The 140,719-nt window shown below is 54.5% G+C and overlaps 2 protein-coding genes across 8 annotated transcripts; one reads left to right on the top strand and one right to left on the bottom strand.

The window, feature by feature from the left end:
* Nucleotides 1-24,997: 24,997 nt before the first annotated feature.
* On the bottom strand, nucleotides 24,998-81,401 carry Bahcc1 (BAH domain and coiled-coil containing 1). Of its 5 annotated transcripts, none has more exons than XM_050140216.1 (27): nucleotides 80,679-81,401; nucleotides 59,220-59,399; nucleotides 50,394-50,516; nucleotides 45,910-47,664; nucleotides 45,585-45,693; nucleotides 45,084-45,274; nucleotides 44,788-44,946; nucleotides 44,368-44,630; nucleotides 43,842-44,175; nucleotides 41,988-42,797; nucleotides 38,506-38,705; nucleotides 38,258-38,394; nucleotides 37,566-37,694; nucleotides 35,051-35,165; nucleotides 33,864-34,164; nucleotides 33,048-33,230; nucleotides 32,666-32,967; nucleotides 32,387-32,494; nucleotides 32,146-32,296; nucleotides 31,948-32,062; nucleotides 31,772-31,847; nucleotides 31,535-31,643; nucleotides 30,873-30,992; nucleotides 30,549-30,725; nucleotides 29,247-30,415; nucleotides 27,773-28,009; nucleotides 24,998-27,594 (listed from the first exon to the last, which is right to left on the bottom strand). In XM_050140216.1, the coding sequence occupies exons 1-27, from the start codon at nucleotides 80,854-80,856 to the stop codon at nucleotides 27,388-27,390; spliced, it is 7,938 nt and encodes a 2,645-aa protein (XP_049996173.1). In that variant the 5' UTR covers nucleotides 80,857-81,401; the 3' UTR covers nucleotides 24,998-27,387. The 5 variants fall into 5 exon arrangements, with proteins under 5 accessions (XP_049996173.1, XP_049996174.1, XP_049996176.1 ...); XM_050140217.1 differs by having other exon boundaries at nucleotides 33,048-33,226; nucleotides 33,872-34,164; nucleotides 38,506-38,708; nucleotides 80,679-81,400; XM_050140219.1 differs by having other exon boundaries at nucleotides 34,020-34,164; nucleotides 38,506-38,708; nucleotides 80,679-81,400.
* A 51-nt stretch (nucleotides 81,402-81,452) lies between these two features.
* On the top strand, nucleotides 81,453-92,514 carry LOC126500385 (uncharacterized). 3 transcript variants are annotated; one of them, XR_007591328.1, is made up of 3 exons: nucleotides 81,453-83,605; nucleotides 85,409-86,625; nucleotides 90,965-92,514. XR_007591328.1 is itself a non-coding variant. In XM_050140221.1 (2 exons), exons 1-2 carry the CDS (start codon nucleotides 82,708-82,710, stop codon nucleotides 85,411-85,413), a joined length of 903 nt encoding a protein of 300 aa, XP_049996178.1. In that variant the 3' UTR covers nucleotides 85,414-92,514. The 3 variants fall into 3 exon arrangements, 1 of the variants encoding a protein (XP_049996178.1); XR_007591327.1 differs by having other exon boundaries at nucleotides 85,409-92,514; XM_050140221.1 differs by having other exon boundaries at nucleotides 82,708-83,605; nucleotides 85,409-92,514.
* Nucleotides 92,515-140,719: the final 48,205 nt, after the last annotated feature.

Here is a 140,719-nt window from a genome sequence, read left to right as displayed (position 1 = left end):
CGCAGCAAAGCAGGTGGTTTTGCCCCAGGCAAGCCCGAGCGTGGATCTAGAGCCAGTTGCCTACGTCAGTTCATTTCGGCTCGCTCACTTGGTACCACTTACAGAATTAAGTTCCGCAGCCGCGTTGCCTCAGTTTCTTGGACTGTGTGGTGTGGTTCACAATCCTGGGAGCTTAGAAAGCTCTGTAGTAACGTGTGTAAATGAATGAGTGCTACACACACACACGCGGAACACACACACACACACACACACACACACACACACACACACACACACGGGAACACACGCCCAGTCACTGAGCCCTAATCCGAGAAGAGAAGATGCTAATGTCATGCCCTCCGGTCTCTAAAACTCTGTACAATGCTTTTATCTTTATAAAGTGAGCCCATCTCCCATATTCCATTACAGTTTAAAAAAAAATACTCCAACGCGCATGGTACTCCAATGCGGATGGAGTGTCAGCTCTTTATTGCCAGGCAACAAACGACCTTACAACCCTGAAGCTTGAAGCAGACATCTGTTACTGCACACGGTGTTCGAGAGTGCGCAGACTCAGGTGGTTTTGGCTCAGGGTCTCCCATGAGGGGTGTGGCCAGGCTGGGGCTAGCTCTACATCGCCACACCACACCTACTGCCAGATGCAGTCCCCACGGAAGAGGGGAAACAGAAACCATAGCAACTTCCACAGCCTGACTCCACAGGCATTAACACTTCTGTGGCCACAGACGCGGACGGAGGGTAGACACAGTCAGAGCATGAGCACTTGGAGGCGCTGTTCGGTGGCTGTGTGTCCACCTGTGACCCTCTTACTCTCTTGCCGTACAGTTTTGTAGGGAAGCTCCAGGTTTTGCTGCAGTTTGAGAGACCCACTCCAGAAGTGGAATTTGGCTCGTTCCCAGCGCTCTGGGAAAGATCCTGCAGCTCACTCCACTCTGGCCCACCCAGTGTGTACCAAGACTGGGAAACTTTTACTGTTTCTTTTTGCTGACAATACCCACACTGGCTGCAAATAAAACCCTTGCCTTGACACTCTGATTTTGTCTGTTTTTGTTTGTTTTTCGAGACAGAGTTTCTCTATGTAGCCCTGGCTGTCCTGGAACTTGCTTTGTAGATCAGGCTGGCCTCAAATTCACTGAGATCCGCCTGCCTCTGCCCATGAAGTGCTGAGATTAAAGGTGTGCGCCACACCACCACTCAGCTTTGCTGTGATAGATTAAGGATGGGGTAGAGTCCAAAATCTCCCCGAGAGTCACGAGCACAACTTCGTCAGCCCCAAAGAGGGATCAGGGCTGCACCCCTACCCAGTTCTCCCAATGACAGGAAAGAGGTTTCAGCCACAGGTTTCAGGAAAATGAGCCCACTAGCAACGATTGTACAAGAGGAGGCCACAACAGGGGTGTCCTCAAAATGATCATCAGAATCCGGGAAATGGTTTTTAACTCCAGGGGCCTATGGGATTAGACCCTGAAGGTCAGGAGTTAGGTTTTCAGCTATCTGTCCCATGAAGTCTCTGCGGAGATCAAATATTCGGTCTGCACCATTTAAAAAATTAAATGAAATGTGCCCACACTACAGCCTTCAGGCAGCAATGCAGAGGGGAGGGGGTAGAGAGACAGATGGGGCTGCCCTAGCTTCATCCCACTGACCACCAGGCCCTTCCTCAGAGAATGAGCCCCACACCAGCTAAGTGCCCCCGACCAGCCGCAGACCAGACTCCTTCTCCCAACAGTAGATGAGCTGAGAATGAGAGAGGGGTGGGGGCAGGCAGCGGGAGGTCGGCCTGTCCAGGGAGCATCTGTGGGATCACCCCTGGTCAGCTCTGTAGGGCCATTATCCTGCGAGGGTCTAAACTCTGGCCACTTGGTGCTTCATTTCTGCACACAGCGATCTTGCATGGAGGTCTGCCTTGCCCTTTTCACTCTTCCCTTCGTGGGAAACTTCAGGAGCTGGAGTAGCAGGTCCCACCACCTAGGCCTGTTTTCTCCCACAGGGTGCCCTGCCAGCTTCCCACACAGACTGGCCTTTGCATCTGGGAATGTGTGCCAATTTGACTGATGATAACTGACCGCTCGTGACGACCTGAATTTGTTATGTCATTCTTATGGGGCCATTATGGAATATCTTTGATAATCTTTGCTTATTTCCTTATTTCCTGTTCTTCTTCCTAAAGAGCCATCTAGAATATTCGTTTCTATTTACTTAACTTTGAGACAAGGTCTGTATGTAGCCTTGGCTGACCTGAATCTCACAAGATCTGGCTGCCTCTGCCTCTTGTACACTGGAATTAAAGGCATGGGCCACCTCCCTGCAATATTTGTTTTTCAAATGGCTCTGGTGTGCAGTTGGAAAGGAGCCAGCTAGCTGTGGCTTGAGAAGAGGCTACACGTTCAGGTCGAGTTTCGTGTGTTAGAACATGTATGCGAAGGTGTGCACGTCCGTCTGCACACACACAGAGCTCAGACAGAGGTCGATGTGGGTTAGCTTTTTAAGCTGCTTCTCAACTTTAATGTTTTTTTTCTTCACTTATTTGTGTGTATGTTTAGGTTAAAGGCTAACTTGCAGGAATGAGTTTTTCCCTTCCAGTATGTTAGTTTCTTGGCATCAGGCTTAACAGAGGGAACCACTAACCACTGAGGTATCTGAACAGCCCTCCATCTTGCTTTTTTGAAAGTCTCTCATTGAACCCAGAGCTAACCGATTGGTCACTGAACCCGGAGTTCACTGATTGGTCACTGAACCCGGAGCTCACCGATTGGTCACTGAACCCGGAGTTCACCGATTGGTCACTGAACCCGGAGCTCACCGATTGGTCACTGAACCCGGAGCTCACCGATTGGCCAGGATCTGCCTGTTTTCATAGTGCCGGGGATCTAAGCTCAGGTCCTAGAGCTGCACAGCAAGTGCTTTACCCAGAATTCCCAGCTGGACACTGTAGCCCTGACCGGCTTGGACCAATTCAGATACGTAGTTTATCGAGATCAGAATTTATGTGACACATTTCTCTGTAGTTCTGGCTATCATGGAACTCCCTTTGTACACCAGGCTGGCCTCAAACTCAGAGATGAGCCTGCCTCCTGAGTACTGAGATTAAAGGTGTGCACCACCACCAGGCTAAAATGAGATTTTAAAGAAAAGCAGAAACAACAGATTTAAGCATTAACACGTAAGCCAGGCTGACGTCAAAGCTGTGGCGATTTCCCGGCTTCAGCCTTTCAGTTTCTTGAGTGCTGGGATTGGAGGCATGTGCCACCCCAGTGAGTTTAGAATTAAATTTATGGTGAATGCCTTTCCATAGCTTTGTTCTCTGCTTGAGGTGGGTGAGGAGGACAGAAGACCCGGGGTGCGGGAAGGACCAGAGCCCTTTCCCACTGGTCTGTGGAAGTCTTTGGATGAGGAATTCCAGCGTGATTCATAAAATTTGCCGGGAATGTTGCCTTGGCAGAGACAATATCCCTTTTACACAGAGATATCTCAAATAATAAACCAGCAATAAACCAGGCTTGAGACCTAACCGTACATGACCTCTGAGTCTGGCCTCATTCTCTCCCCAGATATAAACCTGCAATTTTCTAGGAACCTCACAGGCAAGATTATAAACCCCATTTTGGTAATGGATATGGCTTACCCTCTCTGCAACCTTAGCAACCCATGGTTTTACCAGATCAGACTCAGGAACTGCTGACTCTATGGTCTCCCTTGCTGAAGAGGGTAAGGGGGCCACTTTAATACGCTTTGAGCAATAGCTCAGGAGCTACCAAAATTGAATGTATGGTTATTGCTAGTCACTCAGATCAGGACACACCCACGCCTGGATGTGTACTGTCCTTTTCTGGAGCATCTTTAATGCTTAAATCCGTTAAAAAAAAATCTCATATTAATGAACTTCATCTCACCAGGCTGTGGTGGTGGCGCATGCCTTTAGTCCCAGCACTTGGGAGGCAGAGGCAGGCGGATCTCTGTGAGTTCCAGGACAGCCTGGTCTACAAGAGCTAGTTCCAGGACAGCCTCCAAAGCTACAGAGAAAAGCTGTCTCGAAAAACCAACCAACCAACCAACCAAACTCCATCTCGGAATCCTGGCTTCACCTGTTTGAAAGGGTGCCTCAGACTGCTACAGGTACCAACGGGGAGCGGTGTTTCGCTCCCATTGCGGCTGACAGTTAACACAGACTCCCCTTCCACCCAGCCAGGTAGGCCTGACTTAGACCCTAGCTAAGGGCACAGGTTATAAGAGGTCACTGTGTACTGGGCCACAAAGTAGGGAGGAGCCAATTCTGCAGGTATGGGGGCCAGTGTCCCCGAAGGGACCCATCTTGGAGGTCCGCAGGGTGAGGCAGGTGCACAGCACAGGGAGGTCAGGTGGGGCCGCGAGTTCCCACGTGTCCTCAGGATTCTGAGAAGGGGTCCTAAGCAGTGCAGGGCGGTCAGGTGACCTGACACAAGCTGAGGGCTGACAAAGCTTTACCTGCGGTGCTGCCAAAGGGCCCCAGGCCCCGCCCACCCCATGGCCCGGCCGCCTTTGTTCCCTCCCTCTATGGTTTGGGGTTCGGGGCAAAGCAAGGCCCAGGCCAGGGAGGGTGGAACTGACCCCTTGAAGGGCCACACTACACAAGGAAGGAAGGAAGGACGGCCGGGTGGCGCGGTTCTGCCTGGCGTTGGAGGAATCCAGCCTCCTGTGGTCCCCTGGCCTCAAGTGCAGCCAGTGCGCCCCACGTCATCTCCTTCATCAGGACGCAAGGCATCCAATGCAACGCGGGGGGGGGCACCCAGCCGCTGTGCGCCCCTCGCCGGGGCCCTCGCCGAGGATCTTCCCCGCACCCGGGAGCGCGGCCCCGGCGCTTTGTCCTAGGGTGAGGGGCGCGCCCCCGCCGCCGAGTCACGTGGGGACCCAGCGGCCGGCTCCGAGCCTCGGACCTCCCGGCGCGCGGAGCCCGGTGCGCACGCGCGCGGCTGCCGGCCCGCCGCCCGTTGATTGGCTCGGGCTGTCGTGCTCTCCGCCAATGGGCGCGCGGCTGCGGGGCTGGCGTCTGGCGGGGCGTGCGCGTCTCCCCCTGCAGACGGAGGCGGGCGAAGCGGGAGGAAGGGAGTCTCGGGGATGCTGTTGCTCCCCCGACCCCACTGTCGCCGTCCAGCTTGATGGATACCTATAATCCCAGCACGAGGGAGGCAGCGACGATCCCGGGCTGCATGTCAGGACTGACTGAAAAGGAGGGAGGCTACGGTTGTAGCCGAGATGGTACAAAGCCTCGTGAAACCTTGTATGGTGGCGCACGCCTGCAGTCCCAGCACCCGAGAGGTGGAGGCAGGAGGATTAGAAATTCAAGGCTGTTTTTGGCTGTGCTGTGAGTTCAAGGTCAGCCTGAGTTATCTGAGACCCTGTCTCGAAGAACAAAGCAACAAACCCCACAAGTCTCTTTAAAAATTAGCAGTGATCATAGCTGACATATTTTCCTAATATAGAGTAGTTAGGGGCCGGAGAGATAGCTCAGTGGTTAAGAGCATTCTCTACTCTTCCAAAGGTCTTGAGTTCAATTCCCAGCAACCACATGGTGGCTCACAACCATCTCTAATGAGGTTTGGCGCCCTCTTCTGGCCTTCAAGCATGCAGACAGAATCTTGTGTACATAATAAATAAATAAATAAATATTTAAGAAAAAATATAGAGTAGTTAGATATTTGGTTCACTACAAAAATTACCACGTTAGTTGCTGGAGAGATAGCTCAGGAGTTAAGAGCACTGGCTGCTTTTCCAGAGGACCTGAATTCAGTTCCCAGCACCCACATGGCAGCTCATAACTGTCACTCCAGTTCCAGGGGATCTGGCGCCCTCACACATCAATGCACATAAAATTAGAATAATCATTAAAAAGTTACTGCTTTAAATTGAAAGGTGCCCCCTGGATACTAGGCTCCAAGAGTGCTTGTCAGTGTTACTCATAATAGACAATAGAAATCGACTTCTCCACCCAGGACAAATGGGTAAGCAAGGGCAGACGATACCTATCTTAACACTATAGAGATATAAGGAGTATAGTATACGGACCTTAGTAAGGGGCCTGTAGTAGGCTGGCTGTTGAAAACACGCTACTAATAAGGCAATCACCTAGGACAAAGCATGAAGCACCTACTGTAGGATAATAAAAGTTTTCTGTTGTTGCTGTTTGTGCTTTTGAGACATGGTTTGCTTTTTAGGTCAGGGTGGCCTCGAACTCACTGAAACCCACCTGCTTCTGCCTCCTAAGTGCTAGAATTAAAGGCATGCACCACCCATGCCTGGCATAAAGTTGTTTTTTTAAGAGTTACTTATTTTTAATCCCTGTGTATTTTGTCCGCATAGATAGTGCCCATGAAGACCAGAAGAGACTAAGAGATCCCCCTGGAGCTAGGGTTGCAGATGCTTGTGAAGCAACACATGGGTGCTGGGAACCAAACCTTGATCCTCTGCAAGAGCAGAGGGCCCCCTTAGCCACTGAGCCATCTCTCCAAATCTATGACAGCTTAAAGCTGGAGAGGAGCTGGAGAGTGACAGAGAGCTGACGTCTGCCATAGATGGCGGTGGGTGGCTGTACAGCATTGCAAGTGATCTTGAGGCTACTTATTTATTTTTAGACATTGTCATTTTTTTAAGATTTATTTATTATGTCTACATGTATGCCTGCAGGCCAGAAGAGGGTGCCAGATCTCATTATAGGTGGTTGTGAGCCACCATGGGGTCACTGGGAATTGAACTCAGGATCTCTGGAAAGGCAGTCACTGCTCTTAACCTCTGAGCCATCTCTCCAGCCCCCTAATGCTATTTTTTAAAGCTAATACTGTAGCATATCTGTAGACCCTGTAACCTGTGGGTTTTATGTCATGTGTATACTGTTTCAATAAAACTATTACAAACTTACTGCTTGTGTTGGAAGCCTCCCTGCCTTCCACCTAGGTGTGGCAGGATTTGGTTCCAGGATTTGGTTCCAGGAAGCAACGATTATCCGTGGGTGAGCCAGGGTGTGCCACTCTCCAAGAGGAAAATCACCAGCGCCCACTGGCAAGCAGTGGGGCATCTCTCCAGCCCCTGGAAAGTCAGTTTCTTGACGAAGTCTTTATTTTTCTTGCGACACAGCCTCGGGCAATGCTGATAAATCAGGCAGGGCAGTGATGCTTCCCAGCTCCTCAGGAGTGCTCCAGGCTGCTTCTTGCTCTCCTGTACCTATCTGTGCATTCCTGCCATCTCCTAATATAGACAGCTCTAGCTCCTGACTGGGCTGGTTTCATTCTGGTCAGGGGACCTCTGGCTCCACCCCTTCAGGATCCTAGTGGAGTCACCCAGGAAATGTCCGTGTGTGTGTGTGTGTGTGTGTGTGTGTGTGTGTGTGTGTGTAGGTCAGAGCAGAAGGCCTGGAGTTTTCCCTATTCCCTGCCTTGAGACAGAACCTCTTGTGGATTCAGAAGCTTGTTGGTCACATTAAGCTGGTTGAACCCTGGGCTCTCAGGCTTTGCCTGTCTTCATCCTCCGGTGTGGCTGGGGCTATAAGCAATTGCAGCCAGGCACAGCTTGGGTGCTGGGGATTCAAACTCAGGTTTTGTATAGCCCAGTGCACTTAGCCACTGAGCCATCTCCCCAGCCTTTAGGTTGCCGTGTGTGTGTGTGTGTGTGTGTGTGTGTGTGTGTGTGTGTGTACCACATGTGTGGGTACCTGGAGAAGCCAGAAGAGGGCATCGGATCTCTTGGGAGGCAGTTGGGAACTGCCTGACATGAGAGCTCTGGAGAGCAGCAAGCACTTTTTTTTTTTTTTTAAAGGTTTATTTATTATCTACAGTGTTCTTCCTGAGTGTATGCCTGCAGGCCAGAAGAGGGCACCAGATATTATTACAGATAGTTGTGAGCCACCAAGTGGTTGCTGTGAATTGAACTCAGGACCTTTGGAAGAGCAGCCAGTGCTCTTAACCTCTGAGCCATCTCTCCAGCCCGCAGCAAGCACTCTTAAGTGTTGAGCCATCTCTCCAACCCCTCTGACTTGTTTTCTAAAAGCAGGTTCCATCATGCGGTGGTGGCACATGCCCTTAATTCCAGCATTCAGGAGGCAGGGGCAGGGAGAGCTCTGTGAGTTCGAGGCCAGCCTAGTCTACAGAGCGAGTTCCAGGACAGGCTCTAAAGCTACAGAGAAACCCTATCCTGAAAACCCAGAACAACAAATAAATAAATAAAATAAAATATAAAATAAAAGAAAGTGGGTCCCACTGTGTAGCCTAAGCGGCTCCCAAACTCTGATCGTCCTACCTCAACCACCTGAGTTAGGGTCACAAGCGTGGTCCATCACACACAGCATGAGGCATCTTACTTCCCTACCCACTAAACCGTTCGTTTTTTTTTAGTTCCTAAGTTGCCCACGATTCAAAGCAGGAGCATTTGGATCCTGGAAGCAGTCCCAGTTCAGATCCCCCTCCCCCATTGCTTCCTTTCCCCTTTCCCGCCAGCTGCCATATCGAATATGACCGCTGGAGGGCGCTCCCGCATCGCTCCTACTGGCCAGCCGGCTCCTATGGGAGGGCCCCTGTGCGTGAGCGCTGAAGATTGATTTCCAGATTCTCATACTCAAATTGTAAACTGAGAGCCAGAGCTTGGGAGGCTGCAATAGGGACTTTAAAAGTTCCCCGACCCACTTGGTGGCTAGGACATTCACTAGGTCAGGGAGGCAAAATTAGGGAAACGACTTTCTGTACAAAAGCACTGTTCGCGTCTCGGTCCGCCTACCTGCGGACCGCTTGGGAGCCCAGTTTCTTTGTACGACTGTAGCCACGTCCAGTACAGATGAAATAACGCTGCCAGATGCTTACAGGCCGCACATGTGCAGACCAGCCAAGGCGCGTTCTTGAATCCCATGTGGTCTGTCGCCAGGCCTTCAACATGGAACACAAAGGCAGAGGTGGGGTCTCCAGCGACTTTCTTTGTCCCCTCTCTCCTGCGTTCCAGCCTCTACGCATCTACCTCCCTTTTATCCGCCTCTCCTATAACCGCTCGGTCAGGTGGTCAGGAAGCAGCCCACCCATGGAGCTCACGGCTGTGCACCAGACACCTGCAGAAGCCTCCTCCCATTGGCTGCTTTGCCTTCTAGCCCCTTCTCGTTATTTCCTGTGCTCGTGAGCCTCCCCACCCACCCACCTCCCCACCCTGCCATTCCGTGTTGGCCAACGCAGTCCCAAAGCCTTCTGGCCCGGGGCTCCTGGTTACTTCAGATCCTTGCTAAGTACTCTGCCGTCCTTGGCGACTTACCGATGGTATGCTCACGTGCCCTCAGGTTGCCCACAGAGGGTTGCCTGACTTCAAAAGAACAAGGATGGTTGGACTCTCAGACTAACAGTGAAACACCCTAGCATGCAACCACGGAGGAAAAACAGTAGCCGGCTGTGACTGCATGGCTGTGGGCAGGGAGCTCTGCCTGACTTATAGAACGCACCCCTCCCCCATCAACACTAGTCCTGATCCTGGAGAAAAAGGCCTTTGAGGCTGAGAGCAGCCTGAACAGGAGGGACTTGGTAGCAGCTTAGTTAGGCCGCCAGGAGAGGTCTGTCCTAGTCCGCTGGTCACAGGGTGTTACCCCCTAATTTGTCTCGCCTGAAGAAGAGGGTTCTGCTCCTGGTGGGTGACCCGGGCACTTCCTAGAACCTACAATGGCTTCCTTTTTTCCCCTGCCACCTCCTCTATACATCCAGGAAGTCTCATCACCTGGATGTAGACTCCCAGCTTTTGTCGAGCCCCCAAAGAAAGGTTGAGATGCTGGAGGCTGCAAAGCCCAAATGCCTGGGAGCTGGCGGGCACACGGCCACCACGGGTCCCCACTGGAGTTTCTTCTCATGCCTTACCAGCACAGGCTGTCTGGTCTCAGATCAGCAGGGAAGAGGGTGGGTTTGAACTTCACGGGGTTGGGTTGCCTCTCAGGCACCCGCAATACGACCCTCTTCCTTGCCATTCACCTGCTCCCTGCCACCCAGGGAAAAACACTCCACAGACGTAGTCTCCAGCACCCCATACTTAGAACACCTGCCATAGACCTGGAGCCGAGAGACCTTCCAGGACCACCAGCGGCAGGCTGATCCAGGAGCCTGCACTGCTTGCTAGGGAAGCATTTTGAATGCAGACTCCCAGTTCTAGGAGGGTGACCTTGGAAATGCCCCCACTTTGGCCAACCTGCTTTCTTCTCCACCAACCCAGGAGCCTTTTCAAATCTATGTTGTGAGGATTCTGAGGGTTCCCAGGGCCCGAATGCTCCTCCCCAGACTGTGTGGAGAGTGGGGGGTCTGTGTCACGGCCTACAGCACTGTGGCCTCTCTGCAATGGATGCCCGCAGCCCTGGCTTAGCTGGGGAATGTCCTGAAGCAGTTTCTAGGAGGAAGGTATTGGGACCAGAGCAGGAGACCCAGACCTGATCCCCTGACACCCGCCTCCTCCCCAGCTCAGCCTAGAGCTCCCCACTCTAATGCTGCTGGCTCAATGCTTTTGAGGCCACCACTTTCCACTCCAGACAGAGTCCACTACCACTGAGTGATTGAGGAAAGAGGGTGAGGCCGGGCGGTGGTGGCGCACGCCTTTAATCCCAGCACTTGGGAGGCAGAGGTAGGCGGATCTCTGTGAGTTCGAGGCCAGCCTGGTCTACAAAAGCTAGTTCCAGGATAGGCTCCAAAGCTACAGAGAAACTCCATCTCGAAAAACCGAAAAGAAAAAGCAAGAAAGAAAGGGTGAGATGGGCTTATGCCTTTAAGCCCAGCAGAGGCAGGCAGATCTCTGAGTTTAGGCCAGCCTAGGAGTTCCAGGACAGTCAGGGCTGTTACAGAGAGGGCCTGTCTAGAAAAACCGAATAAGGAAAGAAGGGGGGTGGGGAGTAGAAAATTTAAAAGAGAAAAAAAGAAATAAAGAGGTGATTTAGGAGAGGATCAGCACAGGCGGGCTGTCAGGGCGGGTGTTCTGTCCGATTCCCACCCAGTCCAAGAGAGTCTAATTTTGCAAACAGGCTCAGGTTAGTGAAGACCTCTCTAGGCAGTTCCCCACGTGGCCTCTCTTAGGAAAGACCAGAGCCCTTATATCACTGAACGCTAGGTTTTAAGAAACATCCCACGCTTGCTGCCAGGTCCTGTTCTTCGCCACAATCCCTAGGAGACAAGGAGAAAACGAGGATAAGAAACCAGGGAACGGAGAATAAAAGGGCCCGTCCAAGGTCAGACCCTGAGAGGGCTGCGTTGCAGGCAGCGGCTCCTGGCTCGCGTGTGCGAACAAGCGGGGGGTTCCGGGAGGCGCGCGGGGCCGGAGTGGGCGCGCAGGTGGCGGGGCCGGAGCGGGCGCGCGGCGCGGGCGCAAAGAACAAAAGGGAACCCCGCTCCCGCCCCGCCCGCTCTCGCTGGGCCAATCGGCGCGGTCCGAGCAGCAGAAGCCCTCTAATTGGCTGCTCAGCGACCAATCGTGAGCCAAAGGCCCAAAGCCCCGGCGGCCCCACGTGGGGTGATGCGCCTGGCTAGGGAAGGGCGGGGCAGGGAGTTGGGACGCGCCACGCGCGCCTCGGGGACCTGACGGCGACCCGCGCTGCCCCGGGGATCCCCTGCGGTCCCCGGTGGACCTTGTAGCCTCCGGTCCCCGTGGGGGCGTCGTCAGGCTCCTTCAGCGCCTTGGGAGTGCAGAGCCTCCCGGTCGGGTGGTAGTGGGGCCAGCACGGGGCTGTCCCCTACTCCCACGGGAGGTGATGGGGAAGGCAGGAGAGCGCCACCTGGGTTTGGCTCGGAGGCTGAAGCTGGTGGGGAGGAGGGAAGGAAGACACGGTCCTGCTGTTTAGTGGCGGAGGCATCAATTCATTCTTGGACGGAGTCCGGCTTTGACACCTCTCTTACCCTGGGGACACAAAGAGAAGTGGCCCCTGTTCGGGCTTGGGGGGCTAGCCTCCCCCTGGCCGTTTCCATTAGCCTCCCTTCCAAACTACTCCAAGTGGAACTTACAAGAATGTTTTTTGATACGGGCAATTGATACGGTCTTACATTTTTATGGCACCCTCAGACGGGACATTTGAGGAGAGTTGAATAAATCAAAAATACATGAATTAAAGGAAAGATGTGTAGTACCCAGGCTAGCAACAAAGAGGAGCGTCCACCACCCCAGACCTGAAGGACAGCTGTGGTGGAGAAATAGACCCCTTTCAGGAACTGTGACGTTGGGAAGAGGACGCTGTGACCTGGCAGGGAGGTGCTGGGTGAGGTATAGTTCCTTGGGATCTCTAGTGCTTCTCACTGGCTGAATCCAGACCCAAGATGGAGCTAAGAAAGCTGTACTGAAATTGTCTACAACCAGTTTCTGCTGTGGAGAGGAGGCTGGGGTGATGGTGGTGTGTCAGGGTGCTGGGGCCAGCAGCAAGAATGTGTCCTGCACCTGCTCTCGGGAGTAAATAAAACGGGCTACACGACATGTGTTTGGTTCTGTGAGCAGTAGGTAGATGCAGTGTGGGTGGACCTCTGTGTCATCCGGCAGCCTTGTGATGGATGGGCGGGACTGGGCTGAACTTTCTTCCCTATAAGAGACCTCTTCTAAGTCACAAAGTGAGAAAAAAGATGGAGGATGCAGCCGGGTGGTGGTGGTGGCACACGCCTTTAATCCCAGCACTTGGGAGGCAGAGGCAGGCGGATCTCTGAGAGTTCGAGGCCAGCCTGGTCTACAGAGTGAGTTCCAGGACAGCCTCCAAAGCTACAGGAAACCCTGTCTGGAAAAAAATAAAAATACATAAATAAGAGGATGGAGGATGGTGTTCAGGTAGACACCTGCCCTCCTAGATGTGCCAGTTTTGTTAGGCACTTTCATATCTCTGGAGTGGGCTCAGGGCAACAGAGGGACCTTAAGTTCTGTCTCAGGGACTTGGATTCTGCTTATGGGGTTCTTTTCAAGGCCTGCCTTGCCAACCAACACACACTGCACTTCACCTAGTGACTCTGAGGCCGGGAGCATTTATTAATTCACCACAGCTTTCAGGAGAGGTCTTCTGTACCACGATAGACTCAGTCCTGGGGAAGGAAAAAGGGCACAGTCCAGGCTTGGAGAAGTTTATGGTTCACTGTGTGATCATACTCAAGTCCAGATGAAGGGCTGCAGCCCCGGGAGGTCCAGAAAGCCCTCTCGCAGAATGAGGACAAGGGAAGGACGGATTTGGTGCTTGAGAGAGCTTTGAAAGACAATTAGGTGTTGGATGGCGGAGAAGGGACGACCCCAGGTGTCCCAAGAACGTGGCATCCAGCAGATGTGGTTGTGTGCCGTGGGCCTCTGACACACGGAAGTCAGGGGACACGGGCAGTAGCCCCCTTCCATATGGCGATGCTAACAGGATTATTGGGTGGCTGCAAGGAGGATGTGCTGTGTGCAGTCCAGTGTTGCAATCGGCAATTACAGGCGTAGTGTGTATGCATAAGCTGTCAGTACAGGCACAGGTTGCAGTCGGGAGGTCTTTGTGGCGTGTGAACTGAGCTAAGTAAAGACAGCTTTCTTTTTCTTCCCACATTCAGCTGGCCTCACCTGTCCCCAGTTGCTGGCCTATAGTGCAACAGGTCGGCCTGCAGAGTCCTCAGCCTGCCCCCTGCCACCAGGCAGCCTTCCCATGAGCAGGGGCAGCAGATACAGGACTGCTCTGTTTGCCAGCCCCAATTCTGCTGTTAAACACTGCTGTTTGTGGGTCTGGAAACAATAGTGTTAGGTTCAGATCCAGCTGCTCTGAGCCCCAGGGCAGCCAGAGAATGATACTTTGGGGGTGACATGGGCAGTTCCCTGACAATGGTGCTGGGGTGCAGGTGCCCTGGGCAGTTGGGACAACCTCAGCATTCCAGGAAGAGCAGACATCACCTCCTGATGAGAACGTAGGGAAGACGGTCCAGGGATGCCTGGAGAACAGTAGCCCAACCTGGGCATAGTGGTATAGAGCCCGGAGTCTCCAGAAGAAGCCAAATGCTCTAAACAGGGAAGGAGACAGCACACACACAGGCTGGTCTGATGGTGACAGTTCCTGCAGACACACATGTGCTGATGTGACATTAGACTGATCCATGGTCTGTCTGTCTGCATCTATGTATGTATTCATGCATACATGCATGCATTTTGTGGTGCTGGGGATTCACCCTAGTGCCTTGTATGTTCTAGGAAACCTCTGTACCACTGAGCCACATTGCAGCTCGGTCTCCTCTATCTATCTATCTATCTATCTATCTATCTATCTATCTATCTATCTATCTATCTATCTATTGTTTTTCCAGACAGGTTTTTGGAGCCTGTCCTGGAACTAGCTCTTGTAGACCAGGCTGGCCTCGAACTCACAGAGATCCGCCTGCCTCTGCATCCAGAGTGCTGGGATTAAAGGTGTGCACCATCGTGCCCGGTGTGAAGCTGAGTTTTGACCAAGATGGTTAACATGTAATGACAAGCATCCTTAAAAACGGAGCTGTGCCTTTTCTCATTTTTTTTTTTTTATTATGAGAAGGAAGCCACATCTGAGAGCAGCAGAATGACCAGGACCTGGGCTTCTAATGATAGACACATCGCATCTCAGGGTTTTCCAATTACAAGATCCCCCCTCCCTCCTTCCTCATCCATGACTCTACTCTGCAATTCTCTGGGACAAGACCCCCAACCCCATTCTGCCGGGATGCCCTTTAAGGGTCCCTGAAGCCCTGAGGGACTCTTAAACTCCCTGAGGCCACAATCTCCTATAGTTTGAAGTCCCTGCCGGGTCAGGCCTTCTAACAGCGTGGAACACTCACCCCAGTCAGCAATTATGTATTTATTGTGGGTTTATTTGGCTGCTGCCTCCCTGGGACTGTCATCCAGATGATGGCAGAGCTCCTGCCTGGGTGTCCAGCACGGTGTCCCCAGCATCCACAGATCTGGGCACAAGAAGGCATCGCCATTTGTCCTCAGCTCCCAGGCCACATACTCAGAGCCCTGCCCACCCCACCTTGCAGCCTCCCGCGCTGCCCTGTTCTTGTTGATACCAAAGCCTTCTTGCAGCAGCCCCAGCCCAGTGTGGGCATCTAGCTCTGGTTTCAGATATGGGGAAAGAGTGGAACATTGACCCCCACACACTTCCCAGTTCTCTTCAGGGAGACTGTTTGGCAGGGGTGAGAGACTCCTGGAGAGCTACCTCCCTACCTTGAGTGACACGGGATCCACTCAGAAGCCAGTGAACACACTGTGGTCCCGGCACATGTAGGACAGACGTCCAGTTTTACAGAGTAAGCTCCAGAGGCCACAGCAACAACCACAGACCCAGACTAGACAGTTTCCCTGGGTCAGTAGGGGAAGGCAAAAAGCGCTCCTGCCTCAGGGAGGGGGTGTGGGCACCAGGGCAGAAGTTCTGCCTAGTAGTAAATTTAGGAATAATCGGGTGGTGGTGGCGCACGCCTTTAATCCCAGCACTCTGGATGCAGAGGCAGGCGGATCTCAGTGAATTCGAGGCCAGCCTGGTCTACAAGAGCTAGTTCCAGGACAGGAACCAAAAAGCTATGGAGAAACCCTGTCTCAAAAAATCAAAAAAAAAAAAAAAAAAAAAAAAAGGATGCTAATACGCCAGCCTTCCATCTACACTCCAACCAGCAGGAAGAGAGAAAAGGCACAGCCCCGTGCTTAAGATGATTGTCATTACATGTTAACCATCTTGGTCAAAACTCAGCTTCACACAGGGCATGGTGGCGCACACCTTTATCCCAGCACTCGGGAAGCAGAGGCAGGCAGATCTGTGAGTTCAAGGCAAAGCGAGTTCCAGGACAACCAGGGCTCTGTTACAGAGAAATCCCATTTCAGAAAAACAAAACAAAACAAAAAACTCCACTCAGTTTAACAGCTACAGAGAAAACTGGAAAATGTAGTTTTTACTCCGGAGGAAAAGGGGAGGGTGGTGTTGGGGCTCTTCCTGGTTGAAAATGCTGACGTTGAAAGCAGGAGACGGACAGCTGTCGCCGACTCTCTATAGCCATAGGCAGGACTCAGCCACGTCTGCGTTGAGGCCATCTGGCCAGTACCAGCCCTATCACAGACAACGAAATTAGCTCCCAGGGAACTGATTAGCCTGCCCAATCCAGCTGGGGACAGCCTGAAGCGAGTCCGGCTAAGAAGGCTCCGGAACTATTGACCACGAGGGGCTCCCTCCCCCTCTCTGTCTAACTGTGGAATGCTTCGTGAATGTGTACATCCGTGTGCAGGGGACATGCTGTCTCTGTACCGCTCCAGTTTTAGTGTCTGTGCCACCGAAGTGGGTGCAGGACCGGTCTCCTTCCTCACGTCAGGAATTCCTGACGTCACCTTCTCTTGGGTGTCCTTGAGAAGTCGGTGAGACGTTGTTGTTGTTGTTTGTGGATTTGAGACAAGGTTCTGCTCTGTAGCCCTGGCTGTCCTGGAACTCACTCTGTAGACCAGGCTGGCCTCACACTCACAGAGATCCTCCTGCCTCTGCCTCCTGAATGCTGGGATTAAAGGTGTGCGCTCCCACTGCCTGTGTTGTCCTCTTTTTAAGTGAGCAGCTAGGAAGTTGCGCACAGGCGTCTTTCCCCCTCTCCTTTTCCTCTTTCTTTCCTTGTCTCCCTCCTCTCTCTCTTCCCCTGCCCCACACCCCTCCTCCTCCTTTATTTATTTATTAGTTAGCTAAAATTTTTAAAAATATTTATTATGTATACAATATTCTGTTTATGTGTATGCCTGCAGGCCAGAAGAGGGCACCAGATCCCATTACAGATGGTTGTGAGCCACCATGTGGTTGCTGGGAATTGAACTCAGGACCTTTGCAAGAGCAGTCAGTGCTCTTAACCTCTGAGCCATCTCTCCAGCCCACTAAAAAAAAATTTTAAGATAGGGTTTCTTTATGTAGTCCTGGCTGTGCTGGAACTTTCTCTGTAGACCAGGTTAGCTTTGAACTCACAGAAGTCCACCTGCCTCTGCTTCCTGAGTGGTGGCATTAAAGGTGTGTGCCATCACCGCCCGGCTATGCTTTTTTTTTTTTTTCCTTTGAGACAGGGTTTTACAGTAGCCTTGGTTTGGAACTTATTTTGTATCAGTCTGGTGTAACTTACAGGGACCTACTTGCCTCTGCTTCTCAAGTGCTGGCATTATTAATGTTGTATACCACCGCGCCGGCCTGAGCCTTAATCTTGGCCACAGTTATGATAGTTACGACGGCCACCCCGTCCAAGGCAAGCAGTGCTCTTCTTTCTTGGTACTGGGGCCTCACAAGGATACTCTGTTTGATCCGTAGCTGCTTCAGGATATGAAAGAAAATGCATGTGGCCCCAGCCAAGAAACTACAAGTCAAGGTGCCCTCCTTTCTTGAGGCGCCCCCGTTCTGAGTTTCCACATGTGATGGGAGGGCCATGCCCGGGCGGAGGGACCAATCCTTTCCCCTGGGGTCAGCTCCTGTACCCTGTCCTGTCAGAGTTGCAGAGGTCCCTCATCACATCAGGACATCGCAGAGGAACAGTTTTGAGGTTCCCTGTCTATTAGCTAGCCCACACCCTATCCTCCATCTCCCTGGGGCCATGGTTGAGGGGCCTAGTTGAGGAGCCACCTGGTGTTTTGCTGTAGGTGGCAAGGCTCTGACACAGATTGGAGGCTGAGCCCTGGACATGGTGTGGGCAGAAAAAACCCAACTTGTCACAGGCTTTTTTTGTACCACCAGTCCCCAGGTCACGACAGGAGGCTTAATCTTAGTTATAAATGCCTGGCCTTAGCCTAGCGTTTTTCCAACTAGTTCTTATTACTTAACCCATTTCTATTTATCTTGGTGCTGTTGTGTGGCTTGTGGTTTTTACCTCTCCTTCTGCGTGTCCTGCTTCCTCTGTGTCTGACTGGAGACTCGGCCTTTCTTCTTCCCCAAGACTTCTCTGTCCCCAGAAGTCCTGCCTAATCTCTTCTTGCCTAGCTATTGGTCATTCAGTCCTTTATTAAGCCAATCACAGTGACAGATTTGCCCAAGGTGTACCGTGTTCCACAACACCAACTCCTGTCCCTAATCTTGCCTCTGGTCAGGTTCCACGCCAGGCCACCAGGGCCCTGGGTACCCAGGTAGTGGTGAGGACGGGCCATGACTCAGTTCCTTGTGGAACTATTCTCACACTCTGTTGCTGTGGGGATAGAGGAGGGGGCTCTACAGAGAGCGTGGTCTGTCCAGTTCAGACATTGTCCACTATGGCAAGAACAGGTTACTGCCTGCGCCATGATGGAAGCGCCCACAGAAGCCGGGCACTGCCAAGTAGCGTGGAATTACATTTAGAATCAGAAGTGTGAAGATTTTATTTTTTTAAGACGGGGTCTCTTGTAGGCCAAGCTGCCCTCACATTCTCTCTGTGGTCAAGCTACTCTTGAATCCCAATCCTGTCTCTACCTCCCAAGTCCTGGGATTACAGGCATATAGCTACCAAGCTGTGTTCTTTCCATGTGCCGGCGGGAATCCAGGCCACTGTGCACATCACAGAGACTCATGATGAGGTAGCCTGTGCCCATAGCCCCCCAAGCAATCCCGGGCTGGTTGGAAGGTCACGTGCCCTCTTCATTTCCCCACGTGTGCCTTCGGTGATGTGCACAGTCTTCCACTTTCTATGCCACAAACCTCCTTTAGCCTCAGACGCGGAGACAATCGCCCCATACTTCTTGTCAACCCGTGGAGGCTTGCTTTGTTTTGTTTTTGTGTGTTTTCCTCCAGAGACTGCTATGCGGGCTCAGTTGTCTACTTGAGGCGGGGCTGCCACCATACAAATGTTTGCAAAGCTAGGCTGCCACATTTTTGGCTAGCAGGACCTTCTCACTTGGGGTGAGGGAGTCCCGGCACAACCTCTTTTGTTTACATCCTTTCTGCCCCGCGCTGGACAGCTGGGAGCACCTGTTTATGGCAAAGGGGTTGGGGAATACCCAGTTTGAATTGGACAGCTGGATTTCACAGTTGCTAGACTTAACCAACAAAACACAAATTATTAGGTTAAATTCAAACTTCAGATAAAGAGTCATTTTTAGCATAAGTTCATGCAACATTTATGCTACAAAAATTTCCTCCTTCTAATTCAAATTAAATCCAAAGTTCTAAAATGTATTCAGCAACTTATCATAGAGTCATGTTTCTGCTAGAGTGACCACTGAGGGTTTATAAGGTCCCTTCATGACCATTCCCAAGAAGCGCTAAGCGTGGTCTTTAGGGGAAAGCCCTGATTGGCTCGTCCTGGGTCAGATGCTCACCCTGAAGCCAATCACGATGACTGGGGGAGGTAGAAGTGCTGTAATTGGCCTACGTGAGTCACGTGACTAGAGGCACATGGCAGTCTGCAGAACCAACTGAGAACAGGGAAGACTTCCCTGGAGACTGTAGACACTGAGTAGGCACCCCACTGTTGCTGGAGAGGTTTGGATCCTGGGCCTGAGGCTGGGGGGTTTTGACGGGCTCCAAACTTTGAAGTCCTGTGTGCTAGACGCCTCCTAGCAGACACCTCAGATCACCGTCATCTTTGAGGTACCCTTTCTGCCTCAAAGTGTGTACAGCCTGGCCTCAGGCTGCCTGGTGCCCTGGTCCTCGTCCGTCATGGTCTCTTCCACACTCACCTCCAGTCCTCCGCGTTGGCTCTTTTGCGTGGGTTGTCCAGCTCTCGTCTTGCAGGCACCCCCAGACAGGAGACATTTCAGGCCTTTGGGGTGCCCTAGGCCCAAGTGCTCAGGGTCAGAGAGGGCAGCTGGGGACCTGGACGAGAAATGTTATTGCCCAGCACTTCCCTGTTCACCTCAGCCCCGAGACTGCTTCTCCTAAATGGAGACAGGTTTCCTGACAAGGGGCAAGATCATAAACTCCTTTGGAGGCTCCCAAATAAAGTGACTGTTTTAACTTTCCCTCCTCAGCAAACCAATTGTGAGGAGGATCTCTAGGCCATGTCAAACTGGGGGGGGGGTGCGAGGGGGCTGCTTGGAAACGTGGGCTCCAAATGAGCCTAGGGAGGCTGCAAAGACAGACAGCTCAGAAGGAAACAGGCTGTTACACAGGTCTGGATCACAGCCTAAGGTAGGGGAGGAGCCTTGTGCTTGGAGGCGTCTCTGATGGCCCAGGACACCATCACAGGGCTCTTTTGGTAGTATGGCTAGTCCTGAAGCAGGCTGGAGGCGCAGGCCACTTCTGGTTGCCATCGGGGCTGTGAATCCGCCAAGGGACTGAGTCGGAGGGCGGTGGTAATGTTATTTCTCACGTTTACAATCTGTGGATGTGTGATGCCCGCCTTGGGGTGCCCCAGCGAGCAGACAGGAAAGCACCGCAGAGGGGACACTACAGCTGGAATGGCACGCGTGGAGGATCCCTGGTCACTCACGGGAGGCCACTTGCCGTGGGGCACGGAACCCGCAGGGTGGCTTTCCACTTCCTGCACCCTGCGAGCCCTCCTTGGACTTGGCAGCTGCTGGGGTCTGCAGTTCCTCCAGCTTCAGGAAGGCCCTCCCCCAAGCCCTCAGGACTCCAGTGGCTTGTATGGAGGTCAGACGTGTCTGGACTGCAGAAATGACAGTGTCCACAGGACGATCCTTTAATACTGCCCCAAACACAGCGCTAGGATGGAGGCAAGACCCATTCCTCTGTCTGCATGGACTGGGTGCTCCTAGGATTGCCTTTGGGTGGGGATGGGGGTCGGAGCCCCCGCAGAAGGGGTGGGATCTGCAGAAAGCACTGTTCACGCCCAGGGCAAAGCCCCTCCCCCATTGCCCTGTCTGTAGCAGGACAGCTTCCAGTGGCTTGATCCACTTCTCTATCTGAATCCCAAGCCGCGAGACACCAATCTGGCTTCTGTTGTCCAGAGTTGGTCCAGGCTCCTGGTGAAAGGGGTGTGTGGGTTCTCCAGACCATCCCTTCAGGGGTGTGGCCCTCAGGTAAATCTGATGGCTACTCTCCTGATACTAGGCTTGTGGGGCTAAGGAGATACAGGTTGAATGACCCGGTTGGGACCCTCCTCCCTTCTGTCAACAGCTCCTGCATACCTCTGCCTCTGCCTCAGCCTGCCCGGCTGTGGGGCCCTCAATGCCCCTGCCAAGTTTTTCTATGGGGTCCCCTACAAGTGTGGAGAGAGGCCCAGCTCAGATCTATCGGGGTGGGTACGGCAGGTGGATGACACCTTTACACTCAGTACCGCTCTCTGAGCGGATGACTGGGTACGAAGCCCTCGTGCTCTGCAGGAGCAACACAGGGTGACACCCCAAGATAACCCACTGCCACCTGGTCCCCAAGGAGCTGCTGGGGAGAGAGAGAGAGAGAGAGAGAGAGAGAGAGAGAGAGAGAGAGAGAGAGAGAGAGAGAGAGAGAGAGAGAGAGACTGGGATCGCGTCTCTTGACAGCAGGCAGAAACTTATTTTGCCTGCATTGTTACCCAACTGAGGACTTGTTTTGTCTCCGTGTCCAAGTCCCACCAGGAGGTGTTGAAACAGTGGACCTGGGAGTGTATTTTTCTTACACGGGAGCTGAGTTTTTGGGGACCCTTGCTAGGGACTGGGTTAGCCCCACCCACATGCTGGTTCCAAGCCCCCCCTCCCTTTTTCTTTTTTGGTTTTTCAAGACAGGGTTCCTCTGTAGCTTTGGAGCCTGGCCTGGAACTAGCTTTTGTAGACCAGGATGGCCTTGAACTCAAGAGATCCGCCTGCCTCTGCCTCCTGAGTGCTGGGGTTAAAGGTGTGCGCCACCACCGCCTGGCTCCTGCGACCCTCACCCTAGTCTCAGCAGGCTGGGGACAACGTCTGTGGAAACAGTGAAGATTCTTAGGCAATACAAGAGTGAAACCAGACAACAGATGCTGCAGGTCCTGGGCTCCCGTCTCACTTGCTGGCCCTTTGCCTTGTCTGCCGCTCCCCAGAGGAGGCTGGAGGGCTGGGTCATGGCCTCTTGGTCCAGTCAGCCATAGTCTGGTGCTCGGGGGACAGAAGACTGGATGTGGCTGCCTAGAGGGAAGTTCGTCGCTGCTTATGCTATTTTGAGCAGGTGGCCTGTGGAGACCCAAGGGGTGTGTGTCCAGGAGTGGCTCAGAAAGTGTAAGGCTGGGTCTAAGGGAGGTGAGGGGAAAGCAAAGAGGAGAGGCTGAGATCTCCACGGGGTCCTGGTACAGGCTTGGCTGCAGGATAGCAGTGCTAAAGTGCAGGGAAAGACCCAGCCATTCTTCCGACTGGTTACTGTGGGAGCTTCCTTAGCCCACATGAGAGCCACGGCTGCCCCTCCTTACCTGTCTCTAGCCCCTTGATGCTGCAGACACAGCTCAGGGCTGTGACCCCACGGACTCCGAGCACCTCTCAAGGTTCAGCGCTGGTGAGGGCTCCCCTTTGCCCGGCCTAAGTGGTTTCAATGCCCCACCAGCCCCCGGCAACCTTGCCAGGGCTGAGGCCCAGCAATTAAAGCCCCCTCGTCTCCAATCGGTTCGGAGTATTAAAAACGAATTGCGATCGGCCAGGTTGTCATTTCTGCCTGATACAACATCACTTTTATTGATCTCACCCACCCAGTGCCGTCATTTATCTTGCTTCAGCATTTCACATAATGGCTCGTTTGTCTTGATCAAAGTGTAGCCGTGCATGTTTAACCCTCGGGGCGCCGCAGCCCGTGTCCTTCCCCTGTCCATCCTGCCCTTGCACCGGGCCCTGTTCCGAGAGCAGCAGGTTCTGGAAGGCCAGGACCACGATGTCTGAGGCAAGGTCGGAGGAGGGAGCAGAGAGAGCCGGGAGACGTAAAGCCACACTGGGAGCCTGCTCCGGCGCACCCATGTCCCACTATGTCGCCCATGTCCCTCTTGGAGCTCCTACGGGGAGGTCCTGAAACTGGGCACTGACTCAGGTATGATGAGGTCAGTAGCAGCCCGCCTGAAGCGTGCCCCGCTTGTCGTGGTTTGTGAGCAGCATGCCTTAGTCCTGCCTTGAGCTCCCCCACACTAGGGCCTTTGTCTTGGTGCAGAATCGCTCTTGGAGCCTGGACTAGCCTGGCCCCTTTAACCCTGACCCAAGGCCACCAACGGAGACATGTCTGTGGACTCCCGGTGCTTTGCTTGCCAGCAGGTCATTACAAGTTCCATCCTGCCATCCTTCTGCTCCAGTGCCCCACCTTCTGGCCACCGTCTTCCTTCTACTTGCTCTGCCCCACCTTGGACCCCCTTCTCCAGGAAGCTGCTTAGATCAACTCAGGGAGAACCAGAGGGGCTTGCTTCACCGGCCACGACCATCCATATCTGGACCTTGTGCAGGCCCCAGCACTGTTCTGGGCTGGAAAGGACAGAACCCACTCTGTGGTGCCGTGAGGGAGTTAGCCTGGCCACCTGGCCCCAGTGCAGTTGTTGGGCAGCTGTCCCCAGTCTCCCGCCTGTTTGGGGTTCTGGAGACATGGTGTCTTGGTGGCTGGCTGCTCAGCTGCTCCCTGCCATGCTTACTGCTTAGCACTGCTGGCTGCAGTTGAGCTGGCTAGAGAGAGGCGCAAGGCCTGCTGGCGGGGGGTCTTGCCAGGCTTCATGGCAGATGTCACCGACTCCCTCCAAGCTCTGGTCCCACCTATCTTTCTGCATCAGGGCTTCTGAGCAAAGCAAGCTTTTTATGCCCCCCCCCCACTTCTCTGGGGTCTCTGTGTGTTACTGGGATTAAACCCAAGGCCTGCACATACCAGTCAAACATCCTACCACTGAGCTACATTCCCCGTAAAATAGGCTTGAACAGGCAGAGGATGACATTGTTAAAATTTCTGTTGCTGGGGCTCTGGGAGTCATGCCGAGGCCCAGCCCCGCTGTGCCCAGCAAGAAGCCAAGTTCCTGCAGCTGGACATGTCAACTCCACAGAGGGTCCCTGAGCCATGAGCCCAGTGCAGTGCTCCTGCACCCCAGATTCGAACTTTTGCTTCGTCTCAGACTCCACGTGGGCGCTAGGCAGTGCCGGCTGAGCAGCTGGGAACGACAGGATATCAGTCCCAAAGGTGATGACCTCGGATAATCTCAGGGCTGACGGGTCTGCCAGCACCCTGGGTACCTAGCTCTATGGCCTTTACCTACCAGCTCTGGGGAGGACTGGGAATGGGCTGAAGGGGGAATCTGGTAGCAGTCTTGGCAGCAGATACCTGCTGAAGCACACAGGCAGGAGACCTTATCCTGCTTCCGTGAGAGGAGGGCCTCTAAGCAAAGCAGTTCAGTGGCGGGCAGGAAGGTGATAGCGGAGAGACTCATCGGTCAGGCAGGGCTCTGTGTGTGTGTGTGTGTGTGTGTGTGTGTATGCACAACCAAGCTCTTATACATGGAGGTGCAAAGCTAAGGACCCAGCCCCGCTCCCAGAACCAACCTTGCTGTTTCTCATCTACCCTGCCCTGAGGTCCCATTTCAGGGTGTCCATAGTGAGTTACCAACCAGGGCCCTCTGGCCTTGCCAGTGTTGGGCTTTCTTTGGGTCTGCAGCTCCCTGATTAGGGGGTACCTGCTCCTCCCTCCTCCCACTCAATCAACCCTCTGCTTAACAACTAGAACTTTTACTCCCTCCCTGCCAAGAGACAGGGTCTTGCTACGTAATCCTGGCTGGCTCGGAACTTGCTATGGAGGACCGAGCAGCCTTCACACTCAGAGGCCCATCTGCCTCTGCTTCCCAAGCCACTGAGATTTAAAGGTGTGCACCGTCAGGCCCACCAGGATCTTTATTATTCTCTGCATAGCTGTCTGGGAGAGATACTTTGGCTGAACAAATCCATTCCGACTCCTGCTAAGGCTCACAGTATGGAGTGGTGTTTGCGGTCACCCTTCCCCGTTGCCTTGTGTTTGCGGGCTCCACCATGGCTATCTGATCTGGTTAAGTTGGACAGGTGACCAACCCGTCACTCATTCACACCCGACTAACAAGTCCAGGCCCAGGATCAAGGGCCTGTGACTTGGGGTGGTGGAGGGCGGTGTCTCTAAGCCTAAGGTCACCTAAACCCAGTCTAGTCCCTCAGTCTTCTCCCAACCCAGACAGGAACAACCACGTGACGCACATACAGGAGGCAGGTACAGTCAGAATCTGGACTATCGAGCACCTGTACAATAGTTCATATATTTATTCTTAAGCAAGTTATCAATAAAAAATTTAATACTAAAATGCCTTTACATAGAGTTTGCTGTTCATAAAACCTTTGTGTTTTTTGTTTGTTTTGTATTTAGTGTTTACATTGAAAACAAAAATCCAACCAGTCTCTTAGTTTACACATTTACAAGAATCGTGCTTCCGCCACGGTTAGCCACGGTTGGGGAGGAGGGGGGTCACGCCATTAGCGTGTACACACAGAAAGGAAGGGGGGGAATAAAGACAGAGAGGACAGCTCAGCAGAGGGAGAAAGAAACATCCAGAGGCGGCCCACAGATCAGCCTTTCTGCTCTTGTGCCCCGGGTATGGGGCTCTGAGCAACGCCTTCCGAGCGCCAGCCCTGGTGTCTGTTTCTTCGCTCACCGTCTTTCTGATTCCCTAACCGTGAGTAGGACCTTGGTGGCCATCTCTTCCGACGACCGCCAGGAATGAAATATTGCACTCATGTGGAGAACAGAAAGCCTCAGGGTGGTGGGACAGCTGGGAATGGGGTCCCCCGAGAGGGCCCTTTGAGCAACGGCTGAGAAATGAAGTCCCTGGAGCTGGGACAGACACCTGGTGGGGCCTGAGCAAAGGAAGGGAGGCTGAAGGGTCCCAGTTAGGGCAGGCACCCCTCAATACTCCTTGCTTCCTAGGAAGCACTGGCCTGTCGGGGCGTTGGGGAGCATGTGTGCCACTAGGCATTTCTGAGGACAAAGGGCTTCGGTCCATGGGTCTAGCCCGCTCTTCCCATAATGGGATAAGAAGGGCTGCTGGGGCCAGGATGTGGGCACAAGGGGCCAGAAGGGACTCTTGAGAGATACTCCATGCATGTGTCTGCTATGCTGTCTGCCCTGCTGAGTGACTATAGAAAGGTCCAGAAACCGTCACAGGGGGGTGGACAGAGGGGCCCCAGGACCAGGGTCTGGGTTAGGAGAAAGGGAACCGGATGAGCCTCTTCCCCTTGGGTGAGCAGCACCTGCCAATATAATGTTCCTTTTTACGCCAGCACCTCTGGCCTGGCCTCACCACCATCCACACCTGAGGTTAGCCCGAGATGGGGGGGGGCAGGGAAAGAGCGATGGGAAAAGGGGAGTCCCATTGGTGAAGAGGTACTCGTGAAAAACTGTGGACCAGCCCCAGGTGGGCCCCAAGCTCGGGCCCAGAAGGGACCTGGCCCAGCTGCACCATTGTGGAAGCCCTGCTGCTCTTGGGGGAGGAGGCAATTGGTGCCCTGAAGGCTAAGGAAGGGGCTGAGAAGTGGTAGGGGTGGAGGGGGGCGAGGGGCCAACTACACCCCGCTTGAGTGAGGCCAGGCTTCTCTCCCTGCAACATACTGGCTGTGGAAACGGAAACCAGAGATAACTCGGAATATTCAGGAAAGGAAGCCTAAATATCCACTTTTCTTATTGATACTTCAAAATATTTGTTCATTTGTTTTGTTTCAAACAGAGGTAAGATATATATGGCTGCTGCCATAATCCTGGGCCGCAGAGCGGGGCCGGCCGATCCTGGCTGTTTCCATCCTGTGGCTGGAACCCCTGTCCTTCCTGGGGACCACTATCACCGCCCCACCCCAATACTTCTATGTATGGGATGTACTGGAAGGAAATAACCAGAGTGTAATTTCCTTCACATAGTTGGCCCCCCATGTCGAGAGACCAGAGTATGACTGGGTCTCGTGTGACCATCCCATGGCCTTTGGCCTTGCCCCCATCCCAGCAGCCTCTGCAGTCACAGATGCCCCTGTTGGAATTCAACTAGGCTGAGAACAGTGCATTTCCAAAGAAAACCCCAGGACAAAACCCTACACACACACCCACGCACATGTACACACCCTGCACGCACCCTTCACGCACGCACGCGCACACACACATGCACCCTGCACGCCTGTGCACACACACACACGCACGTGTGCATGTGCATACACACACACCCTTTTCACGCTCCCAACCCTTGTCACGAAGGTGGGAAAAAAAATCCTTTTCCATTTTTTCCCCATAAAACTTCCCCACAGAAATACAATATTTACATAGAGAAATAAATAGACAACACACCTGATTTCTGCTTTCCCTGGTGGGAGACAGTCGGAGGTACTAGGGAAATATGGCTTGGATTCTAATCTCTCGAGAACTGCGGTACAAGGGCAGCCAGTCCCCGTGGGACCAGCCGGCCCTCCCTCTGGAGCAGCTAGGATGGGACCGGGGTCCAGCCTAGGAGCTCTCTCCAGAGAACCGCGAGAAGCCTGATCCCGCCTTGGAGGATTGCATATTTGCTCAGACCAGCTCCTGGCTAGCTGACCTCTTGGCCGCAGCCATGGATGAGGGTGGGCGGAGGCAGAGGCAGCTCAGCACAGGATGGGCACGCCGTCGGCTGTCACCAGGCGTCCAGTGGTAGGATCGTAGGTGCCCGCCAAGTAATAGAGGTCCTGCTGGTCCTGGTACTTGCGGCCCCGCATCATCTGCTCGTACTGCTCCCGCCCGACCACCTGGCACTTGTGGGAGATGGTCTGTACATCGTTCTCATCCTCGTGGCAAGACTGGTACAGGGCGTTCTGCCGGGCAAGGGCACAGGGTTAGGGACGGTCCTAGCGGACACATCCCCACACCTGGGAAAGATTGTGGGCGTGGGGAAGTCACCAGGACGAGGCGATGCTGGCTGCTGATCTCACCGCTAACCCCCCTCTCTCCCAGAGGCCCTGTGCAGGTGTAGTGCGCCTGCCCGCACCTCACCTTCCCATCGCACTGCCGCTTCCCCAGCTTGGTCTCCTCGGGATGGTAGAACCATTTGACCTTCACCACCATGTTGCTGCCCCACGACTCCCACAAGCTCTCGATGCGGCCGATATAGGGCAGGTTGGGTCGTCCAGCCGACAGGAAGACTGCACAGTCCCCGATGCGCAGAGTCTCCTTGCCTCTGACGATGGCCTTGTAGAAGAGTTTCCTGGCCTTCCCCTTCATGCCTCGCCTCTGCAGGGCAGACCAGCAGAGCACAGTGGTGAGGAGGGACCCTCAAGGGAAGGTGGTGGCCGGGGAAACTGAGAACAAGCGGGAGGGACAGATGGTGTGTCTTTATCTGTGCTGGCAGAAAACAGCCACACAGTGGGGAGAGAAGGGACACAGCCATATAGTCCTTTTGAGGAGGCTACGCTTGGATTCTCTGTGCATATTGGTCAAGGCAGAATGACTAACAGACTCCAAAGACACACGGGATCTGAGGGCAGAGACACATATGAGATGCTCAATGTAGTTTGGTTTACAAGTGTAAAACGACAGCAACAACGACCCATAGACAGCTGAGCAAGGTGATACACGGTGTCTTTAACTCCAGCACTCAGGAGGGGGAAGCAGGCGGATCTCTGAGAGTTCCAGGCCAGCCAGGGGGCTACACAGAGAGACTTTGCCACAAACCAACAAAAACAACACAACACTAACAGAAAGCCTACAGTCAGCACAGGTCCACCACAGACAGACACTGTAAAGAAAGCTGTCCATGTGTCTGGGCAGTGGTGCGTTGCAGCCTTCCAAAGCTGGTTGTCTGAGCTGCAGCAAAGGCTCCTCAGGCAGTGCTGCCGAGTGGCAGAGCACGGAGAGCAAGCATGCGGTACGCTCTGGCATCTACGTCACCACACAGGCAAGGCGATGGCTCTACCGTGCAAATCACGGCACTGGCTAGCGGGTTCACTGGGCTACCGCTGGGTTTTTGCTGTTGCCTGGGGGTTTCCAAATGGTTTGAGATTTAAGAAAGTATGTTTATGTACGTATCCCTCTGTGGCTGGAGTTACGGGCAGTTGTGAGCTGCCCTACGAGGATGCTGGGAACTGAACCTAGGTCCTCAGCAAGAGCAGTTTGTGCTCTTGGCCACTGAGTCACGCCTGGCCCCTGAATGGTTTATTTGAAAGTGAAGAATACCTATAGAAGAAGCGTTTGGGGGCTGGAGAAATGGCTCAGTGGTTAAGAGCATTGCCTGCTCTTCCAAAGATCCTGAGTTCAATTCCCAGCAACCACATGGTGGCTCACAACCATCTGTAAAAGAGGTCTGGCGCCCTCTTCTGGCCCTCAGGCATACAGACAGAATATTGTATACATAATAAATAAATAAATATTTAAAAAAAAAAAGAAGAAGCGTTTGGGGTCTGAGGGAGCAAGAGGAGCCCACTTCTCTGTTGACATCATACTCTCTGCCTCAGGGAGAATGGCCACCTACCTGTGTGGGGTTCCCTGACCACTTCCAGAGCTGCCGGGCAGGCAGGAAGGCCGAGATCTTTGGCCGGTTTTCCACGGAGGGCAGCCGTTGCCTCCGAGAAAGCTCTTTGGCTTTGGAGAAGCTCAGGGCATCCTTGCGCTTAAACTTGGATTTGACACCACTGGGGCCAGCGCCGGCGCCTGCACCAGTCACACCGGCCCTGGACAGGAAGCAGCGCTGGGCATGGGCGTGGGGGCTGCTACCCTTGGAGCGCAGGGCTTCAGGTGGGGCCAGCAGGGCGGGGACGGGGCGGGTGAGACAGGTCTGTAGCAGCAGGGCAGGGTCCTCATCGTCTGAGCTGTAGGAGGAGTCCTCGTTATCCGAGGAGCAGAGGCTGGAGGTGGACATGGAGCCTGAGGAGGAGGATGTGGATGATCCCGACGAGGAGGAGGACATGGAGAGGCGGGTGAGGAAGCGGGAGGGCACACCGGTGGCCAGCCCCGGCCCATCCTCATCCTCATCCGAGTAGGAGCTGGGGCAGTCACTGTCGCAGGGCAGCGGGTACTTGCGCAGAGCTAGTCCCATGGGCAGCGGGTGCACAGGCGCCCGCCCCTTCTTGTCCTTGCCCATGAGGGCTGGGTGTGCATAACCGGGGCTGGCTAGCGGCCTCCCCAGCTTGGGGCCAAAGTCCTTGTCACCCATGAGCAGAGCCTTGCAGTTTTTGTTCTTGGGAGAGGTCACACCCTCATGGTCCAGCTTAACCAGGAACTCACTGCCCGTCCGCCGTCTCCCTGTCTTATCTGCTTCTGCCCGCTCAGCCTTCTTGGCCCGAAGCAGCTTGTGGGCTCCCCCTGGCAGGCCTGCCGCAGCCCCTCCAACAAAGGGTGTGTAGGAACTGGCCAGGCTGCTGAAGGAGTCAGCGCGGAAGCTGTTACCAAACACGGGTGTTGCCATACTGTGCACGGGAAACAGCGTCTCCCGGGCGCGCAGCTTCTTGGTGCTTCCGTTGAGCTGGAAGAGGTTCTGCAGCATCCCCGGCCCTTTGCCACCTGCGGCTGCTGCAGCCACTGCTTTCCGCTTGGTCTGGGCCACTGCAGACCAGCTCAGCAGGGGACTGCCCCTGCGGCCCAGGAAGTGGTCTGAAGCCCCCGTAGGGGACTTGGCACCTGAGGTTAGGAGGTCGACTTTGCCTGGGTGGGAAGGGGAAAGCCAAGTAGAGTCAGAGGTACCTCCTGGGCCCACCCCGCTGTCTCCACTCACCCCCCCCCACGCCTCCCAGTGACCACACCCCCAGGGTCCCTCCCTTCCCAGGTCTGCAAATACCGGCTTTGTCTTTGCTGATGGATTTCTTCCCTGGGGTCTTGGAAGTTTCGGGGCCATCCTGCACTTTGGGGGACAGGCTGGGAGAAGGAGCTTCGCTGGGCTGGGGGGCCTCACTTGATGTTTTTTTGGTCCTCCGGCAGCTGCTAGACACCAGCAGGGCTGGAGAGGGTTCTGTACCTGTGGAGAGAACAGAGGGGCTCATCACAGGCCTGCTGTGGGTGACTGCCCCCCTGTGCGGAACATCGGGAACATTTCCAATGTTTAGAAGGGGCTTTAGGGAGCTGATGCAGGCAGGGAGCGCCCCGCCCTTGGGTAGATGCTCACACTGGATCTTGAAGTCTGGCGGCAGCAACCTGATGTTAGAGACAGCTATGTGGCCTCTGTCTCCATCGTCAAACTCTACCACCACGGAGTCCAGATCCTCCTCTTCGTCACTAGAAGCACCTGCAATAGCGCACCCCCTGAGCATGTGGCCAGCCCGTCTAGCCAGAAGGCAGGGGAGGGCAGGGGCCAAGAAAGATGTCGGGATGCCTCTGCAACCTGACTACACCAGCCATCTGATAAACCAGCACCATCCCGCTGGCCACCTGGCATCAGAACCACTGATCCTACCCCAGGCACACACAGCCTGCCGACACACAGACATCTCTCTGTAAGTCCTCCCGGGAGCATCCAGCGGACTCTTGCCCATTTGCAAATTCCCCCTTAGACCATGAGTCTTCCTGCCCTGAGTGCCCTGCATGCCCTGTTTGCTCAGGTGTGATGGGATCCTGGGCCTGCTCTGATTAGCTGGACGTGGGAGTCCTCCCCCAGCCCTCACCTTCTCACGTTCTCAAGGCTACCGGTAAACTGGTGTCAGTGTGCACTTAGAGCAGACCCACATCTGCCTTACTCCAACCCCTAGGGGAAGCTGGACTATGGAGGAGGGGGGGCTCTAAAGCTCTCAGAGGGGCCCTGGCCCTAGTCCTGACCTCAGCTGTGCTTACCTCGAACCACGTTGCCCGGATACAGGCACCGAGACTTCTGACTCCAGTAGGCGCAGACCCGGGTACCAGGCGGAAGGTACCGACTGGACTGTGGCCGGACATCGAGGACCTGCAGGGAGCCGAGGAACAGTAGTCTGTGAACAGTGGGCTCTTGCACAGGGCTAAGGCCAGGCCAAGGTCCTCCTGGTGGTGGGAAAAGCTACCGGGCTTGATTCCCTAGGCAGGGGCCTTCCTTACCGCCTCCTGCAGCAGCTGCTCCAGTGAGTAGATACGCTGCCGGTTGCCTCTCTCACCCTCGATGACGATGCTGTAGCTGCGGGCACCGCAGGGGCACGTGAGACCCCTGCAGGAGTCTCCCTGCCCCAACAGGTCACACCCAGCATGCATTCCTCCCACCCAGGCCCTGGCCTCACATATCAGGGGGCTGCAGAGTCCTGACGCTGCCCGCATACAGCAGACTGTCCTCCTTAGGGATCAGTACAGGTAGTCCGTCCTGCAGGTCCTCCTTGTGGATGGTGCAGGACCGTGCTGCATGGGAGGACACCAGTGCTGGGCGTGGGGCCACCCACCACCCCTTCCCCAGGCACCCGGCACCTCGTTAGCCTGCTTACCCAGGGCGGCGCTCTGCTCTGCATTTAGCTGGACCGCGGCCTCCTCATCCTCGTCCTCCTCCTCATCTGAGAAGCTGTTGTCATCGTCAAAGTCGAAGTCATCCTCCACAGTGAAACTCTCCAGCAGTCTGCTCACTGCTCGGCCCTGGCCCTAGGCGGGGCCACAGGGGTCAGGGGAGGAGGCAGGGAGGGGCTGAGCCCCCACTGCGCACCCCGTCCCCCGGCCTGGGAGGGCTGATACCTGCTTGCCGACTGTCTCTCTCTTCACCTTGGTCAGCTTCCTGCTCTTCCCCAGGATGGCCTTGGCGTTGCGGGCTGACAGGGCAAGGGACAAGGCCCCATTCTTCCGCTGCTCAAGAAGGGTGGGCAGAGGGACAGCGGTGAGGATTGGAATAGCTTCTCCAGGCAGCATGGGCTGGGACTCAGGGTTCAGGGTTGGGTGGGGAAGCGGGGAGGCTGCATTCGCATCCTCTGGATGCCCACTGACCGCCCTGATGTCTACTTGGCCCCACCGGCCTACCCTCAGTACTGGCTGCAACATGGCGCTCTTGCGTGTGGCTCTCTTGAGGCGCTCACTGGCAAGCTTGCTGCCTTCCTCTCGGCAAGCAAAGGTCCGCGTGGGGCCGAAGAGGGCGTCCCTGCCGGTGGCCGCCCCAGGCTCGGCACAAAGGCCACTTTTTGCCTTGCCCTTGGCTTTCTTCTTGCCCGGTGCACCTGGGGGCCGCCGACCTGGTGCCCGCTCCAGCTTGGGGCCCACCTTGCTTTTCACTGTCCGTCTCTTGATCTTGACCTCACCCTCGGGGCTGGATAGGCGGCAGGCCCCTGCGGGAGGGAGGGAAATGGTCATTGGGACTCTAGTATATAGGACCCCGTTTCCCATTCTGCTCTGGTTTCTTGGTTACCTAGCAAACCCTGCCTCTCCTTTTTCTTCTTGGCCTTTTGGTTGGCTTCCATCTTGACCACGGAGGAAGGTGAGGGCCCCAGCACTGCCACACTGGCCCCTGGGTGCAGCACCAACCCGGGCTCCCTGGGAGCCGCCTCTGTCCCCAGGAGTGCCTGGCAGTCCTCACTGTCATAGCCGCTGCCTGGGGGACAGCAGAGAGGACTTGGTGACTGGGTGTGGAATTTGGCTATTTGGGGTGGACCTAGGGAGTATGGCTAACGCTATCATCCTCTGGGCTGCTCAGGGGTGGGGACAGGAACCTGGGGAACTGACCCCACCCTGGGAGTGTCTGGCAGGGCAAGGGAACAGGATTTTCTTTCTTGCAGCCCCACCTTGCAGAACTGGGCTCCCCTCTAGGGAGTCCCCCTCTTTCTGTATCTGCTGGCCCAGCTGGCCCCTCGCTTCCTGCCCCCAAAGCGGTAGTACTTCCCTTTGCCCTCCCTCAGTCTCCGACCCTGGAGGAGGAGCTGGGAGGGAGGAAGTGTCTGTTTTTCCAGGCTGTTTCTGGACTTGTCTGCTGGGGAAGGAAGAGATACCCCACCAACTTGCCGGATGCTGAGGGCAGAGGTGGGGAGGCTATTTTTAACGTGTTTCCAGGGTGTGTCCAGAGTTTCTTGCTGTCCTGAGTAGAGAACTTACAAGCCTTGGCCTGGAGACAAAGCCTCCTTCCTTCCCCAGCCTTTCTCAATAAGAAGTGGTCCCTGTGGTAGCCATGACCCCTGGGCACCCCGCCTTCAGCCCCTGGGTGACCGTGGCCCAGGCTTCCATCACTCACAAGCCAACTTGCCTGTCTCCTGTGCCACAGCCACTACTGGCTGGGCTGGGAACTTGGGCATCCCCCTGCCACTGTCCCCATCGGGGTGTGGATGTTGCGCTGTCCCTGACACTTGGACACTCTTGGCTCTAGAGAGCTTCTTCCGGATGCGCCCACCTGGGGCAGCCTCTTTGCGGTGGAAAGCACCGAGGCCCGCGGGCAGCCCCTTGCTCTTGACCCGTGGCTTCAGCTGGGCCACCCTGTGGGCCACGGAGGACGACAGCTCGGCCTGGCCACCGTTCCTCTTGCATCGCACCTTCTCCTGTGGAGGGGAGGAGAAGGCTGCGCCTCAGGCAGGGTCCCAGCCACAGCCCCTGGCCCGCGGCTTCCTCTGTTGCTGTAGGGACCCAGAAAATAGCATTCCTGGGGACTTGCCCTGAAAAGGGCCCCCGAGGACATCTGGCCTGGGACGTAGGGCTGCTTACCGGAGCAAACACCATACCCACCTACCAACCCTCCCCCCATTCTACTTTGAGTGGTAGAACAGGGGAGGCTGAGAGCTAGAAAGTTCCTGTCTGTCATGGTATACGCTGTTTGCTTTCATGAAAAGGAAGGATAGAAGAATTCCTTAGGCAGAATGGCCAGGCAGCATCCTGCCCATGCCTACAGCACTTAGGAGGCCGAGACGGGAACATAATTTACAAGTGAGGACAGCCTGATCTACAGAGCAAGTTCTATATAATCAAGTACAGAGACTAAAACCGCCATCACCACCACCAAACCAAGCAAGCAAACAAAAATGAAAACAGCCTTCCGATGTGGGGGTGACAGACGAGGTAACACTGGGCCTAGGACCCTGGAGGGAGAGAAAAGTAGAAGGACCCAGGATTCCACCCGGCTGCAGACACAGTGTTTCAAGCCAGGCACTCTGGCTGTGGATTTCCATCCTCGCTACACTCCTATATACTTTTCTTCCACTGGAGTTGGGGGTGGTGGGGGTGGTGGTGGTTCAGGGAACCAGTGACAAGCCACAGCGGCAAAGTTGTCACCAGTGTGGTGGGGGCAATAGCCCCCTGGTTACAACACTTATGTATCCCTTTAATCAAGGAATCCGAAACTCGCCGAACCCTGGCTGGTTCACCACGGCTCATCACCCAACATCTCACGTATGGTGCCCATCGGGGTGAGGGTGGAGCCGGGAGACTCACCGAGGAGGCCGTCTGCAGGCCTGTGTAGGCACTCTTTTCCAGTTTGCTTCGCTTCCTTGTTGGCTCGTTGCCTCGTAGCTCAGCACACAGCAGACTCAGGCTAGCGCGGACGGCCCTAGGGGGACAGCAATGGTGGGCACAGGGTGAGCCCAGCAGCAGGACCTGGGCATCAGCACCCTCCATGCAGTCCCTGTGGTGTGTCCTGAGGGACAGCCCATGTGCAGGACTGGGGTGTCCAGCCAGTACTGATCCCCCTGGCCAGTCCCTTCTGCCTGCTGACCACCAACTCCTGGAGGTGGGGATAGGACATCTTTCCCGTCCCCGACTCATCTCCCTGCTGGGTTGGGATGCCCTTGCAATGTCAATCATAAGCCGGTGACCCAAGGCCCAGGCAGAGGGATCTGGGGACTGGCAAAGTCACTGGGTTCCTGGCATCTACCCCAGTACTTGTGAGCCAGGGCTGTGTCACTATCTAACCTCGGTGTCTCGGGTCTGTGGAGCTGGGGCAGGGATGGCTCAAGTCTGGGTCGGGCCCACGGGATAACTAACTGCTGGTACACACTGATAATCCCGACGCTTAGGAGGCCGAAGCGAGATGGTTAGAGGCCAGCCAGGAATACCGTAGGCAGAACTTGTCTTTGATAAGAGGTGGGGGAGGGAGAAAAGGATGTGGGGACACAAACAGGGTCCACTCCCATCAGGGTAAGGACAAGAGGCAGAGGAAGGTGGGCTTCCTACTCCTGACCCTCAGCGGCCTTTGCTGGGGAGCCAGGTCCCCGATTCAGGACTCTATGAAGGAAGCTTGACATCTCATTTTCCAGATGGGACCAGGGGAACTGGCTCGACTTTTGGGGGGTGTCAGTCAGTGCTAAGCTTCCGAGTCAGTCCCTTCCACCTGCGGAAGTTCCTGGTGGTCCTTGGTGCCCCTCCCGACTTATCCAGCTTTAATTGTCCCATGTCCCATGGTGAGCTATCTCCTCTAGGCTGGTAGGTAGCTCAGGGGCCACTATGGTCACCCAGCTACTGAGGAAAACAGCAAGAGGGGTTGATCCGGCCTGTCAGCCCCTCAGCCCTCAAGGACAGAGGGAAACCGGCGGCAGATGGGGACTGAGGGCCTGGCCCGGCCCTGACCTCATATGGCCAGACACCGCTCTCCACCTTCCTGTCCGGCAAGGAGGTTGGACTTCTGAAGGCAGGGGAGGCCAGGCAGGAAGTCCCTGCAGCTCTGGGAGCCTCCTTGACCCCCAGCTTCCTGCTGCCTTGCTTGGCCTCACACTTCCTGCATGGAGGAGGCCTACCCTGGGGCCCAAGGCCTGCTACCCAACTGGATTCTGGGACACGGCTTTAGAGTCCAGACAGGAGCTGGAGGTGGGGAGACCGCCGGGAAACCCACTCTTTGGAAAGAGAGGGACCTGGCTGTGGATCCTTCTCAGCCTAAGGCTGCTGGATTCTCTGGGTCATAGAACTTGGTTGCAAGGTGGTCACAGGTTAAACTTACTTGCTGGAACTTAGGACAGAGTCCAGCATGGGCAGTGTAGCCAGAGCGGGTTAGGGCCAGAGAGGACAAGTTTGGGGGTACACCCCTGTCCTCTAGCAGTGGACAATGCCCTCCACTGAACCTCAACCTCTAGTGACCCTATCCTGACCAGCAGTCCCCAGGCTGTAGACTGATTCTCAAAGGAAGGCCCTCCAGGTCCCTGCCGGGTGACACCTGGGTAGGCCAACGGGACATCTCAGCGAGGCCCCCAGGCATATGGTGAATCCTCTCCAAGGCCTGCAGCCCACACAAACTCCCCCGCCCCATAACCTTCTCTGCATTTGCTAATGTTTTGTGACATAAAGCCCTGAGATTAATTTTTTGCCTCTGTCTTAATTGAAGGAACCATTTAGTGCCGATTTAACTATTATTACCAAATCATCAGGATTGATGCAGAGCACAGGCGCGCGCGCCAATCGTGTTTGGAGGAGCTCGGAGGATTTATGCAAATGGGCCTGCCGGGAGAGGCAATTTGTAGCCGAGAAGGACAATTATACCCGGCCCGGGAGTGCGCCAACGACTGCGCCGGGCGGGTAATGGATAATAACATCGCGCGGCAGCCGTGAGCAGCAGCGCAGCGTGACCAACGACTTTATACAGTGCAGATAAAGAGCCTTTTACGCAACGCTGCCTCGCACGCAAGGGGCCAGGGCTGGCTGGTGGCTTTGGTGGGGTGATGCCACAGCCTTAGCCATGACCAGGTCCCCGAAGTTGGTGCAGCCAAGTCTAGGCTGTGGCTTCCCAGGAGGGGGCGCTGATGCTGATGGCCTTGCCGGGAAGAGGAGGTCTGTGCTGGACGGTGCCAGTGCCCAGCAGAGTTCTCTATCTCTTGGACATCTGTCAAGGCCTCAGGTTTTTTTGGGGGGGGCATACTAGGCCTTCAGACATTGAGTACAGGGAGCCAGCAATTCCTTCATCGTGACCCTCCACGGTGCCCGGGCTTGCCCCACGTACTCCTGGTCCATACTCCAGACTCACTTGGCTTTCTTGCCTTCGCTCCTGGCAAGCTGACCCCCAGGACGCAGAGTGGGCAGTGAGCTTGAATGTTTGCGTTTCCTTGGCCGGCCAGGCCCCCGTCGTGCAGGACTCCGGGAGCTCTCCTCTCTCCTGGTGGGGTCACAGAGGGTAATGTTATAGACTTCCAAACACTCCACCCCCAGGCCTACTGGAGGACACTGCCCCGCAGAGGTATGTCGGGGGCGACAGTACTCTCCGTGTGGGTTTAAGGCAAGGCTCAACAGGGTCCCTGCTGCTCAGAACCTGCTTAAGTAGACAGCATGCTCTCCTGCTCTACTCTGGGATCTAACTGCCTTGTGCACGTTGGTCAGGAGGTTCTCATTGCCCCTCATGCAGCTGAGCATGACCTACTCCAGCTCTGGAGTCGGCTCCAGGCTCCCCACTGGGTTCCTAGTCTTCCCTCACACCCAGTCACCTTAGCCACCATGGCCATCTTGTGGTTAAGCCTCTCTATGCTGCCCTCTGCTGAACAAACGGTTCTTCTCCCTTCTGCCTGGCTGCTTAGGTCTCAGGGGCACCACGCAGACTGCAGTCTCCAGGATGTCCCAGCTGGGCCGCTGCCCACAAGGTGGTCAACAAGGCCAGAACTGGCCTGCAGGGACTCCCCACATGCGCTAGGGATCAAGGGTCCCATCCCCGCCTGGACGTCTTACTCGTGGTCATGCCTGCGCTGCAGGCGTGCCAGCTCCCGCTGCTTCTCCTTGTAGCGCCTCTGCAGCTCTGCCAGTTGCATGCGCACCTCTACTTCCTGTGTATCCAGCCGGTCGATGGCAGCCTTCAGGGGACATACCTGTGTGCAAGCGTTCAGGAACCTCAGGGTGGTGTGGGAGGCGGCCCAGGCATGCAGAGGAATTCCCACCTGTCGCGGCACTGGGCAGTGTGTGTCAGCGTTCTCACTTACGGGCTTGGTTTTAGGGGTCCAGGTGTCCTTGCGTTGTAGGATCTGCATTCTAGGGGTGAGCCTGGGGCCTCTGTCTTGGTCAGCAGCTGGGGCCTGCCGTGAAGTGACCGAGCTGTCCAGACTAGCAGCCTCCACTAGGGACCACACTGTGGCCAGGGTGGCGAGGTGCTGCAGGTTGAAGGCCAGTACATCCTCATCCTCTGCTGAAGGGAGAGGGACGGGTCACACACTGTCCCTCTGAGAGGCTTTGGATGTCCGCTCCCTTCCCGGCACAGTCCCAGCCTGGAGCTGCCCACGTTCCTCAGGATGTAAGGACCAAGGGTGGAGTCAAACCACAGGGAATGGTCAGCCTGCCTGCCAGGCTACAGCTGGGGAGATCCACCCTAGGCCACGGCGCAGGGCAAGCAGGTTCCCACAGGCCTGGCACAGTGTCTACGAGCCTGCAAGTGTGCCCCCACTCTTTTGGACACTAGGAACTGAGCAGACCGAGGATGCAGAGGGTTCCACCATAGACCAAGCACAAAATCAGGCAGACCAAAGGTTTTCGAATCCCATGCAGCTGAGCTGTGTTCTAGAGCCCGAATGGCAGTCACATGCAGCTACCCAGTACTACAGGTTCATCTTACGGTCCATCCACCTCCTACCAGCATGTACACTGGGCAGCAGTGGTGGCTAACCATAGAAGGAAAACCTGGGGTGGGACAGGAGGGTTGGCTCGGTACTGGGTCAAGGGCTAAGCCAGCAGAGGGTAGCATGGATTCAGGGAAGACACAGATGCCATGAAGGACTGGGGATGACTGAGCCGATTCTACAAGGTTATCTATGAAGGGCCAGAGAAGCAATCTAGGAGGAGCCCAGTGGGGCCTGAGTGGAAGACATGGAAACCTAGACACCCCAGAAGAGCAACACCCCAGCCACCAGCCCCGTGGTAGCAGCATTCTGTTACTATGGTGACAACTGAGACTGGACAACTTCAGGATGACTCTGGAAAGCAGGGAAGTATTTTAAGAGTGACAGGGGAATGTGAGACACACACACAGGGCAGGCCCAACGGCTCCACCATCCAAATCAAAGCAATTAGGGCGTCAGAATAGTGACTGCAATGGGCCACTGTAGCTGGAGAGACTTTACACCCGGGAAGGGTACTGAGGACAGAATATCAATGCAGGGTGGAGGTGTGCAGAGAGGAAGAGGCCCCCACAGCTCCACGGTGCTTCTGCACCAAGGTTCCGAACAACTGAGGGGCAGGAGAGAAGGGCTGTGAACCATTTACACCAGAGGAACACAGATGACCAATGACAAACGAACACTTCAACCCTCTTGACAGTGGGCAGGTGCCCTGAAGAGGTGCACACAGCTTGGCGAGGAGCCCTACCAAAAATACAGTGCAGGAATCTAGTCGGCAGAAAAGTCAGTAAAGCCCAGCCGAGGTGCCCCGGAGAGTGATGGGTGGGTACCCCTGTCGAATACATGAGGTACATGCACCACACAGGGCAGGACCAGAAGACCAAGGAATAGCCTCCCTGAAAGGCTGCCTCTGGCTGGGCAGTGGTGGTGCACACCTTTATGCTCAGGAGGAAGAGGCAGGGGGATCTCTGTGAGTTCAAGGACAGCCAGGGAGGGCTGCGTGAACAAAAAGGGTGTGTCTCTGTGATGCCAGAGGGTACCGGAGGGGCAACTGGCAAATGCTCAAATCTTTGGGCATAATTTTCTTTCTGGCCCACATCTCTACCACAGGGTTTCCTCCCAGCCTAGAGATAGGCTGCAGGCCCCTAGCAACAAGAGGGAAGAAGCAGGGCTGGCTTTCTCTTTAGGAAGAGGGCAGATTCCATCCCCACCAGCAAAGCCTAGGTCAGATATGAGCCCTACACTCCTTCCTTTCCTTTGGGTGCCCTTGAGGCCAGGGCTTGGCACACATGGCTATGCCAGGCCTGGGCCACCCCAGGGTCTCCCTTTTATCCTGGTGCTGGCAGCCCGGCTCAGCACCTGCTTTCCTCATTTGTCTCTTCTCAGGCTGTTTGATGGAGGAAGCTGATCTGACTGATTCCCGCCACAGCAGCTACCACACTCTGTAAGGTTTCTGTTGCAGCAACAGCTTAGGATCCGGCCATTATGGGGCCGGGAGAAAGGGAGGGCACGGCCCTCTAGGAGGACCAGGTGAGCATGGGATCACACCCTGCATGGCATAGCTGAGCAGGTTCTAGGACTCTGTTTCTTGGGATCACATCCTGGGACTACTAGCATGCCTTGGCAGCTACAACACCAGATGTATACACACACATACACACACACACACACACACACACACCCGCGTGCGTGCCAATGAGCTCTATGAAGGTATTTATTTACTCAATGGACGGACTCCAGTCTCGTCAGCATTCACAGGCGGTGTGACAAGGTGCCCCAGGAGTCCCCCTCACGCTATGGTACAACCTTCATATGGGAGGCCCTGGCAGCTTGGCCTTTGACACAGGGCCTCAGCAGGGGTCGGTCAGGGTTCCCGCTACACAGTCCAGTAGGAGTTCCTCCAGGGCCTATACTTCCTGGCACTGCCCATCCCCACTCTTGCTAGGGTAGGTCCGAGTTTAGGCTGCCCTGTAGCGTGCGTGGATGCGCACGCGCGCGCACAGACACACGCACACGCACACACGCACCCCAGTGAGAGCAGGGCCTTCAGGGAAATCGGCTTTACAAGAACATCCAGTCTGCCTCCTCAGAGCACAAAGGCGCAGGGGCCTTGGGAGGGGATTTATGTATCAGGGAGCCGAGGCTGAACCCGAAGACTCTACATCCTGCTGTAAACACCGTGTTGCACGATGGCTGGTAGGGTGCTCCTTAGTGAGGGGCTTCCCTTGCAGCCCCAAGGCAAGGCGCTGTTTCTCTGGCCCTGAGGAGGGGGCTTCAAGTACAGGGGCGGCTGGGGCCTGTGTGATGTCTCTCTGCTAAGGAGAGGCTGTGCAGGCTCCGGGTCTCATCCTATTGTACTCATTTGAGGGTCTTTAAGTGATTGGCTGGATAAGCTTAGGAGCCCCCTCGTCCCAGCCTGAAGCAGGAAACCCTGCAGTCTCAGTTCTGGGATGTACTGAGGTTTGGAAATTCAGCAATCCCAGTCTGGGGCCACCTGCCCTGACAAAGCAGCAGACCGAGCATCCTGGTCCCTCTCCTGCTTCCAGGCCTGCATCTAAAACTCTGCCTTGGGTCTCAACATCTTTTGCTTGAGCCTGCCAAAGGGGTGGTCCTGGTTCCAAAGGTCCTGCCCAGAGCCAGTTGGCTCCTCCAGGCTAGAATGGATCCTGTGGCAGCTAGCACAGCTACATCTGACTTCCATGAAGGAGGACCCATGGGCGCAGGAAGATCCCCCTCCCTGGGGGCTTCCTTTCTCCAGGGACGACTGCACCAGGCCAAAGGCTACTATCTATCTTTCTGACCCCAAGGGCTGAGCTCCCAGGGTGTCAGGGAAGGATGCTGCAGCTGGGGCTCACCTTGTACGGCCAGCTCACTCTTCTGCCGCTGGATCTCCAGGTCAGCCAGCTCACTGAGCAGGGCAATCCCATGAATCCCTGAGGTGTGGGGCAGAGGGGCCATGCTGAGGGGCACCGAGGCTGCTGGGGTCTGAGGATCTGGCAGGCTGATGTCAGGCAGGTCCCCTAAGTCCACAGTGGCAGCCACCAAGGCATCCAAGCCCGGTAGCGCTTTGGGTGGGTGGCTGAGAGTCCCCCAGTCCACCTCTGAGTCCCCCCCATTCTCCTCCAGCTGGGCTTCCTCCTCCTGCAGTTGGGTCGCATCAGGGACCGTCTGTGAACCTTCTTCTTTGTCCAGGGCAATTGGGCTCCCTGCTATCTGTTCCAGTGCTTGAGGGGAAGCCCCCAAAGGGGGCCGTAATACCCCCTGATCCACAGTCCTCTCATTTTGCAACCCTCCCTGAGAAGAATTAGTCTGGCCAGTAGCCTCAGTGCCCCCTCCCTCAAGGAGGTCTCCAAATCTCAGTGCTTGCAACCCCTCAAGAGGACTGGGGTCCTCTGTCTTTCCTGGTGGGAGTCCCTGCTCGACAGGGTGGGGTATGATGGCAAGGTCCTGGGTGGCTTCCCTGGCCCTTGAGAGCAGCCCAGGATCCTCCAGGCTCCTGGGGCTGCACGGTGGTGGCTCCCCAGGCAGGAACGTCCTTGTGGGCTCGGGCCGAGTTCCTGGGGTAGTGGTTTGCATAGTTTTGGGGTCTGGGAGGTCGGAGGAGTGCATTTCTGCAGGGAGGGAGAAGTCCACAGCAGCTGTGGGGTTCAGTCCCGGAGGCAGGTCTGTAAGAGAAGGCACACGTGAGGGGCCCGTGGGAACGGCAGGAGGAGGGGCAGGAAGGCTTCCTGGCCTGAAGGACAGAAGACCCACGAGTGGAGCCGTGCTATTCTGAGAGAGCAACAAGAAGTGAGCCTTCAGCATCAACACCAACCAGGGACCCACAGGGACGGACACTCAGGAGCATCTCTGGTGTGGCTGTCCGGAAAAGAGGGCTGTTTTGTTTTTGTTTGAGACAGAGTCTCTCTGTGTAGCCCTGGCTGTCCTGGAACTCACTCTGTAGACCAGGCTGGCCTCAAATTCAGAGATCCGCCTGCCTCTGCCTCCCGAGTACTGGGCTTAGAAGCATGTGCCACCACCGCCCAGCTGAAAAAGAGGATTTTTAAGCTATGGTATTTGAATTGGGGTTTTCTCTGAACTAGATCAAGCTGGCGGTATGTGAGAGGCATTATGCCCTATTAATTTAATGCAAAACAAAATACTCAAACGCAAAACCTCTGCTGGTTTGGTCTCCTTAATGTGGAATCGGGACAAGCTTTATGTTCACCAGATGGAATTCTCAGTGCTCAGCCTGATTCAGAGAAAATCACAGGCTACTAGGAAGCTGGGGGGTAGCAGGCACAAGAGACCCCATATAGTCACTTCTCTATGCCTCCGGCAGGGCAGGTTGTATTTCTGGCCCCGGATGGTGACACTGTCCCTTTGCTCAGCTTTGTTAAAAAAAAATCTGGGTTCACCGGCTGGGGGTAGGTCCTGAGTCTGATGCCACCACCTGTGGCAAGCCAGGCACGTCACCACTCACAGGCTCCCGACATTGGCCAGCGGAAGGAGTGGATCTCCTTCTTATTTTGCCCCCATCTTCCCAGAGTAAGGGGACCTAGATCTGCGCCATGAGACTAACCCACAGCGCATAGGCAGACAGTCAAGAGGCAAGAGAAAGGAGATGAAGGACTTGGTGGCCTCCGTATAGGAATACCTGGGTCGAAGAGTGGCAGCCCCACCCGGCAGCCCCACCCACCCATCAGGGGTAGGACTTGTCCTGCCCTCACCTGGTTCCAGTGTGGTGAGGTCGGTTCCAGCCCGCTGGCCCTCCCCACTCTTGTCCTTGGTGCCAGGCACCTTGGAGCCAGGCCCTGGGCTGCCAGTAGGGCAGACGGATAAAGTGCAGGGGGCGCTGGGCCGAGGTGGCGGTGAGGTGGCGCCACCAGCGGGGGTCTTCAGAGTGGGTGAGTGGCAGCAGAGCGAGAGCTTGACCGGGCCTGTAGTGGCAGATGAGGGGGTGCCCTTGGCCATGGGGGTTAAGGCAACGGGCTTGTGGGTGGACTTTGGGGCCTTCTCCTGGGCAGGTTCCTCCAGCTCCATGTGGCGATCCTCAGGCTTGCGCTATTGGGGGAGGGGGGAAGAGGCTCAGACAGCCACACCCTCAGTGCCCCCGTGGCCCACTGCTTGGTGGGAAACATGCAAGCATGCAAGAGTGTCTGTCCTGGGGCCATCTGCATGGGACCATCTGCATGGGACCTGGAGGGGTAGAACTGTCTTGGGTCTCAGGTTGGGTGGCTGTTGGGAGCATGGTACCTGGAACTGGGCAGCTCGCTGTAGCTCCAGAGCCTGGGTGGCCCTTTGCTGCTGCTGCTGCTGCTGCTGCTGCTGCTGCTGCTGCTGCTGTTGTTGTTGTTGCTGCTGCTGTTGCTGTTGCTGCTGGAGCGCATAAAGCTCTTGCTGCCGAAGCAGCTGGGACCGAGAGTACACTGGGAGCTGGCCAGGGTGTTGCATATGTGAGGCAGGGCCCCGGGCCCCATACATGGGGGGCCACAGTGAAGCCTGATCCATAACTTCCGCTGTGGTAGAGGACCAGAGAAAGGACTATCAGTAAACTCCAGCCAGAGGTGAAGGGCCCAGGTGCCTCCTAGTTCTCTCCTGAGTCCGGTCCACATACACACTGCTGTCCTCAGATCCACTGCCCACAGCCCCCATGCAGACGGTCAGGGTCCTTACCAAGTGTGTGAGGGGTAGTGTGGGCTGTGGGTTCTGAGGGCAAGATGACCAGCTGCGTGGGTGCATCTTGGGGAAGAGGGAACACTGAGGGCATGGATCCGGGCACCGAAGCTGGGAAGCCAGGGGGTAGGTTCTGGTGCAGGGCAGGGTGTCCGAGGCCTGGGGAGCAACAGTGTAGCAGTATTCAGGCCAGAGAGTCCACATGGAAGGGACGCTCAGGCTTCCCATTCCCCAGTGGCCAGGAGGGGATGACCCGGAACCCCAAGACAGCCTCCCAGTGCTCTCGGAACACTGACCATAAGAATGTCCCCCCATCCACAAGGAGGGACTTCGGGTGCGGGGCAGCCAGTGCGGGTGGGCAGGGTGGGGGTGGGGGGCCGGCTCCCCGCCCAGCTGGCCGCCTTGCATCATGAGGTGGGGGGGCAGGTCTCCAGGGCAGCTGCTTGACGGGTGGATCCGGGCAAATTCCACGAGGTCTTTGTTGTCTCTGTAAGATCATTAGAGTCAGCTTGCCCCCCACCTTTGCCCCATCCAAACCCAACCCCTCAACAGACTGTCAACCTGCCAAGGGGAAATGGAGGTGGAGGCTCCTAGGAGACCCCAACTCTGGGCCTCAGTTCCCAGCAGTGTTGCAGCTGGCAGAGGGTAAGTGAGCAGAGCCCTCCGGGAATGCTGGAATGCAGTGTATGCAGGGCACATGACAGGCGAGTGCCTGGTGTCGTGCTTGTGACACTTCCCTTCCTCCCACGAGGACTCCGAGAGGGCAAACCCACCAAGGGCCTCCACTCGGCTCTTACTGTAAGAGCAGTTCACGGCCAGGCAGCCCCAGACGCTCGTCACACATCCTGGTCCTTTCCTCCTCACTCTCCAGGTCCAGCGCGTGGTTAGCACGGGATCCTGCAGCAGCTTGACAGGGTGAAGACAGAAGAAAGATCAGGCTGGGAATCCAGAGAGTCCGAAGCGTGCCTAGAGTCGGGGGCTCATGCACTGAGGCGGGGTCCCTGGCCCCGGGGGCTTTGAAGCTCTTCCAGGGGCAGACATACGGGGTCTATGGGGTTCACAGGCAGGAAAGAAACACTGTGGATGCTTTCCGCCTTGCTTCCCTGACCAAGAACATCCTACCTTTGAAGGTGGGGGCGGCCCTGCCCTGCCGCCCACTGTTGCTACTACTGTAGGCTGTATCGGGTCTGCTGACTGTGTCCTTCTGCCGGGCCAAGGCCACCGCAATGCCCACAGGCGGCTGTCGCACTTCCCCATCTCCGTGCTGAGCCTCGTGTTCCCGGCTGCGGGCACAGTCGGGTCTCTCCACTGGGCCTGGGCCCTTAGTGGCTGGGAACTTGGCTTCCTGCTGGACACAGCTGGCTTTGAGGCCGCCCAGACCCACAAAGGGAGCCTTCTGGCCCACAACCAAGGCTTGGTTGCTGTACTTGAGCAGATTCTTCATGGCCGAGACCTCGTCTGGTGGAGTGGGGAGCTCCTGGGAAAGGAGGGCTGCCTGCTGCAGGCCACCGCCAAAGGGGTCAAGGTAGGCAGTGCCCTTTCGCTCCTCGCTGACGGCCATGGAGGTGCTGTGGCCTGCCTGAACCCCCCACGGAGGCATATGGGGCCCACCATAACCCAGAGATGCCAGCTCCATGGACTTGCGTTTGGCCTCAGCTCCACTGCCTCCTGGTTCTACCTCAGGAGCCACTAAGTGTTGCTGATGCCGGATCCGGGCCACCTTCTGGGTGGCCGGAGGGCCAGTGGGGACCTCTTTGCTGGCCATTTTGTCTAAAGTGCAGCAGGCCTGGGCGGCCTTCCCGCTCAGTGAGTCTTGGTGATTGGGCCGGGCACAGTCCTGTGAAGGGGCGGGCAACTCGAAGTAGCCACTTTTGTCCAGACCACCTTTGGGAAGTCCAGGGAAAGGGGCCTCGGGGCCAGCACTGAGATACTCCAGGCCCTTTAGCCGGGGGTGGAGGGCCGCCTCAAAGCCCCCAGGTCGCCGTTCGCCCTTGCCCTCGGCCTTCAGGTGGGCATAGGAGACTCCGTAGGATGCACCATGGTCGGGGGCCACGGTCCCCTCCAGGTGTCGGTCCTTGCCATCGCCGGCCACGGCACAGGCCTCTGCTACTTGGAAAGGGCGGCTCTTATCAGCCAGGTGTCCCACAGAAGGCACAAAGGTGGGCCCGCTGGCCTTTAGGTCCCGGGAGACTTTGTCCTGCAGGGGGCAGAGCCCATCTGGACCTGCATGCAGTTGCAGACAGGGGAAAGAGCCTGCAGGGCCTGTGCTGAGGGGAGGGGGCGGCCCGGAAGGCAGGCCAGAGGGCACGGTGTAGGACACAGCGTGGTGCAGCATCTGCCTCCGCTCCAGGCACTCGCTGAAGGCTGGCCCAGGCTCCACAGGGCCCGCCACCTCCTTGGCACAGCGTCCGGGTGCCGCAACACCAGTGCCGGGCCGGCCTAGCATGCCCCCTGCACAACTGGCCAGTGCGGCCTTGCCCATGTCACCGTTGAGTACCTTGGTGTTGAGTAGGCAGGAGGTGAGATGTTTGGGGCGGCCCTCACAGGACCCTCGGGGTGCCGGACCCCCCTCCTTGCAGGGCCCCTCGGTGGTGGGCATGGGCGGCACCAGCTTTTGTCGGTCTTTGCTGCTGTCTTCCTCGGCCACTGGGCGTTCTCTGCCCTCTGCTACCTTGCTGGCTTTCTCTTTGCCCAGTTCTTTACCCATGAGGAAGCGGTCAAACTCCTTAGGACCCTTCTGCAGCGGGGCAGCCTCAATGCGGTCCCGGCTGCAGGATCCAATGGGATGAGTAGGAGTGGCTCGGGGCACCCCGGGGAAATTGTGGTTGGCAGGTAGGATTGTGGGCTGCGGGGGCAGGTTTCGCAGGTAGAAGTTATCTGTGAACCAAAAAAAAAAAAAAAAAGCCAAGGTCAGCAGGAAGTGGAGAGTAGCCAGCCTCAGCCTGAACTAGTGTCCCCAATTCTAGCAAGGCTGTTGTTTTGTCTTGTTTGTTTGCATTTTTGTTTGTTTTCAAATCAAAGAGAGGGCCAGCGAGATGGCTCAGCAGTTAGGATTACTCCGTGGTTAAGCGGTTAGCAGCACTTGCTGTTCTTGCAGAGGACCCAGGTTTGCTTCCAGCACCCACAAGACAACTCACAGCCATCTGTCCAGCTTCAGTGACCTGTGTGGGCACCAGGCACACACCCGGTGCATGTACATACATGCAGGCAAAACACTCAGGCACGCAACATGAAATTAAAAAAAAAATTCTAAAAAATATTTTTTAAATCATGGGCACGTATAACGCCATATAAAACAACCACATTCCACTGTTCAGTTTGGGGCACCGAGCAGATCAACAGTGTGGTTTGAGCATCACCGACATCCACCACCAGGATTTGATCAACATTCCAAAGAAGCTTCCCTTTCTAAACACTGGCAGAGCCTTGACCTGGTCTTTTCCTATAGCCAGCTCGGCATCTCAGTTTTTCAGTGTGGAGGTGGGGAGAGACAGCTCTATAAAACTCTGGCGATGTGGAGCCTAGACCGGGTGCTGTGGGCAGCCAAGTGCCTAGCGGTGCAGGGGGCAAGGATGCCTACAGTTCCTACCTCTCTCCTACACCAAGTGCTGTGGCTGCCATGGTAACAGTGAGTCCAGGGTGTCTGAAGATGGGACAGTGTGGGAGACCTACCTCTGGGACACTCCGAGGAGCCCCCCCCCAACATCTTATCTGACTATCTCTGATTAACAAAATTGGGCAGGGAGGACCCAAAGTATGGAGGAGAAGCAGTCAGTCCCTGGTGAGACAGAACTGTACTGGCCTTCCATCTCAACCCCGGCAGCTCTGGGTCACCCAGCTTGTGGACGGTAGCTCCTCCCCTTGCAGTCTAGCCATGATCTGGGCAAACCCTTCCTGCCCAGGTGGGGTCAGCGCCAGGTTGTGATCAGTGAGCCCCGGGGATACCCACTTTTGGCCCGCCAAGCTAGAGCCACATTAAGTCTCTGGAAGACCCTAGGGGCAGCCCTGCCTTCCCCTAGTCTGGAGGGTGGGCAGCAGGGCCAGGGCCCTTCTAAGGGAGAGCATGAAGCTGGGGAAACAAAAGAAAAAACGTTTGCAACTTGTAAAACTGTCTTCAGTCATGTAAATTCCTTGTCAATTTCCTCTAATTAGAAACAAGGGGAAGGGGAGAAGGGAAGGGGTAGCCCAGGAGAAACCTAATTAGCTCAATTTCCAAAACCAAATAATGTTCTTGGATGAAGCTCCACCACAATATTGTGAAAGCGGAGAGGCCTGGCCAGCAGCCGCCAAGACACCAGTCGGCCCCACCGCCCAGAGGGAGTCCCTGGGCCCAGGTTCACCAGTCTGGTTTCTAGGGCTTAGCCTAGCCACCTGCCCACCCTTGACAGATGCTGTCAAAACAGCTGCAGGCACGGGGGTGGTTGTGTGACTCAGGGCTCAGTGCGTCCAGCCCACAAGCACTCAAGCCTGGTTCCCGGGAGCATGTGGCAGGGCTGTCTAGGATGAAACCAGACCCCCAAGTGGGGCTGGGGTAGGCTTCCTGGCCACACCCCAGGCAGGGCAGCCTGCGCCGTTCACTGCTAAGCCCAGTCTCTGCAAGTCAAGGCTATTCTGAGCTTCAGAGGCTCTTAAGACTCTTCCGTCTTCAAATGTGCAAAACCACTCCAAGGATCCAGATATGCCAGATGCTCTGAGGTCATTGGTTCACCTTCCTGGTCCAGGAGGGCCGCCCAAAGGCACTCTGCACTCTGTCGGGATCTCAGTTCCTAATGGCTACTGGCAAAGAGAGGGCACTGTCCTCCACCCCAAGTGGGGTTCCCTAGGGACGTGTGGAAACTGCCCGGCCTCACTCTCTCTCCACCTTCTGCACTCCAGCGCCTTCTTACATGAGGACTTCCTACATCCAGCACCCCCAGAAGGACCTTAGCCCCCATCTCTAAGCTGGGCTTACCTACCCAAACTGTACTTACTCAAGGGGTCCCCCCTCAGCTTGGGCTGCAAACTAAGGTCAATAGTAATGCACTTCTTGTCTCCTGACATCACTAACTCTAGCTTTACAGGACTCTATGTCTGGGTTTGCGTTTTACCTCACCACGAGGCCACCTGAAACGGAAGCGTGTCCACTAACCCAATGACAGCCCCGAGTTTAGCCACATCGTAGAAAAATGTCCCAAAAATACAAACATCTCCTCAAAAACAAAACACCTCCTTTAGTGACAGGGACTGAAATTTCTGGCTCCCCTCCCCCCCCACAGCACTTCTAGCCAGGTGGGAATCTAAATCACTGCTCCGATGATGTCTGCCTGAGGAGCTGTCTCATGGGACAGGGCTAGGACAGGGGCTCCTGGCAGTCTAGAACTGAGAGTAAGTCAGGAGCCTCTCCAGAACGCTTCCTGCCCTGATCCTCGGTCCTCAGGACAAGCGATGAGACCGTGTAGGTCAGTGTGGTTCAGAGTCCCCTCCTTGAGCACCATACCCGGCAGTGGTACCAGGCCATCCTCCTCTGGGCCCCACTGAGCCCGGGGAGGAGAGCTCACCCAGTCTGCTGCTTTCACTGGTACCCCTTAAGCTCACCCTCAGCATGCACTGCACCCCACAGCACTTGCCTTTTTGGGTTCCATAGAAACGATGTTGCCCATAGAGAACATTGCTGTTTCCATGGTGATCCAAGTGGCTCACGGGTAGGAAGGTAGATGCCAGACTCCCCGAAAATCTGGGGTACGCAGGAGCTAGGGAAGCAAAGCACTGGTTGCAGAGACGACTCTCAGCTCCCTGGCCCTCACCACCCTGACCCTAAGGAGGCAAGAGGCAGGCAGGCAGCCCAGGAGCAACACCCCACGGAGTCTGCTCACAGCCCGCCGGTGGGAAATCAACCCATCAATACATCATATTAACTCTGACTCGACTAATACCATCCCTCTGGTGCAGCACAAATTGAATTGCTGATGGGCTAGGGGCTGGAGAGAGGGGAGGCTGCCTCTGATTCCCTCCCGGCAGTACTTGGTGTGACAGGAGCTTCCACGCCAGGCAACAAAGGGGCAATATGGACTCTCCGTGAGTTCTCAGACAAGGGAGAGCCAAACCAGACAGGGCCTCCAGCCTGCACCCTCTGCAGGCACCCAGGGAAGCAGATGGTCTTGGGAGAGCTGTGCTGTGCCACAGCTGGTCTGGGTGACTCACAGTTAGGTAGCTGACTAGGATGTGGCTAGTTCCCACTTGTTGGAAGCCACAGATTTCTCCCCTCAACTGGCTTCTCCATGGGAACCCAGCATCTTACGCTCCTGTCGGCAAGGTCCCTAGCATGCTACACGGTGTGCAAGACCTTAGCCCCAACTCCTACCCGGCAACCAAGCAGTACTAAGTAGGCCCCTTGTCTGTACCTCAGAGGCAGCCTAAGTTCTGAAGGGCTGTACCTACCTGGCATAGTAGTGCTAACCACAGCCTAGAGCCAATCCCACCCTGTTGACCTTGGGCCTACAGTGGCTCTTGTCACCTGGAACAATGTTCCTTTCCCCTGACCCATGAGGTCCTAGCTTGCAAGAAAGATGTCTGGGCCCTGAGAGCAAGCCTTGGGAAGGAGCACAAAAGCTACATCACTGGGAGCTGGAGAGACGCCTCAGTTCTTGCAGAGGACCTGGGTTCAAGTCCCAGTACCCACAGAGTGGTTCACAACCTCCCATAACTCCATTATCAGGGATCCCGACATCTGATCCCAGTGGGTACCAGTGACACATATGGTACAGACACACATGCAGGCAAAATACTCACACACATAAAATAAAACAAAACCAGCACATCTGAAACATTTTTAAAAAGGAAAAAGCTGCAGCACTGCACGGGCTCCTCTTAGGAGGCTCATAGCGGAGACTCAGTGTCACCAAGCCCCGAGGATCACAGCTTCATGCCTGGTCCCCCTCCCATCAAGCCTGGCAGGAGCCTGGGGACCTGGCCCTCCATCAAACCCACCAAAAGGAGTCTTGGCTGCTAGCAGCTACAGACCATACCCACTGCTGTCACCAAGACAGCTGCTAAGATGTGGGGAGGGGAACTTACCGTCTCCCCCAGCCCGGCTGCTGGCTCAGACTGAAGCTATCCCTACAAGGGACTGCAGAAACTCAGCGCCAAGGCCGGTCGGCTCAGGATGAATCTAAAGGCGTTGGGGCGCCCTGGGGTCTGCTGTGAGCATTAGGCAGAGGCCACCCAGGCTGAACTGGGAGACCTGGAGCATCAACTCAGAAATGCTTTGCCGGGCAGGCAGGCATTTCCCCACACCGCAGAACAAACTGCAACAGAAGCAGCTAGGTGTGTGCTGCTCTGGAGATGTCTGTGTGGCCAGGCATCGGGACTGTCTCAGACTTACAGCGAGGTCACAGGCAAGTGCCGCAGCCCAACTTTACTCAGCCTTGCTACCTTGGACACCCTGACTCTTTCACCACAGAAATCCCAGGCTGTTGAGGCTGAACCCGCCATGGCTGAGGGGTTGGGAGAATGAGGTGAAACCCTTTAAGAAGCAGAGCCAGATCTACGTGAGTGCTACCTGGACACGTCTGTCCTGTCCTATGTCTCCGAAAGCTGATCTGTCTGGATACTGAAGTAGAGGTCTCTGTGGCACGGGGCCAGGCATCTCTGCTCAGGCCAAGGACTCAGTTGGTCAACAGCACACACACAAGTCCCGGGCAGAGACCACACATTACACCCTACTCCAGTGGGGTTACCACTGAGAAGCCTGACCAATGACGCCGTGGGACAATCTCTAGTCTGGTGGTGGCGCTCGGGTGCTCCATGTAGGAAGAGATCTATCTGGTCCGTCTGACCATGCAGACTTCCATCTGAATCACAAGGCAGCGGAGACGTGTGAAGACTCAGATTTCTGTGACGCGGAAACCTGCCTGCAGGTGTAGCGCCGTCTCTCCGATGAGAGCGTCCCCTCAGACCACACGGAAGGACTCGGAGACGGTGCCCACGGCCAGGCCTGCTCCCCTCTTGCTGAAGAGCAGGTTGGGACTGCAAGACCTGCCCCGCTGGCCTGGTGTGTGTGGACACATCTGCAGCAGATGTTAGCCAGATTACACCCAGCTCCTGGAAGACTTGACAAAAGCTAAGAGGCCTCGGTGGGAGCAGCTGGGCAGGGGGGGCTGGTGCCTGGGGGGGGGTAAACCACTGCAGCTGTCCCCTGTAATTGGCTGCTGTTAAATGTTTTACGGGCCTCGGGTTTTTTTTTTTTTTTTTTTTGTAAACAGAAGTCTGTAAAATTCCTCCTTCCCAGACAATGTTTCCAGGCTCAGACACCCCCCTACCCTCCTCCACCCCGCACTCCCTGAGGAGGCCTGGGCCACTTCCTGCTCTCTGGAGGCAATGGACACTTGGCTAACTGAGTAAGAGGACTCCCTTCCCACCCACGGCACTTTGGGCGCTGCGAAAAGGGCGGCCAGTCCAGGAAGCAGAGCTGAAATCTACCAGCCATTCCGACACACAGAGGTTCTACCCCTCCCAGGCCTCAAATGGGGAACTGAGGAGAAAAAGAATAGTGGGGGGCAAAATAGGGGCAAAGGGGGGGGTCCTCTTAGGCAGCAATTGAAAGGCCTCTTTATTCTCCCTAGCACGGTACTCCCTAAAGAGGAAAAGAGAAAACGACTTCCGAATCAGAGCTACTGGGACCGGAAGCCAAGGCTGGGAGACAGGCATCCTAAAAGGACCAAGGAGACCAGGCCTGGGATGGGAAGATCTAGGGGGTATCCTGGTAGGGGTGGCCTGCAGCATCAGGGACCCTGGGGTGGAGAGAGAACTCACACTTCTGACCACTAGGTTCAGACCCAGGGCCTCTGCCCATAAAGGTGGAGCCGCTGTGATTGCTCCAGTGATCATGTGACCTGATCACATGGCCCATCTGAGACCACCTGCTTCCTCGGAACCCCTAGCTGACTTGGGGAAGGAACCCTGGGTGCCATGACCACAGCTACCAAAGGCCCTGGTGAAGGTGAAGGTGAGGGGATAACTGATCAACAGGCAGAAGAAGAAAAGATGGCCGCCAGTAAGGTCATCCAGAAACGGCATTCAAATGACACGCAGGACGGGCAGGTAAAGGGGCAGCTATGAGGTGGGGGCTCTTCCTGCCCACCCAGAGATACAGGCACCTAGAAGGTACTCTGACTGGCTGCAAGCCTCCACCTTCCCAGTAGGAGACATGGGACCTGGAGGCGTTTGCCGTATCTTAGGATGCTGTCTTACTCAACAGGAACCTGGAGCTAGCCCTTTCCCATCTGCTTACAGCCAGCGATTTCCACTGCTGTCTATTCAGACAGCGCAGAGTGCTGGGCTAAGAATCCTGCAGCTAGATTCTCATGCCGCTTAATTGACTAGTAATGTCTGCCCTGGGAACAGGCAGGATGTGGCAGCCAGTTCACAGGATGCTTGCCATCTCTGCTTTAGTGGCTGAAGGGAGTAGCCTAGCAACAAGCCAGGTTCTCCCTGCCAAATGCCCCCGCTTCAGGGTCTCTTCACGCTAGCTGGTCGGGCTCCTAGTCACTGAGGCCAGGATTTCAGAGTGACCACCCAAGTGGCTGGAGGTTAGAACGGCAGCCTTCAGCAAAGCCTCCTCCCTACAGCCTGCAGAGTGCTGACCCGTAACTGCAGGGAACAAGGCCCTGCAGTCTCCATGTCCCTGGGCTGAGAGGAATAACTATGAGCCTAAGGAGCCAGGCTCCCATGGGCAGTCTGCCCTGGACCCAGAGGCCAGTCCTCCGCATCCCAAGGAGGAGCTTGGCACTGGCCAGCGGGCAGAATTATGGGGCCGGTTCCGGAAGTCAACCGATGATGGGAAAAGCCTGAAGCTGGAGTTTCCTGGACGTGGCCCCAACACCTTTCTGGCATGTGGGATGACAGTTCTGTCCCTCACACCTTCTGAAGCACTCCCAGGGGGTCCACTGTGCCTGGGACTCCAGTGGGCAGGTGCACCTGGATGGCAATGGTTTTTGCCCAGGCCAGACCCAAAGACCACTGCCCACCCCGCTGCCCCCAGTGTCTCTGAGAAAGGGTGCAGAAGCTGCTTTCTGAGGTACTGATCCTGAGTCGTTCTGTGTCCAAGCAGCTCTGTTACCCAGCGTGGTTTACAGATGAAGAAACAGGCTTGGAGCCTCTAAGCCGAGTGTCTAAACCTAAGGCTGATGCAGCTCTTGAGTCTGTGACACCCCGAGGTGAACCCCTGAGACCCTGTAGCTGCTCCCTTCTGACGGCAATGAGGCGGCTGGAGGTAGCCTAACCTGTGGGACACTCTGATCCCCACAGCAGAATCCATGATGTCCCTCAAATTTAGGGTGGCCAGATTTTCCCAACTAGCTCAGCAGCTCCTGTGGACATGGACTATGAGCTTTGGGGGACCGAGGGTGAGGCAGAGGACCAGAGAGGAAGGGCCGAGGTGCAGGGGTATATCGTGTATAGAGGTAGCAGGTGTAGAGAGGGTTTATAGTTGGCAGCAGCTAAGCGTGTGGACGGCTCCTGGGGAAGAACCAAGTTCTGATTCCAGCACCCACCTCTGGCGGTTCACAAGGACCCACAACCTAGCTCCAGGAGACCCAATGCCCTCTTCTGGACTCACGAGCAGCTACACTCACGGGTGTGCATGCCCACACACTGAAACACGCTTACACACGTCATTAAAAATTTAAAATAATCTTAAAACTTTTTCAAAGGGAGGAAGGGGAGGTTGCAGGGTGCAGTGGTTCATGCCTACCCTACAGATCAGCAATGGGCGGGCGGGGGGGGGGGGGGGAACGACGACAAAGGGATCACTACAGTTACTAGACCAGACGAATGATCTTCAAAGAAAGTTCTAGGTCAGCCAGAGCTACACGGTGAGTCTGTTCAAGAAAACCAAATGAAAACGAAAAAGGGAGAGAGAGCACCCAGGGTCTGAAGAAAAAGGGTTAGGGTAGCCACCAGGGGGCAGTTCCAGGGGATGGAGTCTGCCGGCCACGGAAGCCTTTGGCCCACCCATGTGGGTGGGGGCCGGATAGGACCTGTCTTCCTGCTGGACATGTTCCAGCCCCTGCTCACCCCTGTGCTCAGTCTTGAGGGAGACAGAGGCAGCCGGAGAAACGTGGGTGTGTGTGGTCTGGGCAGCAGGACACGCTTGGTGGTGGCTCCTGTGTGTGGAATCCAGCCAGGCGTGGATGAAGAAGTGGCCACCAGGGTGGGTGTGGCTTTGACAGAAGTTGGCTAGGCAGCCAGCCAGCCAGCCAGGGCTGGCACGTGTGCCCATGGCTCCCCCTCCAGGTGGCACAAGAGACCACGACTAGCCAGGCCGAGTGAGTTTGGAGCTCCTGCACCCCTCGCCAACCCCCTAGCAACAGCATCCCTTTTCATCGCCCTGTGGGTGGTCCTAAGTAGGCAGCTGGTGGGGGGTGTGCGGGCTCACTGACAATAGGGCCAGCTGTGCCGCACCACACCCCAGCCCCATGCACCCAGGCCAGGTTGGCAGTTAGCCACTCACCTCTGCCCCAGGCTAGTTCTACTGTCCACCCTACCCCAAGGCTCTGAAGGCCCATCATCTTGTGTGAGCCAAGGGGCCCAGAAGGCCCGGGGCGCAGCAAGAAAGCCCTGCTCCAGGCCAGATGTTCCTAGGCGGCTCTTCCAACACCAGGGTGCATCCCTTGAACCCCCAGCTGTTCCAGGGACACAGGAAGCCCGGGCCCCCACTCTAACAGCTGCCTTGCAGATGGCGAGGGGGGTGGTGTTCTAGCTGTCTGAGAGTCCCCGTCAAGAGTAGGAGGGCACCTATGGTTAACTCCCATGGGAAGAGCTACTTGTCAGCCCTATCCTGGCCTACCTGCCCTAGACATAAGAAGGCGCAGGGCAGGGAGGGGGCAGGGAGCAGGCCAGGCAGAGTCCCTGGATCTCCACATCCAGGGGTGGTTGAAGGAAGCAGGACAAGGGTAAGCTGGGCCTCCTGGCCTACTGCCCAGGAAACCCCCATTGTGGATGGCCCCCATTCTTTGGCCGTGTCGCGTGGCCCCTGCCTGCCTTGCCCCCCGCCCTCCTGTACACACATGGCCGAGAAACAGGCCCTAGCACGTGGAGCCAGCTGGCACCCCGTCAGACTAGCAGCCAGGCACACTGCCAGGGCAGCCAGCCAGCCTGCCACTCGCTCCCGCCCCGCCCGCCCTGGCCTCTACCGCACAGAGCAGGCTGCACCATGTGACCTGTCTGTCAGGGAGCGAGGCTGGAGACGTAAAAGACAGGGGATCCCCCGTGGGGGGAGGGGGTAACCTGAGGCAAGGGCCTGAGAGGGACGGGTTGTCACAGGACTCCCAAACAGATGCGGACTCGCTGCCACTCGGGGAACTCGCGAGGTTGCAAGCGTGCACAGTCCACTCCAGGACAGCTGCCTCCCCACACACCTGTCTCCAGCCCCCAGTGGGGCCTGGGCTCTGCTGTGTGGAGCCCTGAACACCCCGCTTCTTGTACCGCGTATGCCTGTGCTCGCCCTCCCCACCTGACTCTGGGAACTTCAACTCACACCTGCCACAGTGTGTGCCCCGCAGTGGGCAAAGATTCCCGTTGTCCTTGGAGCTGGTCTCAGAGACAAAAGCTTTCTCCTTGGGACACAGCCAGGCCCCTATTCCTGCCCTGAATGCAGGATGTGGGGCAGAGTGTGAGCGAGTGGTAGGGACGCAGCCCAGAAGGAAGCCAAGAGCTAGGCTCTATCTCCACAGCGCACTGCCTAAGCATCGGCGTTCACCAGATAAGGGGGCATCCTTGGGGCTCTGAGGTTTGGGGGTACCTAGGGAGGGTCATAAGCAACTCTACCAGACAACCATTGATCTACGGGGATGCAGAGGGCTGTGGGTGCCCTCAGCAGCCTCCACCCACCCTCTTGGGTGAGTGGCCCAATAAGGAACAAGACTGAGCTCTAGGGCAGGTGGTGCCACCCACAAACCACCCTTCTTGTTGGTGGTATCTCCTGGTGTGGGGTGGAGAGGAAGCAGGCACATGTGTCTCTACTGAGTGGGCCGAAATTCCTGGGTGCTGATGGGGCAATGTTGGCCACAAGGACAGAAATCGAGGCAAGTGGCCCAGGTCAAAAGGTGCACCTGTGGTCAGTCCAGGGCTATAGCCCTGTCTTGAGTGGCCTCCGTTGCTTGCTCCTCCTGCTTGGCCACCCCCATCCTTCCTGCAAACATCCTGGGAGCCAGATGCTGTGGCCAGCTGGGAGATGCCAGCAGACACAAAGACGGAGTTGGAGAACAGGGAGCAAGTGTTTCCTGCAGGGCCCGGGGCCACCCACAGCTGGCCAGGGAGTTTCTTACCAGGGTCCAGCTCTGTCCTCCACCCAGGACTCTGATGGGAGGGCAGGAGTAGGTCTGAGCTGAAGACTCCACTCCGCCTATTCGGTCCTCAGGACCTGGTCCACCCAGGAGATCACGGCTTCTTATCGCCTGGCCATCCATGTGTACTCTGGGCAGAGCCCAAAGCCCAGATTACTCTGACAACTGTCCCTCCCTTGTCACCTGTCCTGTTTGGAAAACAGCCCCTTCTTGTTGCACAAAGAGAGGTTTCTCAGGCTTCCAGCAGTGCCGGGCGCTAATCTCTCTGCCTAGAACGCGGGGCGGGCTGCGCGCCGTGTGTGGGTCCACTGCGCTCTGTAAACAGGACGCCTGAGTTACGGCAGTGCCTGGTGCCAGGAGCGAGAGCTCTGTGTGCCCGCTGCCAACTGCAATTACCTCCCGCGTGCCAGCCAGGGAGGGGGGGTTAACCCTTCCTGCGCCACGGGGGACGTACAATCAAAGTGAGCGTGAGCAATGGCCAGGCCAGGGATGCTGGGGACCCAGGGCCACCTCCCAAGTTATAAAACCAAAATGCAAGGCAAACCTCAGACACCTGGACAAGGTACAGCCTAGACTGGGAGAGGCCAGGAGAGGTTCTAGAAGCCATCCTGTTCCATGATGCTTGAGAGTAACAGGTACTTCTGCGGTACCAAAGTGTGCCAGGCGCAAGGGTGGTGGCCTGGGAGGAGCTCTGCCATGGGTAGGACTGGCATGGGGGTGGGAGCAACGATGGTCTCTGCCTGCCAACGGCACTCCCTGCCTCCCCCTCCCGGCTGACACATCTGGAACCCATGCCTGCTTGAGTCTGGGGAGGTGGGGGGGCAGCCCACGGTGGAGGGCACAGCCCCGTCCGGCTGGCCCAGCTGCATTCCATATTTCCTTAGTTCCCCGGAATCCTCCCTGCCCAACATCTGGAGCACACATCTGGCCAGAACCAGTGCCTACTGGGGCCACCCGATTTCCAACCAATTACCACCTCCCTTGAGAGACTTCCTCAGTAGGGAGGCAGCCCTCCTGTCCCTAGCTCTCCAGGCAGAGCCTGCCAGCAAGGCTTTCACCAGTTGGTCCACAACCCCTGGGGTATAGTCAGGAACACCGGACCTGACTTACCTTCGTGGGAGTGGGAGAACCAGATCTGGGAGGTGGCGGGATGGGATCCTCGGTAGGCTGGCTCAGAGGGAGAGGATGCAGGGCCACTGGGGTGTGCGGAAGCTGCGGATCCCAGGCTGCTGGTGAGGAAGCTGCCCATGAAAGAGGAGGCTGGGGGATTTCCCATCAGACGGCTGCTGGCTGTGGACACAGGACAAGGGTGAGTCTGCGGTACCCCCACGGCTCTGCATAAGCAGCGCCCACGCCCCAAAGCCCTCCTCCAGGTGCCTCGCAGGTATCTAGCTCCCACAGAGCCCCACGGCAGGTAAAGCTGCCCACAAGTACTTGAAATCACACCCAGTGTCTGGAGCCTCCGGTGTCTTAGGAATAAAACCTCCTACTTCAAAACCTCATTATCACTCCATCTGCAACACTACCATCAACACCACCATTAACCACACCACCATCAACCTCACCATCAACCCCACCATCAACCACACTACCATCCACACCACCATCGACCACACCACCACCACCACACCTTCACCATCATCATCCACACCATCACCACCCACACCACCACCACCAACCATACCATCAACCCCACCATCAACCATACCACCACCATCCACACCATTACCACTGACCACACCAACAACAACCACACATCAACCCCACCACACCATCACCACCCACACCACCATCACCCACACCATCACCACCAACAACCACACTATCACCACTGACCACACCATCACCAACCACACCACCACCCACACCACCACCACCACCACTGACCACACCATCACCATTGGCAACCATCACTCCCATCTCACAGCACCACTACCATTCATATTCCCCCCTCATTAACACCACCAAAATCCACACCGTCATCAACAACCACCACCTACATCACCCCCTACACCACTACCGCCATCCCTATCCCCACCACACCATTACTGTCCACATAATTTGGTGACCATCATGTCCTTAGCACCAGCACCACCCGCATCACCCAAACAGATCATGACCATCATCACCTTCCCTATCACCACTAACAACCACATCACCAACTAGTAACAGCTGCATCATCTCCACCATTGCCACCAACAGCTGTATCACCTAGTCACCGCCGCCGTGACAACCACATCACCAACTAGGAACACCTGCATTACTACCACCATTGCCAAACAGCTGTATCACCTAGTCACCGCCGCCGTGACAACCACATCACCAACTAGGAACACCTGCATTACCACTACCATTGCCACCAATAGCTGTATCACCTAGTCACCGCCGCCATGACAACCACATCTCCACCAGTTAATTACATTATTGCCACCGCCACCGTGACAACCATCTCACCCTCTACAAACACCATCACCACCAACTAGGTCCTCAGTATAATGACAAAAGCACATTTAGGACCCATGGTGGACAAGTTCCCCACGGGCCTTCTCATTAGCACAGCTCTAGGCCAAGGCAGTGCCACCTGAAGGCCTCTCTGATGCCAATGGACTTGTCAGCAAGCTGTGCCCATGCCTCACCGAGGGGGCACCCAGGTGATGCACCTAGAACCAGGATGGCCCCAGCCAGAGGCTGTGGGCTGCTGCTGTAGGGACAGAGGACCTGGCCTTTCTGGGCGGTATGGGAGAAATGGGCCTTTCTCCTTTTCTCCACGCCAGCAGTCAGACCAGGATGGGGGGTGGGGGGACAGTGCCAGATGAGGAAGGAAGACAGACATGTCAGGCAGGAAAGAGACACAGAACTACGTGGAGCAGCTCTTTAGGTCCTCTGGGTTGCTGGGGATAAGGCCCTGATGGAGCTGCCATTGAGCAGAAGATAGTCAATCATTTGAGGCTCAGACACTGAGAGTCCCAGGTTTTGTGGGCTGGGCCAGCATTTCCGTCAGTAGCCTGGGAATACAGTAGATGTTGAGCTGCCTCTGGCCCCAGCCAGCCTCCGTGGCCTGTGTACCCTCTTCTGCCCACCAGCCTGCAACATCCTCCACTGGTGGCTGTCATGGTGTCTGCACCCTCTCTGCCAGAGTCCAGCAGTCAGGGCCAGGCCAAGTAAGTCTCCCTGGTTGTCATGGCTACGAGCTCTTGTCTGCACACAACATACATGCACAGAAAGTCTCTGCACACAGGGCTGCTCAGTGGGTGGTCTGGGCTGCACTGCTGGCCCTTTACCCCAGCACGGTGCCCTGGTACCTTGCCACCTCTGTCCCTGGGCAGGAAGCCTAGGCCATGGTCATACCAGGGTGGAGAGGAGAACGGTTAGGTGGAGCCTGGCTGGCCCAAGGTTAGTCACAGAAGTAGCTTCCCGCCCAGGAGGCAAGGGAATTTGGTGAATTGGTGATGCCTCATCTCGCCTGGCTTGGCCCTGGGAACTTCCCAAACACAGGGTGACTCAGCAGAGAAGCAGTCAGGCTAGAGGAGGGGACTGCCCCCGTGGGACCCTGGCATCAATACCGAGTTCTTCTAGCTTCCAGCCCTAGTGGTTGGAAAGCGGCTTCTTCGCTTCCTGGTGGGAAGGGACGGTGCACAGTGGCGGGGACGTGACCAGAGGAAGGGTCTGTGACCTAAAAAGGGTCCTCTGCTTTAGCCAAGCTCACGAAAAACATGTTAAAAGTGCCCAAGAGCCAGGGACTTCCCGGACAAGACCACATGGCTGGGATTGCCAGGGGACCCAGTCCAGACCACAGGCGTGTCCACGCCAGGAGAGGGGACTCCAGGCTGGGAAGGGAAGTGCTGGCCTCCTTGCCCTGCTCCAGGGACTGTGGGGGGCCATGCTTGTGGGCTGAGTGTGGCTGTTCCAGCTGCAACTCTCTGCCCCGCCTAGCCTGGCCCCAAGTCCCCCAGGCCTTTCTACTCCTCCCACGCCACCCTCCTGGGGAAGCACCGCCCACCCTTTCCTCCCTAGGACATGGGAAGTGATGGCCTCCAAAAGGTGGGTCTGCAAAAGCAATTTCTCCGGGATCTCAGGAATGGTGCACCTTGAGTTCTCTCCCACCACAGTGGACAAGGTGGCACTGACCCTCAGCTCAGTGTCCCTCAGGGCCCATGGCAACAGCTCCCTCGGTCTCCTGGCAGGCAGAGAGAGACCAGTCCTGGGTCTGGACACCTAGGTAAATGGCTCACAGCCTAGCGGGGTGTCTGAGCACTGGGCCCCCAAGTCAGGTCATCATGCTTCAACCTGGGAGATCGATTCTGACCCCCACCCCCTGAGAGGGTCTACAGTTGACACTCGGCTCCAATACTGTCCCAGAGGAGGGTCCTTCGACTGGAGGCCTAGCTACATATGGGCAGGGGCTGCCCCGGTGAGAGGCTGGCAGTCCTATGCCAAGCTCTTCCAGACTGGGGTCCTTGTCACCCCACACTGGCCTGTTTTCTGACTTGGAGGCCTTTTAGGGGGTGCTCCTTTATAGCTTCTTCCCCTAAGCCAGTTAGAGCAGGGGCTGCTGCCTGTAGGGCCTGTGAGATTGGGGGGTTGGGGCAGGTCATGGCCCTTCCCCTCTGGACCCTCTGACAGGTCACCTCCGGTGGGTTTCGAGCTGTTTCAGGGGGGGTTCACTCCCTCCCTCCCATGTTGAGAAGTAAAGGGCCGAGCACAGACAGCGTCCTCACCACACAGGCCACATCTCTTGTCCAAACAGTAAAGGCAGCAGAGATTCCTGGCCCTGAGGTCATGGCCATGAGTATTTCTATGGGGTAGCCAACTTCCTGGAACACTGATGGGCTCAGGGACTTCATTCCCTTCTATAGTTCAGGATGGTTCAGGCAGAACCAACATGGGCCACGTATGATAGTGACGGTGACTCTGACTTTGAAAGAGTGGGTTTCTCTCGCCATGCTGGCCCTGGTGGGGAGCCTGCAAGAGATCCCGAAGGCCTTGCCAGGTGGACGGCCTCGTGGTGGGCAGCAACTGTTGGCGGGTAGAGAGGCATCGCTGCTCCTTGAGGTTTTTCTCAGCCTACCCGGCTTCTAGGGGATCCAAAAAAGAACCCTCAGGACCAGGGATCTGTGTCCCTATTGTCCCCTACACCTTTGAGAACTGGGGTGGTGGCACTGGGCCAGGCAAGCAGAGCCCTGGGCAGACCTGGCAGTCACCTTCTAAGCTCTGCCTGCTGACCAGGAGCCAACCTCAGACAGGGCTGGTGCAGTGGCTGCCTGGGAGCCCAGTTCAGCTTGGGCCCTGGCCAGGGCCGCCGCCTCAGGCCAAGTCCAGCCGGGGAACTAGGCTGAAGGCCCTTTCCTCTTGGCAAAGTTCCTTGTCTATGAGTGCTCTGGTTACCAGCTGAGGGAGGACATGGGGGAGAGCCTGGTACAGTGGGGAGACCCAGAGGGGCTCCTGACAGCCAGTGTGGGGCTTCTTCAGCCAGGCTTAGGTCTTCACGCCAACCACACTGGTCCCAGGTCTTACGGAACAGATCACAGCCCCAAGGACCACAGTCCGAACAACAGATCTGCAGAACAATGCCACCGACGTCCACTCTCCCATCTGAGGTACAAGACAAGCCCGCTGTTGAGCATGTTCCCAGAAAAGATCAGGGACGCGTGAGGTGGTGGTGGCACCTCCGCGCTGTGTGCTCCAGACCCTACCAGCTGCTTTACTGGCCTGCAGCTCTGGACGTGAGGCAGGTCGTGGTCTCAGCTCCAGGGACACCTCAGCTCTGCCCAGGACACCACGAAGGCCTGGCCTGAATGCCTGGCTGGCTGGCTGAGAAAAACATTCTGGAAGCCAGCGTGCCAGAGGGCCGACTTGACACACCTCAGGCAATGAACACAGAAGGCCCGGCCCCGTCCGTGGGAGGCTAGTCTGTCCCTGTGCCAAAGCTGGTGACCTGCATGGGAACATGGGCCACACCTGGACGGTGGCTACTCTGGGGCTAGCGGCAGGAGGGCTGGGGAAGCGGCTAGGCAGAGCAGAGAGAGAATGGTCTGCCAGGAGGCCCCCTGGCTCAGCACAGTTTTCAGACCCCTTTCTGGGAAGACGCTCTACTCTCTGTGATGAGCAAAAGAGAGTGGGAATGGCTGGGCTTGTCGGGGCTCCTTAGGGGGCTGACCACTGGCAGCAGCACAGCCCCTTCAACCTGGCACTTGGGGCTGCAGAAGCTGCAGTCCAGGGACACCGTGGTCAGCCTCAGCTGTCAACCATCTGAGAGAAGCCCTCAGTTGTGGAACTGCCTAGATCAGGTTGGCTGTGGGTATGTCTATGGAGATTTAGCTTATCAATTGATGTAGCCAGCCGTCTGGGCAGCATCATTCAACAGGCACATGGTCGTGTGAGTGTGTGTGTGTGTGTTGCTAACCATGAGCCACTAAGAGAGTCAGAGAATGAACTAGTAAACAGCCTCCTTCCGTGGTATCTTCACCAAGCTATTGCCTGAGTTCCTAGTCTAACTCTCCTCAAATATGGACCATGATCTGGAAGGATAAGACAAATAAGCCAAACGGAAAGGTTGTTTTGGGCCAGATTGCTTAACTACAGCAACAGAATAAAACCAGAGTACCTGGAGATCTCTGTGACCACTGAGGCCACTATGTGGTCCACAGAGGGTAGCAACAAGCTGCACTGCCTGGGAGGCGAATGTGGCCTACATGACTAAACACAACTCATGGCAGACGAGGTGCACACCTATGTATGCACTGTGGCCAAGACAGTCCACAGACGTGATGTCATCGGACAACCCGGGAGTGCGGACAACCTGAATACAGCCTGGAAAGGTGTCAGCTAAGAGGCCTGGAGAACAAACCCTTGTGGGTCTGGCTGGCTGCCTGACTCTGTGCCAAAGATCCCCGAGGGTGTGGCCCACCAGAGCCTAGTCCTGGGTGGCTGGGGGTCCAGGTGCTAGCTAGCCATTGCTTGTGCACCCAGCTCTCTGGGCAATCCATCCCATCCTGAGCCAGGGGGACAGGCGGAGCAGAGCTCTGGGGAACGAGCGTTTGTTTTGAGTTAAGCATGCCACTGAGACAGAGTCCCCTGCTTCTGGAAACTGTGAAATGGGTTGTAAAATACAAAACCACAGCTCACTGAGATGCTGGGCGGCAGCTCCAGAGAAGCAAGTCCCTTCCCAGGCTCTCTCTCCTGTTGCTTCCGGAAGCCCAGCTGACTGGCTGCTGGCATGGGCCTCCCTGGCTCTGTGTCTGGCGGCTGCACCCACTGCCTGTGCCAAGATCCCACCCTTCTGCTCACACCCATTCAGACTCCCCTCTACCCTCAGCTTTCTGGTTCTGCCTCCCTGGGTCCCCTGTAGAGCTAACCAGGCAATGGAGACATCGGGTCCACCAACTAGTCTTTGGTCTCCCTGGGAGACACCAAAAGTGGCAGAGACTGGAAAGATGAGCATCCTGGGGCAGCTGGTGGGAAGAGAGGCTCTCCTCTCACACTGAGCCTGCCCCAGAGGGAGCTGTGGAGGAAGAGACAGCCCTCCGGCCCCACCCCACATTCCTCTCATTCCAGAAACCCAAGGGAGAACAGACCTTCCACACAGGGTTTTCCGAGTAGACAGAGGATCAGAAGAAAGGGCTCCAGTCTAGCCTGCCTCGAAGCTGAATGATATCTATCATCTATCTATCCCTCCGCGGCCCCGTGGAGGGGGAGGGGCTAAGAGTGGGGATGCCAAGCCCTGGTAGAGAAGGAATTCTGAGACTCCGCCCCAAGGCAAGGTGTAGAGGGGTCCTCACTGTGCACTGGTCTGTGGGTATGGAGACCCGTGGCATTTCCATCCGCTCCAGCACCTGAAGATGTGGGGAGCCACACACATGACGAAGGTGGGATGGGACCTTATGCAAGCTCTCGCAGGGCGTGTCTCGTGTCTCCTGGTGTGTGACAAGCACCGGCTGTGCACGCACATCTACAGTGTGGAGCTGTGAGCATGCACCTGTGGCTGCATAGGAGCCTTTAGGGCACACAGACTGTGCACACTCTCCAAAAAGCGATTTCCCAAGTGTCGGGTCTTTACCAGACTCATGCTGACTGGCGTGGGTGGACCCTGCTGAGTCTACCCACTGCCTCCCCTGGTGTGGAGCCACATCCAAGCTGGCTGTAGGAGGAAGTCAGCCCCAGACAACCACTCTAAGACCTCTGACATAGGCATGCAGCCTTCTATATGCGTCTCTTCAGGTAGGAAAATCCCAGGCCTGAAAGTGGCTCGGGAATTAGAAGCACTTTGGCAGGCCATCCCCACAGCACCTCGGGGAGCAAGATCCAGCTTTTTCTCAGACCCCCTTGCTAGCAGGCACCATCGTAAGCTCGGGCAAGAGTTTCCTAAATCTTCAGGGCTGCTGATAGCAGGTGTGGGCCCGTGACTCAGCATCCTCCCCTTCTGCCCCCAAAGCCCTGGTAGGGGCTGAGGACACCTGGTCTCTACAGAGCCCACAAAAGCCAGCTCTATGAAGGTGGTTGGCAGAGGAGAGGCTAAGACAGGCCCAGCGAGGAGAACAAAAGAGGAGGAAGGAGGCCTGGTGGAAGGTCCTGGAACCACAGCCTGGGGCGGGGGCTAACGGGGAGGCCAAGAATGCTGAGCAGTGGGCGTTGGGCTTGGCCCATCCTGGGGACATGGGGGTGGCCTGGGAATAATCACCTCACCCGGGAAGCCCCTCAATCAGTCCGAGAGAACCTTCCGGAAGTCCCAAAGGAAGCCACTCTCAGGCCATAATAGGAAAGCGCTGTGGTTGCTGAGCCACTCAACTGGGCAACCATGGAAAAGGCCGGGAGGCAATGATGACAAGGACAGGCCCAGCCTACAGCCCAGAACTAATAAAAGAAAAGGAAAATCGGATATAAGTCTGGTTCTTATTAAAAGAGTAAATTTAGCCCTTTGGCTAGGACAGGAGGCGGGGTGGCCAAGGCTCCCCACTGGGGGGGGGGGCTGGACTTCTTCCCAGAGTGATTCAGTGTCCCAGGACAGGCGGGCGGGGGTGGGGCTGCAGGAGGGGGAAGGGGCACACCTTCCCTTCTGTCTCCCCTCCCTCCCTGGGTAGCTAAGGATCCAGGACCTCTCCCAGATGCCCAGTATTCTCCTCAGGGTGCCGAGATGAGCCTTAAGGTTGTGAGGAGGTGACCAGGACTGCTCAGCACCATTCCTGCGAGCCACACACCCCGGCTTGGACAGCTTCAGCCACCAAAGCGGGCACTTCCCTTCCCACTGCCTTGAAATAGGCTAGCCACATAAAGGAAGGCCACCCCAGTGTAGTTTACAGAACCTCACACCCATGCATGCTCACATGTAAAGCTATACATACACATGCAGCCATGTTCACAGCGTACATTCACATAAACACATTTACACAGAGACTCTTAGGGACCTACAAATGCATACACACGCTTGGGTCTCTTCTTGGCGAAGCAGTGGCCCCCACCAATACCGGAAGCTCCGATCCAGCTGTGGGCACCCACCCTGTTCTCCTGTACCTAGCCTCTCACCCACGTCCGTAACCCTTGAGGATGAAGACGTTGTTGAACATAGCCTGTTTCAACTGTCGTCAGGCAGAGGACAAAGGCCACCTGACCAGGGACACAGACTCTCCCCGGTCATGCGACCGGCAGAATGAACTTCCACGAGGAAAATGCTCACGTTTTCTAGGTGACTGACTTCACCGGGCTGGCTGGGTTTCCCCTACTGACGAGTGGACCAGTGCACTCTGTATGTGACCCCTCTGCCCCATCCAAGACCCACAGGGACGACGTGGACTGCATGGAGCTGATATTCCAGGGTCAGGACAGCCCGAGAGGCTAAGGATGTGGGGAAAGGCGGAGGTTACAGCTGCTAGAGACAGCTTCCTATCCTTCCATGTGACCCCCACTCCCGTGGCTCCATCTGTGTTCACCGATATCATCGGTTGCCTGGAGGTGCGAGCCCTCAGTCCTTATGGCCGGGGCCTAGCACTCTGTGGACACCCACAACTCCAGATGCACCGCACTGCAGGGACAAAGGGCCATTGGATGATCCTGGGGCCAGTACCCTCTATTCCCAGTACCTCCTTCCCCCCACCCTCTCCCACACCCAGAGGCTACCCCATCAGTCATCCACCCAGGCCTGGCCCTGAGCAGCAGGCATCCATGCTGAGGCTCTCTTAGCCTGGGCCTCTTTGCTGCACAAGGCGCTCAGAATTGGACAGACTGACTTCTTGCTTGAGCTCAAACTCCCATGCCTCCTTCACACAGAAATGAATTGCAGGATTCCTTGCCTGGCCGACACTGGTGGTCTGAGAATTGGGAAGTACCAGTCATGTCCCTCAGGCAGCTTCCCATGGTGCCCCAAGGCAAGCTATAAGGTTGAGAGTCTGGGCTAGCTTGTACTTCCTAGAGGACCTGAGGACCTCTGCTGTAACACCTAGCAAGACTCAGGCGCATGGGGTGGACACCTCTGGGTACCTCACACGTAGGCAGGGCAGACACTGGCCTGTATCAAAGGGCTTAAGTAGGCAGGAGAGCAGACATATACATGGTAGCCATTGCCTCTGGCCCTGGGTCAGCTGCCACACTGGGCTGGAAGAATTCCAGCTGGCCATAGGAACCAGCTGTCCTGATACCTGGGAAGGAAGGTACCCAGGGCATGGATCCCAGCATGGCTTGGCATAGCTGTAGTAACCTGGCGGCCCAAGGGTCACTGTATTCTCTGCAAGGATGCTATGGGGCCATGGGCATCCTTGGTCCCTGCTGCCAGTGACAGAAGACTGTCTTCCCAGACAACCGTCTCAGGTATGACGGACTCCAGCCACTCTGAGACTCACCCTGTGCTCTCTTCCAGAGGGAACTAATGGTGGCCCTCCCAAACTCAAATTCTCAAGGCTGAAGATCCCCAGGGACCACTTCCCAGCCAAGGCTCCTCCCTGGAATTCCTCAGCACAGCAGGGGACCCTCTGCTGCAGGTCCAAGGGGCTGAGTTGGCACCTGTCTCTTGTGACACTTGATCCGGTGCCAGGCATCACACCTGGGCTAACCTGGGGCAGAGACCTCCAGTCTTAGACTAAGAAAGGAAGAGGAAGCTGGGCGGTGGTGGCGCATGCCTTTAAAACTAGCATTCGGGAAGCAGAGGCAGGCAGATCTCTGTGAGTTTGAGGCCAGTCTGGTTTATAGAGCGAGTTCCAGGACAGGCTCCAAAACTACGCAGAGAAACCCTATCTCGAAACAAAACAAACAAACAAAAAAAGAGAAAAGAAAAGGTCTGGGAAAGACGCACACAACACAGCTAGCTGCCTTACACTCCAGAGAGCAGGAATTCTGGACATGGAAAACAGGGAAGTAACTGCTCGACTCAACCCTAGTGCTCTCTCCTAGAGGTAGGTCCTGGCTGCCGGGAAGACCTCCCAGCCTCAGGTACTTCCACACCTGACAGGGTGGGAGAGGGAGGGAAGGACGGAGAGTCCAGAAAGCATGGAGCGGCAGGAGAGAGACTGGGCTGTGCAGCCGAAAGCCCTGAAGGCTTCTGAGCCTCAACAGGTTCAGAGTGCCACAGAGGGGTCTGGAAACCCAATCAGAGCGCAATGAGGGCCACTTTTCAGCAAGACTGCATCACTGTGCCAGCTGCTGAGCGGAGGTGGGGACTCCTCAGCCCCCAGGACGCTGAGTCTCCTCTGCAAGTCCAAACCCCGTTCAGAGGCACAGAGGTGTCCAGTAGTGGCTTCCATGTGGAAACAGAGATCAGGATGCCCAAGGCCACACAGTGACGCCAAGAACCGCAAGACTCAGGCTGTGCCCTGTTTCCGCCTTTCTAGCTACAGGAGAGGGGCATAACCTCACCCGGTTCTCCCTCTCTGCTGCATGTTTCCCGAGCAGTGCTGCTATGGCAGGCCATGCCCACTCCCTTCAGCATGGAAAGGAGACGCGGCTTTAGACCTAAGGGCATTGTGAGCAAAAAGCAAACGTCAACCCCAAGGCAGAAATATGGTGACTTTTTAGGATTCTGGTGAGCCGAGTGAGGGAGTTTCTGGGACTGAAAAAGTCATACCCACTGCACAGAGTGGCTCAGAATGGAGCCAGTTACCCGAGGAGGCCAGCCTAAGGGGGACTCTATGGACCCCATTAGGAGAAGATCCAGCAGAAAGGTTGGTCGTTTACCTACACTTCCATTCTTGGATGCCAGGTCCCACCCTTAACTCACTGAAGCAGACTAGGCCACAGGTCACACAAGTCATGGGGTCAGGGGTCACAGCAGGAGGAACTCCCTCCTTGGTGCATATATGGCGGGAAGGAAGGGGATGACCTCACTGAAGTCCCCACTATGCTGGGCAGGTCCTGATCTCAGGGCAGGGGTGGTAAGGCACCAACTGATTTTTACCCTGTCTGCTTAGAGTTTGGAGGCTTGGTTCTCGAAGGTGTTCCCCAACAGCCTTGGAGGACGCGCTTGACCATGATTGACACGTAGATGCACAGTGATGCTCAGATTAGCTTGTTCTAGCACCAGACACAGGATCAACCGCCTCCTATAGGAAGGTGGGGCCTGGACTAAGGTAGGGTCTGGTTAGGGTCTTCGCTGGAGCCTGGATGGGTAAGCACCAAGGTGGTCCCAGCACACTGACCCCACCTGGGTGCCAGCCGGCAAACAGAAGGCTGGGGGAAACACTGTCCAGGTCAGAGGACACAAACTGTTGCTCTCCAGGCCACAGAAGGAGACCTGTGGGGCCGTGCAGAGACCGTGTGGCTCCAGGGTCATCTCCCCTCACCTTAGCCCAGCCTGCAATCTGAGGAAGCCATGAACAGCCCCCGCGCCCTGACCCGCAGCTCCGGCCCTGTCTCACACAAACCCACAGGAACCCCTAGGGAAGGAGCAGGCTTTCCTCAGGGCTCAGGCTGCTGGGTCTGTGGTAGACAGCAATGTTCTGACTGGGAAAGGGGATGGTTTACACATTCCAGGGGGCTCTGCAGAGCGGGTACAGCTCACAGTGGAGTCTACAGCCATGATGGGGGCATCTGAAGGAGAAGCTGGGACAGAGAAGCAGGGCAAGGGATGGTGGAGTCAGCTTTCGGATACCGAGGGGCTGAGCTGGACACAAACAGGAACAAGAGACTCCAGTGGGGATGAGGCTTGGATCTGAAGGAATCAAGCCCTAGCCAGTATCCAAAGACCAGGGAGGGCGGGGTGCAGGGGGCCTGTTACAGCTGTGGGGGTTACCAGGATAGCCTCCAGCGCTCTGGCACGTACCCTTTGGTGTCCCCTCCCGGGACACACACAAGTGATTGGGACCTCAGGTGGAGCAGGCCTAGAACGCCATAGAAGCCAGAGGCCATCAGCTCCGAGGGAGCGCGTAGAGACTGTGGGTTCCACCCCACTTGCCCTTTCCTCTCCTTTGCTCTGAGTAAAGCTGCTGCCAGGCTAAAGGATGCCTGCTGGCCCCAGGGACGAAAACTGGTGAGATGCCTGCAGTTCAGTCCACCCCATGCCCCAGATTCCTGACCCACGGAACCCGAAATAATAAACATTGGCTGTCTGAAGCTGTGGACGCTGAAGATAATTTGATGCATTTGTTAACTATCCTGCAAGAACTAATGGATATATAAAGGCGCGTTCACAGCAAGGCGGGAGCGCACGGGGAACCTCCAAGAAGGCAGAGGGAGGAGGCACTGCAGGGTGGGCCAGGACAGGGGTCAGACCCTCTCTGCAGAAGACAGATTCTGGCCAGGGAGGGTCCCACGGTCCCCCCCACCATCCTTGCAGCCCCTACCTTTCTGCTGAAGGGTGTGGGTAAAAGAATCCCAGGCTAACTCCAAGATATATCAATTACACATATTTTTTATTATAAGGGGCGAACTCACGGAACAGGAGCGAGAAGTTCTGTGTAGTGCAGGAAGCACAGAAAGAGCGTGAAAGAATGCTGGGCGGGCCAGCGGTTTTCTCCGGGTACCCAAAAGGTCACACCTAACCTGGTCTGACCTCTTAAAGATCACTGGCTGACAGAGGTTCCCCATCACCTCCCCCTTTTGTCTAAATAAGAGTTTCAAACCCAATACAAACTACATACACTAGGAACAGATATCAAGTATAAAATTAGACTTGCAACCTGCATATACATTATTAAGCAAGGAGCACATGCTAAATGATTTAATGAGCATTCTATCCTAAGGAGTCTAAATCTTGCATTGGCAATGGCTTGACTAAGACTTCCCACTCTGTACCTGAAGCTGCATTCCCTGACCATCTTCTATTGAAGGGCCCCCTGGACCTGGCCATGCTGGGTTTTTACTTTTACCACAAATCTGCAATGTGTTATAAAGGTCAAACCATACTGTGTACAGTTTTTTTTTCTGTTTACTTTATGTTCAGAAGTGATAAAGGCTTTTTTGGGGTTAGCCTAAGATATATTCTAATTTAATTTAGTTTTAATTTTAGGGTTACTTTAAAGAAATTAAAAGTTTATTTTTAGGATACCTGAAGGGTTGTAAAAAGTCTCAAAAAGGAGCCTTTAATCCCAGCACTCAGGAGGCAGAGGCAGGCGGATCTCTGTGAGTTCGAGACCAGCCTGGTCTACAGAGCTAGTTCCAGGACAGGCTCTAAAGCCACAGAGAAACCCTGTCTCGGGGGGGGGGGGAGTCTCAAAAAAGGGGACTGATTTCCAGGCAAGTTTCCCACAAGGGACCTCATGGTCTAGGGTGATACAGTGCACAGTAGCACTGGTTGGTCAGAGCAGCTAGTCCCTGCACAGAACTGGCAGGGCCCGGGGGGGGGGGGCAGTAGCACAGGACAAGAAGGACGAGTCCTCTAGGGGCCGGCTCACCATAGGGACAGAGCAGTCTGCATGGAGAGGGATGGGGCAAGGAGCTGAGTGAGGGCGGACTGAGTGTGAGTCCTTCCTGTACCAGGTACAGCCAAGCACAGAGACAATGAGGGCTAACAGGGAAGAGGAGAGAAACCGGGGCCTGGAGGGGCACGGAAGAGGCATCACTCGAGAGAGGGGCAGCAGAGCTAAGCCCCAAGGGCTTCAAACTTGGGGTGGGTAGATGGCTATGCTGGGGAACTGGCCAGGGATCTGACATGGGAACACCTTTCTGAGAGGAGTGAAGAGGGCAAGGCCAGGTACAGGCAGAACCCAGAGAGGGTTCCAGGGCACAGGGTACACGGGCCCCACAGCACTCGCTAGCTTAGACGAGGTCTTGGGTGGTGCCACAGAGGGTCATGGTGCCCGGAGTTCCGCTCCCTCACTAAGTGGCAGGGATCAAAGGATGGAGCAGGAGATACAGGACGTCCTGGAGGAAGAGGACCAGCACAAAAGTGAGCATGGATCCAGGCTGGGAGACCTGCCCCCAAGTGTGAGAACGGTGAGCAGGTGTGAACCGGCACACGCACACATGGTGGGTCAGTGTGCTTCACAGGTGTGAACCGTCACGTGTACACATGGTGGGTCACGTGTGCTTCACAGGTGTGAACCGGCACGTGTACACATGGTGGGTCACCTGTGCTTCACCCACTGGCTGCTGGCTGGGCCAAGGGCAGTGGCAGCTAGAACGCTATGCCCAGGTGTGTAGTTCGGGCTTTTGCTTCAGGGAGAGAGCACACCTGCCAGGTCTCAAGGGACACCTACCCTAAAGAGTAGCTCCTTCACCACGGTGCCCTTCCCCCAGTTTAGACTCTTTAGGTTTCCTACCCTGGTATCTGCATGTGTTCACCTCAGCCCACCCCTTTCCCGCACAGGGCGGTCCTCCTCACCCTGCCCTGCTCTGCTTCCAGAGGGACCCAGTCTGGCTCTAGGAATGGGTGTCCATGGCTCCTCGTCTGTAGCTCCTTGCGGAAGACACGGAAAGCGGCCCCCCATTCTACCACAGTAGCAATAGGCGTGGGGAAAAGCCCAGCAGAGCCCCATTCTTACATGACGACCTAACCAGCTGGTTCATTTCTCACTCAGTAGAGCTGATTCTTCTCCTTGGGCAAGGCACCCCAGAAAGCACAGCCCCCCTGAGGCTACCCTTTGCCTTGCAGACCCCCACCTGCTGTTCAGACGCCTTGATGGGAGGCAAACCCATCCTCCTCTCCAGCCCCCCAGTCCCTGCCCCAGGGTAGGAGTGGGCTGCTCTGCTTGCTTCTTCTTTCCAGTTCCAGGCACACAGCGGTCGGCCTACCGATAACCCAGAAGGAGCAGTGCCCCAAGCCAGACGAAAAGCCTTCCCGACCAGACACTGGACTCTTTGTTGGCGATGGGGGGGGGGGACAGGAGCTGACCCACCTGTTCGCTCCCCCAGGTCAGAATCAAAGAGATGCTTCCTGGCCCACGGAATCTGGAACCTAACCATGAAGACAGCTGCAGCCGCCACCTACAAACACCAGCTTGATGACTAAAAGCGTGGACATTAGACACCCCTCCACCAGCCTGAGGTCTGCTGTGAGCCCGGAGCTGATCTCGTAACCAGGGCCCAGGCGCCCCCTCATTCGGCACCCACCCACCCCTCCCCTGAGCCCACACCCCAAGCCTGTGGTGGCAGCTGCTCACTGGGCCACAGGAGGCAGTGATATTATATATTACGACAAACAGGGGCAGCCCACTGACAAATAGGCCTGCGTGATCTAAACGGTATATTATCCCATAAAAACGTCAGCGGGCAGGGCGTCGGAGCCAAGGAGGAGCATCGTCCCGTGCCGGAGGCCCTTCGAGGCCTTGCTCCTGCCCAGCACAGCAGGCCTGCGAGGTGATTTTCTAGGCGCTGCACAGTGCTTGGGACTCTGTTTCTTGCTTGTTACACCATGTCTGTTGGGGAGGGGAATGAGGTCCCAGAGGTTAATGGGGACCAGGAACCCCAGGGGAGATGTTCCCTGGCAGGCAAAGGGGTTGGACATGGGACAGAGCGAGTCCCCTAATTTGCCAAAGAGGCAGAGCACGTGCTTTGACTTCTGAAGCTGATTCACGGCTCGCTCGTCTGCAGACTAAGGAGATACACACACCCAACCTGGCCCTGGCGGCCTCCTGCCTCCTGGGCAGGCCACCTCCCCTGCAGGAGCAGGGACTTGAGAACCTCTGGACAGAGCTCCAGGGGCCTACCTGCCAAAGCGCCCGAGGCAGCTGTGTCCTGGGGGTTTTTTTTGGGAAAGCTCCAGAATCATTCTGGTCCATAATGCAGAAAGGCATTTCCTCAAGGAGGGCCTAGGCAGAGACCTCCCAGCCATGCCAGGACCTGGCCAGGGCCACCAGGCCCCTCTGATGTAACTCTGAAGGAGGACTCAGGCTGAGCTGGGGCAGGGGTGAGGAGGTAGGGAAGAACACCCCTGGGACTTTGACCTCTACAATCAAGGCGGCTGCACGGGATCCAGGGGATAGGGCAGCATACCCCACTGTGGGACTTCAGTGGGGTATTCAGAGCACAGCTGCATTCCAGGGGCCCCAGAGGAAGAAGGGCAAGGAGGAACCGGGGTGACCACCATTGCTCCCTTCCGCTGCCCTGCTGGAAAGTTGTGATTCCCAGTGGTGCTGCTTGAACTTTTATCGGCTGTGCTTGGGAATTCCCAGTACTGGAACCCTGAGGGTCCCAAGCTCAGAGTTGGAAGCGAAACCAAAGCATTCTGGGAAATGTAGTCCTTGGGGAGCTAGGAGGGTCAAGCAGGATGGGGAGTTAGGGAAGAAAAGAGAGCCAAGCTGCCACCCTGACCCTAACTTCAGAGTGGAAGTTTAAAATGCCAGGGAAACAGATTCCCTAAAAATCCGCGCTTAACTCCGCATGTTTTTTCTTGAACAAGAAACCCTGGTCCTTTTATTTTGGCAGGGGAGACCTCCTCAGAGAGGAGGATCCCAACTGAATCTCACAAGTAGGAAGAAGCCTTCATTTCCCACACCCCTTTCCTCCTCTGGCTAGGGCCTCCAGACCCGGGGCGGGGGTGGGGGGGTTGAGGGGTTGGGGTGCGACCTGCTGCTCCCCTCCCAGAGCCCGTGAGCATCTTGAAGCTCCCATGTTATTTATGTTCACAGCCTGCCCTGATGACATATGTAAGTTGACAGCGAACATCCTATCAACTTGCTGGAGTGTATCTTGATTGTTAAAACACACTCTTAAAGGTGTACAATCATTTATCAAATTAAAATAGCCAAGCTTTGCTTGTTCCTTCTCTGCCTTCCTGGAAGAAACAATCCCAAGCAGCCTCCTGCCTCCTCGGGCCCCGTGTATTAGCACTGGGTTCTGCTCTCCAGAGCCCCCGTGCCTGGGACCATGGCCTCGGCACACCCTCCCCCTGCCCCAGGCCAGGGCAAGCCCACTAATCGCCAAGAAGTGACAAACGCCAGAAGCCCCACCAATTAAATTTAAACTCACGCGAAGCTCAGTGGCTAGTAAATTATTATTTTTATTAGCTTGAACCGAGTTCCCGTAAGAGAGAAAGTCAACTTGCTCCCATGAATGGCTCTTGTATAATTTATTTAACTCTGTGCTCTTTGCCAAAGCCTGGAATATTTTTAGCTCGTTCTGTTGTTGGATTTGGCTTTTTTATGTGTGTTTCTGAGGGGTATTTTTAGCTTCATCCATGTTATTCTAACAACCTCCTATGCGTTTTTGTCCTGTCTGTGCAGGCTGTTGAACCCTGTCTCACAGGGAGCCGAGGGAGATTTCTAAGAATAACTGGGGAGTGTTTGGGGGTGCGGTGTTTTCCGGGGGAGATGTGCTCTCTGTGCCACTCCTGCCTCGGCCACCAATTCGCCTTACTGCTCACGTGACCTGGATATTTCAAAGGAGCACTCAGCGTCCCCCTACAGGAATAATCAGACTCGGTGGCTGCACGGGCCCCACTGAGGAAAAACCCACTTTCCAAAACAGCTTCGGTGGAGCGGGCGCGGCTGCCACAGGCACCCCAGTCTACGCAGCCGCCAGATTCCCGGATCCCTGTGGCTCTGTTGGGCACGGCGGCAGCTTTGATGTCTAGCTCTGTCACTACGGAGCGGGATGGGTAGAAGCTCGGAAAGTAACTCTTTCACACCTACTTAATGTTGGTAACTGCTGCAGAGACACTCTCGCACGGTGCAGCTAATGAGGTATTTACGAAAATGTATTTTTTTTCTTACACACACACACACACAACCCACGTGATGGGAGGGACACTCTCGATGGGGTCTTTTCTCACCAGAATATGTATATGTTTTTTTAATCTATAGGGCTAGGTGGAGTTTGGGTGATTATTTCATGATTTTACATTAGAGACGACTGGTCATCCAAAGTGCCTTTAACAGGAAGTAGGTTGGCATCTTACTCCAGAAACGGCCTGCCCCGATCCCCCACCCCCACCCCCAAGCCGCAGCCAAGACACATGGCTGCACAGGCCAAGTTAAATCACGTCCCAAAGCCAAAAGGGGTGGAGAAGAGTCCAAAAGGAGATTCACACCAAGAAGTGAACCAGCCCCTTGGTGGAGCCCCAACCTTGGGGGGGACCTCTAGGAGCACAGGACAGGAGCTGACCCAGCCGGAAGAGGGGGGAGGGGCGGGCGAGCACACAGCTCCCAAGTTTCTCCCTGGGGCAGCTACCTCCTGATTAAACCGGTTCCCGGGAAGAGGAGAGATCCCCCCCCCCCCCCCCCCCCCCCCCCCCCCCCCCGCAACTCCAGGCAGTAAGATAGAGGAGAAAACCTAGGTTAGTTCGAGTTGATTTTCCTTTTCTGTGCGTTCCCCCATCCCGAGATTTCACAGTTTTGCCTCCGGACCATCTGTATTAAAATCTAACACTGAAAATAATGGTTCCAAACATTTTAATTGTGCCTCTCCGTGACAAGGTTAAGGGAACAGCACTTTACCATAAACCCTACCGCTCGGACAGAAAGCCACCCGCACTTTCATTTTTGGGAAACAATGGGAGAGGCCTGGGAGCCCAGCACCCCCCCTTTAGGGTCCCGCAAGTGGACACCGTGGAAGCACCAGGTGGGAATGAAGCAGGGCAGCAGTGGAGGGACTCTGAGCGGTGGTCTGACCAGGCAGGTGGGGTGAACACACACCAGGACGCTTTCCCGGGGAAACGGGGGCTGCAGCCTGGATGTCTGCATCCTACGCAGACACGGGGAAGAATCTTCCCCAGCAATTTTGCTTTCAGCTCGGCAGCTGGGGCAGGGAGGGGCAGGCTGGACTACTACTTCAGCCTTGGCCCCTGGGCCAAGGCCATCCATCCACAGAGAGGGGAGACTACAAGAAGGTGGCCATTTGGGAATCTGCACACAGGATCCACACACAAGATCCAAAGACAAATTCTTTAACTTCTTCACCCCATCTTTTTCTCTCTAAATGAGGACCCACAAACTAAAGTACAGGGATCTCAAGAATAACTCCTCCTGTCTTAAAAATACACGCAGTGAGATTCTAAAAACGAATACGAAATCCTGGCTATCCTGGCTCTTAGCAATTGCAAAAGGCTTCCAGCCCCACACAACCAAGTCCAGGATCTCCAAACACAATAGGTTCCTCTGGTCCCCAAGGGGATGGAAACTGGGCCTTCAGAAGCAGAAGACACGGGGCCCTCCAGCACGAAAAGAGGGAGCCCTCTAGGGCCCCCAGTGTATGAGGAAGCAGGAAGGGTGTGGGGTCACAGACTAGGACCTGGTGCAGTTTCTCACAGCTCAGTGGCCTGCAGTCCAAGAACCACGTGGTCCAAGTTAGCATGAGCAAGACAAAGGTCCAGGCCACCTCGCCACATTCCCACCTGACTGGGTACTACCTAGATCTGGAAACAGGGGCAAGAAGAAGGAAATGGCCGCTGACCAAGAGCTGGCTGGGCAAGCAGGGTCAGGAGGCAGCAGTGACCTGAACTGATGGGGAACTGGGCTTGGCCTGGCTGCCCCAGGGGGCACAGTCCCAGCCAGCCTGGGCACTACTGTGGAAACCTGCTCTCTGCAACACTGTGACCTACCAACCTGGAGGGCAATGCACACTGGGGGACGAAGGCAGAGGCATCCCCTCTCTTCTCCAATCCTGCTGACTGGCCTGCCCAGTCAGGAGCTGAGGCTGGAAGGGAAGCTGGGCACTTGTCCCCGCTGCAGCTACCACCACGTCAAAGCCCTCCCTCCGCTCCCCAGTGGCCATGAGAAGAGTGGGCAGCGTCTCAGGGCAGTGGCAGGAACAGACAATGAACACAGGGCTATCGGCAAAAGGCGAAAGATATTTTAAAATCACCAATTGCTCAGTCAAATACTCTCCTTTCTCTTCCCAGTTATAAATCTAGAAGAGTAAAAAAATTCGGAGAAGGGAGAAGGAAAGCGGTCTACAGAGAAGGAGCACAGCCTCCTTGAGCTCCCGCAGTAAAGGGGAGCAGGCGGTGTGCGGCTAACGCCGCAGGAGGCTGGCCACTCTAGCCCAGGGCTGCTCACTCAGAACAACCGCGTGCTGTAAAAGCAGGAGGCCCTCTAGTAATTAAGCAATTTCAAGTTTGTTTCAGTTTTTTTTGAGTAAATGCATTTTTTCTTTTTGACTGCCTTTCCTTCCAACATTTTCCCTTCTAGCCCCGTTCTTGCCATCCGTTTTAATCCACACACTAATTGTAATCCCATTAAAGCAGATATAATTTTATTAGTATTCATGGTTCATCAAGCTAATAATAATAACTGCTACTGCCAAACTGAAAAATAAAAGCAGCAAATAATATTTCTGATGTTTAGAGTAAACTGTAAACAAAAGCAAGCCGATCTGCCAGGGTGACCAAGCAGGTCCACGAGCAGTTCCTCGGGCTGCCCCAACTCCACCCACGCTGGTCAGTGACTACCCCGCCAGCTACGGCTCCGCTCCAAGAGACTGGGTCAGCGCTACTAAGAACAGACCCTGGCGAGGGGAACACAAGGGGACTGCAACGCGGGCGCGTGCCGGGGCTGCGCGGGACAACTCAGGGTCTCTCCTCTTGAAGCCAAAGCGCGCAGACTCGCCTGCACCGAAATCCCGAGCGAGGCGCCTCTTTCTGAGTTCCGCGGTGCGGGATGCGCGGTCCGCATTCAGGCCACGCTTAGTCCGGCGTTAGCAGGATACCAGAGGCACTTGTTAAAGCGCATGCATCCCCTGCAAACCCATTCTCGCCCTGACACTTCGAGGCTTTATATAGAAACAGGATTTTCTCGTCTTACACTAGCAGTTCCCATTAGCGCTCCCGGGGCGCACACCACTCTAATCCGCTGGCCGGGCGCGCCCTGGCCCCCTCCCCCAGCCACACAGTCGTTCTGTCCCCGGCAGAAAGCGCCACGGTGTCTCAGACGCAGAATGTCTTAACGAGGTGAATGCAGAATGCAGAAAAGAGGCTTCCGCAAGAATTTACTTCTGCAGGAAGGGGTGGGGGAGGGTGGCTAGGAGTAGAAGGCTTGTGCTTGTTGCCTACTCTCGGGCTGCCCTGCGAGACCCAGAGTAGTCGGGGAAAGGCTGCTGGAAACGGCGCAAGCCCATGGGCTGGCAGGATGCATGGCCCGCTAGGCGCTGCGAAGGGAAATGAAACCAAAGCTCCGAGAACTGCTCCGAGGAGCGGAGCGGCCAGCGCTCCATGCACTGGCCACCGTTGCCAGCTGCGGCGGGGCCTGTGCACCGCACCCGCCCCGGCTGGGCACTGACCTGTGTGCGAAGCCATCGGCAGCGGCGACGGGAAGTACTTTCCGGGCTGGAAATGCGCGGCCGGCTGCGCTGCGGGGCCGGCGGGGGCGAGGCGCGCGGCGGCGGCGGCGCTGCGGTGGCCCAGGCTCCCGCGCTCCGACAGCAGATGCGGCGGCGGCGCGAAGTCTCGGCCATCCATACCGGGCCCCGGCCCCGGCCCGCCGCCGCCTCCAGCAAGCAGCGCGGCCGGGGCCTGGGGGCGGCTCGGAGTGCAGGCGGAGCGCGGGTGGCGCGCAGGAGACGGCGTCTGGGGTCACCGGCGGCACAGGCAGCGGAGCCGGTCAGCACACCGGCGGACTCGGCTTCTCGGCGGGCGGCCGCGCTCCGAGCCGGCGGCCGCCGTGCAGGTCCATGGTCTGCGGAGGCAAGCAGAAGAGATTGGTGACTCGGGGGTTCCTCTCTCCCGAGGGTCCCCGCCCCTCCCGCCACCAGCCCCCTCCTTGCGCGCCAACCGGAGAGGCATCCTGACCGGACAGCGGGGCCGGGAGTGCTCGGAGGACTCCCTACTGCACACGCTAACACGCCGGGTCACTGGAGCCGCCCTGCACGCGAGTCCGCGAGCACACACGCACCGTCCGAGCCACGCTTGGCCTGCCAGAGCCAGAGGCAACCCGACCGCGTTGCGCGCAGCTTCCCTTTCTGGTCCCTGAGAGTCCCTGCGGCGAAGGCGCCGTAGCGAAGAGGCTGCTGGCTCCGCTGGGTGATAAAAACCCAAATCTGCGAAGCCATCACGCACACTCGCACGCGCGCGCACACACACACATTCACACACACCCTCTCCCCTCCCCCGCTGCCCAAAGGTGTCTCGGAGGAAAAAGCCCGGGGTCCACGCTCCCCCCCCCCACCCCGGTCTTTCTGAGGTCCAGCTTTTACTGCATTCCGCTTAACCGAATAACCATGCTAATTAAGCGAGTAATTTTATTGATTGTAACTCAAGAGTTTTTTTTTTTTAAATAACCTTCCTTTTCTCCTCTCTCCCATCCCCCCCATGCGTCTTTCAGTCCATTCTTTTGAATGTCGTCCCCCGACTCAGCCCCAGCGGGACCGGCCCCCACCCTTCAGCATTGTGCCACAACCCCAGACTGGCGTCCCGGAACCCCGGGCGCCCCTCGACCGCCACTGGCATCACCTGGGCCGCTACGCCGCAGTGCCTGGCCTGCTGTCCCCGAGCCGGGAGCTTCCTGGTGAGGCTGGAACAATCACCCCGCCCCCCAACCAAATTCGCCCAGGATCTTCCTCTGCGGATTGGGGCTTTTGGGGGAGGGGGCTCAGAGAGTCAGAAATTGTTTTCTCTCGGCCTCCCAAATCGGCCACGACGTTTCTCCATTCAGCGCCTGCCCTGGATCACCTAACCAAGGTTGGTCTCTGCATGGCACCCTGGTCGACCCTGCGGGGAAGGAGCAGAGACCAAGCAAGGCGCAGCTTTCTCCTGGGTCTGGGTCCCAGCAGACCCTGGTCCTCCGTCTTCCCTCCCCACCTCTGGCAAGGCCGACTTAAAATGATCCTCCTCTCCCTTTTCTTCTACCCCTCCCATTGTGAAATGTCTACTCCAGGGCGAAATCGCAGGCAATTTCAAACTCTTGAGAGGAGCAACCGAGCAAACGGTATAAACTGTACACCACCATGCACGTGCGACCAAAGTCCCTCGGCCCTCCTCCATTTCGAAGACTTCTTTCCTTATTTCCAAATACGCATTGTTTTAATGCTTGACCTCAGCTCCAGCAGAAGGGAGGTATTCGTAATTGTGAACTTTACAGAAAATCAAAATCTTTTTTTAAGCCATCCCACCGTGACAACAAAGCGATTAAGATGTTTTGTATTTCGTAAATACCATTTAAATTGCTATATTTTATGCTCTGGGTTCTACATTGTCTTATTTGCACACTATTTTGTGTCTGATTTAATCTATAACCGAAAACATAATGTATTAAGTGAATACATATTTGCTCAGGTGATAAGCTTTTTTTAATATTTATTCGGAGAATTTTGCATGGTAAATAAACGACACTACACAAAGACTTCCCTTTGTGCTCAAACTGCATACAAAGGGGTTTGGGGCTCTCTTCCCTCTGGGGAGTTTCACTCTCCCCGGGTCCAACAAATAAACTCTCCTCTCCACCGCGCCGGCCTGCTCAGCGATCGCCAGGGTGCGGAAGGCGCAGGCAAGGCCGAGGCTCTAAGCTGGCGCCGGGGTCAGGGGAGGGGCTACCCAGGGCCGGTGAGGGACTTGCGCGCCCCTACCCAGGCCGGCGCCTCTCGAACCCGGGAGGGCGCAGAGGAGGACAAAGGGAAAGAAGGAAGGGGAGGGAGGTCAGGAACCTGCCGCTTCAAAGGCGCCGAGGGCCGGAGTGGGGTCGGAGGCTGCGAGCGCGGTACAAGGCTTCACGACGGCCTCCGGGGAGTCGTGTGCGCTGGGCTTTTGTTCTGGGCCCCCACCCCCAGTAAGACATTTCAAAGTAGGAGCGAAAAGTGGGGGCTGCAAGCGATTCTCGGGACGCGGGCTTTGAGCTCACGCTGGAGCGGCTTTACTCTCCACCCCCTGCGGGCCGATCGCTGGCTCGCTGGTGCCTTTCTCACCAGCCCGCTAGACTTTCTGCGCCAACAAGGGCTGGATTATGTCGCCAGGACCCGCCGCTGCGCTTCTGGACGGACTGGAGGGGACTTTTCTTTGTGTTCTGTTCTGCTCGAGAACTGCCGCGCCGCCCTGGGCTGCTCGCGCCCTGGGCCTGGGGAAGCCAGCGGCTCGGTAACGGGACGAGGAGGGGCAGCCACCGGGGCCACAGTGCGAGGGCCGAGGCCCGGAGCTGCGATGCAGCAATTCGCGAGTCCCGAGGCTCCGAGGTCTCCACGCGCCCAGTCTCAGGGCCGGACACCGCAATGGACCCCGGGTAAGGTTGGATAAGAGGAAACAGAAAGTGGCCGAGAGTCCCGCGCGGCCGGAGAGTCGTCGAGAAGAATGCGTCTAAAGCACCCGAACCCCAGAAAAACCTCCCCCGGGTGGCTGGGCGTGACCCCCCCACAGAGCCGCGGTTCCTCCAGGGGCTTGGCCAGCACTGGTACCCCCCGGCTTCTCGAGGTTTGCTTTGTTTTCAAATTTTGCATCTAAAAGCCTAGTCTGAGCCGCCTTTGTCCTCCCGTGGAGGCCAAGCTCTGGGGTCCGTGGGCTACCTCCTGCCGAGTCTCCCGCGCGGGTGGGCTCAAAGGGGCCTGCGAGGCCAGGCCGCAGCCAGGAGCGCACCGGACGCGAGTGGCTCCGGCGTCGCTGCACAACCCGCTCCCTGCGAAAGCCGCCCCCCCCAATCCCGGAGAGGAAAGAGAACTGGGTGGTGCGAGACCCCGGCTCTAGGAGATGGACCCGTCCCCGGACCACGCCACTCGGGTCGTGGCCTTGAGCCCGCGTGCTGCCCAGGACGCACCGCATGAAAACGCCCCACTATCGGCCCCCCTCCTCCACCCCCACTCCTCCAGAAAAAAAAAAGAAAAGATAAAAAAAGAATTAAGTCTGTGGGGAGCGAAACCTGAAAACCTGCTAGTACCCGCTCCAATCCCCTGTCCCTTCACGAGGCCCAGAAGAAGCGGCCGTGGCCAGCCAGAACCGACCGTTCCCCGCGCCTGGGAGCGACCGGGCGGGGCCCATTCAAGACTGCTGGGGGAGGGGAGTAGGATGGGGGAGCAAATAATTGGGGTTCGCTCAAGGTTTCTCCAAAGCTGGGCTCTGACTGCCCACTCGGGGCTACCCGCGGGGCTTTTGCTGAACGAAGCGTGGCGGTCTCTGTCCTGTCTCGATAATTTATTTTTAATGCAGGGTGTCGATCGAGACAACAAGCGCTCAGAGCAAAGCAAGGACGCATTACGGGGGGAATTTTAAGCCGATCGATAAAATTTTTCAGAGAAAAATTATCGTACTCACATATATAGTACATCTTTTTTTCTAAAAGCCTTTCAACATCATAACGGATTTTAAAAGGGAAGATCTATTATTTCTTAACGCCACAATCCTGAATTTCTTTTGCTTAAAAAATGTAAATCCCCAAAAGCCAAAATAAAATAATAAAATAACAAAAATACAAAAAAAATTTAAAAAAATGAAAGCAATTTCAGTTACTTACTGGAGGCTGTTTCCTGGATACAATTGAATGCAATACAATTAAATCAGTAAATGTGACTTTGGTTTGTATTCCTATTGGTATTTTCAATGTGCTGACTGTTGCACTGTGAATGCACGGCTTCCACAACAACGACTCTAGCGAGCCCATCCAGAGCGGCTCTCAAACCTGCAGCCCGGCGCGGCGAGCCACGGGCCCTGCATACTAATAAGCTCGTGCCACTCAACCCGGAGCAGTCCGCGCGCTGATTGGCCGCGCGGCCCTCCACGGCCCTGAGCTCGTGCCACTCATTCGGCGTAAACAGGCCTCCCAATAGGCTGGCGCCGGGCCAGGGAGCTGCCAATCAGGGAGCAGCAGGGCTACTACCGAGCCTGATGGCGCCTAATTCAAGCCCAGCGACTGCGCAGCTCCTCTGCGCAGATCATTGCTGCTGAATGGGAATGTGGTGGCGCAGGGCGGGAGAGGAGCACCGGCGTGTGAGAGCGCGTGTCCACGTCCGGGGGGTGGGGGACCTGGGGATTTGTTTTTCCTTAATTTGTCAGGCCTAAAGTGTGGGGTTTTGTTTGTTTGTTTGTCTTCGCGCAGAATAAAAAGAAACAGCCTCGCGCCGTCCAGATGCCCTGTCCACTCCTGGCGTCCGTCTGGCAGGTGGCGGAACCTGGGTGCAAGAAGGCCCAACTTCCAAGCGCAGAGGCCGGATTGCCTTGCTGTCCCTCCACCCGCAGGCCGCCACTCACTCGGACCCGAGCCGGAGAAAGCACTTGGGTCTGAGGCGTGGCCACACTGACTCCGTAAATGCTCGCCTGGCCCTTCCTCCGTCTGCCCGAGAGGCAGCGAGATGAACCTTTCTATCTGTCCGCTCTCGGTTTTATCTCCCTCTGCCACACTCTCTGCAGCGCAGCAACAATCGAAATGAAAATCGAGGCTCCCGTTGCTAAGATAAGGATTTACTTTTTTCATCAGCTCCTAGATTTTAAAAATATCTTCATTTGGTAATTTTAGGGGTGGTTGTCATGGTGTGAAAACCGTGCTTAGCATTTCTTACCTTCTGTCCTTCCATTTTCGCACTACAAAGGAAAACAGCCTCCAAACAATTCTCTTTATCATAATCTGAACCAAACCACCTTTTTAAATATTCTGCAAGCAAATATTCCGGTTAGAATTTGGTTGCCTACCCAAATGTTATTTATTTTCAGGAAGCAGAGGTGATGTCTTAGTGGCGATGAGTACATAATTCTGCTCCTCTTTTTCCGTGTGTGTTGGGGGGAGGGTATTTAAGTAGATGCCAAGCGACACAGCCAGACTCCTTTGAATTTTTCCAGTCTCTTTCCGGCGCGGGCACAAAGGAGTTAAACCCGAGCGCTGTGGCCGCCACTTTTTCCCCGCCTCCCTCGCTTCTGCGGAACCGCCACGATTGGTTGGCACTGTGCCAACGGGCTGTCCATCACCAAGTGTAAACAAGGCGCTGATTGGCTGTTATCCAGTCCGCACAGGGCCTTCTGAAAAAAGCAATTACTGGCTCCGAGGTTTCAAGGCTGCCCAAGGCCGCTTGATGAAAGGAGATAAACCGGGGACCGTTTCCAGGATCCCCGCGGGCCGACCCAGGCGGCGGCTCCAGAGCCGAGGTGCGACGGAGAGCCCGGGGATCAAAGGCAGCAGAAGAGAAAGGGGAAGCGGGCGCACCGCCGGGCCGGCCTGGCCCCCTGCGGGCCGAGCTGACCTGGGGTGGGGGCGGCGGGCGGGGACTCCGGGATTTCCCGCCTGTTCGGGACGGGGGCTCGGCCGGCGCCCGCCCGCTGCAGGTAAGCCCGGGTCTCCGCGGGCTGCGCCGGGGCGCCGGACGGGGCGCGCGAGCCTGGCTGCAGGATTGGCCAGCGCGGTGGCCGTGCGGCGCGCCGGGGAGCACGGGCTGCGGGGAGGCGCAGCTCCTGGAGATCCGGTTCGCGCGCGGCTGTGCACGGTGCGATTGAATCAGGCCGGCCTGGGCGGGATGGGTGCGGACGCCAGCTCGCGGTGGCGCGGCGGTGACCCGACGGCGAGCACAGGTCTGGCCGGGCTTGAGGTGAGCTTCGTTGCTCCAGTCCCACTCGGCAGCGGCGGCGAGCAGCCGTTTCCCGCTTCGCACGCAGGCGGAGCAGCTTCCCGGCTCGGGAGAAACCGCTGCGGCCATCCCTGTTCCCTCCCGGTCGGTGCGGGCATCCCTTATCCAAGCCCTAGATTATCTGCGAGGTTTGGAATCTCGAGTTCCTCATTTTCCTTACCTCATCTTGTTTTCTGATCCAGGAGTCTTTATATCTATCTAACTATCACCCTATTGAAAGTAGTCTCCGTCGCCCCATCCCCCCCAAAGAAGAAAAGTCTAAAAAAAAATTGGATCCTGTAGCGATAACCGCATGGTGAGCCTCCGGGCCGCTGCCAGCTCGGGGGGGGGGGGGGGGCGGGTACCCGGTAGGCCGGCGTGGGGGAGGGGCGCGCCCAGCTAGCTCCGCACCCCACCCTCCCACTACGCACAGCCGGGTCGCCCTGGCCGGACCGGAAAGATCCCTGAGCCTCGGATCTACCCCCCTTCCTCGGCGGGTGGAGACTGGCAGATGGGCACACCGGTAATCCAGCCGTATTCCAGAAATTCTAGACATGGAAGCATGTGGCTTCTTTTCCTCCGCAAGCCGCTTTAGAATCTTGGGGATCCCTAATCTCCGGATCCCTAAAAGTCAGGCATGAGGATTTGTCTCCAACACCCTCACGTGCTCCCCCCCCCCTTCTGTGTGGCTTCCTTGAGAGCCTCCCCGGGTGTGAAAGGCCTCGGCTCCTAGCTGTCTTGCTCCCACCTCTGTGTCCTTTCTAACCCCAGCGTTCACTTAAGTGTGGTGGCCCTTTTTCCTCCTCCTCTCAACACTGTTTCAAAATAATTGTTACAGCGAATAGCTGCCGATGCGCCTCTGGATGCCGCCAGCAGCTGGCAGCTGCCCAGCGCGGGCGCACAGCCCCCGGCAGTTCCACAAGACCTAAATAAGCTCCCGTGTTCCTCTCGCAGGGCTCGGCCTCCCGGGCGGGCCCGGGCATGTTTGGCTGGGTTCGCTATCTGCTCAGAGCAAACCATCCTGGTTTTCCTACTTGACTTCCTGCTGTCCGAAACTAACAAGTGTTTTTAATTTTAGAAGAACATGGCGTGAGGATCGGGGTCCATCTAGAGCAGTGGTTCTCAACCTTCCTAATGCTGCCGCCCTATAATACACAATTCATGTATAACGATAAAATGATTATCGTTGCTACTTCGTCACTGTAGTTTTGCTACTTTCATGAATCGTAATGTAAATGTTTTTGGAGTTAGAGGTTTGCCAAAGGGGTTGTGACCCACGGGTTGAGGACGCTGTTTTAGAGGCAGAGGAATGGGGAGGGTTAGAAAGAGAGGCAGGATTACAACCCAGAGATCTCCGCACTGAGGGCTACGAATCTGTGGAATCGCCTGAAGTTTTAAAAAATTGTGCAGCCACAGATGCCCAGTCGCCAACCCAGGACACAATAGCCTCTGAATGCCTGGGCCACCTCCAGAGCCTGGCTGATACCCACCATAGTTTCCTCTAAGCTAGGGTGCCCTACATAGCCAGCCGTGTCCCGGTACTGGGCACAGCCATTCACACATCAAGCAATAGTGCAGTTTTAAACGTGTGCTCAGTCTACATGCACGTTCTGCGGGCTCCCATCCATGTCCAGATATACCACAGAATGGGCCCTGGCACCCATGTGCGTCTCACACCACGCTCACTACATTTGTGTGCACACAGAAAAGCAAGCTGGCAGGGTGGCTCAGCAAGCTAAGGCACTGGCCAAGCCTGACCACCTGAGTTAGATCCGGGGGTTGCCCGATACCCCGTGGTAGAAGGAGAGAGCTGACTCCTGTAGGGTTTTGGGGTTTTTTTGGTTTTGTTTTTGTTTTTTTTTGCTGACCTCATGCTCACACCATGGGTGCAGGCAGGCCAGCAGCATGCACACACACACACACACACACACACACACACAAATAAATGTAATGTAGAAGGACAGTGTGGTTCTCACACACTGACACACATCACACACGTGTGCATGCTCTCCATGTTACAACCAACCGGACTGGACTGTAGCAACCCGGTACCCACAAACCCTGGTCCCTCCTCCAGCGTTCCCCACTGCCCCTGCAAGGCTGGAGCCTGGAAGCAGGCTTGGCCTCCCAGCTCCCAAATGACCCAGAGCCTATCTACGGTGTGAACTCATTGAATAAATAATCACTTTTTAATACAAGGGGGTGGGGGTTTATCTCGAGTTACATAAAATTGTGAATTAGTCGCTGCTCCAAATAAATGCGTCCTTGGGCCGGAGAGCAGCGGAGCTGCATGCAGGGTAATTGTGTGTTGGGTGTCTTTCCATTGTTCCCTGGGCCATTAGTCAAAGGGCAAATTAGAAACAATTTCTTGACGACAAAAAAAATTGACTCTTAATTCTTCCCACAGAAGTGGAAGGGACAGGTCCCGAGGCCTAAGGCTGAAGCCTGGTCTGGAGGGTCAGGGGGCCCAGAGGGAGAGGGAACCTGGAGCTGGGTTTTGGAATAGCGTGCAGGTTGGACCAGGCCAGAGAAGGATGGAACTGGGGGCGGGGGGCGGGTCCTAGCATCTGTTTCTCAGTGAGATGACAGTCAAACTCCATCCATCTAGAATCAGGGATAGAAAGGATGGCTGAGAACATTGGGGTTTTACACTCTTCTCAAAGGGGTCAAATGTAAAAGCTTCCTGAGGTCCTGGATCCATGAAGATCCTCTACCATGTCAAGGTCTGACTAGAAGGAATACGGCAGAGGAAGGTCTGAGTGTGGCCAAGTACGTTCCTAACCATGAATCCTACCTGGGTCACCCAAAGGTACCTGCTGGTGCTCTGTGCCTGGGAGTATGGGTGGCCTCTTGTTTGCTAGGTCTTCTGTCTTTGAGGCATACGGTTTGTGCACAGACTTGACTGGAAGGAGAGAAGCAAGTTGGGGTGTCCCGACCCCAAGATGAACGTTCTTCCCCAAAGGATACTTCAAACAGCCCATTTATTTAGCTGGAGCAAGAGGTGTTGCCCTGCCCTGGGGGGGGGGATATTCCAGCCACACACACACCCAGCTCCTGTCCCCTCCCAGCTGGAGAAGGAACGAAACAGAGAAGCCGAAAAGGAAGATTTGCAGGATCCTGTTGCTGAGTGTCCCTGTTCTCCGCACACCTCTGGAGGCCTGGCTGTGCCCCCAGATAACATCGACCCTGAGGCATTTCCCTGACACCGCTCCAAGCCCAGCCAGGAACTTCGCTAAATTGAAGCTGGCTCAAGCCGGAAGGACCCCTGTGGGAGGCACAGGTTTTCCCTTGAAGGCCATAGATAGATCAAGACCTGCTCCTAAGTTTTAAAAAGCCAGGAGAGAGAAGCCCCAGACCATGCTGAAGTCAGATAAACAGCTTCTCCAGCCTCTGCAGCTTCCTCCCAGGGAGGTTTAAATTCTGTTGTTGCTGATTTCCTCCAACCGGGTCAGGAGGCTGCCCAGCCCCCTCCCTGCACAGGAAAGGTGCTTGTTAAACACAGTCGTAATTTGTGGCTAAATATAACCCAGTGTGTTCACACGGAAAGCATAATTCAGAGGGCTCGTTGCGTGAGGTTATCAGTGAGGAGACCCATCTGGGTTAAATTAAAGTGATTTTCATAAGGAGCAGAAGCATCTATTGCTTCTCTGGGCCCTTTCACTGGTGATAGTGTGATATCTGCAGTGAAGGGACCGGAGGAAGGTGGGCGGACGCCCCGCACCCCAGGCCTGAACCCTGGGCCTCCCATTAGAGGTCTCTTCATCCAAGGCCGGCTGTGGCTTCTGCTAAGCCTGCGAAGGTTCTGGAGGAACAGGCAGGCTTTGGGGCGTGGGAGGAGATCTTTGGGGGTCTGGTAAATAAGAAGTGATGGATTTTCCTGTTAGGTTGACCCAAGTAGCCCTCAGTCTTGGCAGTGAGGGTCACTCCCTGCCGCCATAGCCCAGGAGGGAAAGCCCGGATAATCGGAGAGATTCTCAATAATAGGTCAGGATGGCTGAGTGACTGAAACAACCTTGCTTAGGGACAAGTGCCTGGTCAGTCAGTCTTTGTGTTCCTTCCAGGTATATCCCCCAAGGTGAAGCCGGCTTCAGGCTCTCAGACCGACACCTGCTTCCTCTGCTGGCTGCGCCAGGCCTGGCTTTGAAGGAGGTACAGTGGCTACAGGATTACAGGCTTCAGCTGTGTGCAGATGTGTTCACGCAGGTCAAACGGCAGGGTATGTCTGGAGCACCTCTCCGGAGCTAAATTTCCGCTGCCTGGGCTCACAGGGACAGGGAAACCAGAGGAAGCTCGGACCTCTTCTAGGCCCTAGGAAACACATGCAGGCCAAGTGTCAGGGACTCCTCGGACCCAGGGTTTGCAGGAGTCACAGCCCCCAGGCCCTCCTCACTACCCTGTTCCTTCAACAGGCCCTCTACTCGCTTCCTTTCAAGTTCCCATTACTGTGAAAGCCCAACTTTAACTGACTTCCCCACCGCCATTTCTGCCCCACAAAGGGGACCCGTTGGGAGAACCCACAGCCATGAGGCTCTCCTGTTGTTCTAGCGCTCTTGCCTCTCTCTCTACCCCCAGTTGTCTGGTGGTGATTCCCTCTTTGGGCCTGGGACTTGACACCTGGCAGAAGACCCCACCACCAGTACTATAAGACACACTGTGCACCTTCTCCCTGATTTCTGGGGAGATTTGAGCCCTTGGCCTGGTTACCTAAAATATAAGCCAAATAAAAATTTCCCTCCAAGTTACCTCTGAGCATCAGGATCTGTCTCAAGCCTGGAGGCAGCTGGGCCCCCTGACTGCTGGCTCCTGGCTGGAGTGTGGCATGGCCACCGCCTCTTTTGTTAACAGGACAGTTGATCCATTAAATTAAAAATCAGTCAGTAGATCATTTTTTCCTAACGTGCAAAAACACACTCCACCCTAATTCTGAGACATTAATGCCAGTGGAGGCAGGAGACTACCATGGGACAATACCACAAGTGGCCCCCAAAGTAAACTACCAGGATAACCTCTTCACCAGAATCCAGGTTGACCTGAGGAACCCGCCTCAGGGCCAGGGCCATCGCCTAGCGCCCCCGTTCCCCCATGCACTTTCTAGCGTATTCCACTTGGGCAGACACTGAAATGCGGGGTTCAGAGGTCTGTGTCACCCCCAGTGTGGTTGGTACTGGGAATCCAACATGAGGCCCCTTGCTGCTTCCCTGCACACTAGAAGCACAGACACAATTGTGGGGGTGGGAGTTGGCAGGGTTGTTGTCTTCCCACCGGGTTTTTAAGTAGCAAGATTTTTAGATGCAAGCACACAAACAAAAAGCCTCCTGAGGTGGTTGGTAAAAATTCAAAGCCTCTACATCCGAGGCCGAAACAAAAGCTCTTTGAAAGTGCCGCTGCGGAGATGGAGCGCTTCTCGGATCTCGTGGAGCCATCCGCCCGGGACCCGCATCCGGAGAAGGAGCGGGCAGGCGCGGGTGTCCCCACCTGCTCACCGCTCAGTCCTGTCCCCGAGAAGAGGAAAGCGGCCAGAGGCACCATAACCACAAATTTATGGCCTAGGTGACGTGCTTCCCTCTCCCACAATGGGGCCTGGTGACATTAAACAGAAAATTGATGGGAAGGGAGCGAAATCTAATCTTTCTCTTCCACGTCGGCTCTTCGCGCTTTTCGGCGAGGGGGCTGGGGCGGGAGGAAGACAGTGGCTGCCTGGAGTTTACAGCTCTGGGCCAGAGGCTTCTTTCTATCTGGTTTCTCAACACGGGTAGGCTGGGGGGCCGCGACACTTCACGGCTTGCCCACTCGCAGTTGCATTTCGAGGTCCCGGGTCCCAGGAACACCCCATCCAGAGCAGAGCACCCCGCCCCCACCGTGGCCACTAGCGCCCACTCCCCACCACTGACTGCAGCACTGTTCCCCGGGGCGCACCGGGTGCCTCCTGGCACTGAGCTGCTGCGCTGAGTCCTTAAAGGAGCCGCTCTTCAATCAGGCTTTGTCAGAGCGTCTAGGGGAAGGTCACTCCTAGTGGGACAATGCCCTGGGGGCCCCGCTGCCCCGGGGCACACATTACCTCCCCACTCCAGGCTTGTGTTGCACCTGGGTTGTGCCAGCACATCTGGCTGGGGTTTGAGCTTTCAGTGAGGGTGCCCCTGGGGTCCATGGGATGAGGCTCAGGCCTTGCTTGCCTCTGTCTCTGCCAGATTCCACCTCTCTGAACACCTCGAGACTTCTCAGGACCCACCCAGGGAGGGGATGATTCCCATTTTTACAGTCGCTAAATTAAGGCAGTTTGACAAGTAACTTGTCCTCACCCAGGATCTGAATATGTAGACCCTGGGTCCTGACACTTGTGCAGTGAAAGCCAGGAACAGAAATACGTGGGCCTAGGACCGGCATTGGGTGTTTGGGATCACCATACCCAAGAAGAATATTCCAGAAGTCCATTTTCCCAGGTCAGCCCTTCTGAAGGTTACACTCAGCACCCTATCTCAGAGCCTGGGGTAAAGCCCAGCAGGGCAGGTCTCCCTCTCAGAGTCTGGAAGAATAGCTAATGTGCAGTGGGAATCTGGAAGCCAGTCCCCAAAGGGTCAGGTTGGCCTGAAACCAGCAAGGTTACATTTAACAGGCTGGAAGTGAACCTCTACTCTTAGGTTCAAAAATCGGTTGTAAAAATGCAGGCAGCTTCCTGCTGTGGACAGGAGGAGCCAACCACAGCTGCTGTGCCATTCAGACGGGAGGACACACACACACACACACACACACACACACACACACACACACACACGCATGCACGCCCATTCCCAGCCAGTCCCCCTTGTGAATCTCCACAAGTGCCTGCAGCTAAGGGTGGGGGCTCCCAGGATGTCTGACCCAGAACTTCTGATGTCAGGCCCTCTGGGGGAGGGGACGCAGCTGGGGACAGCAGAGAATGGGGTCCTTGTGCCCCTGTCATCGGGCCCAGGGCTTCGATGAACACGGCTTTGTCCGAACCCACACCCCGTGGTGACCACGGGACCAGAGGATCAGTGGGCCTCAGAACAAGAACTGCCTGCTTTTTGGCTTTTTGGCCTTGGTTAACTCTTAAACAGATAATGGCTGCACAGTCTCCCCGGCCATGTGCCTGGGAGCAGGCAGGAGAGATGAAAATTCAGTTCGAAGTCCAAAGTCTGAAACAACTTTGTCAAAAGTCAAGTTTTCTGTTAAAATGACCGTCACCAATGTCGGAGGTAAAAGGTAACCAGGTGGAGAAGTCATCTGACTTACTCGGCCTCCCTTCAGAGTTCAAGGGCGGCTGGCAGCAGAAGCCCACTGACAGTTCCCAGGCTGGCCTGGCCGTGGTGTGGAGCACACCTCCTGAGAATCCTTGGGTATCTGAGAAAGGGCAGAGGGCCTCACGGTGACTCCCTGAGCAGGTGGGTTGTGGAACAGTCCCCGAAGGCTTCCTGGAGGGTGAGTGGGGAGAGGCTTTCCAGAGGCCTGATGATGAATGTGGGGTCCTCCCCGATTGCCTGTGAAGGGGTAGGGCGGTGATGACACTGGGACCCTGGGAACTTGGACCGCAGAGAGTGGCCCCTCCTGGGTCAACAGTCCAAGAACCCTAGAACCGGAGCAGTGGAAAGATAGGGGAGTTTTAGTGTATTTATAATTTTCCCTATTTCTCAAATTTCTCTTGAAATGGATTTAGTCTGCAATCAGAAGCAACCACTCAACACTGCCCCAGAAAATACGCAATGAAAGTGACTTGCTCAAGGTGGGCCCTGCGCCTGAGCTGTCGGACCCTGTGCCCCATCCTCATCTCTGCCCCAAAAGCTCCCGGCATATAGAGAAGGTTTGCAGGGAAGTTACAAAGCACCCCTTCCACCCTCCTCCGTGGTGTAGCTAGTGACAGAGTTGTTTTGGGAGCACACACAGAGAGGCATCTCAGCCAGGTTAGTTGAGGTTCCTGACCATGAGAAGCCCCATAGCTCTGGGGAGGCAAACCAGTAACATTCAAAATTGCATGTTGAGCCCAAAGAGGTCCCAGGTACCCACTACATCAGGGTCTTGTAGGTCCTGGTCTTCAGGCTAGGGCTGGCCTCCATTAGAACTCCAGAGATGAGGAGCAGTCCCGGCAATCCAGAGCCCTGTCCTTGAAGTTGGGGCTAGTGAGCCATGCCATGCTCGGAGCTATGGAGGCGAGCAGCTGCTAGGTGTGGGACTCAGCAAGGCTGGGGTCCCTTCAAAGCCCTTCGCAGGCCCCTACATACTTGTGGTCATGCCCATGTCTGTCCACCCCCATCTCATGTCTGTCTCATCAAGTCTGCCCTGTGACTGGTGATAGTCTGGCTCCAACCATTCCCCAGTGTGGGTCCTGTAGGAAATTTGTCAGGAAGTGGGTGGAAGGTGAGCTCCAGGGATCACCGACTATGTACAGGACCTAGATGTGGCTCGACGTGTGAGCAGGATAGTCCAGGAAGGGTTGGGAAGTTTGGAATCTAAGGGGCCAGCAAGGAAAGGGGGTAAGATACAACAGGGCCCATTGCCACGCTCCACTGGCGAAGAGAAAGTGCCAGACACGGCAAGGTCCCACCCCTCCTAGTAACTGCTTCTAATGGATCACGGGAGGTCTGGCGCATAGGAAGGAGGGAGTCAGTGCTCACTCCACAAATCCTAGGGAGGACACAGGAGACCTGGATGGACATGAAGCCAGGTCATACAAGCCAAACCCTAAGAACCCTGTGCATGAGGTTCAGGCTGTAGCTGTGAAGTCCAGAAACCTAGTGACTACTGGCTCAGGATACTAATACAGACTCAGGGAGCCCCAAGTAGCCCAGAAAAGAGCACTGGGATTCCTTCCTATGCCCCTTCACACCCCAAAGCAGACCCCAAAATGCAAGGAAGGGCCTGCAAGGGTTCTTCATGCCACCCGCTGTTAACCACCTCCCTGACAGGCTAAGTGGGACGGGATGCTGGGAAGGAGTCAAGGCCTAGGAGCCTAGGGGAAATTGTCAGAGTTGGGTGGGGCTGTCCCCCAGAGGAGGAGGAGAAAGATAAGTGTCTTGCCCTGGTGATTCGGGCATTTCCCTCCTATCAGGAAATTCGCATTATTAATAAATCACAGGTCCAAAGTTCAAAGGTTGGGGTGGGAAATTGGAAGCAGAAAAGTGAATGTCTTGTAGTAAAGGAGGTGGCCTTGCCCCACAGGAGGGATGGGGACAGAGGGACCCGAGTATAGTGGAGAGCAGTTCTGCCCCGCCACGTCTTGAACGACCATGACCACCACCCTCACCTGTGACCTTATCCCTCCTCAGAGAACCCCCAAGGCCACAGCAGAGATCTCAGATTCATGGGCCACCTTGTCCCAGAAGCAAGGGTTCTACAGAGGACACCCCCCTCTTGCCTAATCCACACGACACTCTTTCCCACTTCTCAAACCCCTCGGTGATCTGGCTGTCCTGGAAGAAGCCCTTCACTGTCTCCCGTCACACAGAGTGACTAGGCTGTGGCTTGCATGTGCACTCAACAGGCAGAGATGAAAAACCCAAATCTGGCCGGGTGATGGTAGTGCACGCCTTTAATCCCAGCACTCGGGAGGCAGAGGCAGGCGAATCTCTGTGAGTTTGAGACCAACCTGGTCTACAGAGCTAGTTCCAGGACAGGCTCCAAAGCCACAGAGAAACCCTGTCTCGCAAAACCAAAAAAAAAAAAAATTCTGCAAAGAATTGCTTGGGAGAACAGCGACTCTCCCTCGCCCTCCCTGTCCAGATCGGTACAGGGAAGAACGCGATAGGGATTAAAGGAACTCGGTAGATGAGCAGCCTCATGAGCAGTGGGAATCCCTGCTGCCTGACCAGATCAGATGCTCTTTCTTGCCATTTTTTTCTCTTGGTAAAAACAACTGTCCTGACATAATGGGGGCGCACACTTTTAATCCCAGCACTCAAGAAGCAGAGGTAGGCAGATCTCTGAGTTCAAGGCCATCCTGGTCTATGTAGCAAGTTCCGGGACAGCCAGGGCCTGTCTCAAAAAACAAAACAAAGGGCTGGAGAGATGGCTCAGAGGTTAAGAGCACTGGCTGCTCTTCCAGAGGTCCTGAGTTCAATTCCCAGCAACCACATGGTGGCTCACAACCATCTGTACTGAGATCTGGCGCCCTCTTCTGGCGTGCAGGCATACATCGAGGCAGAATGTTGTATACATAATAAATAAATAAATCTTTAAAAACAAAACAAAAAATCCTCTTTTTATCTGGGGCACGCCTCCTGAATGGTCAGGTCCTTGCCTTCTGTCCTGATTCTAGCCCCTGTTCAGGCTTGTCCCTCTGCTGGTGACTTGGCGACAACTCTCAAGTCCACCTCTTGGTGGTAACCCTGCCAGGAGAAACACTCAGGTCTGCTCTTCTTTCCGGTGGGGGGGGGGGATACACATGTCAGGGACTCCTGCCCAGAGACAAGAGAAAGGTGGTGATGAGGATAGCTAATTTGAGGCAGACTCTCACACCATAATCCAGACTAGCCTTGAATCTAGGCAACTCTCCTGCCTCTGCCAAATGCTGAGGAAGCTAATCCCGTGCTACATATGTATATATATGATATCAAGATTGGCTGACCATCTCAAGTTGAAAGGGTTTCAGGTAGGTTGGGAAACCCTGGAGGTTGGGGCAGGAACTGATACACAAAATGACCAGCGGGGCCTGTACCCACGTGCTGGAATCACAGGCGATGCCTTGGGAGTCCCGCTGTACGGAGTTAGGTGGTGCTGCTCCTCCCTGGAAAGGAAGGCAAAGTCCGCTCGGACCTGTGCCTGATTCTAACTGCAGAGATGCCCTTTGCATACATACTGAGATTAATAAGGAGCTGGTGATGAGGTCGTTGTGGACTTGGGAAGATGTAAGAGCGAAACAGAGGGAGATTTGACGTCTTGAAGGCCCGCTGAGGGGGCTGGGAGAGACAGGGAAGAGATGTGGCTTCAGGTTAAGGAGTCTCTGGGCCACCAGCAGCTGGAGGCAGCAGGAAGGGTCTTCCTGGAGGAGGTGGTGTTTGTGTTTTCTCGTCTGCTTAGGGTTGTGGCCCCCCAGGACTGGGAGAGCATAAACCTTGGGTTAAGATGCCTGGCTTGTAGCTCTTTGTTATACACCAGGACTCTGTCTGGCCCATGAGGCAGTTAGTCTGTCCTTGCACAAAATGTTTGGATGTGTTTCCTTGAAAAGATTCAGAGAGACGGGCCTGTGACCAGGGTGTGGGGAGTCACCCTGTGCAACTGGTGAGCAACTGGTTAGGAATTGGTAGAGGTCTGGAGGTAGAGGGGGTGGGATTCAGCCGGGCAAGGTCTGAATGTGTAGGTTCCTAAATTGGAACGTGAGCAGTTCAAACTGGCCTCTCCCCCAGGAAGGGTAGCAGAAGGGGCGCCTGGGTAAGCTGCCTCCTTCCACACATTCCTACGAATCAGCCTTTGGTTCCTTGGGTGACCGCTGCCTGTTCCATGGAAAACCGTCTTGAAGATACTTGGGGACACTTGGGCGTTCAGTGGCTTCCCCAGGCACCCCCTATCTCCAGGCACCCATTAGGCAGAGGATTGTTTTTCTAGGGTGTAAAGAAGGCAGCTGAGGCTCAGTTCTAGAAGGCAGAGGGGACTGGCCAGATTTGACTCAGCCTGGGCCTGTGTGGCCCCTGCTCTTGAGGTACCCTACCTTTCAGACAGGCATGGGGGCATACCCTCAACGATCCCAACACTTGGGAGGCTGAGACAGGAGGGCCACCTGGATTCAAAGCCAGCCTGGGCTACAGTGTGAGACTGCCTTCAACAAAACGACCCCACACACACCTTTCCCTTGCCTGGCTGCTTCTGGGGTAAGACCAAGTGGGTGACTTTGCTTTTCCTTCTGGAGAGATGTTTAGAGGCCTGGAGCACTTCCGGTGGCTGGCGATCGGGACAGCCTTCTAAGGTCCTGGCTGGGAAGGCCTGAGCCCCTTCCTTCATCAGGAGAAAAGTCCTCCCAGTGTCCTGACTGTACGCCAGACCCCAGAGACAACGAAAGGTCTTGCTCTGATCTGTCACCTGGCATAGTCTCAGGGTGGAGAGAAACTGTCTTCTGCGAACAGGTGGAAGACAAATGGGGTCCAGAGAGGAAGAGTGGCTTGCTCCAAGTCACACAGCCTGTGGGGGACAGCCAGGCTTTGGACTTGTCTCTCCCATCCAGACAGAGCTGTCCCTTGGGCTGGAGGCCCAGCCAAGTGGTGCACTGTCTGGCCTCAAGCTTTGAAAACCTGGGTAACTCTGGGATAAGCTAACACTGGATTTATTTAATTAATTTATATTGATTGATTCTGTGCTTTGACAATTATATATATATGTATATTATTATGCATATATGTACAAATGTGTATATTCTGATACACTATCCCTCTTTTATATCTCTATCTATCCTTCCCTCATCCCTGCCAACCCAGAGTAATGACTTTTGATTTTGTTTTCTGTTTAGTTAAGTAACTTATTTTTTGGAAATAGGGTTTCCTGATATAGGGCAGGCTGACCTTGAACTTACAGAGATCCTCTTGTCTTCCCCTCTGCCTTTGGGATGCTGAGGTTAAAGGCGTGTACCACCAAACCTGCTCTATTTAATTTTTTCTGTTTGTTTTTCACAACAGTATTTCTCTGTTTAACAGTCCTAGCTGTCCTGGAACTAGCTCTAAAATTAGGCTGGCTTTGAACTCACAGAGATCTGCCTCTACCTTTGCCTCCCGAGTGCTGGAATTAAAGGTGTACACCACCACTGCCCGGCCCTATTTCATTTTTGAAGAAGGTTTTCATGTACTACAGACTGGCCTCAAACTCTCTACATAACTGAGAATGGCCTTGAACTTCTGATCCTCCTGCTTCCTCATCCCTCACGCCAAGCTTACAAGCCTGTGCACAGACATTGTTTCTGTGGTACTCAGGGCTAAACCTAGGGATTCAGGTATGCCCGCCCGCGTAGGCCACCACTCTGCCATTTCATCAGTTCCTTTAAATAATTAAAAACAGGAAGAACATGAGCAAGGAAGTCAGGACCACGAGGGGTGCATCCACCCACGGAGACGGTGGGACTGATCTAATGGGAGCTCACCAAGGCCAGCTGGACTGGGTCTGAACGAGCATGTGATCAAACTGGACTCTGAACGTGGCTGACAATGGGGCTGACTGAGAAGCCAATGATAATGACCCTGGATTTTGATTCTACTGCATGTACTGGCTTTTTGTGAGCCTAGCCTGTTTGGATGCACACCCACCTAGACCTGGATGGAGGGGGGAGCCTTGGACTTCACACAGGGCAAGGCACCCTGCCTGACTTCTCTTAGGACTGGAGAGTGGGGGGGGGGAGTGGGAGGGAAATGGGAGGAGGTAGAATTTTTTAATAAGTAAATAAATAAAAGCAAAAAAATAATTAAAAACAATCTTCTTACTTTTTTGGTTTTTTTTAAGACAGGGTTTCTCTGTGTAGCCCTGGTTGTCCAGGAACTCACTCTGTAGACCAGGCTGGCCTTGAACTTACAGAGGTCTGTCTGCCTCTGCCTCCTGAGTGCTGGGGTTAAAGCTGTGAGCCACCACCACCCAGCCTTTTTTACTTTTTATACTTTGGGTCTCTCTACATGGTTCAGACTGACCTGAAACTCACCATAGAGCTGTGATCCTCCTGCCTCTGTCTCCCTCGTGCTGAGATTGCTGGTGTGATCCACCGTATCCAGTTACTAGCACTATATGATGTGTCCTTGTGGCCAGGATCTGGCAGGAGCGCGGCTCCCCACCACACTTCCCCTGGTCTCTGGAGGGAGCTTGAGGGGTTGTCAGCCTCTGATAGAGGAAGGGGGAGTGCTGTGGACAGAGAAATGGGGCCCAGAGGCCTGGCAAAGCAAACACGTGAGCAAGAGGCAGCCCAGATCAGCAGGGAGAAGATTGAAGGGAGGAAGAAAAGCCCCTGGATGTGGGGCAGGGGTGGGAGTAGCCTCCTAACAGGAGACAGGAGACGTGAAAGAATCTCCCTCAGGGCTTCCAGGAGGACCCAGCCCTCACCACAAATGGACTTGAGGCTCACAGCCTCCAGAACCCTGAGGCGGTAAATGTGTTCTGTGGGACCAGACTCGTAAGTACACTCCTGTTTGACCATATAAGCCCCTGTTTGTCTTAAGGATTATCTTGGGTTCTCCGGACAGACACAGCCTACATGAGATCTGCTGACACCTACGTTGATGTCTACGTAAAGAGGCCTCTTAGCCGTTAACATGCCAGCATGGAGCTGGTAAGTCCAGCGGCGCGGGGCAGCAGATGGCCTCGTTTGTCCTCCGCTCACTCAGACTGGAAGGAAGCCCTTCTGGCTCTAGGAAGGATCGGCAGTTTTGTTCCATTTGGTTCTTCCTTCAGCTGATTGGACGAGGCCCACCCCCATCAAGAAGGGCCGACCTCTGTGCCCAGTCTCCTTGCACTCCATCAAAGGGTGCCCTCCTCTGGACATACCCCCAAGGGCACACTCAGACTCCATGTCTGGGCATCTCCTGGCCCACTCAAACTGACACAGAAAATGAGCAATTGCCTGCTCACTACAACTAGGAGTGGGACACCATCAGGCATCAGAATGTGTAAAAGTGACCTATCATGCAAATTCTAGCTGGTCTTAATAACAAAAACCTGGAGTCAGATATTAGGGTGTGAAAGCTGAAAGATTAGAGAAGTAGAGCAGCCAGTCGCTAGTTCTTTTTTTTTTTATTTATTAGGTATACAATATTCTGTCTGTGTGTATGCCTGCAGGCCAGAAGAGGGCACCAGACCCCATTACAGATGGTTGTGAGCCACCATGTGGTTGCTGGGAATTGAACTCAGGGCCTTTGGAAGAGCAGGCAATGCTCTTAACCTCTGAGCTATCTCTCCAGCCCCAGTCGCTAGTTCTTACCTCTCCAAATGCTCAGACCAAAGTGGGCACGATCCTGTCTCTACGAAACCTCAGACTGAATCCTGAGCTCCTGTCTCCTCCAGCCCTTTCTTTATTCCTCTCCCCACTTCTAAAGCACATCACTTCCTGTCTCTACCTCCCTAGTGCTGGGATTAAAGGTGTGAGCTATGTTTCTCTATCAGACTGATTCAATCTTGTATAGCCCAGGGAAGCCTTGAACTCACAGAGATCCGGTCTTCCGAGTGCTGGGATTAAAGGTGTGTGCCACCATCGCCTGGCCTCTATGGCTAACTAGTGGCTAGCTCCGCACTCTGATCTTCAGGCAAGCTTTTTTTGTTAAAGCACAAACAAAATATCACCACGGTGACCAAATGATTCTTGGAAGTGGTCACCCTGCTGTGCACTCTCTCTCGGGACCTGAGGGAGTACCAAGCTGCTTCCCAGCCTTAGGACTCAGCATTGTCTCTCTTGTTTTAGCTGTGGTAGGGACTATGAAGTCACATCCTCCGGGCTTAAGTTTCCCTTTCCCTAGTGACTGATAAGGCTGGCCATTTGTTTCCCTGCCACGAACCATTCTGATACCTTTTGGGTCTACAAAGTGACCGTCTGATTGTTTTACAAACTGGTTGCTTTCTTGCTGGTTTGTGGGAGTTCTTGGTATCTCATGAATGCTGGTGTGGGAAGTCCCCCAACAGGATGCAAAACCTTGACCAACCATCTCTCTGTCCACCTATCGAGACACACAGAGGTGGGAAGGGATGTGTGACTCACGTTTCCACTCTCCTAATGGCTCCACCAAGCTCAAGTTACTTCTTTTTGTTTGTTTGGTTTTGTTTTTTCGAGATAGATTTGAAACCTGTTCTAGAACTCACTCTGTAAACCAGGCTGGCCTCAAACTCCCCTTCCGAGTGCTGGGATTAAATGTGCCATCACCGCCCGGCCTCCTCCAAGTTCTTAATGTTTTCCCTGCTCTGTGGTGCCAGGGATCAAACCTAGGGCCTTGTGCATTGTCAGGTGAGCATTCTACTACTCAGCTGCTCTACCAAAAAAAAAAAAAAAAAAAAAAAAAACATTGCTGATGGTTGAGCAGCAGTTAAGAGCACCGGCTGCTCTTCCAGAGGACCTGGGTTCACCTCCTGCACCCACAGGGCGGCTCACAACTGTCCGTAACTCCCGTTCTAGAGGATCTGACACCCTTACATAGGCAAAGCACCAATGTACACAAAACAAATCATTAAAGATTCCATCACATTCCTTTACTCGTGTGCTGTATGTGCATGCACGCCAAGGTGCATGCATGGAGGCCGGAGGATGAGGGCAGCTGGCAGGAGTTGCTTCTCCTCTCCCGCCACGCAGGTCCTGGGGACTGGCAGCGGCCACTCTGACCACAGAACCAGCACAGTCAGCCCCATTTTCACATTCTTGTCTCGTGGTTTTCATGGCTGCTGCCACTGCAGCAATCTCTGCTGACGCAGTGCCTGGAAAAGCTCCCGTATTTTATTCTAGAAGATTTGGGGTCTATTTCTCGCCCTCTGGTCCATGATCCACTTTTAATTATTTTTTTTATATATATGTGATATGGTGCTGCGCCGAGGGCAGTTTGTCCTGTCACTGTCCAGCTGACGTGGCACCCAGGGATGAAGAGCTGCCCTGCCTGCGGCCCTGCAGTGGTCTTTGTTGGAAACCAGCAGGTGGGGGAGGGGTGGCTTCCTGGACCCGCCCTTCTGTCCACTGGCCTATTTGACTGCACTAGTGCCAATCATCTGGGCCTTTACTGGCTACTCAGAGCCCACCCACAGACTGAGGCAGCAGGGCCTCAGGTTGAGGCTATGGGCAGGCCACAAAGCTTACCAGCCGTCTGGCCCGTGTGTCTCCTCAGCTCCCTCTCCCTGCAGAATGGCTGCGCTCCCTCCTCTATGTGACCCTCAGGACGTGAACTGGACTGCCCAACTGCCTGCTAGAGGCCTGACCAAGATCCTGCTGCAGTTGCCAGGGAGGGCCTTCTCAGGCCTGACCCGAGCTGGACACCCTCCTAGCCTGAACCAGTCCACCCTACTCAGAACCGTCCCAATTAGGGCCACCTGAAGTCTGTCCTGAAGAGACAAGGCATCATAGGGGACAGCAGTGGCCTTCCTGTCCCCTCTGCACAGCAAGCTCTATGGGCCTTATAGGCCTCGCATGTGCACAAGTAGGAGGGACCCACATGGAGCCAGACGCTGGGGCTTCTGGGGAAGTGAGGACCAGATTGAGAAGGGAGCATGTCGGGGCTGCCTGGGGTCTGCCGGCCATAAAGTGCTGCCGTCTGAGGGCAACTGTGAGAAGAGAGGAGCAGGTCCTGGAGATATGGGGTGCAAAGGTCGTGAGGCTTCCAGAAGGGTGAGGAGGCCAGGAGCCTTCCTGTGGGATAGGAAGGGGAGAGGGAGGAAGGATGGAGGATTTGGAGGTGGGGACAGAGTGGCTGGGTTCCAGAAGTGCTTGCGGGCTACCTCCAGATCTGGTACTGAGACACAGGGAGCCAGGTCAGGGCCTTGGCACGAGAGGACAACAATGACCGCCCTGGAATTAGACAGGAAGGGTCAGGGCAGCAGAGAGGACCTCTGACAGTCAGGGAAAGAAGAGGCGCTGGGCCTGGGAAGGACAGGGCTCGGACTAAATTCTCCATGATGCCTAGGGGCCCCACGGGTGCAGGGGTTGGAAGGGCCTACAGCCCTGGGCCTGACCTCTGAGGGCTGCTTCTCTAAGCTGTGGGTCAAGGTTGGAGAGCCCCTAAGAAACCTGGGCCCTCTCCCGTGTCCGTCCACCAGACTGACAGTCGGGAGCTGGGGTGTATGAAGCATGTCCTCCCTGCTGGGCACATGAACTTTCGGGCATACCGGGGAGGGGAAAACAGCAGTGTAGATAGGGTCATGGCCAGGGCAGAAAGGGCCAGGATGGAGCCTCAGGCAGAAGGAGGTCAGAGAGGGGACACCAGGGCAGGTCAGGGAGGCGTCAGAAAGCCTGGAGAGGGAGACTTCTCTAGGAAAGGGTCACCCTTGGACCCCCGAAGAAGGCTTAGTGGTGGCCCTGACCCTCACCCACTCTCCTTGTATCCACACCTCAAGCTAAATCCCATCGCAGGGAGCCGGCAGCTATGTGGCCCCTGAGTACCAGGTGAAGTTCTGACCTTCCTTCCCTGCCAGGTTTTCTGGCCTCAACTTTCTGACACGTGAATACATACGTACAGGCAAAACACTCATACGCATTAAACAAACAAGCAATAAATGAATACTTTTCAGTGACCATGGGCTCTGCAGAGTGGCCGACAAGAGATAATGTCCAATTGCTGAGGCTGCAAACCTGAAACCAAGGTGGGGAGGGTAGTGCCTCTAGTGCTAAGGGCTGGGTCTGTGTCCCCTGCTGAGCTCCAACTTTTCCAGGCCAGCATGCAAGTCAGGTGGCAGGAGGCAGCCCCGCTGTCCCTGCTCCATATTCATGCGGCTCCTTGGTCTCAGATGCTGCTCTGCCTCACCCAGGTTCTCCCATATATATATGTGTGTGTGTGTGTATGCATACACGCATGCATGCATGTATGTATGTACATATACATATATGGGGATATATAAATATGAGAGATATATGGGAAAATATAAATATGGGAGCTATATATGGGAATATATAAAATACATATATTGTTTTTTGTTTGTTCATTTGTTTGTTTGAGACAGGGTTTCTTTGTCTAGCCCCGGCTGATGATCTAAATTGGAGCACCAGGGTGGGAGGAGAGACCTGACCCCAGCAGATGGTTACCTGACTTCTACACACTCCATTGCTCATGCCCCTGTCAATGAATAAATAAATAAATAAATAAATAAATAAATGGACTAAAAACTGTGACTCTGTGTATATATGTAAATAAATATACACTTTAGCATTGTTTTATAATTATTTGGGGTGGGTCATGGCTAGCGAGTTGGCTCAGCAGTTAAGAACACTTGTTCTTGTAGATAATCCAGGTTCTATTCCCAGCACCCAACATGGTGGCTCACAACAACCTATAACTCCAGTTCCAGGGGATTCCACACCCTCTTCTGGCCTCCACAGCACTGCATGCATGTGAGGCACAGCCATACATGCACACAAAATACCCCCACAAAAATAATAGAAATGTACTTTTTGTTTGTATTTTATGTGTATAGCTGTTTTTCTTATATGTATGTGTGTATACCATATGCATGCAATGCTTGCATAGGACAGAAGAGGGCGTCAGATCTCCTGGAATTGGAGTTACAGATGGTTATGCGTGCCATATAGGTGCTGGATACCAAACCTGGGTCCTCCGCAAGAACAACAAGTGCTCTTGACCACTGAGTCATCTCCCCAGACCCTATTCTTCTTTATGGCCTGCACCTGAGCTGAGGGTCCCCTTCTTCAGGTATCTGCAGTAAGGAGAAAGAGGTGGCTTTCCCAGGCACCCCATTGTCACGGTGGTACCCTGAGAGTGGAGGCACTGCCCACTACAGCTAGTCAAGCTCAGGGTTATCTCATTGTCCGCTCATCCTTGCTGAGGGATCTCTCATAGAAACAAGAGCTTCCTGTCAGCTAGCTGGCCCAGGGCCATTCCATTCCAGGGTCCCCACAAAGTAGCTCACAGCCCCCAGGACTCCAGCACCCATCTGATGTAGACAAGGCTAGCCGTTTGCAGGAGCCAAGCCTCGTGACCCTACACCCCTTCCTCGTGACCCTACACCCCTCCCTCGTGACCCTACACCCCTCCCAGAGGAGACATGGCAAACAGAAGGAGCCCAGTGGCCAGCAGTCCTGGGGCCTGACGCCAGGAGCCTGAGGATACCACACTCTATCTAAGCTTGCCTTGGGCCAGTCTGGTAGAGGTGAGACTCTTCAGTGGCTTCTAAGCCACCCTACCATGTCTGGGCTCTTCACACCGCTGTGAGCGAGACCCTATCTTCACTATGGTAGAACACCAGCAGCCTTGCTCTACATGGGACCCTGGACCGTTCGTTCCAGAAGCTGCTGCAGTCTCCAATCTATGTGTATAAGGACCAGCATGAGCCCAGAAACCTCTGGCGTAGCACACAATGGCAGGACAGGTAGCCCTACCTCTCCCTCCCTGGGCAAGGGCAGAGCAGAATCAGTCCAGATATCTTGGAAGCCACCAGGTTTGTCTGTTGAAATGTGGGCCCATGGTTCATCCACCTGCTCCCTTTTGTCAGTGTGGAGGTGGCTTCTGTCACCCCCTCTGTTCTGTATCTATGGGGTACTGAGCCTTTGTCTGTGGTTCAAGGCTCTGACAGAGCCAATAGCAACCTGACGGCAAACACCTTCCCCCTTTGGCTCTGTGGGTTTTGTTTTTTTCAAGACTAGATTCTTCTGTGTGGTCCTGGCTGCCCTAGAACTCACTTTGTAGACCAGGCTGGCCTCGAACTCACAGAGATCTGTCTGCCTCTGCTTCCTGTGTGCTGGGATTAAAGCCATGCACCATCACACCCAGCCCTTTCTTTTCTTTTTATATATATAAATAGATATATAAAATGTGTACATACCGCTGTGCACCAGTTGGCACCTGATACCTGGGGGCCAGAAAAGTATTTTGGATCTCCTGGAACTGGAGTTAGTACTTGGCTGTGAGCCACCATGTGGGTGCTAGGAATCAAATTTAGATCCTCTCTCTGCGGGAGCAACAAGTGGTTTAATCGCTGAGCCATCTCTCCAGCCCTAATGAAGGGGAACTTAGAATTTAGGATTCTCCTGTCTCCACCTCCCAAGTGCCGGGACAACAGGCATGCACCACTGTTTCCCGGCTGCTTCCAATACGCTGAGGTGCTTTCCGTGTGGCTTCTGGGGTCCTTCTGGCCACATCCTCATTTCCCGTTCACTGTGCCCCTCCCCCAGCTCACCAAGGGTTTAGACATCCAGGTACCCAGGGATCCAGGCATTAACCTGAGCCAGTCACAGCCATGCTGATAGGACAAACTACAAAGCAAGCACCTTTACCTAATGAGCCTTCTGACCAGGTCCCCTTTTTAATCTTTTTTTCTTTCTTTCTTTCTTTCTTTCTTTCTTTCTTTCTTTCTTTCTTTCTTTCTTTCTTCTTCTTCTTCTTCTTCTTCTTCTTCTTCTTCTTCTTNGGGAATATATAAAATACATATATTGTTTTTTGTTTGTTCATTTGTTTGTTTGAGACAGGGTTTCTTTGTCTAGCCCCGGCTGTCCTGGAACTCAGTCTGTAGATCAGTCTGGCCTTGAACTCATAGAGATCCACCTGCCTCTGCCTCTTGAGTGCTGGGGTTAAAAGTATGCACCACCACACCTGGCTGATGATCTAAATTGGAGCACCAGGGTGGGAGGAGAGACCTGACCCCAGCAGATGGTTACCTGACTTCTACACACTCCATTGCTCATGCCCCTGTCAATGAATAAATAAATAAATAAATAAATAAATAAATGGACTAAAAACTGTGACTCTGTGTATATATGTAAATAAATATACACTTTAGCATTGTTTTATAATTATTTGGGGTGGGTCATGGCTAGCGAGTTGGCTCAGCAGTTAAGAACACTTGTTCTTGTAGATAATCCAGGTTCTATTCCCAGCACCCAACATGGTGGCTCACAACAACCTATAACTCCAGTTCCAGGGGATTCCACACCCTCTTCTGGCCTCCACAGCACTGCATGCATGTGAGGCACAGCCATACATGCACACAAAATACCCCCACAAAAATAATAGAAATGTACTTTTTGTTTGTATTTTATGTGTATAGCTGTTTTTCTTATATGTATGTGTGTATACCATATGCATGCAATGCTTGCATAGGACAGAAGAGGGCGTCAGATCTCCTGGAATTGGAGTTACAGATGGTTATGCGTGCCATATAGGTGCTGGATACCAAACCTGGGTCCTCCGCAAGAACAACAAGTGCTCTTGACCACTGAGTCATCTCCCCAGACCCTATTCTTCTTTATGGCCTGCACCTGAGCTGAGGGTCCCCTTCTTCAGGTATCTGCAGTAAGGAGAAAGAGGTGGCTTTCCCAGGCACCCCATTGTCACGGTGGTACCCTGAGAGTGGAGGCACTGCCCACTACAGCTAGTCAAGCTCAGGGTTATCTCATTGTCCGCTCATCCTTGCTGAGGGATCTCTCATAGAAACAAGAGCTTCCTGTCAGCTAGCTGGCCCAGGGCCATTCCATTCCAGGGTCCCCACAAAGTAGCTCACAGCCCCCAGGACTCCAGCACCCATCTGATGTAGACAAGGCTAGCCGTTTGCAGGAGCCAAGCCTCGTGACCCTACACCCCTTCCTCGTGACCCTACACCCCTCCCTCGTGACCCTACACCCCTCCCAGAGGAGACATGGCAAACAGAAGGAGCCCAGTGGCCAGCAGTCCTGGGGCCTGACGCCAGGAGCCTGAGGATACCACACTCTATCTAAGCTTGCCTTGGGCCAGTCTGGTAGAGGTGAGACTCTTCAGTGGCTTCTAAGCCACCCTACCATGTCTGGGCTCTTCACACCGCTGTGAGCGAGACCCTATCTTCACTATGGTAGAACACCAGCAGCCTTGCTCTACATGGGACCCTGGACCGTTCGTTCCAGAAGCTGCTGCAGTCTCCAATCTATGTGTATAAGGACCAGCATGAGCCCAGAAACCTCTGGCGTAGCACACAATGGCAGGACAGGTAGCCCTACCTCTCCCTCCCTGGGCAAGGGCAGAGCAGAATCAGTCCAGATATCTTGGAAGCCACCAGGTTTGTCTGTTGAAATGTGGGCCCATGGTTCATCCACCTGCTCCCTTTTGTCAGTGTGGAGGTGGCTTCTGTCACCCCCTCTGTTCTGTATCTATGGGGTACTGAGCCTTTGTCTGTGGTTCAAGGCTCTGACAGAGCCAATAGCAACCTGACGGCAAACACCTTCCCCCTTTGGCTCTGTGGGTTTTGTTTTTTTCAAGACTAGATTCTTCTGTGTGGTCCTGGCTGCCCTAGAACTCACTTTGTAGACCAGGCTGGCCTCGAACTCACAGAGATCTGTCTGCCTCTGCTTCCTGTGTGCTGGGATTAAAGCCATGCACCATCACACCCAGCCCTTTCTTTTCTTTTTATATATATAAATAGATATATAAAATGTGTACATACCGCTGTGCACCAGTTGGCACCTGATACCTGGGGGCCAGAAAAGTATTTTGGATCTCCTGGAACTGGAGTTAGTACTTGGCTGTGAGCCACCATGTGGGTGCTAGGAATCAAATTTAGATCCTCTCTCTGCGGGAGCAACAAGTGGTTTAATCGCTGAGCCATCTCTCCAGCCCTAATGAAGGGGAACTTAGAATTTAGGATTCTCCTGTCTCCACCTCCCAAGTGCCGGGACAACAGGCATGCACCACTGTTTCCCGGCTGCTTCCAATACGCTGAGGTGCTTTCCGTGTGGCTTCTGGGGTCCTTCTGGCCACATCCTCATTTCCCGTTCACTGTGCCCCTCCCCCAGCTCACCAAGGGTTTAGACATCCAGGTACCCAGGGATCCAGGCATTAACCTGAGCCAGTCACAGCCATGCTGATAGGACAAACTACAAAGCAAGCACCTTTACCTAATGAGCCTTCTGACCAGGTCCCCTTTTTAATCTTTTTTTCTTTCTTTCTTTCTTTCTTTCTTTCTTTCTTTCTTTCTTTCTTTCTTTCTTTCTTCTTCTTCTTCTTCTTCTTCTTCTTCTTCTTCTTCTTCTTCTTCTTCTTCTTCTTTTTAATTTATTTTGCCCCTCCCCACCTCAGTGCTGGGGATGGAATGGAATCTGGGGTGTGAATTCATTCCTGTAAGCTCTCTACCCCTGAGCTACAGCCCAGATCTACAGAATTTTTTTTCTCAAAAAAATTGAAGGACATAAAAGATTCTAAAGCACAAGAATCATGCAGGTGTGCACAAAAAAAAAATTGAAAATAAAATTTATGTCCTGGCAATGCTGAAGCATGCATGGGCAGACCGTACATGGCGGTTCTGTTGAACTCGTCCATATTGGGTTCCATGGTCTAAGCTGATGAGGACAACTGACCAGGTCTCTTCCTTAAGAGGACACCAGACCTCATTACAGATGGTTGTGAGCCACTGTGTGGTTGCTGGGAATGGAACTCAGGACATTTGGAAGAGCAAGCTTTGCTCTTAACTGCTGAGCCATCTCTCCACAGGCGTGCACAACTTCCCCTGAAATGTCTGTCACTATACAGACGCAGGCAGCACACTTGGTTTTGGCAGTGAGAACACACACGGCTCAGTGTTTTGAAGATCTTTCTCCGGCTTCTGTTTCTTGTGTTCCACACGATTCCTTAGTGGTATAAAAATCCTGCTCTTGGTTGGGCTATGGTGGTGCACATCTTTAATCCCAGCACCCGAGTGTAGAAGGAGTGGCGGACTGCGTTCCCGCCAAGCTCCCGCACGGGGCTAGCTTTATACCCAAAATAACAACACACAAATTGTATTCTTTTAAACACTGCTTGGCCCATTAGCTCTAGCCTCTTACTGGCTAACTCTCACATCTTGATTAACCGATTTCTATTAATGTGTGTAGCACCACGAGGTGGTGGCTTACTAGGGAAGATTCTAACCTGTGTCGGTCTTGGGTAGGAGAAGCATGGCGTCTGCCTTATTGCCTTCTTCCCAGCGTTCTGTTCTGTCTTCCCTGCCTACCTATGTTCTGACCTATCAGGCCAAGCAGTTTTCTTTATTAATTAACCAATGAAAGCAGCAGATAGATAGAAGACCCACCTACATCACCCGGGAAGCAGAGGAAGGCAGATCTCTGTGAGTTCAAGGCCAGCCTGGTTAACAGAGGTAGTTCCAGGACAGCCAGGGCTACACACCCCCACACAAAAAGTCCTGCTCTTGCTTGAGCCACTGACCTCTCATGGTCTAGCACAGCCTTGGAGGAGGTGCTCAGCGAACCCTCAGGGACCTACGTGAGTATGAGAAGTTGTTCTAACTCTGGTGCTGTCAGCCAACTGAAGTTGTCCCTCCACGGCTGAGCAGCTCTCCAAAAGGCCCAGAAAAGAAAGTAATTCGTAAAGCATGCTGCTGTCTCAGGGACCACTCCCCACTCTGCGGCTGGAGTGGAGCACTCCCCCTCTGCGGCTGGAGTGGGCAGTAGTCCTACCCTTTGGAAAGCCCATGTCCACAGCTGTTACCGTGGCCCTTTAGGTAATGGCCTCTGTCATTGGATGAAACTTGGATCTAAACCAAAATGTTCTAAAAGATCACAGTTGCAAGCCCTGGGGGGAGGGCTCATCACAGATGAGGGGTCCTGACCACTTTGGTTTACATCTTCCTGGGCTACGTAGCAAGTTCTAGATCAAGAAATTTAGTGAGAGGTCTCACCAAAACCAGAGAGACAGAGATTTAGAGACAGAGGCAGAGAGGCAGAGACAGAAACAGACAGAGACATAGAGACAGAAACAGAGAGACAGAAACAGAGAGACAAAGACATAGACAGAAACAGACAGAGACATAGAGACAGAGGCAGAGAGACAGAGACAGAAACATAGAGACAGAGGCACAAAGACAGAGACATAGAGACAGAAACAGACATAGAGGCAGAGACAGAAACAGAGAGACAGAGACATAGAGACCCCCAATACCTGTGACTGTGAAAACAGGGTCCTTGTATATAACCCAAGGTAAAGATTGTTGTTAAGACTGTTGGCAACTGAACTGGGCAGCCTGATTGATGATAGAACAGGGGTCCAGACTCAGCGACTGACTCCCTGAGAAGCTGACAGTAATTTGCCTACAGAGATGAGTTACCTTGGGAAAACAGATGGAGCTGCATACCTGCACGCCAAGGGCACCAAGATGCATCACTAGCACCCCGGAAGCCAGATAGAGCACAGGGTGAGTCCTCTCTCAGCCTTTCCCTAGAAGCCTGCCCTTAGACACCTCATTCTCAACTTCAGGATCCCAGTGAAAACCAGCGTCTGTGGTTTAACCCCCAGTTTGTGGTCATCTGGTGCCTAAGAAGGTCACATTATCCCTCCTCCTTCTCTCTATTCCCTTTCAGGGGACCCAAGAACCAGGGAATGGGTGCTTGGTGATGTGAGGAGACAGGAGGCCGTGGAGAGGTGCTCGCCTGGGCCCCTGAGCACTGGTAAGTGACTTAGGCTAACAGTGCCTGGAGCCCCTTGGGGAGGGAGTGGGGACCTGAAAGGAGGGCAGTGACAGGTGCAGCTGTGGCGCTGGTGTGAACCCGGCTTTCTTATTATAGACGGATCTACAAGTAGACAGGGCAGAGTGTGTGTCTAGGTCTGGCCCGAAGGCCGCAAGTCCTGGCAGCAGTGAACAAACCCAGCTCAGAGCCGCCTCCTCGATCCTGAGCTAACAGAAGTCAGGGGCTCTGGGAGGAGCCAGGCCCAGGACTGGACACAAAAGATGCAAGATGAACCCAGATGCCTCCACATGCCAGAAAGCCAGGAAGTGCTCAAGGGACAATGGAACCACAGGGAAAGGCAGGAACCGGCCGGAAGGGCTTCCCTTTGACTGGACCTGGACAGACTGAACAACACGATATAGTAATGGACTGCTATCTTTATTTACTATGTAAATAATTCATGATAAAAATAAATGATTGAATACGTGAATGGGGGAGAAAGCTGACTCCCAAACGTAAGAGGAATAATGGGACTAGAGAGGCTCCATTTGGCAGTCGGCTTATTAATAATTGATTCGGGGAAGAATCAACAGCGGATGCTCCAACTCCTGGTGAAAGGTCAAAGGAAGCGGGCTATTTACTTAGCCTTGCCTATCTGCTCTCAGAGCACTTGCTAATTATTACTTAGTAATTAGTAAGTTCAAAATACTAATTAATTAACCGCACCATGGAGGAACCTGGCAGACATCACCTTCAGCCAAGTGGCAAACATCAGTATCACCGGAGAGGGTTGAACAGACACCCTGGGCCTCCCCACATGCTGTGGCAGAGGCTTGCAACATCACTTCTGAGAGAGAGAAGGGACCAGATACGACAAAGAGACAGACAGACTGAACTCGGGGGTATTTTACAACATCCGCCTGTGCTCCTCAGAAATGAAGCACAGAGAAGAAAAACACAAAAGTAAATTTACCAAGCTGCGCCCCTGGTGGCACAGACCTGCCATCCCAGCCCTCAGAGTCCAGAAGACCAAGTTTAGTCTCAGCCACATAGTGAGGTTGAAGCCGGGCTGGGCTACTGAAACCCATCTTCAAGAAGGAAAAGGTTGCCCTGGGTGTTTTCCAGGGCTGAGGAGCAAGCTCCTACGGGGGTTTAGGTATTCTTGCGAAATGCTCACCCACTGAGCTACAACCATAGCTTAAAACTAACTTAACCACGTTTCACTTGAGATGTTTAGAAGTGACCCTCTGGCCGGGCCGTGGTGGCACATGCCTTTAATCTCAGCACTCAGGAGGCAGAGGCAAGTGGATCTCTGTGTGTTCAAGACCAGTCTGGTCGACAAAAGCTACTTCCAGGATATCTAGGACGGTTACACAGAGAAACCCTGTCTCGAAAAGGCAGTGACCCTCAGCTGCCTTATGAAATGACAGCCACTTCCAGAGGTCCAGCTCTGGTCCACAGGAACCCCACAGTGGGCAGCTGCGAGACCTGGAGTAAGCTCCCTGGCTTCCGACCTTCACGGACAGATCCGCTAGACACCTTCGCCCAGGCGGCCTTCCTCCCTGAATTCCAGGCAGCTGATCCAGCTCTCAGACCAAACCGTGGAATAACATCTTCACAGGCCCACGCCTCAGAGGAAGACTGGGTTCTAAGTTGAAGGGTGCTGCAGAAATACAACAAAAGCCCTGAGAGACTAGGCTGTGCTCTTGACTTACAGGAGACTTTATCGGTGTGGCTGGTGGAGCAGGAAGTGCTCTGTCATTCCCAGCTGCATTGAGGTCCTGATTCCTACTGCTCGGCTGCCTCCGTGGGGCGAGGGGGGGGAGGGGGGGAGGCTGGCCAGGAGACTGCAACTGTGTGCAACAAACTATCAAACGGTTCAAAAATAGAATAAGAAAGTGTGGGGAACGGCTGGCACTTCGGGAGTCAGGTGGATAAAATATAGGTGCTTTTTTGCACTAGTCTAACAACTTTTCTATAAGTTGGAAATTATTCAGAAGTAAAAGCTTTAAAAAAAAAAAGTGTTGAATCTGAGGGCATGGGCCTGTAATCCCAGCTACTCCAGGAGGCTGAGGCAGGAGCTTTATCAGTTTCAGGTCTTGTGGGCCTCTTAGTGAGGCCCTGTCTCAAGACACAAAGTGGAAAGAAGCCTGCTGTGGGAGAATGCTCTTGTACACTATAAAGATTTGTCACTTGTATTGGTTTAATAATACACTGATTGGCCAGTAAGCCAGGCAGTATAGGTGTGGCGACCAGACTAGGAGAATTATGGGGAAAGGAAAGGCCAAGATGCAGCTGCAAGCCAGATGCAGAGGAAGCAAGATGAAAATGCCCTTACTAAGAAAAGGTACCAAGCTATGCGGTAAAACATAGATAATAATTATGGGTTAATTTATGCTGTAAGAGCTGGTTAATAATAAGCCTGAGCAATAGGCCAAACAGTTTGTAATTACTATTAAGCCTCTGAGTGTTTATTTGGGAACTGGCAGGTGGAAGAGAAACCTCCCTCTACAGAGGCCTTGTGTGGTGGTGTGATGGCTAGAGCCATCATTGTCACAGGTTCTAGAGTCAATGGGAAGAGAGCCAACAGCCACACCCAAGAGGGCTGTCTTGTGTAGCCTGAATAATAAAAACACAGAGACAGATATTGGGGTTCAACCTGAAGATCAGAAAAGCAAAGCAGCCAAGTCACTAGAGAGCTCTCTCCTCTCTGTCTTCAGACTGTAAGCGAAGGGAGTTCCTATCTCATCCCGCCTTATATTTCTCTCTAGTGCTGGGATTAAAGGCGTGCACCGCCACTGCCCTGCAGCTAACTAGTGTGGCTGCTGGGATTAAAGGTGTGTGCCACCACTGCCTAGTCTGTATGACTGACAAGTGTGGCTGTTTTGCATTCTGATCTTCAGGCAAGCTTTATTTATGAAGATACAAATGAAATAGCGCTACAGTTGTGACTAGGTTCGCGGAGGCAGAGGCAGTAGCACACACTGTAGGGGAGACAGTGCCATTCCCTGGGCTTGTGCACTGGGCTGCCTCCTTACTGCAGGTCCTTCCCCCCATGGTGGACTGTGTCCCTAAACTGTAAGCCAAAATCAGCTCATTCCGCTTAAGTTTCTCTGTCAGTGGACAAGTGAGATGGGTGGGAATATAATACAGTGACGGAATGCGAAGCCCTGGGTTCAGTATCCAGAAGAAGAATTATATATTTATTATTTACTTATAAAAATAAATAATTGTGTTTATTTATGATTTATTTATAATTATAAAATATAAATAAATATATTGTTGATTTATTTAAAGGATGGGACTGGGAAGATGGCTCAGCAGTTAGGAGCACTTGCTGCTCTTCATGAAGACGTGGGTTCAGTCCCCAGCATCCTTGTCTGGTGGCTCAGGACTGGCTCTAACTACAGTTCCGGGGAGATCTGTTGTACTCTCCTGGCCTCTGTGGGCACTGCACGCGTGTGGCACACAGTGAGACATGCACAGATACACATAAATCAGATAAAAATAAATCACAGAAACAATGGCTATAAAAAGAAAACGTCACAGAGGTGAGCCCAAGAATACGAATGGCTATCTCGTTAGGGGCAACACAGATGGCAGATACGTACACACAGAGGCTTCGCTTCTCCCTTTGTCAGGGAAATGCAAATTAAAGCCACCAAAAGATATCAGTCTATTCCCATCAGAATGGCTAAAATGAAAGAAATGGTCACAAAAGCATATGCTGGCGAGGATGTGGAGAGCTGTGGGGACATGAAGTGACACAACTTTGGAAAACAGTGTGGCAGTTTCCTTGGAAACAAACATACTACGGAATAACCACACAACCGCATTCATGGGAATTTATACCAGAGAAATGAAGATTAACGTTCACACAGCATCCTGAAGGGAGATTCACACAGCAGGAGATGGAGCGATGTCTCAGTGATCAAGAACATTCACACGCTTCCAGAGGACGGAGCACACACACCAGGCTGCTCACAAGAAGAGCCCTCACACGCTTCCAGAGGACAGAGTCCCAGCACACACACCAGGCTGCTCACAACTGCCTGTGATTCCAGCCCCAGGTGTACTCCGGGGCCCGGCATGTGCTTCACCTTACGCACGCATATGCAACAACAGTTTTACCATTTGGTTTTGTGTTTCTGAGAAAGGATATCTCTGTGTCCTGAAGCTCTCTATGTAGACCAGGCTGGCTCAGACTCACAGAGCTCAGCCTGACTCTGCCTCCTGGGTGCGGGGATTAAACACGTGCGCCACCACCATGCCGTGCTGATCATTTTGGAAACAATCTTTACCAGGAGCAGTGGTGCACACCTTTAATGCCAGCACTTTGGAAGTAGAGGCAGGAGGATCTTTATGAATTTGAGGCCAACCTGTTGAGGCATGATATAGCTAGATCTGGGCAAACTAGGGCTTATTTATATTGAATTATAATTCAATATAAATAAACAAATCTTTAAAAAAAAACAAAATGCACACAGCAGCTCTGCTCCTTGCTTTAGCTGTTTGCTGCTGCTGTGAAAGAGAAAACACATGTCCAAGGTGACTTATAGAAGGAAGGGTTTATCTGGACCTCCTGTTCCAGGATAAGAGCATGTCACTGTCATAGATGGTGTGTGAACGTGGACCTCTATGTCTCCGGGATAAAGTTCCAGGAATGAAATTGTGTCATATTTCACAGCTGTTTCTGAGGAAACTGTTAGACCATTTTTTGAAGTTGTGCCATTTTATGCCTTTAATCCCAGCACTCAGGAGGCAGAGACAGGAGGATCTCTGTGAGTTTGAGGCCAGCCTGGTCTACATAGTGAGATCCAAGCCAACCAGGGCTATGGCAGAGAAACCCTGACTTAAGGGGCAGAAAAAGTTTCATGTTGTAGAAGGCTGTTGATACAACAGCCTTAAAATGACAAGATTAAGTCAGGTGATGGTGGTACACACCTTTAATCCCAGCACTCGGGAGGCAGAGGCAGGCAAATCTCTGAGAGTTTGAGGCCAGCGTGGTCTACAAAGTGAGTTCTGGAATAGCCAGGGCTGTTACACAGAGAAACCCTGTCTCTAAGCGCCCCCCCAACAAACAAAAAAAACTTTGGAGTCCCCCAGAACCTCTCAATCGCTGGTCAAGATTCTGAAGTCCACCCATTTCCAGGTTGATTCGCGAGTGCACACCAGTCTGAGGTCCAGGAAGACCCCGACCAGGCCATGGGCTACTGTTCTCTCTCTCTCTCTCTCTCTCTCTCTCTCTCTCTCTCTCTCTCTCTCTCTCTCTCTGTCATAGTGAAATGGCCAAGACAGACACTGGGCCAAAGTAGGGCCCCTGCCTTTGTGCTACTCACAGACAAGAAAAGAGATGTAGATGTTTCTCAAATGAGATGCCCAGGAGCCGCATCCAGGTCACTCAGAATAGCACACACTCTGAGCCCCCTGGTTCCCATCCAAGGCGAGACCCGGAACTCCTGGCCATGGATCTGAATGCTAAACCCACCTGTATGTAGCCACACAGAATCTTTGTCTCTGGGATCAAGGCAGAGGGATGGGAAAACCATTTCCTGCCAGCAGCAGTTTGAAAACGAACCGCTGGTCACCAGCTTTTTGGTACTTCCCATCCCAGCTTCTTACAGTGCAAGCTTGTGTCCCTTCCCCTTGAATGAAGCTGGACTTAGTGGTGGCTTGCAGAACGGGTCTAGAAAAGTCCTGCAACTTTGGCCCAGCTGCTGGATTCAGAGGTCTTCAACCAGAGCCCAGTGAAGGCGTCCTGCTGTGAGGCAGTCCATGCCCAGGTCCACACCGACTTAGTGTCAAGGGAAAAGGATTCTAGATGGCTCCAGCCCTGAGTCACCTGCAGTGGCTGGATCATACACTGTGAGCTTAGGATTGGCTGTTATTCAGAAGATAAGAAGAACAGGGCAATCCAAACAGGATGCCCAGGCTCCTGATCTCAGGAACTCGCTAGTTTTCCTCTGACCTACAAGCCAATCCAGTTACCTCCCTGTGAACCACAGGAATCCTGACCACTGGGCTTGGCCACAAGGCACTGTGGATATCCAGTGGAAGTAACCAAAGGGAAGGGACAGAAAGGAAAGAGGCTGTGGTTGGAATCGGCAAGTTCTCACATTGTAGGTGTGGCTGAGAATTCAAACCCCAAAGAACAACCACCCAGGAAGAGCGTTCAGAGAAGGAACAGAATGGAGTAGACAGTCATTCCAGGGGTTTGCCGAGAAAGGAAGTCACTAAACTCAGAGAGTGCAAGAAGCAAGTGTGTGCTGTTGAACATGTACCCAAAATTCAAGTTGCAAATTTAATTCCCAAAGTCATCTGAAGATAACATTCTGGAGGTCATTGGGGTTAGATGAGGTCACGGAGGTGGGGTTCCCACAGTGGCATAAGATTAGAGAGACCTAGGGCGGCACTCCTGATCTGTCTTACCGCATGAAGCCCTTGCCACGCTAGGATGCCAGACTGTGCTCACAGACTTCCCAGTTCCTGCCCCAGGTGCTAAGGACACTTTATAATTACCCAGCCTGAGATGTTTGGTTACAGCAACAGAAGTCTGACTGATGGAAACAATGTCAGCGAAAAGGTACAGAAACCAACAAGGAGTTGCTTGGGGCGGGGGAGGAGCTGAGCAGCCATATATCCGCTCTGGGGACTTTACTCAGAGCACACGTAGGGATAGAAGGGACATCGGAGTGGGGCTGGGGTGCAGCTCAGTCAGCGAGGACCCGCAGAGCATGCTTGAAGCTGCATCCCCGGCACACACGTGGGTGGCACAGAACAGCTCTGGTGGCCCTGCATGGCCTCAGACACACGCCCACCCAAGCCGCTGCTTCCTTCTCCGTGTCAAGATAAGTGCGGGAACTGAAAGCCAGCATTTAGCATTTTTATAGCAGTCTGACAGGACGCACCATGCTTGTTGGACCTAATAATAAAAAATTAGGGCCTGCATTTTGGATGTCTTTGGGGATTTTTTCCCTGTTTTTTCTAGTAATACTTTTTATTTTATTTTACAAGAGTATTTGTCTGCAATGGACCGGGGGAAAAAACAAAACAAAACAGAAGCCAAGTGCGGTCTATTCTTTCCAGATGCTTTCATGAGAGAGGAGCTGGAAGGCTGGGGCGTTGACCGGAGGGGTGTTTGGTGTGGAGGGAGGGGCAGTGGCTTACTGCTGCTTATGGTGATGTTATTTATCCTAAGGAATGGAGAAATTTAAACATGTTTATAGGATGGGAGAAAAATAGTTGGGGAAAAGAGGACAGGCAGCAGTGAAAGACACAACTGATGAGATAAAATCACCTCCTAAGACGGGGACAGAGAAAAAGAACAACAACAACAACAACAAAAGCACAGACGACGTGCCTGTGTGCGTGCGCAGTCACCCGTGCACACCTGCGCGTGCACCCTGTCTACGCTAGGAATGACAACAGGAGATCAAAACTACAGGGCACACTTACAAGGTTTGGGGGGGTTTGTTTTGTTTTTCAGGGCTGGGGATTGAACCCAGTACCTTATATGTACAGATGAATTGTTGCTGGTGTTATTGTTGTTTGTTTGTTTCAAGACGCGCGGTCCCACCACACAGCTCTCGCTGTCCTGGACTCGCCATGCAGACGAGGCTAGCCTTAAACGCACAGAGATCTTTCTGTCAAGAGCTGGGATTGAGAGCGTGTGCCGCTACACCGTGCTTCAGACTTACGGTTTTTAAGATAGAAGAATGAGAGACAGCCGGGCATGCTGGCACACACCTTTTATCCCAGCTGCACCTACCCCCACACAGATACCCGTACAAAGCATTGTATAGATAAAGTCTGTGTTCTAGCTGCCTGTGAACACAGATACACAATCTCCGAAAGTACGCTGGGCTTCACTCTGGCTTTTGACCCCGTGTCTGCAATTGCAGCTTGATTTGTCCCTTTCTGCCTTGTCTGCTTTCCAAAATGCACCTGAAACATTGTATTTTTAACTTCCCCTCCGGGCTCCAACACGGGTTTTGAGATTTGGAACTCTTGATGACACTTCATCTTTTTTTTTTTCTTTTAAGACATTTATTTTATGTGTGTGTTGTCTACATGTACATCCACGTGCGTGCCTGGTGCCTGTGAAGTCCAGAAGTAGTCTGTTCCCTTGGAACTGGGATTACAGATGGTAGTGGACCACCTTTAGGTTCTGAGAACAGAGCACAAGTCTTGCTATGGAACCGCTAAGCTGCCTCTCCAGCCCGTGCGTTATTGTTTGTTTGTTTATTTATTCATAAATAACTATTATTGAGATTTTTTAGTTTTCTTTGTTTTGTGTGTATACATGTCCATGTGTATGTGAGCTAGTGCATGCACACTCACATGTGTGTGCACACACACATATACACACACTAAGGGGAGCACATGTGGAGGTCAGAGGGTAACTTGCAGCGGTCAGGTCTCCATTCCCACCTGTGGATTCTGGGTATCGCGCTCACAATGTCAGTCAGCAAGAACCTTAACCCACTGAGCAATCCCCTGCTGGCACTGCCTCCACCTCCTGAGTACTGGGATAGCACGCATGCTCTACCACACCTGATTGACTTTAGGTTGCATTTGCCACGGTATCTTGTTGTCTCTGTGACCCAGCTTGTCTTCTATTTCCTGTTTCTGTTAGATATGTCAAGTTTCCGCTCCATTTATTTAGAAGATTTACATCAAATTCTATTCACCTACTAGTTAATTCTTCTAAACTAATTGATCATTTTTACGGTGCTGAGGATGGAACTCAGGCATGGTGCGTGATTAAGCAAGTGCTCCACGCTGCACCAACCAACCCTAGTTGTTTTGTGTGTGCGTGCGTGTGTGTGCATGTGTGTGTCTATGTGTGTATGTGTGTGTGTATGTCTGCGCACGTGTGTGTGTGTATGTCTGTGTGTGTGATGTGTTCATGTGTATGCACTCAGGCAGATTACACATGACTACCCAGAGGTTGACATCAGGCGTGTGTGTGTATGTCTGTGTGTGTGATGTGTTCATGTGTATGCACTCAGCAGATACACATGACTACCCAGAGGTTGACATCAGGTGTCTTTCTCAATCTTTTTCTACCTTAAATATTTTTAAGTTCTCACTCCTCTTTTTTCTTTTTTTAAATTTTATTTGTTTATTATTAGGGGCAGTACATGTGGAAGTCAGAGCCATTCTTGGGAATCAGTTTTGTCTTTCTGCCTTCATCTGAATTCCAGGGATCGGCCTTGGGTTGCCAGGTTCGCACAGCAAGTACTCTTACCTGTTAAGGTGTCTCATGGGCCCGTGCTCTCTCTCTCTCCCTCTCCTGATCTCTCCCTCTTTTAGAGATAGGGTCTCTCTATCTCTCTATTGTGTAGCCCTTGCTGTCCTAGAACTTGCTATGTAGACACCAGGCTGGCCTCTACTCACAGATATCCACCTGCCTCTCGAGCGCTGGGTTTAAAGGTGTGTGTCCATTTGTTTGTTTCTGATGCAGTATGTCACTGAACCTGGATCTCAACTGACTGCTCATGAGAGCCCAGGGATCTTCCCATCTCCACGACACCAGCACTGAGGTCTCAGATGCACACCTCTGAGAACAAACATGTTTGGTTTTACAGGTGCTTAGAAGCAAACTCATATCGGTCGCTTAGGAAACAAGCACACGACCACTATGATGCTATCTTCCCTAACAACAACAACTTCTTCTTCTTCTTCTTCTTCTTCTTCTTCTTCTTCTTCTTCTTCTTCTTCTTCTTCTTCTTCTTCTTCTTCTTCTTCTTCTTCTTCTCCTTCTCCTTCTCCTTCTCCTTCTCCTTCTCCTTCTCCTCCTCCTCCTCCTCCTCCTCCTCCTCCTCCTCCTCCTCCTCCTCCTCCTCCTTCTTCTTCTTTTTTGGTTTTTTGAGACAGGGTTTCTCTGTGGTTTTGGAGCCTGTCCTGGAACTAGCTCTTGTAGACCAGGCTGGTCTCAAACTCACAGAGATCCACCTGCCTCTGCCTCCCAAGTGCTGGGATTAAAGGAGTGCGCCACCACTGCCCGGCCTCCTCTTCCTCCTCCTCGCCTCCTCCTCCTCCTCCTACTTTTGAAAAAGGATTTCTCTGTAGCTTCTGTCCTAGAACTCACTCTGTAGGCCAGCCTGGCCTCGAACTCATAGATATCCACCTGCCTTTGCCCCCTCTCCCCCCCTAGTGCTGGGATTAAAGGCGTGTGCCACCACCCAGTGTAACCAGCTTCTTCCGGAGTCAGTTCCCTTCTGTCCCAGGACACTGTCCATTCTGAGTTCTCTGAGATCCTCCCCTCAAGCCACCAAGAGCATTTCCTAACACAGTCCCTGATGAAAGGGGACTCAGCTCCTGTGTCCCTGCTTGCCTATCTCTTGGATTTGTTACTTGCTTATTTAGATTGAGTACACCATCTAGCAATTATTTCAGATAGTATTTGCTGGAAATAAGTTTTCTGAACACCCGGCACCACCAAAAACGGTGTTTGTTTTCCCCTGGCACTGAATGGCTCTCAGGCCAGGCATGGAACTTTAGGCTCAGCTAATTTTCCCTATGGACGGTGAAGGTGCCCTCCGTGTCTTTGGATCTTGAGTTCCCAACATCAGATGTCAGCTCCTTTCCCTTTTCTGGAGGTAGCATGCCTTCCCACGGGAGCCTGCCTCTCTTCCCTGTGTTCTGAAATGTTTTCCTAGTGTCTCCATTGGCCCTGGACGGTTTTACTATTTCCCTAACTATCCCCTCTCCTTCTTTCATCCCTGGAATCTCATTTAAACAGCCTGTTTCCAGTGTTGCTAAGCTTTTTCTTCACACGTTTTGTGTGTGTGTGTGTGGGGGGGTCCTTTATCACATGTTCTAGAAAATTCTTCAGCTTGACCTCCCCGCCTCACTGATGACCCATGGACCGGCCCATCCTCTCTTTGGCTGGCTAAGAACATTTTTTTATTTCAATAGGGACATATTTTATTTCCCAAGACATCTAGCTGACTTTTGGAAAGTATCTTTTTAGGTTTATTTTTATTTTTCACATAAACATGATTTTGTTTTCTCCTGAATACATAAATAATATATTCTCGTAAATTTCTGAATAATACATAAAATCGTAAAGAAGAAAGCAAAATACCACCAGAATATTCAATTCCCCAGATTATTTTATTATTTTGGCTTTTTTTTTTCTTATTTTCAGATTCTTTTTGAATCCAGAGTGGGGCCTCCCATATGTTGGCCACACTCTGTCATGGAGTTTCATCCCCAAACCCTAGCTTGAAGATTGTTCAATCTCATATAGTCACACCACACAGCCCAGGCTAGCCTGACATTCACTGAGTAACCCAGGCTGCCCTTGAATCCATAACACTACAGCCTCAGCCCCTTGGGTGCTGGGTTCATAAGTATGTGCCTCTTTATGCGGCCACATTCTTGTTATATTTTTTCTCTCTGAAAATATTACCAGTCTTGTCTTAAAATATCCTATGTGGGCTGGAGAGATGGCTCAGGAGTTAATAGTGCTGGCAGCTCTTCCAGAGGACCTGAGTTCAATTCCCAGCAACCACATGGTGACTCACAACCATCTGTAATGAGATCTGGCGCCCACTTCTGGCCTGCAGGGATACATGCAGACAGAATGCTGTATAGATAATAAATGCATCTTTAAAAATAAAGTATCCTGTGTGTTTTGGAAACTCATTTTTTCTGGTGTTTGTGCAGATTAAACCTCTGTATCCAGTAGACCCCAAACTTGGCTACCCATCACATTGGCAACAGTTTGCTCTTTCTGGCCTACCCAAAGCAAGGGCTCTGGTGCGGGGAGCTAGTATTCCAAGTAGCCAAATGGAGTTTGAGAACTGATGACTGCCCTGTCATTGCCCGTGTGGTTTCTGGAAGTGGCTTCTGCACTCTAGTGTAGGAAAGGGACATCAGAGAGGTTAACGTGTGCCTGACACAGAACCTGTTACAACAAAACCAGAAACTGAGCCCAGCCAGAGGATCCATGAGAAGTACACCTTTGAGTGGGAAGATAGATATTTAGTAGTCTTCCCTCTGGCCTCCAGATATCTCTGAGTGCCCCCATCTTCTCCTGCCTTAGGGAGATGACTGAGCCTGTAGCCTGGCTTCACTGAAGTACACAGAGTCTGTCCAACAATCAGGGAACACGTTCAGTGAGCTGATACCCTCTTCCCTATAATCTAACGGTTACTCCAGGGTTATTGCAGGCTTAAGTTGCGTGTGTGTGTGTGTGCGCGTGCGTGCCTGCATGCCCTCGTGCACACACAAATGCCATGGCATCCATGGGGAGGCCAAAGAACAATTTGTGGGAATCAGTTCTCCCTCTCTATGTGGGTCCGGGGATCAAACCCAGGTCATCAAGCCCAGCAGCAGGAATTTACCATGTAGCCACCTTGCCCAGGCAAGCCTAGTGTTTCCACTAGACCAAGCTGTCTTCATCATTGCGCTCAGAACAATAACGTCTGCTCCTACAGGATTGGAGGTTAAACAGTGGCCCTTCCCACCTGTGACTCCACAGTACCGAGGTTGCATCTGACCTCACTTTCTGCAAGGGGCAGGTGACAGGTTAACATCCTGATCCTTGCCTCCCTCTGTAGCACAGCACCTGCCCTATGTGTCATGTGCTAAGGCACGGTTCGTGAGCTGGGCAAGGGGCTGAAGATTGAAACACATACACACACAGACACACAGACAGACGGTCTCCTTGAATCAAGAACGCCCACTTTATTGTGTTCCAGGGCAGCTTATATAGAATCTCCTTGATTAAATGGCCACGCCCCAACTCTCGGGGTTTTCCAGCTGCAAGCCCACCAGAAACCATTCCCCTGTCTCATGCTCAGAGCAGCTGCAAGCACAGGAAAACAAAGTGTTTTTCTCAGAGCAGTTGCAAGCATAACAAGTTGTTTACAGGAAATTCAGGGTCTGGGGGACCACAGCCCGCAACATCCCCTCTCTCCATCTTACGGGTTTGCAGCAGGCTAACAAGGACAAGATGTCACTATTTCAGCCTCCTTACTGCCTGCCGTCCACAACCCAACCTCTAAGCTGAAACTACATGCTCTAGGACCCTCCCCCAGTGCCCCATCTGCCTTAGTCAGGACGGGGATCCTGGTCGCCAGTTACCTCAACAGTGCTGCTTGGACAGCCACAGAAAATGACTCACAGGGACAAATTCACACTCTCAGGCCCAGGTGCTGAGGTCTGCCGTCTCCTCCTGAGACCAGGTCCACCCCGTACGGTCCTCCACGAGACTCTCTCCTCACGGTGGCTTCCTGGCATTCAACAGAACAAGGCTGACCTTGCTGGCACATCTCAAACTGTACCCCCTTCACATCTGGTAACAATCCCACGTGCCAGAGGGAGCCATATTGCCAAACCCAAAGTCGGGAGGAGGGGCAGTGTTCCTCATCTCGGTGTTAAAGAAGGAGACATAGAATCAAGGACTAGGCTCAGACAGTTAACCTAAGATAAATTTAAACTGAGTTAATTGTGAGTTCAGTTGTCTCAGTGCACAGACTGTGGGGGCAAACAGTCCAAGCAAATGCCAAGATTCCTTTTAGACGTGCGGCCAGGGCCCTCTCTTTAGCTTGAACTCCAAAGGTCACTGGTGCTCCCAGACTGGCGCTGGTATTCCCTTCTACCTGAAACTTCTTGGGTCACTCTGGCAATGGTCCCTGGGTGTAGCACAGCTAGAGGCACTCTGTATTCCTTGCCTGGGGGAGGTGCTCACATGACCACACTCTTTGTAAGGGAACCTGGGAAGTGTAGTCCAGCCCCCCACCCCTGCAGGAGGAAGGAGACAGGATGGTGGGGTGAGGATTCAGGCTCAGCAGGTCTGGGGTATTAGTGTCTCAGGTTGAACTGCCTGGCCCTTCTCTTAGGTTAGTGACTTTTCTTTTCTCTTTTTTTTTCTCTTTCTTTCTTTCTTTCTTTCTTTTCTTTCTTTCATGACAGGGTTTCTCTGTAGCTTTGGAGCCTGTCCTGGAACTAGCTCTTGTAGACCAGGCTGGCTTTGAACTCACAGAGATCCGCCTGCCTCTGTCTCCAGAGTGCTGGGATTAAAAGCCTGCCCACTACTGCCCGGCTAGTGATTCTTTTTTAATTTTTTTGATCTATTTATTTTTTATATATGAGTGTTCTGCCTACATGTATGTGTTTGTATCATGCACACGCAGTGGCGTGTGTTTGGGTTCTGCAGAAGCAGACAAGGCCACCAGATTCCCCTGGGACTGGAGGTACAGACAGCTGTGAACCACAAAGTAGCCGTTGAGAAACGAACCTGGGTCCTCGGCAAGTGATCTTAACCCGTGAGCCGACTCTCCAGCCAGGGTTAGTGGTTCTAACCTCTTTGTGTGTCAGGTTCGGGGTGCCCATCTGCAGGCGGTCAGTGTCTAGACTGTGCACTGGGCCTCGTGGGGCCTCGTGTGCTGCTGAGAGCCCCTGGCGTCTGTTTACTTCCAGCCTACTGCCGCTGAGCACAGCCAGGGAGAGAATGCCCCCAGAGGCTTCCCACCCATCACCCTGACTGCTGTCCCAGGATCCCACAACTTCCTCTGAGCGACTCTCCTGGGACCCCTCCTACTGGCCAGCAGTTTCCCCTTGCGCCCCAAGGCTTCCTCTGGCGGGAGCACTGTCCTTGCCTGTCTCTCCGGGCACCGTTCTTATTCTCTGGTTGTAATGGATTTTTAAATTTTTCTATCATTTCTAGGGTGGGAAGGGAGGCTGTTAGGAATTATCTAGATCACTATCTTGATTCAATCCCTCTTGGCCTCAAAATCCAGTTTGTGTCCAGCCTGCGATGTTTAAGCCCTGGGAGATTGGAGGCCATATTGATCAGGTTTGTGGCTTGCATCTCTAGCTGGAGGAGACCCAGCTCCTGAGTGCTACAACCTGCCCTTTAGTTAGCCACAGGCCGTCTCAGGATCCCCGGACTTCTGAGATGAGGACTTTCAAAACAGAGCCGTAAAGGTGGCTGAGTACTGCCTTTAACAACGAGGAATTAGATGTTGGCTTCGGTGACAACAGCGTGGGAGATGTGGGGATTGATAGTTCTCAGGCATAGCCCTGCGGGTCCAGGGACGTAATGCACCTCATTTACCTCCAGAGTTCAGCTTTCCATGGGCGGCAGCAGATTGCAGCCCCCACGCCGAGAGGGCTGTTTCCTTTTCTGCTTGGTTTGTGATTTCACTTTGAGCCAAGGTGTAGGAAATGAGAAAAGGTTGGGAAACACCTCCAGGTCTGAGACCAGGACTAAGCAGCGGCTCCTGTTTATTACTCAAAGCCTTCCGGAGAAGACATGTACTTGCTTGTCAAGGAGATACCGGTTTGGCGCTGCCTTTTTTTCTGCACCTGCTGCCCCACAGGGCTTGGTGAAGAGGACGCCTGAGATCGCTGTCTCTGTCTGGGGGCAAGCCAGCAACATAGCTCTGGCTGTGGTCACTTTGGTCTGAGTCTCCTTCGTGACCCGATATTTCCCAGCTCTGAAGGCAAACTCTGCCCATTAAGGTCAGCCTGGGGCAGTGGCCCCAATCCCCTAGTCCTCCCGGGGAGTGCCTATGCACCTCTGCCCCAACTCTGGCATGCCTTTGAATCAGAACACACATTATGGACCATTCGCTCTCAAGGCACCTTCCTGACTTCCGGAGATGCTGCACCGCCTGAATTTCAAAATGCAAGGCGAGGCATGACCAGGGTGCAAAGGGTTGTTTTAAATCCAGTCCCCTGGGGCTTTGGGACTGAATCCGTCTAAACCACCTTCCTGCTTTCCACAGGTCGGACATCATCATCCCCTCACACTTCCTTCCCGACTTTGGGGCATCTTTCCGCATAGCGGAACTGAAATTCCATGGCTGACCCAGCTCGAATCTGCAGACACATGCGGGCCACAGAGCCCCGGTCCTGCAGCTTGCGGGTTTGCAGCTTCTCCCAGTAAAGCCTCTCCTTCGGCCACGCCTCCTAGATCACCTATTGGCCAAGCTGCGCACCGCCCACGCGATGCCATTGGTTTGCACCGGCTGCCCAGACAAAGGGAGCGGCCGCTGCGGGAGGCGATTGGGCGGAGCTAGGCGGGAGCGCAGGGGCGGGCGGGGATCCTGCCCTCGCGGAGGCGGGGCGGGGGCCTCCACGTGGGTGGGGCTGGGCGCCCCCCGAGGGCCGTGGCCGCGGGGCGCTGGTACCCCTCCCGCCCCGGGGCTTCTGCCTGGACCGCGGCCGCAGCCTCCTCTTCCCGGAGGCCTTGGAGTTCGTCCCGGTCTCGCGGTTGGGAACGTGGACACGCAGGAGCCTGCATGCAGAAGGGCGCGCGGGAGCCTGGAGCTGCAGCACGAACCGCAGCCCTGCGTCTAGGCCGCGCCACTCTCTCCTGATCCGGAGGAAGGACCACGGGGAACTCTGCGCGCGGACGGCGTCCCGAGAGTTGGCGCGGGCCTTGGCGCTAGAAAATGGATCCTGCTCCCTGAAAGACTGGCCGAGTGTTTAGCTCTTGCTTCCTGGAGAATTAGCTCGGCGCTGTGCGTGGCCCGGGAGGGAGGGACAGGTCTTGGGGCGACCATCCGGGCGGGGAGTGGCTTCTGGGTGGGCTCCCTCGCCTACCGAGGGGCCCGCGAGGTCGCCCCCGGAGCGCCACCAGGTACGTGCGTTTTCCTTCTTTCCTGCTCGCCCAGAGCCTTCTCTGGAGAGGGGCGAATAAAAACCTAGCTGGTGTGGACTAGATTTTCGCAGCAAACGTGTCTTTCTGAGGGGGTCCTGGGACGGCATGGGAAACTTGGGGTAGCCCCTGCGCGGTGTTCCGGAAACCCCACCGGGCTCTCCACCGTCCGCACCGCCGGACTTGGAGGCAGCCCCGGTGGAAACGCGCGTCGCTTTCCTCCGAGTCCCACGGAATTCACCCAGGACACCGTGGGTACCCCAGCACGATGGCTGTTTCCTGGTCATCTTACGGTTATCCCCTTCCGCACCCGGCCGGGATTTTCGTTTTCAGATCTGGGGTGTTTTACTTTGGAGGTTTAGGGGCCTCACTTGGAGGGAACTCGCAGTAGGAAGACCCGGCTTTGGCTGCTGCTGAGCGGGTGGGTGTCCAGAAACTAACCCCTCCTTGGACCCGGGAACCTCAGATTTGCGCGGTTAGAAGACACCCGCGTGAACTGGTTTTTTTGTTTGGTTGTTTATTTGTTTGGGGGAGGTTTTTTTTGTTTTGTTTTGTTCCCCCCCACACACTCCGGGTCAGAAGAGCCTGGTAGCGGGCCTGGAGCGACCCCGACCCCTCCCCCATACCCACTTCAAACAAAAGAGCTCCTCGGAGAATAGTTTTTTAGGGGGCGAGTGCTGCTCGCTGTGGACGCGCGTTTCTCCCCGCCCCCGCTCCTTGGAAGGACAAGGGTTTTGTAATGTGTGTTTAAAACAAAGGGCGCGCGTAGCAGGGAAAGGGGCGCTTTTATTCCGGAGTTCCTGAAGAATTCACTTTCTTTTCTCCCCAAATTAGCCGCCGCTGAGTCAGAAGTGTCCCCAGTGTCTTACCTGATAATGGGATTTTACATGGTCTGCTAAGGGTGGCTTCAGGAGCAGACCGTTCCAGAGGAGGAAATGGGTCTCAGACCCGTGGGGTAGAAACCCCTATGGAATGAAAAGGACGCCCAGCCGACTCCCAGCCGCTTTGCAGAAGATTGCAAAGTAAGGTGGGTTTTTGTCTTTTGTGTTGTGTGTTGTCTGTTTTGTTTTTTTTTGTTCTATCCTCCTCCTCCCTGTAAATTAGAACAAAAGGTCAAGCGTGCAGGCCCGAGTGGACGTTTGGAAGCCGCGAGTGGAATGAATCTCATTATAAAAACTCCGGGACCGCAGGCACAGCTAGTGTCTGCCCTCGTTGCGGTTTGGGTGACTCCCCTGCCCAGAGGCGGGTTGGGCACCGATTCCACCGTGGAGAGAAGGGTCCCGGCGTTGGGAAAGGCCCCCTCTTTCTGGGACAAAGCGAGCCCTAACTGTGGCCACCTTCCAAAGACCCGGGCGTTTTCACTACGCGCGCAGGCGCGGCGCTCGGCGGGTAGTCCCGCTTCCACCAAAACTCTGGCTTCGTTTCTCTCAAATAAAACTCAACAAGCCATAAAGCCTCCCGACGCCGATGGAGAAGGCGCCGCGGATTTATGGCCCCCCCGAATTCCCCACTCTCTAATTATCCCTGTTTTTAGTTGACTTATGGGTAGTGACCAATAAAATCATTTTCCATTTCGGATTTTTTTTTTCCTCGCCAACATGAAAAATTCAGGTTTCGCCCTTCATCCGCCTGTGCGGATCTTTTTTCTGGGTGGGGGCGGGGGGGGGGTAAAAAAATCCTTCCTCCCTGTGCGGCCTCCACCAAGGGCTGACATTCCCCGCCCCCAACTCCCCGATTAATTGCAATTTAGGGGAAAGCTGCCCCCACCGTTTCTCGCGCAACTAGGGCATTTCTGCGGATCCTTCCTTAGAAACGCGGCTGGGCTCGGGCTCCCTGCTCCTTCCGAGGTCTGCAGCGCCCGCCCAGGCCCTGCGACGAGTGTCCCACTGTCTCAGCTCCTGTCCGGTCACCCTTCCTCCCTCCGCCTCCCGAAACGCTCGCAGAAGCACGAGCCTTGGGCGTTCTGGGGGTTCCAGCCTGATGGGAGGGATCCCCCAACCACCGCTGCCTGCCTTCCCATCCCCCATCCTCATCCCTTTGTTCGCCTCTCCGGACACTGAGTTGAAGGTGGCAGGGGAAAAAAAAATCAGATGGAAATCAAAGATTAGACGGGGTGCGCTGGCCGCCGGGGCGAAGCCGGCCCAACACTCCGGCGGCGCCTCATAAATCTTTTTCGCAGGCCTGACAAAAGCCACGTCCGCCAGTTCCCTGGGAATCCAGAAACTTATCGATCTCTTCGACGTCCCCCAAACATCCCTCTTTGAGATCGAGGACGGAGAGTCCTTGGTGATTCCCCCCCCACACACACACACACTTCTGGCCAGCCTAGGACGCCCAAGCCCGGAGTTAATTAATTTTCAGAAATGGAAGATGGGGAGGGGGCAGCTTGGGCCCAACCCGCTCCCGGGAAGGGCAGCAAATACCCCCATCCGGTTTGTAAAAAGAATTTTAGGGTGCCACGTTTCCTTGCTCCAGCTTCTGGAAGTGTATTCCGAGAAGGGTGAGGGGCGGCTTAACCCCTCGTTGGCGACTCCTTTGTTTGGTCCGGCCGTTCCTGGAACCAGCGGGGTGCCTGGGCTGGGGTTGGGGCGCGGAAGCCGGGCTCCGAGGCACCGGTCCCAGCCCCGCAGGTGTGCGGTGCTTGCAGCTCCCCGCGCTGCAGATGCTGTGCGGTCCACCCGGGATTGCACCCCAGAGCCCTCCACCGGAGCAGGAGAGAATTTAAGGAGTCTTCGTGCGTTTAGAGTTTTTAAAAACTTGAGATAATTGGGGAAGTAGGGTGCCTCCCAGCGCGAATAGAGGTGTCTTAAAAATTATATCTCATTGTTGAAGCGGTTGTTTCCGACCTTAGGTATTAAAGAAATGTTGCCACATTTAATTTTGGTTGCCATGAGGTAGAGAGGGGGAGCCCAACATTTCGAAGTAATTTGATAAGCCTTCAAGTAGCAAATCCGAAAGGGAGGCTGGCGGCCCAGGTATAGTTTCTTTATAACCTGAATTTACAATGAAAGCATTCTCCTTTATGGATATAATAGATTAGATTTCACAACTTAATTCTCCGCAATGGCTCCGTTTAAGGGAGCTCCGGCTGATTTTATTACGCCGAGCCAAATTGGATGTTTGTGGTCTTAACGAAAAGTGATTGTGACATAAAATATATAATTTTAAAGTAAAAAACCAACGGGTTCGACCCTGTCCCCTCCCCCTCCGTCTTCCTCCTAACCCCTGCTTTTATTCCACAGTTTGGGAAATAGGGAATCATTGGTGTTCGTTGGTTTCTGCGTGGGAGATAGGCGACCCCGGCGGTGCCTGGGCGGCCTGCAGAGTCAGGCACACGCGGTGTAGTTGAGAATATGGACACAGGCCGGGGAATCTCCGGGTAGCCTCTGCCCACCTTGGTGACTTCACGGCTTCCCCAGGCTGGCGCAGAGCGCCGAGGAAGCGCGCTCTTGAGCCGCACCGCGCTCACCGTCGTGGGGAGTCTCCTGTCGACTGTTGCGGGGTGTGGAACGTCTGTCCTCCACACCCACCAAGGCCACCACCAAGGCTCTCTCTGCAGGCTGCCTGCCCAGAGCCGGCCCCAGCCGCTCTGTGTACCCCCACCTGAGCTCTCTCCACCTACAGCCAAGTGTGACCGGTGGGGACTGGGCGGCGGCTCGAGGAGCTCTCCAGCCCCCTCCTCTGTGCGCCCGGAGCCAGCCCTGCCAGCCGCAGCCGACAAGGACAAGGGTCTTTGGGCTCCAGCCGCCCTGGCCTGCCAGCGCCCGCGGCCCACTCCGCCGTCACTTCTGATTAAGGTCGGGCTGTGTTCTCCTGACAGAGCCCCTCATTTCAGTGTGCTTTGTTGGCGACTGATTTAGCCCCCCAGAAGCTCGGGGGCAGCAAGCAGCCGGAGTGAGGTCCGCTCACGGCCCCAGGCGACAGTGGGCCGGCCCCAGACTCCCTGCTGAGACGTCTGGAGCTTGGTCTGGTGTGCCCTACTCTCGGTGGCTGCAGAGACAGCCGGGTGCCCCCGGGTTCCCACAGGCTTCGACCCCCGCGCTCGAAGGACGCGTGCGTGCTGGTGCGTGGCCCGCAGGCCGCGGGGGCGCACCTTAAATTAAATCTTTGCAGCGCCTGACCTTGTTTTTTCCTGGGGCGATAACGGCAGCAGCTGTTTTTTTCCAGAATTCCTGCTGCTGGGGGAGGGGCGTTATTATTATTATTTGGGCTTGTCACTGCCTCCTGGAAATCTTCCATGGTTTGGGAAAGTGCAACAATAGCTCAGCGGATTTCTAGAGGAAGCCCCCTCCCCTGCATACTCCAGGGACCACGATATCCTCTGAAGTTGGAGCCGCCCCTACTAGGACCAGTCTTCTTGGCTTTCAGACTCCAGTCAGGGTCCTAAGTCCACCTTGTCCCACTTATGCCTGCTGGCCACTGGTCACTCCTGGATAACGCTCTCAACCGAGAAAACGGGGTAAAATTAGATGTGCCCTCCAGCACCTGTGGGGGTATCCTATCCTGTGTCGGCTCCACGTGGTCCCCCCCCCTCCAGCCCTCTCTAAGAGGTCCCTTTCCAGCCCCTTTCCCAAGGGAGGTGCCTAGAACTGGGAAGAGCCGGCCCTGTTTGTTTCAGGGGTCAGGGTTAGCCCCGAAGCAGTTAAAGATTAAGAGGCCTGGGGGAGGGGAAGAGGCCTTCCTGGGACTCTGGCTCAGTTTTTGTCCCTCCTAGGCTCCTCCCTAAGAAACCTGGCCTCTGCCTACAGTCCCCAGTGTCACTGCCCCCAGCCCCACCTGAAGAACTGAGCACCCAACAGTCGCTGGCCCCTTGTCGGTGGTGGGGAGCTGGCGGCCCTGGTTACTGACCACAGTCATGTACTCCTGGTAACTCCAGCGTGTCCGTCGTCGTTGTGTGGAAAGATGCCTTGGCCCTCCTGGCTACTCCCCCACACCTGGTCCTGCCTGGGAACTTATTTACAATGTCTCACCAGGTTTGTGGCCTGATGGAGGACAGAGAAGCCAACTTTCACTAGAGATGCTGATGGCTCGGGCAGGCACTATGCATCATTAATGGTTGTGTGGTAACAAGAAAAGATAAAATGGCCCCAATTTGCAACTTAAAAACACAGTTCCATCTCTGAGTACAAGGGAGCCTTTGGAGCGTGGTGACAGGGACCAGCGGTGAAGTGACCAGAGGGATGCTGGGGCATCCCTGCCCTGAGGCAGCTCAGAGGGGACCATTATGGACTAGAAAGCAGAGAAAGGCTCTTCTGTGGCCTTGTCCTGTGGGTTGCTCTGCAGGCCTGGGGTAGCATTCCTGAGTCGACATCGGGAAGACAGCGGCCCAACAGATTACTCAGGCCTTGGGCAAGGTGGCTTGCCTTTCTCGCCATAGGCTGCTGGGCAGGTTCCTTGGTCCAGAAGTAGCTGGAGAGATCTCCCTCTCTCCCATCATCAGAGACCTCTCTTGGATCTGAGGGGGTGAGGAGAAGGGGATAGCTCTCAGTCCATACCCTGCTTTGCGATTCCATCTTGTGCAGTTGGATTGGATTGTTGATTCCTCTACTCTCTCAGAGAAGTCTGTCTCCTTCAGGGGCTTTTGCCTAGCCAGGATGCAGCATTCATTTCCGGGGCTTAAGAGCCTCTGCAGGTGTCACATTGGTCTCCTTGACACTCTGGGCCACTCCCTGGATCCTGTTGGGAAGGGAAGGGAGCATTGCCCTCTGAACCCACCCCAGCCACACACGGACCCTGATGAACCCTGACCGTGGCAGCAACGTTTAAACTCTGGCCATAGCGCCAAAGCAAACTGTCCCCCAGCAGGCCAGAGAGGTGGGGGTTACCTGGAGAGCCTGGACCAGCGCTGGAGATGCTAAATAGTCACACAAGAACCGGAGAAAGTGGAGCTGGGGATGTAGCTCAGAGTTGAGCGCTTGCTGGGCTGGGCAGGACCTGGATTTTAATCCCAGCACCAAAAGAAAAAAGAAAAGAAAGAAAGAAAGAAAGAAAGAAAGAAAGAAAGAAAGAAAGAAAGAAAGAAAGAAAAGGGATAAATTGTGTGAAGAGCCAGACTGACCTGGAGATTGTTGGGTAGGCCATCCTTAAATGCCTAAAGTACCCTGGCCATGGAGGTCATAGCATCTCAACCATGGTTGGTTCCAGTATTACAGACCAGCAGTGGGCCTGTCTTCAGCAATATCCACAGGGCCGTGAGAGCCAAGGGCCCCAGCCCCCCTCCTTTTCATTTGCAGAGTATGACAGAGCCCTGGAGGAGCTGGGCTGGGGCAGCCTTACCCTTCCTTATCTGCTGTGGACTGGGACAACCTCCTCACCAGTGGCCTTGGCCTTGTCTGACCTTCCCTGGTCCTTAGAGTGGGTCCTTCACCTGCTGCCCCTACCCCCGGGGCTGGTCTGGGCCTCTGCCTCCTTTTCCCTCCTACTCTGGGAGTCTTGGTGTGCTGAGTTAATTGGCCAACTTTCCCAGAAGTAAACTTGAGGGATGAGAATTAATAATTTTCCCGGTGTTTTACCCACTGCTAATCAGGGCAGCTGGCGGAGGGGGCCTGCGCCTACGAGAGGACCCTGGAAAAGCCATTAACATGAGCAAGATCTTCCAGGGTTGAGGAGTCCCCCGTGCAATTTAGTCGTTCCGCAGCTCCAGTGCTGGGCACAGCAACATTGGGGGTTGGAATACTTTGGAATGAGTCCAGCCATCCCTGCCCCGGGGCCAGACAGCCTGTTTTCCCGGCCACATGATCTGGGTCAGCAGGTCACCTCAGGTACTTCCAGTTGGCTCTCTCCCTGACCCCAGAGAACCCCTCGCCAGTGCCAGCAGACAGGAAGGAGGGGCCCCAGAAAAGGGGCTAAGGAGAGCCAGAAAGACGCTCCCCCCCCCATACACTCAACCCTTGCCCTTCCTTCCTGAAACAGACGACCTCTTCCCTGCCCCCCAAGGCAGATGCATGAGGTGTGGCAGAACTGGCCTCCAGTCATCTGTTCTGCAGGGCACACAGCCCCAGTGACTTGCATCCTATCCCTGACGCATCAGTGCCCACTGGGCCTCTTAGCGCAGCCAGCAGGAATGGAGTTGTGTATGAGGCTCAGGTGGCCACTTCTCCGTGCCCTTAGGAGCCACAGCTGAGTTCCCAACAGACGTTTGCTGTCGGCTGCTTTGCCCACTCCCGGCTGCACCTTTTATATCCTCAGGGACAGCTTCTCAGGGACACATCTGGACAATCCGGCCTATCAGACACAGGTGTGGAGACTAAAGAACCTGGGTAGTTCTGACCCAGGCGGTCCAGGAGCCACCCCATAAGACCTGGACTGGACTGGACTGGACTGGACTGGACTGGACTGGACACCAGCATAGGGAGGGGAAAATCACACATATACGTTGCATGAGAGTGAAAGGTGGATGCATGAGTGTATGGATGAATTTTGTTTTGTTTTCCAAGACAGGGTTTCTCTGTAGCTTTGGAGCCTGTCCTGGAACTACCTTTGTAGACCAGGCTAGTCTTGAATTCAGAGATCCACCTGCCTCTGCCTCCCGAGTGCTGGGATTAAAGGTGTGCACTACCACTGCCCGGCTATGGATGGATGGATTAATGGTGGGGGGTCTCTGAGGCCTGAAGGTGACCCCCTCCCCTGTTGACGGGCTACTCTGCTTGTTACCTACCAAGCTGACCTCCAGGCCCCAGCTGGAATTCTACCAGATTCAGAGTCAACCTTTAGGGGACTATTCTGTGTGTTTACAGGGACAGAGCGCAGGCATGTGGGTGGCCTGGATGCAGCTCCACCTGGGTAAATGTGGCCCTGCAGGAACTGGGACTTGCTCTTGGTGGCGGAAGGGAAGATCACATCAGGTGTGGTTAGAGGTTTGACCTCTAGTTTCAGGCTCCAAGTGAGCACCACAGCAGGGTGGGGCATGACTTCAGAAGTGCCAGTCCACCCCAGGCAGTCCCAACCCTCCTGGGATCTGCTGGACTTGCGGCAGCCCAGAGCTTTCTGGAGACTGGCAATCCTGTGTCCGTCAGCCACAGGGATACAAATATGAAGAAAGAGAAAGCTCTCATTGACCACTGCCTGGCTTGATATATCTACAGCAACAGAATCCCAGGGCCCCGTGGCTGTTCTGCAACAGAGACGTATCACTGCACAGGAGTACGGAAAAGGTCAAGTTACTTGGCCAAGGCCATGCAGTAGAATTTGAAGCAAGTCTGTCTGACTGAGAAATGCCCCCTTTTTTGCATGACACAATCTTAAAGATTAATTGGGATCATCGTTGCACCTGACATATCCCTTCTTTCTAAAAGATGTATTTATGTGTGTGTGCACGCTTGCGTGCATATTCACGTGTGCACACGCACATGTGTAGCCTGTGGAGGCCAGAAGAGGGTATCAGATACCCTGGAGCTAGAGTTGGTGGCAGTTGGGCGCCACCTGACATAAACGCTGGTATGCAAACCCCCGTTTCTCTGCAAGGGTAGCAATCACTTCCAACTGTCGAACCTCTTCAGCCCCCCAACAAATGCTGTCTCCTGCCCAGTACTGCGGGTGGCCTTGGGGCCTCCAACTTTCCCAGCTTCTAAGCTAAGACGGTCAGGAACGGCATCCCGAGATACAAAAGCTCACACCCTGCCTGTCAGCTCTGGGGCCCGAGACCCCCGGGGTAACACAGGCGCGTTCTGACCTCTTCCCATGCTATGCCACCAGATCTGGAGGAGATCCCCTGACCGGCGGCTCCTGTACAGCTTTGGTTCCAGACCACAGAGACTTTGGTCTGCCCCTCTCTCACCCACCCGCTGCCCTGGGTGGCTGAAGGTCTCCGTGTCTCCAGCCTCAAAAGGACACTTGCCACTGACAGGCACTGGCAGATGCTGTAGCTCAGTCACCATTCCTGGGGGACATTAGAGCCCCGCCAGACCAGGACCCTAAGACCAGACCAGCCCTCTTCCACGCTGGGGCCTCCCTGTCCTTATCTGGCCTCTGGCTTTGCCCCTGCTGTCTCATTACACTCAAGGTCACTTCTCAGCCTGGTCTCACTTGGTCCTGGCTTCCCTCAAACTGCTCTATGGCACTGGTCTTCGGTCCTGTCTGGCTTTACTGACCCTCCCTAGGCGCAGGGAGGTCTTCCCCATGTGAAAGCACAGGGCAGCATCTCAGGAACGGATTGGACAGAGGAGACGGGCTCAGGTCATCCCCTCCCACCCTGTCAATGCCAGCAGGCCTGAGCCAGCCAGTGTGGCTGGAGCCCTGGGTGCTGGGGAGGCAGCAGTGGATCCTAGGGCTTGGGAAACTGGAGCTACAGTTGTGAGCTACCGTGTGGGTGCTGGAAACTGAACCGGGGTCCTTGGCAAGCCTCCCCTCTAGTCCCCAGGATTAGATCCCTTAGCAAAAGTCAAAAAAAGGTCAAAATTCAAAGAACAGCTTTTGAATGTACCCCACTTTCACACCATCAAGAAGATAAAAATCCTTCCATTCTCTCTCTCTCTCTCTCTCTCTCTCTCTCTCTCTCTCTCTCTTTCTTTCCTCAAGGCAGGGTTTCCTCTGTGAAACAGCCCTAGCTGTCCTGGAACTAGCTCCCTAGACCAGGCAGGCCTTAAACTAGCAGAGATCTGCCCTGCCTCCTGAGTTAAAGGCACCGTTTTTCTTTTTCAAGGGGCCAGAATAGGGCATTAGATTCCCTGTACCCAGAGTTACCCATGGTTGTGAGTCACCATATGGGTTCCGGGACTAGAACCTGCATTCTCTGGAAGATCAGTCAGTGCTCCTGACCACTGAGCCACCTCCCTCTCCAGCCCGAAGATGAAAATGTTTAAGTCAAACCATCATTAGTCTGGCGCCATATGCTTGTTACAGGTATTCCCAATTCAAAGGCTAGAAAGTTCTCCAGGCAGTGGTAGCTCATGCCATTAATCCCAGCAGTAGCAGTCGGACCTCTGTGAGTTCAAGGCCAGCCTGGTCTACAGAGCAATTCCAGGATGACAGAGATAAACCCTGTCTGGGAGAAAACAAAAGAAAAAAATCAAAATGAAGATCAAGTGTCCAGGTTCATGATACAGTGCCCAAGGATCCCAGCAAGGAGGTAGGGGCTGAGTCCTGTGTGGTCAGCACCCTCAAAGCCTGCTGCTTCTTCTAAGGAGGGTCAGCCTCTGGAGTGTGCTTTCCCCCACAGTGATGTGCGCTCGACCACCTCTGTTTAGTCACTGCCAGGTTTAGGCTGGGGGCCTTCAGCTCCTTCAGCTCACAGTGAGCGTGGAGAAGCCCCTAGCCCTCCACAGGGCCTGGTCATGCCAGGATTGCCTTTGATATTTGTCTGATCCATGATGAGGCAGAAAGATACGTATGGTAGGTCCAGGTCCAGCCTCCAAGCCTCCCAGTGTTTTCTGCAGACTTCCCTGAGGCCAGCAGTTTCGGGCAGGTATGTGGCACCCTTTCTCTGGGTTAGTCCTGTGACATGTGGGGTGTCCTTCTTCAGGACCACTCTGCTTGCTAAAGCCATACCAGCGGCTGACCACCTGGCCTCACCCCTCCCAGTCTCCTTCTAGTCCACTTCTGGTAATGCTACTGAGGATCTCAAGCCCTGGTCAGTGCCCTAAGCAAGTAGGTATTGTTTCATGTGTGTGTCCCCCGGCAGCATCTAGCAGGCTCAGGAGAAAGCTTATCTTCCTATTATTATGTGTGCATGCAAGGTGTATGGTGTGTGCATGCAAGGGCGCATGGTTGTGTATGCAAGGGTACATGGTGTGCGCATGCGAGGGTGCATGGTGTGTGCATGCGAGGGTGCATGGTGTGTGCACGAAAGGGTGCAGGGTGTGTGCATGCAAGGGTCCATGCATGAGATGAACAAAGGTTAATTCCAGATATCTTCCCTTATCCCTCTCCACCTTATTTATAGTGTGTGTGTGTGTGTGTGTGTGTGTGTGTGAGAGAGAGAGAGAGAGAGAGAGAGAGAGAGAGAGAGAGAGAGAGAGATTGATTCCCTGGAGCTGTGAGCAGCCTGATGTAGCTGCTGAGACCTGAATCCTCAGAAAAAGCAGCAAGTGCTTTTAGCTGCTGAGTCATCTCTCCAGCCCCCACCCCATCCTTTCTTCTTAAACATTTATTGATATCAAAATCCCTTTCTCCCATTTTATATAATGATTAACCTTTGCTTTACCTAATGTTTTTGAGGCAGGATCTCTCACTGAATCTGGACTGGAGCTC

The sequence above is a fragment of the Alexandromys fortis genome, unplaced genomic scaffold (assembly GCF_014885135.2).
Source record: "Alexandromys fortis isolate MF-2015 unplaced genomic scaffold, M_Fortis_MF-2015_v1.1 scaffold_39, whole genome shotgun sequence".
In the NCBI taxonomy this organism is placed as follows: Eukaryota; Metazoa; Chordata; class Mammalia; order Rodentia; family Cricetidae; genus Alexandromys; species Alexandromys fortis.
This window is presented reverse-complemented; position numbering and strand designations above follow the sequence as displayed.

Excerpts from the sequence above, each read along its gene's own strand:
- LOC126500385 (XM_050140221.1), top strand. The coding sequence starts at position 82,708 with ATGGTAAATAAACGACACTACACAAAGACTTCCCTTTGTGCTCAAACT.
- Bahcc1 (XM_050140215.1), bottom strand. The coding sequence starts at position 80,856 with ATGGATGGCCGAGACTTCGCGCCGCCGCCGCATCTGCTGTCGGAGCGC. Across the intron at positions 37,695-38,257 it reads CAGCGCAGGCATGACCACGA|GAGAGAGGAGAGCTCCCGGA; the intron begins GTAAGACGTCCA and ends TGACCCCACCAG. Across the intron at positions 34,165-35,050 it reads GCCTGCAGACGGCCTCCTCG|GAGAAGGTGCGATGCAAGAG; the intron begins GTGAGTCTCCCG and ends TCCCCTCCACAG.